This window comes from Perca flavescens, chromosome 17 (assembly GCF_004354835.1).
Source record: "Perca flavescens isolate YP-PL-M2 chromosome 17, PFLA_1.0, whole genome shotgun sequence".
Lineage (NCBI taxonomy): Eukaryota > Metazoa > Chordata > Actinopteri > Perciformes > Percidae > Perca > Perca flavescens.
Genome location: NC_041347.1, coordinates 31,163,217 through 31,307,395, shown reverse-complemented (window position 1 = coordinate 31,307,395; position 144,179 = coordinate 31,163,217). Strand labels below are relative to the sequence as shown.

At 40.8% G+C, this 144,179-nt stretch overlaps 3 protein-coding genes and 1 long non-coding RNA gene across 6 annotated transcripts; 1 reads left to right on the top strand and 3 right to left on the bottom strand.

The window, feature by feature from the left end:
• Positions 1-9,757: 9,757 nt before the first annotated feature.
• Positions 9,758-16,652, bottom strand: LOC114571782 (high affinity choline transporter 1-like). Its single transcript, XM_028602975.1, has 6 exons — positions 16,469-16,652; positions 15,244-15,360; positions 13,515-13,594; positions 11,644-11,797; positions 10,638-10,855; positions 9,758-10,440 (listed from the first exon to the last, which is right to left on the bottom strand). The coding sequence occupies exons 1-6, from the start codon at positions 16,650-16,652 to the stop codon at positions 9,949-9,951; spliced, it is 1,245 nt and encodes a 414-aa protein (XP_028458776.1). The 3' UTR covers positions 9,758-9,948.
• Positions 12,040-13,476, bottom strand: LOC114572430 (uncharacterized). Its single transcript, XR_003694767.1, has 3 exons — positions 13,439-13,476; positions 12,281-12,429; positions 12,040-12,160 (listed from the first exon to the last, which is right to left on the bottom strand). It is a non-coding gene; the product is annotated as an uncharacterized LOC114572430 (long non-coding RNA).
• Positions 16,653-28,031: 11,379 nt separating the features above from the next.
• Positions 28,032-36,679, bottom strand: LOC114571781 (high-affinity choline transporter 1-like). Its single transcript, XM_028602974.1, has 5 exons — positions 36,539-36,679; positions 36,275-36,418; positions 35,273-35,426; positions 28,680-28,897; positions 28,032-28,523 (listed from the first exon to the last, which is right to left on the bottom strand). Exons 1-5 carry the CDS (start codon positions 36,677-36,679, stop codon positions 28,032-28,034), a joined length of 1,149 nt encoding a protein of 382 aa, XP_028458775.1.
• A 9,611-nt stretch (positions 36,680-46,290) lies between these two features.
• Positions 46,291-111,444, top strand: kif20ba (kinesin family member 20Ba). 3 transcript variants are annotated; one of them, XM_028603830.1, is made up of 35 exons: positions 46,291-46,413; positions 47,253-47,361; positions 48,479-48,568; positions 48,887-49,009; positions 49,265-49,403; positions 50,511-50,695; positions 51,987-52,038; positions 52,232-52,438; positions 52,841-52,952; positions 53,406-53,477; positions 53,689-53,835; positions 55,110-55,272; positions 55,776-55,928; positions 56,073-56,192; positions 57,426-57,565; positions 57,650-57,770; positions 58,901-59,072; positions 60,126-60,310; positions 62,922-63,398; positions 63,673-64,805; positions 67,877-68,015; positions 71,749-71,871; positions 72,529-72,583; positions 72,995-73,120; positions 73,321-73,454; positions 74,982-75,137; positions 76,148-76,324; positions 79,222-79,329; positions 81,119-81,226; positions 83,674-83,883; positions 95,356-95,397; positions 106,079-106,153; positions 107,431-107,548; positions 108,614-108,768; positions 110,190-111,444. In XM_028603830.1, the coding sequence occupies exons 2-35, from the start codon at positions 47,254-47,256 to the stop codon at positions 110,268-110,270; spliced, it is 5,706 nt and encodes a 1,901-aa protein (XP_028459631.1). In that variant the 5' UTR covers positions 46,291-46,413; position 47,253; the 3' UTR covers positions 110,271-111,444. The 3 variants fall into 3 exon arrangements, with proteins under 3 accessions (XP_028459631.1, XP_028459632.1, XP_028459633.1); XM_028603831.1 differs by lacking the exon at positions 95,356-95,397; XM_028603832.1 differs by lacking the exons at positions 79,222-79,329; positions 81,119-81,226; positions 83,674-83,883; ... (3 more) ...; positions 108,614-108,768; positions 110,190-111,444 and adding an exon at positions 76,418-76,486.
• The last annotated feature ends 32,735 nt before the right edge of the window (positions 111,445-144,179 follow it).

The following is a 144,179-nucleotide window of genomic DNA, read 5'->3' as shown; positions in this document are numbered from 1 at the left end:
TGGGATGTAAAGATGTTTGGCTATTGCTAACAAATTCAATGATTTGTTGAATAACCCATTTTTCAATTATTTTAGAAATTATAGGTAAAATACTAATTGGTCTATAGTTATTTATGTCAGATATATCCCCAGCTTTAAATACTGGGTTAACTAAGGCCAATTTCCACGCCTTAGGGACAATTGAGTTTTTTTATAGATAAATTAACCAGGTGCATGATTGGGGGCGCTAAAGCCTCCTTATTTGATTTTATAAAGCTAGTATCGAGCCCATAAATATCCTTGGCTTTGGAATTGTTCAAAGCCGTAATGATATTAATAACTTCTGGTTCTGTTATTTCTTGGATGTGAAATTTTGACTGAGCATTTTCAGATAGAATAGTAACCTGCTGATCAGAACCCTCAAAAAATGTGGAATGTTTCACCAAATCTTGTATTGATTTGATGAAGAAGAAATTAAGCTCTTGTGCCAGGACAACAGGGTCTCTGACCAGCTGATTGTTAATTTATGTCAAATTTGGCACAGAGCCTCAATGGCCAATGGTTTAAATAAAATGACTTCAGGCCAGTGTAAAAAGTTAGAAAATGTAGGCACTGAGGCTCTTCTTACTGGTAGATGATGTGTGTTGTTATACTTAAAACATTCAGACGAGTTTAACCAATTTCTTTGGTCTTGTGCATTTTGAAGATTGAGACATGAGACAGGGTAAAGAATGTTTTTGGGTCAGGATGTGAAGAATCTCTCCACTTACACTTGCTTTAATGATGTCGGGGATCAGCACCAATATCAACCTTTTTGAATCCGGACTGCTTTAATGCAGGGACACTTACAGCTGAGCGTGAAGTGTACTAAATATTCACGCCAGTTACTTTGACTCATCTTACTCTCGGCTGCAATAACACTTTTTCCTTTAAATTTGCAGCACCATTTATCATTTTGAAAAACAATCTCAGGTTTTTTTTCGCCATCGCCAACCCTGATTTTCCTCAGACCTCAAAGATTAAACAGGCATTTGTCCCAGTTTCTTTTACTGAAGTTCAGATTGTGCATCTCAGGGTCAAACAACTTATCACAGGTATAGCACAGAATATTCAGATTGATTTTAGAAAGCATGGACAGCAAAAAAACACAGGAAATGTGATTTATGCAAATCGGATCCAAACCTCCTTTGGAGGTGTGGATTCCAATCAGATTTCTACAAATGAGTCTCAGTCGCTCAAGCTGCCTAAATCAGATTTCAAAGTGTCTTTTGCGTCACTCGTGTAGTCGGCAGCACAGCTTAACTCTTCAGTTTTACCTTTCACAATAAAACCCAAACTTAAAATCACTTCACGCATTTCACTAAAGAGGCAACACCGTTGCCACAGCAACCTACAGAGATAGGTCTGGACCAACCCGTTCTCACTCCCAACTTGTAAAATACTGACGCTTGGTCAGTGGCTCTAACCGCCAGATACCCATGCAAAGATCAACCTTTGGCATCTGTATAGAACACACCGGGCAGAGCAGCAGGAAGATGACGTGGTATTAAGAGCGGAAACGGTAGCGAGTAGTATGAAAGACAGAAAATCTGCGTAAGGAGGTTGGTTGGGGTGGTCCCACCAGTGTGAGAGGGAAAAAGCTGAAAAGTCAGTGTTGGTTCAGAGGATGTTTGACAAGTGTATATGAGGATGAAACAGTTCTCTATTTTTTATCGTTGAATATGTATGTACATTTGCCTTGTATTTATGGATTGATTGAATAAAACAGATTTTGAATTGAAGCTTTTTTTTTATTGAAACTGACATGCAGAGTGAGACACAGTTGAACAGAAGCTGTGTTCTCACTGAGATCTGAAAGCTGTTGAGACAGAGCTCCACTCCCTCACTGCATGTGCGCCAAGTATTTTTTGTCACCTTAGTGGCGAAAACGCATGCATGCTAGAAATAGAACCGACGCCCATTTTTAACACGACACGCAAGCGTATTGGAAGAGTTTCCAGGCAAAAAGATGTTTAAATGTCATTTTGACATGAATACATTTAATAAATTACATCTTGATGTTTGAAATTCTCTAGGTTTTGAAATAAATGCAGATATAAAATGTGTTGAACTCCTTTTTAAATTGTATTTCAATTGGATTCTGATAAAACAATAACATGGACTTTATTATCTCAGGAAAGAGAATTTAAATATATATTTATATCGAAATATGTGCAAACAAAAAGAAAAAGTAAAAGAACTTACATTTTTGGGAGTAATAATCAATGAAAAATTATGTTGGAAGCCACATATACACTATATTAAGGCTAAAATATCCAACATCCAACATCATTCATTACCTATTAAATCAACGCTCAATGTATACATTGTCTTGTTCCTTCATACTTCCATATATTACTTATTGTTTGGAAGTGTGGGGAAACACTTAAAAAACGAACATTGAACCTATTTTTATTCTTCAAAAAAGAGCCTTAAGACTTGTAATATAAAATAAAAAAAATATATATATATTATTAAATGTTGCAGTGTTGCAAAGGGGTATTATAATATTGGTGAGTGTCTCGATAACATATTTTTCAAGTGAAAAGTGTTTCTTTGTTGCTAGTGGCCTTGGTTGATACATCAGTCACCAACCTGAAGAACAGCAATCTGATGTTGTGGTTTCTTGACACCGAAGTGGCCCACATTCCCCCAATTTTGTCTGTGACCTCTTCTTCTTCATAAAATAGACAAAAACCATAAGTACTAGTAGTAAGTAAAAGTAAAAAATGCATACAAGTGTAACCTTCCAAAAATGTAGGCTCTCTTGAATATTTGTGTGAATCAAATTTGACTTATTCCATGAACGACTAAAGCCGAAATGAAATTGTTTCTCAGAGTACAGGGGTTTACAACCTGGCAAACACCAGAAAACATAAACTATCTCAAGTGTTGTACGTAAACAGCAACTAGCAGTTTGCTAACTTCACTTCTAGTAAAGCAGCACGTTTTCAATTCATTTTAAGATGTTCAAGATGCACACAAGACATTCGTCTATTTCACTGCAGGAGTCAATGTATTTTTAAAGCTTTCTGTTGTTACCTGTTTTTCCGCTGGAATGTCAGCCCTCTTTTCTATAACACTCAGTCAGTCAGTCAGTCGGACATCAGCTAGTGAAGAAGCCAGTCAGCCTCCATCATGGCTGTTAACATCCCAGGAGTGATAGCGATGGTGTTTTTCTACCTGCTGGTCCGGAAACTGTGAATTACAAAGTGGTGATTATTAAGGACATATATTTATAAGAATATAAAAATATCTTTGAAGTCCTTTACAGGATAGGCATTATATCTGCTGCAAACTGACACAACCAGTTTCCATTAGGCAACGTGGCTGATGTTTTGAATAAATAAATACATATTTAAACAAATTCTGCACAAAGCTGTAACATTATAATGAAAACACTCCATAGAGTTCCTGCACAAACAGCCCACAACAGCCTGATGAAATATATGTGTGAAACCTGTAATAATAAATTGTTTTAGTCCAAATATTTAATACATCTACATAAAAGACAACAAAATCACAATAAGTCACATCTTTATTTTTTACTTTAACCCCCCCAATGTAACAGCACAGTTATTGTTTGCATCTTCATTTCATGGAGAAAAAGAAAGAAAAGGGACATGCACTGGGGTGAAGGTTAAGATGCTATGGGATCGAAACGCCAATCTTCCAATTGGTGGATGACTACTCCACCTCCTGAGCCACAAAATAAAGGGAATAGAGTAAAGGACAGTATCAACTGAATAAATTATATCTCTAATTATAGAGAAACAAACTAGGAAGAGGAATGAAAAGATAAGGAAGCAGTTAAGTTATTTAAAGCAGGACAGTCTAAATTATCTGCTGTTTACCTGTTTTTCTTCCTCTCTACTTTTTATCCACAGGCATTAGACAGAGAGACTCTGTGGGTGATCCGTGCTTCTGTCTTGGTAGTGGGCTTAGTTTCTACATCACTGACCAACCTGGAAAACAGCATCTTATTGTTCTGGTTCATTGGTGCTGAAGTGGCCTACGTCATAGTCTTCCCTCAACTCGTCTGCGTCCTCTTCTTCAACGTCTCCAACGGTTACGGGGCTGTGATGGGTTTCCTGGTGGGAACTGTGTTAAGACTTCTCAGTGGACACCCATCACTAGGGTAAACACCATCATTCACTTCCCAGGATGCACTCTTGAGGACGGTGTTTATGTCCAGTACTCTCCGGTTAAGACCATCTCCATGCTGTCTGCCGTTGCTGCCATCTTGTTTTTCTCCTACCTTGCTTCTGTGCTCTTCAACAAAGACCTGCTTCCTGAGAAGTGGGATGTGTTCAAAGTGAAAGTCCAGCACTCACCACAGCCACTGACTCCAACAGATGGCGACACAGAACACAATGAGAATGAGAATTTAAATAGAAACAACTGCCAGACTGAGACACTGGAGCCAATGATTAGCACAAGCTGTTAGCGTTCTTGTGTGTAGTAGTGTCAGGTTTTTTTAAGCATAATATAGACTAGTAAATAACATAGACTGTAAAAAAATAAATGGAAAAAAAGACGTATGATGTGTCTCCACTTCCTCCTACTGTACAAAAGTGAAACATTTTGGATACAGGGTGGCCATCTTGTAATTTTGGAACATGCGTAGTATGGAATCCAAGTCCTGCCTATACACCCTTCAAACCAATCGTGAGTCAATCCCAACTGTCAACTGTGACCGTTCTCCCTGTTGTTATAGCATCAAATAACTAATAAAAACGAAATATTTGCTAAAGAGGCAACTCAACAAAATGCTTAATGTGACTCGCAATGCAACACACAACGACGGCATCAAATCCAGAGTGACGGAAGTATTAAGCAGATGCTGCTACTAGCTGAGCACTACGGAGAACTACAGCCTGTTCTGCACCATAACTTGATAGTGCAAGTGGAAGGCGAAATGATAGAACTCCATTTATCAAGCTTCCGCTTTGGAAAGCCGCATCACCAGCTACACTGACGCCTACTTTGTTACCACAGCAACCTATACAGATTGGTGATGTCTGGACATCAGTGTTTAAGAGTCGGTCTTAAAGATCTGATTTGAGAAACAAATCCAATTTGCCTGCCAAAACTCCTGTGGATTCATGAGGACTATGGTTAACTATTGTTTTTAATATACAAGCATAAGCCGACCCATCCTCCTGTACTGTTTCCCGCTTCTACAAAATGCTCACCATTTCTAACAAAAACAAACTCACCAAGATCACACACGTCACCTCCAAAATGATCAGCTCCCCCACACCCAACATATGATACCTGAATGATAGAGCCATCATACGCCTTGCCCTCACCATTGTCAATGACACCAATCACCTTCTATATCCACACTTTACACTGCTGCTATCTAATACTATTAATCATCCATTGATGCCAGATATGTTGCTATTAAACTCCTGTTTAACTATTTGTATGATTGCTACTTTATTATCTTGCAATTAATGTTATTTAATTGGATAAAATAATATTGATGAACACCTACAGATATTGTGATTTAGTGTATAGTGGGACACTTTAAATTGTGTTTTTAATATATTTCTCTGTATGTAAGGAAGATTAATGTCATGGGAAACTGGACTTGGTAAGGTTTTTGAAGATTTTACATCCCTTATCCGTCTTCCAAAACGTCTTCAAGAACCATAACCAAGTCCAGTTGCCCTTGACTTTAAAGGTGCCCTGCCACACGTATTTCATTACTTTGTGGTAATGTCTGAAATTCTACCACACTGTAATAAATTTCATGTTAGTTTAACTTGGAAATGCAAGTTCCCCTGCTGCCTTGAAAATCGAAGTTCACTCAACTTGAAGACTACCTTTGTTTCAACTTAGAAATTAAAGTTAATGAGGTTGATGTAACTACCGTGTTCTAGTTTTGTTAAAGTTGTTCTTTTAGTTGATTTAACTTTGTATTACTTGGTTTAACTTCATTCTTTAAGTTAAAACAAATAATTTATTTTCTTTAATAATGCAAGAAACCTTCCTTGCCTAGTATAACAGACATACCTTTCTTCTTTATTTCAACTCACAGTTTCAAGTTAAAACAACATAACCACATTTATAGCAGAGACAGCATGGGTGCTTGGGTGGGGCCACCCCAGGGGCACGTGTATAATAGGGAACCCTCTGCTGATCTTGCATCACTTGGAACAATATGGCCAGTAGTGAAGTGACACGCTGCAGATTAATGGCTGAATGAAGCCCATTACTGCTCAACGTCTAACACTGTAATACTCCACCTCTTCTTATCAAACGTAACAGTCACTTAACTCATGGTTTCAAACGTAAACCAGCACAACAATGAGAATTCCCAGGCAACAAAACACTACATTCTAAGCACACGTTTAATAAACGGAATTCATAAAGTTACATTTGTATTTCGAACAAACTGCAAACTTTTCAGCAAATTTTAACACAACTCTATTTACCGCCTTGCATCATGGGAATTGGCCAGCCAATGAACCAATTGCAGTCCTGACTGCAGTACGCAGATCGGGGTTGGGATAAATGTGGGCGGAGCTAAACGTTTGACTTTTGAAAAGAACTTTCCATCAATTTCAATTTGAGAAGAGTGAAATTCACAAGTTGTTGACAGGTACTCCCTACGCCTGGCACCAGTGCTTTCTTGTTTGCCATATTTTAGTAGAAATGTGAATAGGCTACATCACTTATCTGTGGTGTATAATTAATTTATTGTGTCCATGCTTTAACTTTACCGTGGAAACTTTAACTTTCAAAAACTCATAAAGTTGAGTTCAAAATCCACAATTTGTATAAGCTTGTTCAGTTAAAAATAAGAAATAAGTGGACATAACTAAATGGGTCTGTAATATTTTACAGTGCATGGACTCTGTAACATTTGTTGTGGAAGAAATGCCATGGTTACCTTGTTTCAAGCCATTCTAGTGTGGTATAGAAAGCCTGCAGGAAGACTCAGCTTGATTGCTGCCAGTTCTCATTAATATTCAACAAACTAAGCTGTCTGAATCTGATTGGCTAACAGCTAGCAAATGAGAGCCTGGCTGTCAGAATCCTTTACCCAGCCCAACTGGGCGAGCTAATGAATAGTAATGAGCTCAGGCAATATGATGTCAGACTGACCAGCTTTTGTAATTGGCCTGATTTCTCTGCTTATTTCTTTTCAGTGACTAGAGCTGACAGAGGAGGTAGCAGTTCTTTTTCACTTTCATAACATAACACAAACACATATGGACCTAACATATTTCAAAAAATGCAAGTAAAAACTGTTTTGTATGGCAGGGCACCTTTACCGTTCCTTGGATATTATAACCTGGATTGGACTGAGAACCTTCACAGACATCTCTTTTTAGTTTCTTAAGCGTTAATAACAACGCCAAAGGCACCTGACCAAGCATCCATATTTTACACCATGGGAGTGAGAATGTGATGTCACTTCCCACCTCCTTCTTGTGAGGCGACTGAGATTAGACTTTGAACTAGGGTTCATGCGTTATATAACATTTCACTTATCTAAATGCGCTGGCTCAGGACTATTGTCACTTTTGACACAGTTAGGCTTAGGAAAAGATCATGGGTGGGGTTATAAAAGGTAAGTTTACGTGACACGTGACAACAACAGTTGGGTTTATGAAAAGAAGAACGCGACAGTTGGGTTTAGGACAAGAAGAATGCGACAGTTGGGTTTAGGAAAAGAAGAACGGGAGGGTTCGGTTTAGGAAAAGCTCGTGGGTGGGGTTACAAAATGAATGTTCCATACTTGTGCTGCGGGGCTGCTTATTGCATTGTATCTGATGCTGACAGCCAAATGACCAAGCGTCCGCATTTTACCCAAGGCCCACCCTACAAAGCAGCTCGATTGGAGGGTTTAGGTATTTGACCTCGAGTGGTTAAGGTTAGGATAGCCGATTGGTCAGGGGATAGGACCTGTACAAATGGGGGTACGTTACCTTGCGTAAGCATGGACGCCTGGCCAATAAATGCTATTGAAGGGCTGGTCTTGGCATGGCCATGGTGGGATTTGTAATATCGGTGAACGTCAGACTAGTGGGTTGTTTGGGTTATTGAGAGGTCATAACAATGGAGCGTCGGAGAAATGACATGGCACCGTCCTAAACATGAGCTCAGACTGGTAAAACATGTCCAGTCTTATCTCCGTGTAAGGTACAGTGATTTGTAATCAACCCATTATTATTACTTCTGTAATTCTCCATCTGCCAGGCTCCAGAGATAACCAAGGGCATATTGAATAGTGAAGAGACCTATCCTGAACATTATGTCAGGAATTTATATGCACGCCTAATTTATTTTTCACGCCACCCAACAGCAACAACAACAACAGACTTATGGATGCAAGTGGAAGAAGAAAACATAATATAAAAGAAAAGAAACAATTGGAGTCTACTGCTCCAAAAGTTACTCCATTAGAAGATCAGATGCTGTGTGGGATCACATGACATCACATTGTTTTGCCTGGATATGAAACGACTATCATCCAAGAATCATTTTTGTAAACAGAGTCGACCTTCCACTACTCTTAACTTTTTTCTGTTCACCCTTGGACAGCCCAGTTAGAGACGGGAGATTAAGAAGAGGAAGCAAGTAAAGGGAAGACGGAAGCAGCATGAAAGGAGAAACATTCATTGTGTTTATATTCTGATACTATAATGCTAAATGTTGCCTGAAGGTCTACAAAAGTACTATTTACATTTGAAATCCTGCTTTATTTTGGATAACTGTCCTCTAAGTGGGGACAGAAAACATGTCATACCATGACATAGAATGTGTATTTTAAAATGGTTCATATAAAATTAGCATTAGTTCACAGTTTAGGTAAAGAAATATTTTAGCTGTGTATTGTACAGTACCAGACAGTTATACTGTTTAATGTAATATATTTTATGAACATTATAACAATAAATCTATACACATCACACTGCATTGGGATCACATTCTTTGTAGTTATATTTTAATATGCATTACACCTTGCTGCCAATTTGTCCCAGTGGCCAGTGTACAACAAAAAACATCTGAATGCAAACAAAAGTCAATTATTACGCCTTGTGATTTCCTTTTTAAGCAGATTAAATCATTTCAAAACTCTCAGAACTCAGAAAACTTAATGTGCATGAACAATGAGCCACACAAAGCAAGAGCCAATCAGAAAGATTAAAACTTTAACTGGAAATCAATGGGCACTTTCTTGGAACACAGTATTTATTTTTGATGATACATTGTGGATGCAAAAATCTCCAGAGTGATGTACTTTGAGCTCCTTACTAGGTTGATGCACAGACTGTAAAAGTGTTTTAAACCCCAATATCTTTTTCCAGGCAGCACTGCCTGGACGGCACTAGGATTAGGCAATAGTTAGGGTTTGTTAATTGCTTTGAAGTCGAAGATCGCAGTGCTGCCTTGAAGTCAATGTTGGGGGCTTAAAACACCACTGAGTGTATAAGTGAAGCCAAAACATCTCGGTCGCCACCTGGTGGCTCGCTGCAGTAAAGGTCATGGGACATCGGCCAAACTAAAAACTACAAAAAGTACACTTCAAATACATTTTTCCCAAAGATTGTTTCTGTCATTTTAGGTAGCTCTTACGATGCTGATGTTTGTTCAAGTGTACAAGATTTTTATTAGTTATTTGATGCTATAAAAACAGTGTGAAACGTCATGATTGACAGTGGAGATTGACTTGTGATTGGGCTCCACTGCCCTATAACTTCTGCACAGACTCCAAAATTTCAAGATGGCAGCACCTGTATCCTGGATATTGTGGCTTTACTTTTGTACAATGGGAGGAAGTGGAGATGCGTCGTCCATCTTTTTTTACAGTCTATGGTATTTACTAGTCTATATTATGCTTAAAGAAAACTGATACTGCTACACACAGGAACACTTTCAAAATCTGACTGTGTTCTGCTCAAATTCTCATAATCATGTGTATTCTGTTGCAACATATGTTGCTGTCAGTGGTTGTGGTGAGTGCTGGACTTTCACTTTGAACACATCCCACTTCTCAGGAAGCAGGCCTTTGTTGAAGAGCACAGAACCAAGGTAGGAGAAAAACAAGATGGCAGCAATGGCAGACAGCATGGAGATGGTCTTAACCGGAGAGTACTGGACATAAACACCGTCCTCAAGAGTGCATCCTGGGAAGTGAATGACTGGTGTTAACGCTAGTAATGGGTCTCCACTGAGCAGTCTTAACACAGTTCCCACCAAGAAGCCCATAACAGCCCCGTAACCGTTGGAGATGTTGAAGAAGAGGACGCAGACGAGTTGAGGGAAGATTATGACATAGCCCACTTCAGCACTAATGAACCAGAACAGTAAGACGCTGTTTTCCAGGTTGGTCAGTGATGTAGAAATTAAGCCCACTACCAAGACAGAAGCACGGATCACCCACAGAGTCTCTCTGTCTGAAGCCTGCAGAAAAAAAGGAGAGAGGAAGAAAAACAGGTAAAAAGCAGATAATTGAGACTGTCCTGCTTTAAATAACTCTCTCACTGCTTCTTTATCTCTGCTATCTTTCTCCTTCATACCACTTTATTCAATTTATACTCTCCTGTACTCATTCACTTTATTTTGTGACTCGGAAGGTGGAGAACAAATTAACTTTTCACCTGAGGCCTCAGGATGTTCTTGTATATGTTGGAGGTGAAGAGAGAAGCTGCAGAAAGCAAAGCAGAGTCAGCCGATGACATCGCGGCAGCAGCCACACATCCAATACCGATGATGGAGATGAAGGACGGGGTGAGGTGCTGCAGGGTCAGGGGCAGAACTAGAGCTGATTCCCCTCGTTCATATGGAGATGGAGAACCATAGGAAGTCAGGTTCCAGTCTGAGGCATGGACACACAAGAAGGAAACACTGAAAAATAGTCACATTATCTGTTTGAGAGATTCTGATATGAGCCTTCTCTATATACTAAGGAGTGAACTAAGTACTGTGAGAAAGGATATAAGGAGCACAGTGGGCCCAGTTGATTTTTTTAACCAAGATACCATTCAGATCACCTTCACGCAGTTGGTTCATTTTAATGGCACAGGCACTCATATAGGCCCTTGAGCATTTGGCCTCCAGTCTGGAACATGGATTCTAAGGATATTCTGCTCCTGAAGATTTTGTTATATTGAGCCAACATGAAAAAATCATAGCCAGTTAATTACATTTTCTTATGAAAATGCAAAACTTTTGCTGCTCTTTACGTCTGGCGTCCACACTACCACCCCTTAAAATGAGACATTTGAAAACGCTGCTGACCCCATTTTAGTTTCATAACTGTGGGATTGTGTTTAAGTCTGGACAGCCACGTTCGCTCCCTGATTGGGTCTTATCAGTCACTGTTACTACCACCTATATGCGCAGGATGCAAGCTATTATTCAAGCAATCTACGACAGTTCCAATGTCCTGTGGGTTTATTGGGTGAACACATAATGGTTCACAAAGCTTCATTTGGACATCACTACTAAAAGGTTTGTCAGGACGGAAATTGGTTTTATTTTAAAATGCTGTTAACATTTTTTATTGGTGTGGATGTAGTCTTAATTTTTGACACAAACATTATTTCTCTTTCTTGAAGATATTAGTTTTCACAGCTTACCCCAGTACGTAGAATATGTTAATACCTGTGGATGCAGCGACTGCCCCAAGCAGTATAGAAGGTATCCCAAATACAGGGAAGATGACAGCAGCGATAAAGCAAGTGATCCTGGCTGTGGATGTTGAAGACGCCGACAAAGTCCTCTGGTGGAAGTCCTGATATCCCACACCCCCAAGTGCCTGAAAAGGAACATATTTAGTTGGTAAAATTAAACACTTGTGTTGCAACCTCAACATTCACAGACATACTGTTTTAGATAATAGCCTTGGCCTGATTCTTAAGTTAAAATGAAAAAAAACCTGATTTAAATATGGATGTTATCCTCTTTCTACAGATATCTATCAAGACTGGAGCAAATTGCATTCCATTTCCTATCAGCCATGTTATTGCTTCCTTACAAAGAAAAAGAAATCATCAATCATTATCCAGGTCTTTTTCAGTCCTGTTGTACCAATCCAGGGAGTGTGTAAGGTGTTGTTCATCAGTGTCTGGCTAATGTCCAAAGAGTAAGGGTTCATCAAAGCAAAGGGAACACAGATCCACTGCAGAGACAAATAGAAATGGAAAGATTTATATACACACAACTTTTATGTACGTCCTTGGAGTGTTTTATTCCCTGTGTAAAAGTGTTTTAGAACTCTTTTAAAGTAAAGCAAACTCACCAAGCTGAAGAATATGAGCACAAGCTGTATAATATCTGTGTAGGCCACAGAGTAGAGACCTCCCAGCAGTGTGTAGGTAATGGCAACGGCAGCAGAGATCCAAACGCACACAGGGAAGGACAAATCCAAGACCACACTCATGGTTCCTCCTATCAGACATATTGTATCAGTGACATTTTATAACCAGTCTTTGTGCGAATAATACGCGTTTACATTAGGGTGACCAGACGTCCCGGAATGTGCACAAAGTTTTGGACATGAGCAGAAATCTTGCTCAAACACATCTGAAATATTACAGTCCAGGGGTCTATTAATAAATTAAAATGAATTAATGTATCATTGAGTTGAATAATTGTCATATGCACATTTAAGGAGGTTACTTCCTCAACAAAAGATGCCAAACAGGAGGGAGGAGTAAATGATGCCTAGGCTACATGTGTGCTGACTCAGATATAATTAGAAAAGTCGATCTACAGGAGAATAAATAGATGAAAGCAAAACAGAATGCCAGAGAGCCTTACTTCAATATATTCCATTATGTTTTTATATTTGGATTGTCATCTATGTTTCTCTTTACATAAAGATATTTGCAGCATACATTGATTCAGAAAAAGGTAGACATATGTGCATAAAAATTCACCAGAATGCAGGAAATGAACTGGTTAATGCTCAAAATTTTCAATAAATCATTTTAATTCTTTTGGTGTTATTGGAATAAATAACACTTCAAAGAATCGTTTTTAGAAAAAATCTCAACATAAATCTCACACTAAACTGAAAAAGGCTGTTGCTGCAATTTTGTTAATTTTACAGGAAAAAAACACTGTTATTATTAGATGAGGAGCCATGATCAAAATAATGAAGGTACTGTCTGTGTCTATGTCTGACCTGGGCTGGCACATGTTCACGTTAAAAAGCGTGTGTGTGCACTAGCACTACGGTCACGTGCAAAGTGTCCTGGTTTTAGCTGCGGGAAATCTGGTCAGCCTAGTTTACGTTCATTGAAGTAAGTCATATCTACACAGCGTAGGTCGTAATTTACATCCAAGTATACATTTATTTCATTTAAGACATTAAGTTATTAATTAACAGATAAGTGAATGCTAAATAAAGTTACATATATAGCTACAATAAAGGAAGAGTACTTATGTAACATACCTAAAGCAATGAGTATTAAGGGTACCCAGAGCACATCAAGAGAAAGTGAAAACAAGCAGAGTCCAGCTGTTAGTACTTTTCCATACTTGGCGTGGAAAGGGTCCAGCATCGTCACATACCTTCTTTCTCTCATTGGCTTTGCAAACACCAAGCCACCTTTATTTATAAGAGGACAGAAGAAATCACAATTAGAAAAAATAGTAATCAAGTAAGAGGGAAATAACAAAACAAGAAAAAGTTGTAGGGTGTAAAGTTAACATGATTGATTTATTTCCACCATATTCAAATTTAAAAAGCAGAAATGACTTTAGGTAATACAAACACACACACACACACACACACACACACACACACACACACACACACACACACACACACACACACACATTAGAGTTTCTCTGCCAACTCATAAGTAACATTAAGCTATTTGACTTAGCTAGCTAGCAAACAATGTTTAGTTTTGTTAAGGAATAGCTACAGGCTAACTAAGTGTTTTTTAGCTAGCTAGCAAACAATGAAATGTTTGTTTAAGGAATATAGCCACAGGCTAACTAAGTGGTGTTTAGCTAGTTAGCAAACAATGAAATGTAAAACAAAAAATGAATACAGGTTCCCTATAATCTTAAAAGCATTAAAGCGGTAATTTCAAACACTTTAATTTAATTAAAATGTCTGTTAAGTGACTATGCATGCATATTTACAACTATGGAATCAAACGTTTGGCACTGTGAGACTCCAAGCGACGGGAGTGCCAAACAACTGGCCAATAGACTACCATAAAAACTAAGACAAGACATTTCTGAAAGAAGGCAGACAGCGGAATTTTTCTAACCTGCTCTGTGTCGCATATATTTAAAACCACAAATCACTTCAACGCGTTCGGCAGAGATCTTTCTCTCTGGTGATAATAATATTTTGGCGATTGGACTCACAGTTTTTTTAATTAAAGAAGGAACTTGAAAGGTATAATCTCCATTAAATGAACTTTTTGACCTGTCAAAAAAATTGTGTCTGCCCACCCTCCTCCACTCCCTCACTGTACCCCAACCACCATCGCAACACACACACACACACACACACACACACACACACACACACACACACACACACACACACAGATGCGTGTGGCCTATGATCCTTAATGATAGGCTACAGCTTACTTAGGACTGGCAAGCTGTGTTCGAAACTGTTCCCTATCCTCCTGGGTGCTCGGTTTTTTTCACGGACGTATTAGAAGTATTTTTGTTTTGGTTTGTTTACCTGATAATAATAATAATAATAATACATTTTATTTAAAGGTGCCTCCGTCACACAATCAACGGGCGCATCTCCTGACGCAAGTTTCGCAGCAATGTGTTTTCAGTGAGTGTCCGAAATCTCGTTTGGTCATTCCCTATACAGTTCACTATTTAATAAACATTATATAAGGAATGTGTCAACATCAATTTCACATTACTGGTGTCTCCTGCTTTGCATTGTAAATACAGTTTCTATTTCATTTAAAGACACATCTGTTGAATTCAAGATAAACCTAAACTTTGTATTCTTATTATTTTTAATAATTATTAATTAAACTGATGGCACTCTTCAACCTCAATAGCACAGCATGACTCTCAAGTTTATTATGGTAACATCAGGGATACATGGAATCATGTTTGTGGGTCAGATTGTGCAGCAATAACAATTGGCTTGTGTTTGTGTCAAGACACAGATGATTTCCCTTAAACTGTTAAAACACTCCCTCACTTCGCCTTGTTTAAGTCCATACATACAGTATAATTTCAAATGTAATTTCAAACTCTTACCAATAATAAAAGATGAGCTGTATGCCATTAACATCACCAATACCCAGGTGAGTCCCATAGAAGGCGTGTACACCATCTCAGCTGTGCCAACAATGAAGCCTCCTCCAACAAATGTAGCTACGGGATGGATTAACACACAAGCAAGTCATTTGGTGAACAAAGAGCAGCTATTTGGACCAATTAGATTCATTACAGGTTTTATTTCACACATTCAAAGAGCTCTATCTGATGTAATACAGAGGAAGATAGTTCATTGCATATTTTTTTTAATATTTTCTTTTGCAAATATCTACCTAAGCCTAATATTTATTGAGCCCTGGAGATCTGCAATAATTCCTACCCCGTTTTAATGTTCAGTTTGTCAAACCTGTTTTTAGAGAGATTTCTGTTGAACTTTATGATAATTTTGGAGGCTGCTGTTTGCGGTGCTGTTGAATTATTGTGCGCTATACTGAGAGGTGTTTCCAATATTTGATCCACCCCAATTATATCAGGGAGGTCTGACTATTGACCACCTCGTTCCCTCTTCTCTGTGTGTGTTGTGTGTAAATGCGTTAAAGTATCCATCAAGTGAGCTGGAACCTTGTTTGTGGTGTTAATTTGTAGTGTTAATTTAAGAATAAGAATAATAATAATGTAAGAATATGCAAAAGGCACATATCAACTGAACATTATTAATGTACTGGAACTGCATTTTGTGGGGGACTCATCTGTGAGTCCCCCACAGTCTGCACACACCACATACACCAACACCACTCATGTCCCTTAATATCCCTCAAAGGCCCTCACCCAACACTCCTCCCACACTGAGAATCAAGATGAGGGACATACCACCCACTCAGACTCTCACCCAACCACCAGACCCAGAGACCAGAGCCACCAGTAAAACATACAATAAACTTATACAGGCAGTACACCACAACCACATCATTGACCACGCAATAGCCACGAACAATGTTCCACCAGGTATGACAAGACAAGTGCAAAGTGTGGTGTGGCTGGTTATTAAACCAGCCACACCCTCAACCAGCACAGAAAGTACAGAATAACACCACAATCTTGTTGCTTAATGGAAACTGTTTATATGAGTTTGCAGGCAACAGTTACAACACCATTGTGAAGAACTTTCAAGATATTTCATAATATGATAAATATATGTCCTTAATAATCACAACCTTGTAATTCACAGTTTCTGTCCTAGTTGTGTCAGCTGTGTTCTCCTCACCTGTCATTGTGAAGATCCCCACCACCAAGCCAATGTTCCGGTTTCCCAGCAGGGCCATCTCCGTTCCAGTGGCTGTACTTTTCTTCTGTTCCCTTTTGGACTTGAAAGAAGCCCAGATGCCGGTCCCAAGGACCAGCAGGTAGAAAAACACCATCGCTATCACTCCTGGGATGTTAACAGCCATGATGGAGGATGACTGGCTATTTCACTAGCTGATGTCTGACCAGCTGATGTCCGACCAACTGAGTGACTCACTGGCTGACAGTTAAAGAAAAGGGGGACAACATAAAAGAGAAAAAAAAAGAAAGCTCCTCCACTTTAAGTATTTGTCAATGCCCTCTGGTGAAATAGATTGTTACAGGTTTGGCTAGTTGGTCACTTGTCAGGGGTGGACAAGGCACAACAACATCATGATTAAATATTTGTGTTAGCGAGCAGTTGAACAAGTGAGTGTACACAACACACTCTGCAGTACACCATTGTACCCTATATTGACTGTTCTGCGCTGAAGCAGTGCAAAGGCTCATGGGACTGTGTTCTGAACTGTTCCTGTCCTAGGTGAGGTGTGTTTTATTGATGTTGCAGTCAGAAGTGGGTTGATTCACTCAGGAAACAGTTACAGATTTCTAAGATATTTAATTGACATTGAACACAGAGGCCATCAATCCCCATTCGGGTAACACCAATAAATGTAAACAAACATGAACACTAAATCAACAGAAATGCACACCCAAATCATTAAAACACAATCAAGACCCAATCAGGAGGCGAACGCGGTGTCGGGATCGTCGTTTCGAAAAACGGGGGCAGCAGTGTTTCCAACGGTCTCTGGTTAGGTGCTCTGTAATGCCGTAGTAGTGTGGACAGGAGTCGTAAACATGTAGTAGTTAATGTAGCCCCCTCATTTAGTCATTTAAAAAGATAACATTCTCATCTTGATTTGCACCATCTGTTGGAGTCAGTGGTTGTGGTGAGTGCTGGACTTTCACTTTGAACACATCCCACTTCTCAGGAAGCAGGCCTTTGTTGAAGAGCACAGAAGCAAGGTAGGAGAAATACAAGTTGGCAGCAATGGCAGACAGCATGGAGATGGTCTTAACCGGAGAGTACTGGACATAAACACCGTCCTCAAGAGTGCATCCTGGGAAGTGAATGACTGGTGCTAACCCTAGTGATGGGTCTCCACTGAGCAGTCTTAACACAGTTCCCACCGGAAAACCCATCACAGCCCCGTAACTGTTGGAGATGTTGAAGAAGAGGACGCAGATGAGTTGAGGGAAGATTATGACATAGCCCACTTCAGAACCAATGAACCAGAACAGTAACATGCTGTTTTCCAGGTTGGTCAGTGATGTAGAAACTAAGCCCACTACCAAGACAGAAGCACGGATCACTCACAGAGTCTCTCTGTGTGATGCCTGTAGAAAAAAGTAGAGGTGAAGAAAAACAGGTAAACGGCAGATAATTGAGACTGTCCTGCTTTAAATAACTGTCTCACTGCTTCTTTATCTCTCCTATCTTACTCAAGTACTGTGTGATAAGATATAAGGAGCACAGTGGGACCAGTTGATTTTTTAACCAAGTGTGGTAGATTGCAGGTAGAGGTGAGGGGAGTGGTAATTGAAGGAAGGTATCTTGCGGCCCGTTGGCTCAACCCCCGAGCCTTATATAGACTTCCTTCCCCAACAAGGACAGGCTGGGATTAATTGTTGTTTTCTGTGGGTTGTGGTGCGCGCAAACTTGATTGTGATTTGAAACTAGTTGAAAAACGTTGGGTTTTACTCAACTTTGTATTTACGGTGTTTTGTGCTTGGACAGTGGTATATGATTGAGTATTGTGGGGAACAGTTAGTGGGAAGATCGGCCGGTATCAGTATTTCTGCTTTGTTCTCTGCAAACTCTGACAGGATGGCAGGGAAGGAGACTGATGGTGGCGATAGTAGTTTGATGTTAAGTGAGGAGGAAGAGAGAGTGATTTGGAAGAGGTAGTGAGTAGAGCGAAGAAGGAGAGTGGTAGTAAGAAAAGAAAAAAAGAGGTAACTAGTGCTGGTGGGTCGGATAGTGAAGGAAGAGAAGTTGGGAGGAGAGATCCGAAAACTGGATTGATTAATATGGTGGTGAGATTCGAGGAAGAAGGTTGAGTAAAGAAACTTGATCTTCTAAAGTTGACACAAATTATTAGAAGGCAAGTTGTTGAAGTGAGACATGCAAGGGTTTTAGGAGATGGAAAATTGCTAATACGCTGTAATACAGAAGTGGAGGTGGGAAAGGCAAAAAAAAAAAAAAAAAATGACTAGTATTCGGAAAGTCAAAATATCCCGGGTTGTAAAGGTTGGGGAAAAGAGGTTCAATGGTTGTAAGGGGGAGATTTTTGGGATTCCCCTCAATGGCAGTACGAAGGTATTGATGGAGAACTTGAAGGTGAGGAATAATTCCATAAAGAATGTGAGGAGAATGACCAGTGGAGTGGAAAAAAGGAGATTGAAGGCATTTTGATAGTTTGATAGTAGAGAGTTTTAAGGGAGAGCTGCTGCCAAAGGAGGTATATTTTGGATTTATGAGGTATAATATATATAATGAGTATGTGCCGAAGCCTATGAGGTGGTTCAACTGTCAGGAGTTTGGGCATGTGGCCAAAATGTGCAAAAGAAAGAGGATATGTGCTAGGTGTGGTGGGGATCATGAGTTTGGAAAGTGTGGAGAGTTTGTGAAACCAAGGTGCTGTAATTGTGGAGGCATTCACAGCGTTGCTTACTGGAGTTGTGAGGTGTTGAAAAAGGGAGGTGGAGGTGCTACAGATAAGGGTAAGGGGAAAATATCCTTTACCAACATGTTGCTTGCTTGCTGAGCTAACAAGCTATGCTTTGCCTGTAGCAGCAGGGGCTTGTGGTTATATTTTCATACGCTTCATTGATCTGATTGGTTGATTTGGCCCGTCTATCACCAACATAGGTGATAGACAGATGGTTTATCCAATCATCTAACTAGTATTTTCACCCCTTCCCAAAAGTTCTCCAACAGAAAGTTCCCAGATGGATATGCCGAGCAAATGCGAAGCAATCCATCTGGCGGAGTCGGGTTAAGTCAAGATGGCAGGACAGAAAAGACTCGCAGAATCGCAGAGCAATGCTCTGCAGAGAAGAAACCTAAGGACTCCGGGGAGTAAACTCCCCAGAGCTAGGTTAGTAACAAGCATTTCTGGGACAAGATGCATACAAAAGGAAACAAGTGGAAGATGAGAGAGCAGCTCAGTGTGTCGTAGGAAGGAAGGAACTTCCCCGGTAGTCTAGAATTATAATAGCATAGCTAAGAGAGGCAGGCTAGCTTAGAGAGAGGGATGCCAGATCGGGCTTGAACTCTCCCCTGCCGGATCGGGCTTTACTGGCCTGCCTCCCTCTACTCTCACTATTTTATTGATTATATGATAAATAAAACTGATGACGAAGAGAAGCAGATGGGCCGGTTAGGCGGACGCTGCAACTCCTCACTCCTTAACTATAAGCTTTATCAAAGGAGGGTTTTCAGTTTACTCTTAAATGTGGTGACTGTGTCTGCCCCTCAAACCCAAATTGGGAGCTGGTTCCACAGGAGCAGAGCCTGATAGCTGAAGGCTCTGGCCCCCAGTCTACTTTTAGAGATTCTAGGAACCACAAGTAGCTCTGCATTCTGGGAGCGTAGTGCTCTACTAGGACAATAAGGTACTAAGAGCTCTTCTAGGTATGATGGTGCTTGATCATTTAGAGCTTTGTAGGTCAGGAGTAGGAATTAAAATTTGATCCTAGATTTCACAGGAAGCCAGTGCAGAGAAGCCAATACAGGAGAAATATGATTTCTTTTCTTAGTTCTCGTCAGAACACGCGCTGCACCATTCTGGATCAGCTGGAGAGTCTTAAGGGACTTATTTGAGCAACCTGATAGTAAGGAATTGCAGTAGTCTAGCCTAGAAGTAATGAATGCATGGACTAGTTTTTCAGCATCGTTTTGAGACAGGATATTCCTAATTTTGGCAATGTTACGAAGATGGAAAAAGGCTGTTCTTGAGGTTTGTTGTAAGTGGGCATTGAAGGATATATCCTGATAAAAAATAACCCCTAAATTTCTGACAGTAGTGCTGGAGGCCAGGGCAACACCATCCAGAGTAGCTATATCTTTAGATAATGAAGTTTGGAGGTGCTTTGGTCCCATCACAATAACTTCAGTTTTGTTTGAGTTTAACATCAGGATATTGTGAGTCATCCAGGATTTTATATCTTGAATTCACGCTTAAAGTTTAGCTAACTGACCACTTTCCTCTGGCTTAATTGACAGATATAATTGGGTGTCGTCTGCATAACATTGAAAGTTAATTGAGTGGAAAATAGATTTGGACCAAGCACTGAGCCTTGAGGAACGCCATGGCTAACTTTAGCGTACTTGGAGGGTTTATTGTTAATGTTAACAAATTGGGATCGCTCAGAGAAATAGGACTTAAACCAGCGATTCCTTTAATGCTAACTAAATGTTCCAGTCTCTGTAACAGGATTGTATGGTCAATAGTGTCGAATGCAGCACTGAGATCTAATAAAACAAGTATGGAGACAAGTCCTTTGTCAGCAGCAGTTAGAAGGTAGTTAGTAATTTTCACCAGTGCCGTCTCTGTGCTATGATGCATTCTAAATCCTGACTGAAAGTCTTCAAAAAGATTGTTCCTATGTAGAAAGTCACATAGTTGGTTAGCTCCTACCTTCTCGAGGATTTTGGAGAGAAAGGGAAGGTTAGATATAGGTCTATAGTTAGCTAAGACTTCAGGATTGAGGGTAGGTTTTTTCAGAATAGCTTTTATCACAGCTATTTTAAATAACTGTGGTACATGACCTATTAAGACAAATTGATCGTGTTTAGTATTGTGGTGTTCACCACAGGTAGTGCTTCTTTAAATAGCCTCGTTGGAATAGGGTTTAAGAGACAGGTAGTTGGCTTGGCTGAAGAGCCCTTTAACCATAGATATAGAACAATAGATATGACATGTAATTCTGACTTGCCATTCCAGGATGGAACCACTTGGCAGCCATCATACCAGGGTTACGTTTTAGAATTGCTTCCATTGGAACCAAGGGGGGGAAGAGGCTCATGTTGTCTTTATAATTCTTATATTTTTCTACCAATACATTAATAGTGGTTTTAATTCAAAGTAATGACCGTAAGACAACTGTGCCTTTCTAGAAAGAAACAAAAAATAGAGATTTGGGTGGAATTTTGATTGATATAGCTCCAAGAGAACAAGTAATTTGTTCAATTATAAAGATAATCTCATAATTTTGCATTTATATTGCAGATAATAATTTTATTTTTTCAATTTTTTATGTATAAACTAGGGGGGCCCCAACCTTTTCGAAACTGAGAGCTACTTCATAGGTATTGAGTCATACGAAGGGCTACCAGTTTGATACGCTCTTCTGAAATAACAAATGTGCGCAGTTTGCCTTTAGTTATATATGATTATTAATGATTAATGATGCTCATCTATGTGAAGACACTGATCATGTTAATGATTTCTCACAATAATTATCAACAATGACTTAATAAGGTGGGAAACAAGATAATATCAATATTCAATTTGCATTTTTAGAACAGGCCTGAGGGCTACTCATGTGGTCCTTGGGGGCTACCTGGTGCCCGCGGGCACCGTGTTGGTAAACTGTCTTTGGTATTCTGAATGGCTAATATACATTAAACAATATTTTAATGTAGAAATCCTAAATAGATTCAGTATTATGGTCTATAGAGTGGTAATTATGATAAGACACATGAGAGAAACATCCAACTGTAATTTATTAATACATTTATTTATGTCTGTAGATTTATCTCAACTATAAGACCACATTTCCCATAAACCCCGCTACTTCCTGTTTAGAGTTTGTTTTCTTACTGTCAACCGGCCGGCATGGAGTTTGTTTTGACGATGAGCGGAGTTGGAGAGCCTCGCTAGCTTCAATGAGTTTTTGTTGATAAAGGCTATGATGACTTCACCAGAACTGCTGATGGACTTGTCTTTAATTTTCATTGCGCTAACACAATGAAACTCTGTGTGCGTTGTGTGTAAATGCGTTAAAGTATCCATTAAGTCAGCTGGAACCTTGTTTGTAGTGTTAATTTGTAGCGTTAATTTAACACTAATAATTTAAAAATATGCAAAAGGCAAATATCAACTGAACATTATAAAGGTATTGGAACTGCATTTTGACACAGGGCCACGCAAGACAGGATACTATGTGTAATAATGCAGGAGCCACTTTACCTTATCATTTTGATTAAATATCGTGCTAAAAGGTATAAAATGTAGCCTAACTTTTCTCGGTTGGTGTTTGTAAACACAGCGTACAAAGTTCGATTTTGTCAAACCTGTTTTTAGAGAGATTTTGATTCAACTTGATGATCATTTTGGATCCTTTTGGAGGCTGTTGATTGTGGTGCTGTTGAACAGCCTAACCCTAATCCTCTGAAACGTCAGGGAAACTTCTGCTCGCAGGTATTCCACTTTTTTTGGGGGGGCGGGGGGATAGGTTTTAATCTGCTCTTTTCTTTTTAAATTTAAAACATTTAATAAAGTAATTGTTTTTAAATTGCTTGTGGAGGGGCTTTGCCCACAGAGGCCTACCCTTCAACCCTTTCTCTTGAAAGCTATTCTTTATTGACTCTGAACAGTTAACTACGTAGCAGGTTTAGCTGCTACCCCAGTAGCCCCCGGCTAACCTACATTCCAACACCATTAGGAAGCAATACCAAGGAACATTCACACGCCCTCCATTTTACACCACTGGACTTCTTGAGACAGCTGCTTATTTCCAATAGGTAAGAGCCCTTCATCACACAACCATTTGTTAACTTGTCTTTTTTTAAGGGGAAGGCCTCTCCTGCCAGCAGAAGGGTGAGTCCCCCACAGCCTGCACACTCCACATACACCAACACCATTCATGTCCTTTAACAATCCCCACAGACCCTGGCCCAACACTCCTCCCACACTGAGACTCAAGATGAGGGACATACCACCCACTCAGACTCTCACCCAACCACCAGACACAGAGACCAGAGCCACCAGTAAAACATACTTTAAACTTATACAGGCAGTACACCACAAACACATCATTGATCGCAATAGATACAAACAATGTTCCACCAGGTACAACAAGACAAGTGTAAAGACTCACTGACTTTATTAAACCAGCCACACCCTCAACCTATCCTCGTGAGACCGTCCTGATCTGGCGAGCTCCAGTTTTCCACTCGCAGATCAGTCTGGCATCTTGAGATAGAGAAAATTTGGAGCCGTTCACCAAATGACCGACCAATCAGCGTTGGTTTTGAGGCGGGTTTAGGTGGTGATAGACAGATGGTTTATCCAATCAGCTAACCAGTATTTTCAGCCACCGGTAGCCCTAATTCTGTTAGCTGCTCGCTAATGCTTTTTTCTCTTGGATCCTTCTTTTGGAATATGGACCGGGAACCTGAAAGGGTGCCTTTTATTCGTAAATTCTCGTTACACAAACGGCAAATATCCTTTACTGACATGTTGCTTGCTTGCTTGCTGAGCTAATGAGCTATGCTTTGCCTGCAGCAGCAGGGGCGGGCTTGTGGTTGTATTTTCATACGCTTCGTTGATCTGATTGGTTGATTAGGCCCGTCTATCACCAACATAGGTGATAGACAGATGGTTTATCCAGTCAGCTAACCAGTATTTTCACCCCTTCCCAAAAGTTCTCCAAACGAAAATTACCAGATGGATATGCCGAGCAAATGCGAAGCAATCCACATGGCGGAGTCAGGTTACCCTCAACCAGCACCCGACAGAAAGTACAGAATAACACCACAACCTGGATAGGTTTCTAAACTGGTTCAGAAGACTAAACAACCTCAATAGTAACCTTTGTTTGTATACATTCCTTATTCCTGCTCATATTTCAGCTGTTGGTTTAAGAACTCTGTGGAATGCTTATATTCTATTGTTACAGCTTCATGCAGAATTATTTTATTATTTATTGATATGGACAAACATGTCATTTATTTAAAACATCTTGTTGCTTAATGGAATTCTTTGATTTTGCAGCCAACAGTTATAACAGCACTGTAAAGACCTTTCAAGATATTTTATGATCTTATAAATATATTTCCTTAATAATCACAACCTTGCAATTCACAGTTTCTATCCTAGTTGTGTCAGCTATGTTCCCTTTTGGACTTGAAAGAAGAAGAAGAAAAACACCATCGCTACCACTCCTGGGATGTTAACAGCCATGATGGATGCTGACTGGCTTCTTCACTAGCTGATGTCTGACTGACTGACTGATTGAGTTTTAAGGAAAACAGGAGCAACACAGCAGAGAACCTTTATATATTCATCAAAGCCCTCTGGTGAAATAGATGGTTTAGCTGGTTAATTGCTTGGCAGTGGTTGGCATGGCACAAGAACACCATTATTAAATATATGTGTTAGCGCGCAGTTAAACAAGTGTATACAGTTATATAAAACAACCAGCGTGTTGTGAAACGATTCAATCAATCACTTTATTTGTTACTGGAGGGCTTTCATCCCAATGCTACTAATGCCTAATGCTAAGCTACTTTTCCTTCAATTGCTTCCCTTCCTCACGTCTTAGTCCATTCCACCATAGTCTCGCATTGCCAGACCTTCCTCCACAGCGCTGCTGAGGAAGGCCTGTCTAGTCCACACAGCATTCTGGGGTGAGCGAAAAATGTGCTCTGGCTTATTGGCATTTCTTTAAACCAATCACAATCATCATGGGCGGTGCTAAGCGCCAGACAGAGCAACCGCGCCTCTGCAACATAGCTGCGAGAAGGAACTTGTTTTGGTGGAACATGTGACTGTGCGTTCAAAGGTTGTTTTAGACGTGCAACAGAAAACTCAGATTGGAGACAGTTAGTTTAGCTAGCTGTCTGGATTTACCCTGCAGAGATCTGAGGAGCAGTCAACCATAGTCCTCACAAATCCACCGGAGTTTAGAACGGCAACACAAAGAAAGAGGAAGGTAACGGACATCTGGCCGAAATGAGAGACATCCGGCCGAAATGAGAGACATCCGACCGAAACGAGAGACATCCGGCGTAATTTCTGGTGGCACCTGAACAATCCCGGAAATGACACGTTGTCGATATAGACTACTCCCACCAAGGAAGCATGGGAGAGACGTGAGGAAATCGTGTGAGGAGAGAGGAAACAAGGACGTGTTTTTACTCCCTCCCTGCCCACATACTCACCTACTACCTATTTCCCTAATCAGCCTTGCAGCATATATACCGGCCCATCTCTACTCATTCCTTGCCAGATTGTCTACATATTTAACACCTCAAGCTTTCTAGCCTTAGTTTCTGCCTGCTCGATTCTGCCTGCCAGACACACAGATTTATGATCTTTGCCTGACAGTCAGAAAATGTATGACTTATTACCTCATTAAATGTCTCAGGCTGTTCATACATCTCGCTACATAAGTAATGCACTGTAATTTGTATGTCTACCACGTATATGGTATTTACACACAGGGCTTTCAAGCTGGGAAGCAAAGATGAAGAAGAAGATACAGAGAAAACACAAGACTTTCACCCAGGAAACAGATGTTTGTGTCGTGGAAGTACTACTTAAGGGTACCTTCTTTTTTTTTAACCCAAACCACAATCCTTTTTCTAATATTAACTAGTCGTTTTGGGTGTCTAATCTCAACTGTTGTCGCTGCATGATTATTAACTTTTGACGGCTAAATTGAACTGCAAAGGCCGCTGAAATGGCCGTCCTCACGGTGGCCATCCTCACCTCCACATCATTATCTGGTACGCTGCCACTCCCAAGAACAAGGGCGTATTGCAGCGTAGCATCCACTCTGCTGAGAAGGTGATTTGCTGCATGTGCCGTCCCTCAAGGACCCTGAAGCATGCAGGAAAGATTGTGGCTGATCCCTCCCACCCCGGTCACAAACTTTTTAGGAGACAAGAGGCTGTGGTCTATCAGAACACAAAACTCACGTCACAACAACAGTTTCTTCCTGTCTGCAGTCTGCCTCGTCAACAAGGTCCGGGACCCTCATTGACATTGTCGTTGACACCAATCACCCTCTATATCCACACTTTGGAAGGACTCGTTTGGCAGAAGTTTTGTCGCTTCAGCCATAAAACTGCTGAACACTCGCTGACATTGTATAGATCCGGTGTCTATATACCTGCCTGTATGTTATCTGTTGATGTATTTGTCCGTATATATTGCCATACAAGCATGACAGAAATTTAATTTCAAATATCTATCTATATATGTTTGGCCACAAGATGTACACCTAATACTACTAATCATGTTGCTATTAAACGCCTGTTTAACTATTTGTATGATTGCTACTTTATTACTTTGCAATTAATGTTATTTAATTGGATAAAATAATATTGATGAAAACCTCCTACAGATATTGTGATTTAGTGGATAGTGGGACACTTTAAATTGCTTTTTTTGTATCTAAGAAGGTTAAAGTCAGGGGAAACTGAACTTGGTAAGGTTTTTCAAGATGTTTCTCCTCATCCCTCTTCTACCATTGTCGCTCTTAACACTACATAATCTTTACACACCACGGAGTGGCTGCTCTGCCGTATTACTTTACATTACATTTAGCTAACGCTTTTTTTATACAAAGCGATTTACAATTGCTATACATCAGAGGTTGCACACCTCTGGAGCAAGATTCCACATCGTCTCATCTGAGCTTTCATTTTCTCAAAGGCAGAGCAGGATACCCAGGGCTCGGTTTACACATATCGCCATTTCTAGCCACTGGGGGACCATAGGCAAGCTGGGGGAACTGTCATTAATGTTAAAAAACCTCATAAAGTGAAATTTTCATGCCATGGGTGATCAACATTAAATGGAATGAATGGGCACTTTCTTGGAAGACAGTATTTATTTTTGATGATACATTGTGGATGCAAAAATCTCCAGAGTGATGTACTTTGAGCTCTTTACTAGGTTGATGCATAACTTATATAAGACTGTATAAGTGAAGCCAAAACATCTTGGTCGCCCCCTGGTGGCTCGCTGCAGTAAAGGTCATAAACCTGCCCCCTCAATGTTAGCCAATGGGACATGGGCCAAACTAAAATCATCAAAGTACACTTCAAATACATTTTTCGCAAAGATTGTTTCTGTCATTTTAGGTAGCTCTTACGACGTTGATCTTTGTTCAAGTGTACAAGGTTTTTATTAGTTATTTGATGCTATAAAAACAGTGTGAAACGTCATGATTGACAGCTGGGATTGACTCTTGATTGGTTTAGCGGGTGTATGGGTGGGACTTTAATACTGCAGCTCCACTGCCCTATCACTTCTGCAAAGACTCAAAAATTTCAAAATGGCAGCACCTGTATCCTGGATATAGTGGCTTCATTTTTGTACAATGGGAGGAAGTGGAGACGCGTCGTCCATCTTTTTTTACAGTCTATGGTATTTACTAGTCTATATTATGCTTCAAAAAAACTGCTACTGCTACACACAGGAACACTTACAAAATCTGACTGTGTTCTGCTCAAATTCTCATAATCATGTGTATTCTGTTGCAACATATGTTGCTGTCAGTGGTTGTGGTGAGTGCTGGACTTTCACTCTGAACACATCCCACTTCTCAGGAATCAGGCCTTTGTTGAAGAGCACAGAAGCCAGGTAGGAGAAAAACAAGATGGCAGCAACAGCAGACAGCATGGAGATGGTCTTAACCGCAGAGTACTGGACATAAACACCGTCCTCAAGAGTGCATCCTGGGAAATGAATGACTGGTGTTAACGCTAGTAATGGGTCTCCACTGAGCAGCCTTAACACAGTTCCCACCAGGAAACCCATCACAGCCCCGTAACCGTTGGAGATGTTGAAGAAGAGGACGCAGACGAGTTGAGGGAAGATTATGACATAGCCCACTTCAGCACTAATGAACCAGAACAGTAAGACGCTGTTTTCCAGGTTGGTCAGTGATGTAGAAACTAAGCCCACTACCAAGACAGAAGCACGGATCACCCACAGAGTCTCTCTGTCTGAAGCCTGCAGAAAAGAAGTAGAGAGGAAGAAGAGGTAAACAGCAGATAATTGAGACTGTCCTGCTTTCTCATTCGTGCCACTTTATTCCATTTATACTCTCCTGTACTCAATTCACTTCATTCTGTGGCTCAGGAGGTGAAGAACAAATTAATTTTTCACCTGAGGCCTCAGGATGTTCTTGTATATGTTGGAGGTGAAGAGAGAAGCTGCAGAAAGCAAAGCAGAGTCAGCCGATGACATCACGGCGGCAGCCACACATCCAGTACCGATGATGGAGATGAAGGACGGGGTGAGGTGCTGCAGGGTCAGAGGCAGAACTAGAGCTGATTCCCCTCGTTCATATGGAGATGGAGAACCATAGGAAGTCAGGTTCCAGTCTGAAGCATGGACACACAAGAAGGAAACACTGAAAAATAGTCACATTATCTGTTTGAGAGATTCTGAGATGAGCCTACTGTATATACTAAGGAGTGAATTAAGTACTGTGTGATAAGACATAAGGAGCACAGTGGAACCAGTTGATTTTGCATGCATTAGATCATCAATAGATTATGGTTGTGTAGTTTATGGAGCAGCGGCAAAAACAATATTGGAAAAAATTAATAGATTACAGTAGAGAGCATTACATGTGTGCATTGGAGCTATTAAGTCAACCGCCATTAACGCAATACTCATAGAAGTGGAGTTAAGAAGAGAGAAACTTGCGCTGGTATATTGGATCAGATTAAAAGGCAGCCAATAACTGACAAGAAGGAGCTGGTTGAGTCATCACTGCAGCAGAGTTAGCACATAGGCTACTTCCACAATGTATATTCATGACTCAACCAACTCCTTCTTGTCAGTTATTGGCTGGAACACTGTTTGTTATGGTTCGTGGGGCAGGTTGGCGCGGTTTGTTTTTGTTGGTGTTTGTGGAGCCTGAGCTGTCTACAGTGTTTTACAGTGTGTTCAGGGGACTGGCAGCTAGCGGATAGTGAGGAGATGTTTGCTGTATGTGATGAAAAATGTTGTAGCCTAAAAAACGCATCACATCACTTAGAGCACCTTTAAATGAAAGCCTTAGATTTCACCACGACCAACCCAGTTAGTAACATTCCACCATGGCTTTTTCCAGAAGTAAAGGCCAATATTAATATCCTGGAAAAGAAAAGAGAATGGAGAATGGAGGAAGTGGGAGTTCAAACAAGCATTTACCTGAGACACAGTTCCTATAATTTTTTTAAGATTTACACAGATGGATCCAAGAACAAACAGGACTGTATGGGAGTTGGAATACATATCCCAGAATTTAAAGTAAATCCCTCCAAAAGATTATTTGACCAGTTATCGGTATATACAGCAGAAATGGTGGCAGCCATCATTGCATAACAGTGGGTTGAAGAGGTCAGACCTGATAGGGTGGTACTATGCACAGACTCTTTGCTGTCATAAAAAGCATACAGTCCATGACATATGTCAGGGAAGACCTACTAATAGAACTTCATCACAGTTTGCTAAGATTACACCGGGGTGACATAGACGTTCAGTTCTGCTGGGTGCCAGCACATGAGGGGGTAAAAGGGAATGAGGGTGCAGACAAACTAGCTAAAGAGGCATTACTAAAGGGAATAACAGTTCCAATTCCACTAGGAAAAGGTGAAGGTAGAGCAGTGGTTAAGAAGAAAGGACTTGAAATATGGCAGAAATGGTGGAAGGAAGACAGAAAAGGAAGGAGATATTATAAAATACAAAAATCTGTCAGGAAAAGGAATTATACGGAAAGGACCAGGAGGGAGGAAATTATAATGACAAGACTCAGGGTGGATCACACAGGACTGAATGGCACCTTGTTTTTGATGGGGTAGAGGAATAGTGAGAACTGTGAAAACTGTGGGAAATGCTAATGTTAAATGTTAAAGAAAATGCTAAACATATAATATTGAATTGCACATTGCATGAGGTGGAAAGACAGGTGTTGAAAGATAGGGTTCAGGAGGCAGGGCGGGAGTGGACTCTGATAGGGATACTGGGATCAGAAGGGGAGGGAGAGGAGATGAGCATTATTTAAATTTTTAAAAGCTACAGGGTTGTTGAGTAGAATTTTAAATAATTGTAAAATGACATGATGATACCAGTACAGTAGGTGGCGCTATGCACCTAAACGTTGTTTGCAATCCACCATTAAATCCGAGAAGAAGAAGAAGAAGAAGAAGAAGAAGAAGAAGAAGAAGAAGAAGAAGAAGAAGAAGAAGAAGAAAAGGCAGGCAGGTGGTTTAACTGGGAACAAAGAGAACCAGAGGAGGAGAGGGAAGAGAGGTGAAAAGTAGTGAAAGTAATACTGAACAAAACTGTGTGACTAACTGGTGTGATCTGGACTGGCTGACTACCCCCCTGTGTACCAAACATTGATTGTAAATATTAATGGACAATGCATCCGGTTCTGCGCTGTGCTGCAAATGTGGAAGTGCCTTAAACCTGCATCCTATCTGAATTCCTGCAGGGGGATAGCCTGACAAGCCAGACCCACATCCAGATGTAGGGTCTGGGAACTCACCATTGACGGAGCTCGATCCGATGGGCGGGATAAACGGTTGTCTTTCAAATTGCCTCTGCACGTAATAGGATAGCGCTACACCAGGCAGAGCAACGAAGAAGGTAGCGGAGCTAGTTGATGGATTAAACTTTTGCCGTATCCGGTCAGCAAAACTCCGAATACATCTTCCTTTTTTAAGAATGATTTCTGTGCCTTCTTTGTTCTTTTATCAAAGAACAGCTTACCTCCAAATCTTCCAGAAGTCCGCTGTTCCCAGCAGCAGCAGCCATAAGCCCCGCCCACCGACTCTATACACAATGTGATTGGCCTGACCAGCAGCTTGAAAGTCAACGGAGAGTGCCTAGACCTAGCCTGGGTAAACCCTGATGAACTTCCAGCAAATTTGAGATTTGCTCTGCCCATTCAAACCCATTTCCAATGTTCACAAAATTGAGGCACCAATCACAACTGCTGAGGCGGACTTTACACCAATCACAACCGCTGAAGCGGGCTTTGGGCGGGCTTTAGCGATGGCTAGACTTTTTGTTTACATTCACGCGCTCAGCGAACTGCAGGTCAGTGTGACATATGCGATTTTTGTTTACATTCTGACACCATAAGTTACGGTTACAATTCTCAAAGACACAGGCACACAGCACAGTTTCTTTTTCCTTTCTCTAAACTTTTCAGCGAACTGCAGGTCAGTGTGACATATCCCCGATTTTCATGCCGGTCAATTAACCTGCAAATTAACTGTTTGGGACACCAGCACGTGTGCAGAAGTTAACAAGTTTGCAATATGCAAATTCTCAAAGACAGGATGCACAAAAACAAAAGCAAATTTTTTTTTTCCTTTCTGATTCTAAACTATTTTCCAGGCATTTGAGTGGCGTCGTTGGTGATGCCCCTCACAATTATTCTTTCCCAGATTCTCCCAGTTACATGAGGGAACGTCAACCAGGCTGAATTAATTTGCAACATGTCAGTCTGTTTGGGAATTAAACCTTCTTAAACCTGCATTCTATCTGAATTCCAGCAGAAGATAACAAGTTTGCAATAAATGCAACACCTGCAAGGAGACTTAAAGCATTATAGGGTTTGGGAGACTCCTTAAAGGATGACACCAAAAACAAAATCACATTTTTTTTAGTGGATAAACCTGAAAAGCAGGGGGAGTCACCGGATCGTTGCTCTGATTGGTTGAAGGACTATCCAATGCATTATATGCCTGAATTCCAGCAGGGGAGACTCCTTAAACCTGCATTATATCTGAATTCCAGCAGGGGAGACTTTGAGGGGGACTCCTTAAACCTGCATTATATCTGAATTTGGGGAGACTCCTTAAACCTGCTTATATCTGAAAAGAGGGAATTAAACCAATGAACCTTTCCTGGACCCTCCTTAAACCTCATTATCAGTTACAGGGGAGACTCCTTAAAGGGTCTGGCAGGGGTCTTAACCCTGCATTATATTTGAATTCCAGCAGGGGGACTCCTTAAACCTGCATTTATCTGAATTCCCCCTGGCATTATATCTGAATTCAGCAGGGGAACTCCTTAAAATTATATCTGAATTCCAGCAGAGGGAGACTCCTTAAACCTGCATTATATCTGAATTCCAGCAGGAGGAGACTCCTTAAACCTGCATTATATTTGAATTCCAGCAGGGGGAGACTCCTTAAACCTGCATTATATCTGAATTCCAGCAGGGGAGACTCCTTAAACCTGCATTATATCTGAATTCCTGAATTCCAGGAGGAGACTCCTTAAACCTGCATTATATCTGAATTCCAGCAGGCAGGAGACTCCTTAAACCTGCATTATATCTGAATTCCAGCAGGAGGAGACTCCTTAAACCTGCATTATATCTCCTTCATTCCAGCAGGAGGACTCCTTAAATTTGAATTCCAGCAGGAGACTTAAACCTGCATTATATCTGAATTCCAGCAGGGGGAGACTCCTTAAACCTGCATTATATCTGAATTCCAGCAGGGGAGACTCCTTAAACCTGCATTATATCTGAATTCCAGCAGGGGGAGACTCCTTAAACCTGCATTATATCTGAATTCCAGCAGGAGGAGACTCCTTAAACCTGCATTATATCGGAATTCCAGCAGGGGAGACTCCTTAAACCTGCATTATATCTGAATTCCAGCAGGGGAGACTACTTAAACCTGCATCATATCTGAATTCAGCAGGGGAACTTAAACCTGCATTATATCTGAATTCCAGCAGGAGGACTCCTTAAACCTGCATTATATCTGAATTCCAGCAGGGGAGACTCCTTAAACCTGCATTATATCTGAATTCCAGCAGGGGAGACTCCTTAAACCTGCATTATATCTGAATTCCAGCAGGGGGAGACTCCTTAAACCTGCATTATATCTGAATTCCAGCAGGGGGAGACATGTGCAGTTGCAAAAGGACTTTGGTTTCTGTAGAAGTCTATGAGAAAGTGACCCACTTGTCACTTGATTTATTACCTCAGGAAACATTTTCATAATGAGTTTATGGTCTCAATCGCTAGTTTTAAGTCTTCTGCAACACAGAAAGATGTTAATTTTGATGAATTATGGTCGTTGATTTTAAAATCGGCGATAAAGCAGGGGGTCTTTTAGGGCGTGGCTATGATGTCCAGTGAAAGTGTGTAACTTAACGTGGCTCCTCCCTCACTCTTCCCTCTCGTCTAAAATCGTCACAGCCGCAACCAGGATGGCTGCGCCCACTATGGCAAACTCGACGATGGATAGCAGATCTCCACAAACCAATGGGTGACGTCACACATCCTCTGTCCATTAATATTCACAGTCTATGGTACTGAACTGTTTTGGATGAGGACCCACTTGTGGATTACCTGTGGATAGAAGACGTCGAGAACGGATTGTGGACGGTGAAGCTGTGGACGGTGAAGTAGTGTTGAAAATCCCCCTGCTAGGCTGTTAATTATCCTGAATAAAACTTCCCAACTGTGTTCAACTGGAATCCTGATGTAATCATTGAACTGGTGACGTGGAAAGCCCCCCCCGGGGCAGGGCTCGAGAGTGCGACCAATTTGGTCGCAAATGCGACCAAAATTTGTAAAGGTGCGACTAAGATTTTTCCCAGGTCGCACTGGTGCACCTAACGTCCTCGCATCCGCTGCCTCTCCACTAACGAAGCGATGTCGTTTATATGGATATGGTTTAATGTTGCATTACATGACCCATTCCTTCTGTAAAGCCGTGCCTGTGTTTGGATCTCTCCTCCGCGCAGCCCCCCATTCACTCACACCGGCCGGCTCACCTGCAACATGGAGAGACACAGCGCCGCCGGTCCAAACTCCCGACATTTGTCTACAGTTTTAATTGTTATTAACACAGCTGTATATTGTTAAGTATGAGAGGAGTTTTTGATTTTTATTTCAATCACAATCTGTTTTAATAAAGAGCTTGTGAAAAGTGGCTTTGACTTAAAACTGAACATTTAGCCCACTTTGTAAAAAAATACAGAGCTATATATCGTGTATCGCCGTTCATCGTTACGGCGATGCGAGGAAACATTTGGGTGCACCTAAATTTTGTGCTGGTGCACCTAAATAAAAAACAGTTAGGCGCACCAATGCAACCAAGGCAAAAATTAGTGTGGAGCCCTGCCGGGGCTTGACACACAAGATACCATTCAAATCACCTTCATGCAGTTAGTTCATTTTAATGGCACATGCACTCATATAGACCCTTGATCATTTGGCCTCCAGTCTGGTACCTGGGATCTAAGGATATTCTGCTCCTGAATAGACAGTTTATTACATTTTTGTTTTAAAACGCAAAACTTTTGCTACGTTTACATCCAGCGTTCACACGCCTTAAAAGGAGACATTTGAAAATGCTGCCAATCCCATTTTAGTTTCACAACTCCTCTTATCAGTCACGGGCACTGTTACTACCACCTACATGCGCAGGATGCAAGCTATTATTCAAGTAATCTGCGACAGTTTCAATGTCCTGTGGGTTTATTTAATTTATGGTTCATGAAGCTTCATTTGGACATCACTACTAAAAGGTTTGTCAGGACGGAAATTGGTTTTATTTTATATTTATATTTTATATTATTATATTTTTATATTATTATATTTTTATATTTTTATATTTTTATTTTATCATATTGGTGTGGATGTAGTCTTAATTTCTGACACAAACTTTATTTCTTTTTCTTGAAGATATTAGTTTTCACAGCTTACCCCAGTACGTAGAATATGTTAATACCTGTGGATGCAGCGACTGCCCCAAGCAGTATAGAAGGTATCCCAAATACAGGGAAGATGACAGCAGCGATAAAGCAAGTGATCTTGGCTGTAGATGTTGAAGACGCCGACAAAGTCCTCTGGTGGAAGCCCTGATATCCCACATTCCCTAGTGCCTGAAAAGTAAAACAAGTTAGTTGGTAAAATTAAACACATGTGTTGCAACCTCGACATTCACAGACATACTGTTTTAGATAATAGCCTTGGCCTACACTCTGTCTGATGCTTAAAGTGCTGATATTATGCTTTTATTTGTGTATTTGCTTTCATTTTTGTGCACATTATAGGTTTACAAAGTGAAAAAGCCCAAATTCCACCCCAAAGGGACTAACCATGTCCAACAGAAAACACTGTTCATCAACTGCTCCAAACAGCTCTATTGTAGTCCAGCCTTTACTTCAGAGACAAACGTGGTCACTTTGGAACACACGTTATAATGCTCGCCTAGCTGCTAGCATGGCTCGCCCTCATACTCTGCTTCTGACTGGCTAGTAGTCCTTACCTAGGTACTTGCAGGCCACGCCATCATACTCCGCTTCTGACTGGTTAGTAGTCCTTACCTAGGTACTGTTAGGGCACGCCCTCATACTCTGCTTCTGACTGGCTAGTAGTCCTTACCTAGGTACTGAGCATGTGCAACTCCCAACAAAGATGGAACAGAAGTGAGATGTCTCACTCGGTAGCTAAAACAGAGATTTCAATACACAGGGTGAAAAGAGGAGCTGCAGCAATGTGTAGTACAACAAAAATATGGTGTTTTTTGAAAATTAAACCATGTAAACCTATTCTGATATAAACTCTAAATACAATTATGAACCTGAAAACGAGCATAACATGAGCACTTGAAATTAAAATGAAAAACAAACTATTTAAATATCGATGTTATCCTCTTTCTAAACGATATCTATCAACACTGGAGCAAATTGCATTCCATTTCATATCAGCCGTATTATTGCTTCCTTACAAAGAATAAGAAATCATCAATCATTATCCAGGTCTTTTTCAGTCCTGGTCTACCAATCCAGGGAGTGTGTAAGGTGTTGTTCATCAGTGTCTGGCTAATATCCAAGGAGTAAGGGTTCATCAAAGCAAAGGGAACACAGATCCACTGCAGAGACAAATAGAAATGGAAAGATTTAAACACACACAACTTTTATGTACGTCCTTTGGAGTGTTTTATTATTTGTGTAAGAGTGTTTTCTTAAAACTAAAAGTATATCAAACTCACCAAGCTGAAGAATATGAGCACAAGCTGTATAATATCTGTGTAGGCCACAGAGTAGAGACCTCCCAGCAGTGTGTAGGTAATGGCGATGGCAGCAGAGATCCAAACGCACAAAGGGAAGGACAAATCCAAAACCACACTCATGGTTCCTCCTGTCAGATATATTGTATCAGTGACATTTTATTTTTATTTATGTCTTTGTGTGAATAACACAACACACGTTTACATTCATTGAAGTCAAGTCCAAGTATACATTTATTTCAATTAACACATGAAGTTATTTGTTAACAGATAAAGGAATTGTAAACAAAGTTACATATATAGCTACAATATAATAAGAGTACTTATGTGTATAACATACCTAAAGCAATGAGTATTAAGGGTACCCAGAGCACATCAAGAGAAAGTGAAAACAAGCAGAGTCCAGCTGTTAGTACTTTTCCATACTTGGCATGGAAAGGGTCCAGCATCGTCACATACCTTCTTTCTCTCATTGGCTTTGCAAACACCAAGCCAACTTTATTTATAATAGGACAGAAGAAATCACAATTAGAAAAAATAATAATCAAGTAAGAGGGAAATAATAAAACAAAAAAAACATGTAAGGTGTAAAGTTAACATGATTGATTTCTTTCCACCATATTCAAATTAAAAAAGCAGAAATTACTTTAGGTAACATCCAGACACACACACACACACACACACACACACACACACACACACACAGTGGCCTATGAACCTCAATGATATAGCTTACTTAGGCCTGGTAAGCTGTGTTCGAAACCGTTCCCTATCATGGAGATAATGCACTATATACTGTGTTTGCTTTTTTGTAGGGTTGTTTGAGTTCTCCGTACATGATGTGCCCACCTCTGTCACACAAACAACAGGCGCAAGTCACGAAACGATTTGTTTTCAGTGATTGTCTGAAATCTCATTGGTTGTTCCCTATACAGTTCACTATTTAATAAACACTACTGTATATAGGGAATAGTGATTGAGTGAATGAGGGATTTCTAACACAGCTGTAATATAAGCATTGGGATGTCCACCATGTAGCAGGCACACTGTCAAAAAAAAATTTGAAATGTTCTAGTTCCATTTACTTACTGTATGTGTCAACATCAATTTCACATTACTGGTGTCTCCTGCTTTGCATTGTAAATACGGTTTCTATTTCATTTAAAGACACATCTTTTGAATTCAAGATAAACCTAAACTTGGTATTCTTATTATTATTTTTAATAATTATTAATTAAACTGATGGCACTCTTCAACCTCCGTAGGATAGCATGACTCTCAAGTTTATTATGGTAACATCGGGGATACATGGAATCATGTTTGTGGGTCAGGTTGTGCAGCAATAACAATTGGCTTGTGTTTACAAGACACAGATGACTTCCCTTAAACTGTTAAAACACTCCCTCACTTCGCCTTGTTTAAGTCCATACATACAGTATCATTTCAAATGTAATTTCAAACTCTTACCAATAATAAAAGATGAGCTGTATGCCATGAACATCACCATTGCCCAGGTTAGTCCCATAGAAGGCGTGTACACCATCTCAGCTGTTCCAACAATGAAGCCTCCTCCGACAAACGTAGCTACGGGATGGATTAACACACGAGCAAGTCATTTGGTGAACAAACAGCAGCTATTTGGACCATTTGGATAAATGGTCCATAAATATTTTTTTGTTGTTGCAGCTGTTGCAAATATCTTCCTTATCCTAATATGTATTGAGCCGTGGAGCTCTGCAATAATTCCAACCCTGTTGAAAGTTTTAATTTTCAGTTTATGAAACCTGTTTTTAGAGAGATTTCTGTTAAACTTTATGATCATTTTGGAGGCTGCTGTTTGCGGTGCTGTTGAATTATTGTGCGCTATACTGAGAGGTGTTTCCAATATTTGATCCACCCCAATTATATCAGGGAGGTCTGACTATTGACCACCTCGTTCCCTCGACTCTGTGTGCGTTGTGTATAAATAAATAAAAAGAAGTCAGCTGGAACCTTGTTTGTAGTGTTAATTTGTAGTGTTAATTTAACACTAATAATTTAAGAATATGCAAAAGGCAAATATCAACTGAACATTATAAAGGTATGCATTCTGACCATAGACTGTATATTAATATTAACAGTCTATGATTCTGACACAGGGCCACGCAAGACAGGACACTATGTGTAATAATGCAGGAGCCACTTTATATACCTTATCATTTTGATTAAATATTGCACTAAAAGGTATAAAATGAAGCCTAACTTTTGTCGGTAGGTGTTTGTAAACACACAGTGTACAAAGTTAGTTTTTAGAGAGATTTTGCTTCAACTTGATGATCATTTTGGATCATTTTGGAGGCTGCTGTTTGTGGTGCTGTTGATCAGCCTAACCCTGACCCTCTGAAGAAGCAACACGGTTTGTGAAACGTCACCGCAACCTGGATGGGTTTCTAAACTGGTTCAGAAGACTAAACAACCTCAATAGTATCCTTTGTTTTTATACATTTCTTATTCCTGCTCATATTTTGCAGCTTATATTTCATTAGGCTGTTTGTGTAAGAACTCAAATGCTTATATTATATTGTACAGCTTTATGCAGAATTATTTTATTATTTATTTATATGGACAGACGTGTCAATTTATTTAAACATCTTGTTGCTTAATGGAAACTCTTTCTTTGAGTTGAGCCATCTCCGTTCCAGTGGCTGCACTTTTCTTCTGTTCCCTTTTGGACTTGAAAGAAGCCCAGATGCCGGTCCCAAGGACCAGCAGGTAGAAAAACACCATCGCTACCACTCCTGGGATGTTAACAGCCATGATGGAGGATGACTGGCTTCTTCACTAGCTGATGTCTGACTGACTGACTGACTGACTGACTGACTGACTGACTGACTGACTGAGTTTTGAGGAAAACAGGAGCAACATAGCAGAGGAACTTTATATATTCATCAATGCCCTCTGGTGAAATAGATGGTTACAGGTTTAGCTGGTTAATTGTTGCAGTGGTTGGTGTAGAAATATATTGGGTTTAGAATAAGAATGTCCTTTAGCCTGGGATGGCCTCGCTGTCTCCTCCTGTCTGGCATGTGTAAGATAAGACGGGTTCAAATTTAGTGGAGCAAAAGTGCGCCTGATTTGTTTAATAAACAAATGGAACAGAAGGCACCTAACAAAATCTCTTAAAGGAACAGACAATCTGTAGGCCATGAGAGAAGAAGAGAATGAGAGCGATCCCAAGGCTAGCGCGCAACTTCTCTATCTTCTCGGAGACAAAAAGTCGGAGTGATATCCAACCAATTGGCGGCCCAGACGCAGTGACTGGAGGAGGAAACCTGAAGATGAATAAAAGAATAGGGAAAAGGAAGGTCCGGTGTCAGACCTGGAGAGACTTTGTTGGTGGTTAGGGAGAGAAAGTCTCGAAGGAGCGGCTGATCCATATGCATATGAAAAATCATTTTACTAAAGATTGTTATAGTTTAACTGAACAAATCCTGAGTATTCATTTCTTGGTCTGCCTTTCAGCGAACACAATACTTAAAGGGGAAACTTTGAGAAGTTACCGGTGGTTCTTAAAAGACTCTAGAATAGAAGAGTAGAATTGGTCGCTTTTTTTCCTACATTGGGAAGGGACAAGAACGCCATTATTAAATATTTGTGTTAGCGAGCAGTTGAACAAGTTTATACAGTTATATAAAACAACCAGCATGTTGTGAAATGATTCAATCAATCACTTTATTTGTGATTCTCTGGAGTGCTTTCATCCTAATGTAGGGTGACCGTATTTTGATTTCCAAAAAAGAGGACACTCGGCCCGGCCTCGAGACACAAATTCTGACAGGCTTCTCAGAGGTTAATGAGCATGCTTCATTATGCCTCAATTGTGCAAAAATAACTTCTGTAATAAAATAAAATAGAACAACCTACAATAATAGCTCTCTTTTAAAATAAATAAATAATATGAAATAATGTTCTAAATATGACCTCTTCTGTGTTAGAAAATCCAGCTTCAACAAAATATATATCTTAATACCTTTTCAATGTAATAAGATAAATAATGAAGACACTGAAACATATGTGCCAGCTTTGCACACGGTGCACTCCGCCTCCCACTTGTCCGGTCCCAACCGGTACGGTACGGTACGTGGGACATTGTTTTTGCAGTTCAACTGTGAAGCTGCTCTAGCTGCACTAGCCTTGTTTTATGGTTCTGCGGAGGCTCCGCGCAGAGCTTTCACCATAGCCTACGCAAGTGGCCTGATGTTTATACTTGTGCGCTGGTGTGTGCGTCGAGCCGGCATGTGTGTGTGGGTGGGGAGTGGGTGATAAAATAGAGCGAGGGAGAAGTGAGAGAGTGAAGGTGATTATCTTCAGAGTGAGTAGTGACGGCGAGCAAGTACGACTCTAGAGTCATAGTGTTTTCTGACCACGGTGGGAAATCTGTAGCAGGAAACGCTTCGGCCTTTAGTGTGCAATGCTGCTTCGCTGTCTGCTCTGGTCCCTGTCTGCTCTGGTCCCTGACTGCTCTGGTCCCTGTCTGCTCTGGTCCCTGACTGCTCTGGTCCCTGACTGCTCTGGTCCCTGTCTGCTCTGGTCCCTGTCTGCTCTGGTCCCTGTCTGCTCTGGTCCCTGACTGCTCTGGTTCCTGTCTGCTCTGGTTCCTGTCTGCTCTGGTCCCTGTCTGCTCTGGTCCCTGACTGCTCTGGTTCCTGTCTGCTCTGGTCCCTGTCTGCTCTGGTTCCTGTCTGCTCTGGTCCCTGTCTGCTCTGGTCCCAGTCTGCTCTGGTCCCTGACTGCTCTGGTTCCTGTCTGCTCTGGTTCCTGTCTGCTCTGGTCCCTGACTGCTCTGGTTCCTGTCTGCTCTGGTCCCTGTCTGCTCTGGTTCCTGTCTGCTCTGGTCCCTGTCTGCTCTGGTCCCTGTCTGCTCTGGTCCCTGTCTGCTCTGGTTCCTGTCTGCTCTGGTCCCTGTCTGCTCTGGTCCCTGTCTGCTCTGGTCCCTGACTGCTCTGGTTCCTGTCTGCTCTGGTTCCTGTCTGCTCTGGTCCCTGACTGCTCTGGTCCCTGACTGCTCTGGTTCCTGTCTGCTCTGGTCCCTGTCTGCTCTGGTCCCTGTCTGCTCTGGTTCCTGTCTGCTCTGGTCCCTGTCTGCTCTGGCCCCAGTCTGCTCTGGTCCCTGACTGCTCTGGTTCCTGTCTGCTCTGGTTCCTGTCTGCTCTGGTCCCTGACTGCTCTGGTTCCTGTCTGCTCTGGTCCCTGACTGCTCTGGTTCCTGACTGCTCTGGTTCCTGTCTGCTCTGGTCCCTGACTGCTCTGGTCCCTGACTGTTCTGGTTCCTGTCTGCTCTGGTCCCTGTCTGCTCTGGTCCCTGTCTGCTCTGGTTCCTGTCTGCTCTGGTTCCTGTCTGCTCTGGTTCCTGTCTGCTTTGGTCCCTGTGTATGTATGTGCACGTCGCAGAGCCACCCACAAGGCAGCCTCTCGGGAATTACGTCACACAACAAAGTCCCGTAGTATTGTGTGCAAAGCGCCAGTCAATTTAAGTACACGCTTAATGGTCCCATGAAAAACACTGAAAACCAGACATTTTCATGAATTTATAAAACCCCCCCGGACGCCCCGGACAGTAGGTATAAAGTGGACATGTCCGGGCAAAAGAGGACACTAATGCTACTAATGCCTAATGCTACGCTACTTTTTCTTCAATTGCTTCCCTTCCTCATGTCTTAGTCCATTCCACCATAGTCTTGCATTGCCAGACCTTCCTCCACAACGTGCTCTGGCTTATTGGCATTTCTTTAAACCAATCACAATCGTCATGGGCGGTGCTAAGCGCCGGACAGAGCAACAGCGCCTCTGCAACATGTTTTGGTGGAACATGTGTGCGTTCAAAAGTAGTTTTAGTAGTGCAACAGAAAACTCAGATTGGACAGATAGTCTAGCTAGCTGTCTGGATTTACCCTGCAGAGATCTGAGGAGCAGTTAACCATAGTCCTCACAAATCCACCAGAGTTTAGAATGCCAGCACAAAGAAAGAGGAAGGAGACGGACATCGGAAATGAGAGACATCACACCTGAACAATCCCAGAAATGACACGTCGTCGATATAGACTACTCCCACCAAGGAAGCATGGGAGAGACTTGAGGAAATCATGTGAGGAGAGAGGAAATGAGAATGTGTTTTTACTCCCTCCCTGCCCACATACTCACCTACTTCCTATTTCCCTAATCAGCCTTGCAGTATATATACCGGCCCATCTCTACTCATTCCTTGCCAGATTATCTACGTATTTAACACCTTAAGCTTTCCAGAATTTGTTTCTGCCTGCTGGATTCTGCCTGCCAGACACACAGATCTTTGCTTGACAGTCAGAAAATGTATGACTTATAACCTTTTTAAATGTCTCAGGCTTTTCATACATCTTGCTACATAAGTAATGGACTGTAATTCGTATGTCTACCACGTATTTGGTATTTACACACAGGGCCTACAAGCTGGGAAGCAAAGTTCTTGTCCCAGAAGAAGATACAGGGAAAACACAAGACTTTCACCCAGGAAACAGATGTTTGTGTCGTGGAAGTACTACTAAGGCCGGTTACACACTGCCGGCGTGGCATTTCTGTTGCGTGTCAGCAGCGTGGCGTTTTCTATGTCTTTACACACCAGAAACGTGTCTGACGCGCCGCTGCTGCTGCTAGCCTTGTCTGACACATGTATGTTTCCCATTGATAAAATTAAATACCACGTTAAACATAAATATATACTGATTTGATTACAGCAAAGACAACGTCGGCAGTATTGACGGCAAAATAGGCTACAGAATATTTCGTTCTGTATTGACAAGTGCAATATTAGAAAATCAATTTTTTTTAAATTACATTCATACATCTGCATTTATATCAAAACCTAGAGGCTTTCAAACATCAACATGTCATTTATTAAAATGCATTTGTGTCTAAATCACATATAAACATATTTTCATATTCTATTTTGCCTGGAAACGCTTCCAACACGCTCGCGTCTCGCGTGAAAAATAGGCGTCGGTTCTATTTCTATCACGCACGCGTCTCACGCAGGCAGTGTGTAAACTCTAACCTGTTAACATGTGAGCCAAAATATAAACGGACACGCCATGCAGCTGACACGCTCGCGCGACGCGTCCAGTGTGTAACCGGCCTTAAAAGGGTGATAGAATGCAAAACCGATTTTACCCTGTCATAGTTGAATTACGACAGTTTGGTGGGTTAATAGGACATACATAGAACCTAAAAATCTCAATTTTAAACTGCCTCTGAAAACGGGCGAATCTGAACAAAGCTAAAAGTTGACGTCAACTTCTCAATTCCTCCTTATTTGGCTCTACCTTCTATCTTTGTAACGCCCCAAAATTTACATACTAGGCCACTAACTTATCTGAAGTCATGTGTATTGAGTTATTTAAACAAACAATCGGGGAAATAAACCCCTCTTGTGAGCTGGATGGAGCTCTATCAATGAGAGCTAGCTAGTTAGCTTGCCCCCTCTTAACATACCTCTAAAATTCACAAAATACATTAAATTGAAAGTGTTAGCTTTGTTAACACCTTAGGGAGCTGTGATATACATGTCGTGACGAAATTCAAACTGTAAATATATGATAGTTATGCCGAAAGTGTAGCAACAATCTTTTCTCATAGGATTAAATGGGACACATAGCCTAGCTAGCAGCTCCTCCTAAGGAGATCCCTAAAATTCACAAAAATGCATTAAATTGAAATCGGACACAATTGTTAGCTTTGTTAAGACCTTAGGGAGCTATTATATAAGTGAAAAATTCAAACTGTAAATATACTCTAGTTATGCCGAAAGTGTAGCTAACTAGCCGCGATATGTACACATAGGATTGAAGGGACACTAGCAGCTAACGAAACCCCTAATGTTCACAAAAATGCATTAAATTGAAATCGGAGACCATTGTTAGCTTTATATGACCTTGGGGTAGCTGTAATATAAGTGGCATGACGAAATTCTAACTGTAAATATACTCTAGTTATGCCGGCAACTGGCATCTGGCTAGACCAAGAAACGGTGACTTTCACTGGGTATGGAGGTTGCCGCTTTCTCGTCAGACTGTGTGGAGCTCCTAAAGTCCGACACGTCTTACCAAATTTGCAATTAGTCATAAATTTTCGTAAAACGGCCCATATTTGAGGTTTATATTGTTGTTTTCTCGCATAAAAAACTCTCAGAAGTGAATTTAATAACAAAATAGTAGACAAACAATGTATAACTTTGCTGTGTCTGAAATATGAGACCTGCTTTCTTGTCTCCAATGTGTTTCTATGTGGTTCGCTCAAACCAATCGCATATTCATGAGCATACCATATTTGGAAGAAAAGGGTAGTTAAGGGCCCATAAAATAGTATTTGGGCAATTTTCAGCCCAACCAATGTTACATACCCTATTAGGAGACATTAAGGAACAGTGTGAAATACGCTATATAATCATTCTATCACCCCTTTAAGGGGACTTGTTTTTTTTTTTTTTAACCCAACCCACAATCCTTTTTCTAATCTTAACTAGTCGTTTTGGGTGTCTAACCTCAACTGTTGCCACATGATTATTAACTTTTGTCGGCTAAGTTGAACTGCAACGGCTCATTGAAACGACTGTCCTCACGGCAGCCATCCTCACCTCTGCATCATTATCTGGTATGCTGCTGCCACTGCCAAGAACAAGGGCGGACTGCAGCGTAGCATCCACTCTGCTGAGAAGGTGATTTGCTGCATGTGCGGTCCCTCAAGGACCCTGAAGTGCACAGGAAAGATTGTGGCTGATCCCTCCCACCCCGGTCACAAACTTTTCAGGAGACAGAAGGCTAACAAGGTCTGACAGAGTCTCTTTGCTAGGAAAGAAGAAACATCTTCATTCACCAAGGTTATTAGACATGCTCTGAAGTATAAAATACAATACTTTAAGTACCTTGATGATGGTAGGGCATGAGACTGTGGATTATGGTTGAAGTTACATATTTTGGCAAAGTGCATCGCAAAGCCTAGTTATTTGCTTTGTTTAAACAACAAGCGCTAGGTCTAAATATCATCATGATGATGATAATTATTATTTATGCTTTTAGGAGGGGGGATTCTGAATAATTTACAACAATATCCATAGGTAGGCTATAATTTACAATAAAAACGTGAATTACAGGAAGAAACTATTGTTTACAATTCTGCATTAAGTTCAATATATTTTGAGTCAAGTAATGTGTTTAACTGATTACAGTGATCTTGATTTTAGCCTACAGTATCAACCGCATATTTGAATGAACACATTCCTTACAAAAGAGTGTCTGGATCTAAACAGTCACCAAAAAACACGACATTGCATTTGGAACTTTACATTAGATAGCCTGATTTCTGACCATAAAAGGAATATTGACTGCAGAAAAGGATGAAAAGGACAGCGTCAGATAGGAAGCTGTTGAATGTGCTGATAGGTTCTAGGAAGTATAAGGACTGTTAGTGACAGGGGAAAACAAGTACAGGTTAAAAGGGTTTTATTTAAATATTTAAATGAATATAAAATATTCATAATATAACTTCTATATAAAGTTATTTTTTTTATGCATTAGTGTTGGTTGTTTACATTTGACTGCATGGTTGTTTAAAGTATGTGTTACATACTCCGGTACAGTAGGTGGCGGCATGCACCCTTAACATTGGTTTGTAGCCTGAAAAAGAAAAAAAACACAGAAAGGACGCATGCGCAGTTTCTGCTTGAATCCGATAGGTCCGTTTCAAACTGAGACCGCGGCTGTGTTGTTGTGTTAACGTTAGTTAGCTAGCTATCACACAAAAGAATATTGTTCTGTCTTAGTTTCTAATGTCCCAAACATAACTGCCAGGTAAGTGTTTCGTTGACAAATATACCAGTTCGACTGTCATCCTTTTGTTCTTTTTGTACAAGTAAACCGACATTTTAAACCATGTTAATGTTAACGTTACTAGTATCGGTTGACAGGTGCGTCTGCGCATCAGCTGAACACTTCGAGCTAACCAGTTAGCTTGTTTGCTGGCTAAACGTTTAGCTAGTGAACATGATTTGAAACGAGTTAACTTTTGTAAATAAACTTATAACTTTAAACTGACTTATATATTGGCTGACACAGATAACGTCAATTAAGCACCACTAAAAGCAATGTTTGGCTCAATAGTCGACCCTTTCTTATCAACGTTAACTGTTGTTAACGTTACGTAAAGTTAAATCAAATTAGCTAACGTTAAGTTTCACCATGTTCAGTTATATCGCGTTGTCTTTGGTGTAACGTTAGGAAAACGTTTGGTCACTGTTTGGCTTTTTGGTGGTGTCTTGGTTTACTTTTCAGGGTTTTCCCTGCCATTGTAAGGTTTAGGTGCAGCACCTAAACTGAATAAATGTAACTAAAAGACTATTCTCAGACTTCTTAAGAAATTTTTGTCTTTAGCTTTTTAAAATTATCTGCTCTAGCTTTTCCAACGTTTTAGACACAGATATGGTGATAATAATGGTCAAAAATGAAAAAGAGACGCATAACTACCAGAAAGTGACACAAACCGACTACAAAGAGACGCCAAATGACCAATGAAAACAAAAACGACCAAGAGACAAAACATGACTATAAAGAGACCCAAAATGTATAGGGAAATTGCATTTTTGTTGTTGTTGCAAAAACACTGCTTTTTTATCGTTGTTTATTTGTTGAAGGATGATGGAATCATGCCTGAACAACAAGGCTGACGTGCAGGAACAGGTAGTGGTCGACGATTTGAAGAGGGATCTCTCATCAGAGTTTAGCACCCTACCAGACCCACAGGTAACCTGGCTGGCAAATCCACAACTATACCAACAATCAATTTGCGATTAATGATATGGTATGGTATCTCTATACAGGTGACTATGGGCAGAATGCACCTATGTCACATATATTAATACAGCATGACTGCAGTATTTTGTGCATTATAAACTGCAGAATATAGTTTTAAACAAAATGCACCTCTTTCATCATTTAAGAATGATGCAGTTAAAAATATTTTCTTCAAGAATCTGAAATCACTGGAAGAAGACACTGGACTTGCATACTGGACTATAGACTATTGTGATATTGGTTTCATATGAGCTCTTATTCGCTTTTATTCAATTTTAATAAGTTCATTCATTTAGTTAGTACTTTTGTGACTCTACATTTCGTTGTTCTTTTGTCGTGATACAGCTCTTTAAGGTCTTAAGAAGTCTTAAATTTGACTTGTTGAAACCTGCAGAAACCTTGTTTCCTGAGCTGCAGCGGAAGAACAGAAAGGAAAAAGTATTTTTGTATTGACAACAGTGTTTCCTCTATGTTAATTTTGTAGTGGTGGCCCACCATGGCAAAATTTCTGCCACCACGGTATCAGAAATAGGGCTGTACAAAAACTGTGGTCACAGTCCCTTTTTTAAATTATCCTGCCGTTGGCTGCTGCTCACATTGCAATTTAACAACAAATAGAACTATTCAGAGGTTATTGTTGTGCGGACAGACCTGCCCCCACTGCTAAAAAAAAATCCTAAAGGAAACACTGATTGAAAAGACTATGAAAATCTATGAAAAAGATAAGCATTTGATTTGTTTAACCCAGTGCTGACAGCTTGCGTTAACGTCAGAAAAACTCTGAAAAATATATTCGCACAGAACATAGACAGATTATTGATTTTGTCCCCCCGGCCCCATACATTACATTAAAAGTGCATTAGGAAGGGATTTGTTAACGTCCTGTATAAACAGGAGGAAGTACACCAAGAAAAAACTGTTTCAATGTTCATTTGGCCACTTGACTGTTTGTAGATAGACGTCTGGAATAAATGTAAACTATGATTTAAGTTTAGGGCGTGTAGCCCAATGTAGTCTTTAACTTTACCTCTTGCTGTCTTTAATTAAACCCTTGTGTGTTGTACAGCATTGCAGCATCGAGGAGAAAGAACACCTTCAGGTCTACCTCCGCATCCGACCCTTCAGCTCAGCAGAGAGCGATAATGGAGAGTCGCAGGTAAAAAATAAAGACAAATAAAATAGTGATAGATGTTTTTTTTTTTTTTTTTTTTTTTTTTTTTTTAAAAGTCTGTTTATGGTATTTATTCAGAAAATGCTGACTTAATGACACTTCAAAACACTCCTCAAAACAGTCTTTGCTTTACAGTTCAAATGTTCTTCTGTCAAAAGTCAATAACTGATAACTGAGTTGATGATGCTGCCACTTAAATAAATGTGAACAGAAACGGAATAATTCTGTAAGAGAGATGACAAATTTTTGTCTTCTGTCTCCCTCTTTTTTTAACCCTCTTCCCCTTTTTTTTGTTTATAACAGGACTGTGTTACCATTGAGTCCCCCGACACAGTTTTGCTGAAGCCTCCCCGTTTGTCCCTCTCAGCAAGGCTTAGCACTGACAAATCCCTTCCACAGACTGGACAGCGCTTCCAGTTCTCTCAGGTCGGTGTTTCCTGGCACATAAGAAAACCAAAAAAAGTTTATTGTATTGCTCTTTGGCCTACACATTTTAATAGGGAATTCCTTTTGAATATATCGTCACTTGTATGTATGTATTTATGCAATGCTTTTTGGTCTACCTCCCTTCATTTCTGGACCTGAAAAAGGTTGAGAAATCCTGACATAAAAGATGGGAGTGTTGTCATTATTATTTTTTAAATAAGACTGTATGTCCTACTCATTCCCTCACTTCAATAGGTGTATGGTCCTGTGACAACACAGAGAGAGCTCTTTCAGGGCACCGTAAAGGATCTGGTGAAAGATGTTCTCGAAGGGGGAAACTCTCTGGTTTTCACTTATGGAGTGACCAACGCTGGGAAGACCTTCACGTTCTTAGGTGTGTTCCACTCTCTCAGACATTTAGTTAGTGCTGCTATTGAAATTAAGCAAAACAATTATTGCTGCAGTTTTGGAATGTAATCCGTCTCGGGAGGAAGTGCGTTTTAGATTAGATGCAGGAAAGCTTTTTCGTAGAAACGCACAGAAAAAAAATTCTACGTTATGCACAGAGACAGGGCTCACGTAGAAGGAGCAGAAAAATAAATAATAAGATTTGTGCCGTAATGTTGTAATTTATTTTTGTTTTATGAAATTGGTATCAAAAAGTATTGTTTAGGAACCAGTATCAACGTCACGGTAGAAGCACCTTAACTCGTAACGATCCAACAGTGACTACGTTTACAAGCTGTCAATTTTCGGGTAATGTCGGGTTAAGATCACTATTTGGGTTTCTGAAACATTCGGAATAACCCGTTTACATGTGTGAGCAGAGAGAGTTACTCCTGTATACATGGAATTTGTAATCAATTGGCAATATCCCGATGTAAACGGCGACGCACGGTTAGCGTCTGGATGTACGGACAACCTTAAGACGCAATAACTTTTCGGTCACCTTCTTATAAATCTCACTATGTCGGTACTTTCTGCCGTCAACAAAAGACTTTATATTCCTGGTTTTCACCACACTAATAAAGAAATTGGTTTCCTCCTCGCTCCAAAAGTGTGGTGCTGTGCTGCGTCTCGCCATGTTTACCTCTACTTCTTGTTTACTTCTGGTATACTGCGCGCAGGTTTTCTGCATTGACATATACAAAACTATATTATTATAGTATATAATTATTATTATAACTATGTTTTCTGGCGCATACAAGAAGTTCCTCTACTCAAAAGACAAAGATTCCTTGCGAATTGAACATGCGCAGAACACAAATTGATGTTCCTTTTGATGGGGATATGCCGATACGCGTTTACATGACCAAAATTTCGGGTTAGAAAAGGGGTAACCCAGGGATCATTTCCAGTTTTTAAAAACTGGAATATGAGCATATTTGTGTTTTTGCCGGTGTTTACATGGCCATGCGCGACCGGGTTATTGCTAATATTTTGGTTTTGAACGGGTTATTGGCTGCATGTAAACGTAGTCAATTTGTTTTTGTCACTCCAGGTCCAGATGCCGATGCCGGTATCCTGCCCAGGTCTCTCGATGTTATTTTCAGCAGTATTGATGAACAGGTTTTCACTGGGATGAGCATCAAACCTCACCGCTGCCAAGAGTTCACAAGGCTCACCGTCGAACAGCAGGCTGAGGAAGTGGCGTTCAAGAGAAACTTCTTCAGACAACTTAAAGAGGTAAGCCATCCGTCCAAAGCTGCGGCAGACGACAGGAACATAACTGGCAGCATGTTAGCAGAGCAACAGCTCCAGTCCTTCATAAGTGTCTACACAGGATTCATGCAGGCACAGCACTGCATTGCAGCATTCAGAACCCAATACATAGACACTGTAGTTTTGCATGTAAAATGGAAGAAAATAGACTTGAAGCTTAAACATACGCTTTGGATTGCGGCCACGTATGTAAAACGTGAGTAAAATGGAACCATTATGCAGTCTTTGTAGACCGTTGCGTTGATGTAAAATAGTGTAATAAGATAATCTGTCGGATGTGTTTGAGACTGGCGACTGAAACATGTAGCTAAAACAACTCATGTGTGGGCAAGTCTTAAAGACCTATTTAGGGAATTAAAATCAAACTCTGTCATGGCAGTGTTGGCAGTGTGTTTAGGTGAACGGTGTTTGGCCTCCCTTCGTGTCGTCACTGCATGGAGCTCTGAGCAGCAGAGTTCTGCCTGACACAAATGACACACTCTGAATAAAATTGGCAAAATATCCCTTTTGGGCGTGAGATGCTTGTGGCTGCTCAATGTTTTGAGAGACTTTTAGAGCTCTAAAAGGTCCGATAGATAGCAACCTACGCTAATGATTTCTCTATCTATCGGAAAAAACATCTGAACCGTTCGGTCTGGAGCGTGTGTGCGTCGCATGGTCCGTTAGTACACTGTTAATGTGCACTAACCACTTACTGCCGTAGTGCCCACTTTCGACACTTATGTTAAAACACTTACCGGAAATGACGAGGGAGATGAGCGTGACGAACGCAACACATGGCAGCTGATTGGACGAACACGTCATGTGGGTCTTGCTGCTCCCGAATTTCAAAACGGACTCTAATGGCGTCTCGTTCTGAATACGATCTTGTATTTTACGAAAATAGTTCACCGAAACGTGTTTCTGAAAACATTTTAAGCGAGAAATATACAGTTGCTGAATCTGTCTGTTTTTTTTGGATCGACCGACCAAGGTCAGATGCCATTATGTGCTGCTAATAAGCCTGAAAGTTTTTGGTCATCCTTTTCTTAAGCTTGTAAAGTCAAAGTAAACTTCACTCTACCCCAGATATAAACTGTTATTGCTTTAAAAATGCAGCTCAGGAGCTTTTTTTGTTGTTTTGTCCTATGTTTTTAATAATTACTCTTGTCATTGCTCTAAGAAGTGCTAAATAAATACACTTGAATACATGATATAAAAGAATATGTCTTTCATGCATTTTTAACCTTTTCATCTTTACTCTTTTGTCTTTTAGAGTGATAGGAGCAATGCCAGCCTGACATCGACCAATAGGACCCTTCTTGAAGGCAAGATTTAGATTAGTCTTTTAATTTATTGATTATTTTCTGCTTTTTGTTTTTCTTGCTGCAATCGCTACAAATCTGACACTGAAACCACCGGTGCACTGTGATAATATTGTACTAATTCTGATAGACTGCACTGTCAACTTTAGCGTGTTACCATAGGCAATGATTTTTTTAACGTTTGTGTCCATCGTAGGCTTCTCCATGCTGGACACGACTGTCTCAGCGGGGGACAAAATCAGCCTGGTGGTGGCAGCGCACACAAAGTTCTCTGTTTGGGTTTCTTTTTGTGAAATCTACAATGAGAACATTCACGACCTGCTGGAGGTGGTACCCAGCGGGGCCCTGAGGAGGGCCGCACTGCGCCTCTCACAGGACGTCAAGGGCAACGCCTTTGTCAAAGGTTTGAAGGGTTGGGCGGGGGGCAGACACATGCCACAAAACTTGACAGAAGTCTAAACTTGTTTTTGTATTAACAGGGTTTCCGCGGGGTCTTAAAAATTCAATTAAATAAATATTTATTTCCCTACGTCTATGTAACGCTACCTCTAATGTTCATTGAAAAACGTATGTGTTGTTGTAGTTCTTTCTTTGGATAGTCCAAATATAATTCGCTGTATATGTACAGATGACAAAATGCACATCACTTTAAAATAACTGTAATGTTTGGTTTTGGTTCTGCCTGTTTCCAAGTGTTGTGTGACCCTCCTTGCAGCTCTTGTTTTTTAAAATGAGTGAAATTTCTCCAGTTGGGGACCATTTCAGTTTTTTATGACTATCCTGTTTTTTGTGCATTTGTACGTAGACCTGCGTTGGGTTCAGGTGAATAGTGCCGAAGAGGCTTACAAAGTGATGAAGCTTGGAAAGAAGAACCAGAGCTTCTCTTCCACCCGACTCAACCAGCTCTCCAGCAGGAGGTGAGGGTGAAAGTCACCAGCTTTGAGTTTGCCTCACACTTCAACGTAACACAAGCGCAAAAGTCAAATAAGCATTGCTTGCTAGATCACCAGCTTTACCTGGAACAATGAGGAACCATTGGTATGTTTTGTTGTATAAACTGTCAAAGATATTCTACCTCGATAATGTTCTTCTTTCATTGCACCTAAGCAAGAGAATGTTCATATTATGCATTCTATCATGTCTTGGTTATTGATGTTAATAACATGTTTACTACAAATTCACGAGTGATTTTGTTATGTATACGAGAGGCCCAATGTTCCTGTGAACACGGCAGTTTCTACCCACCAGATGTGTCTCTACTTTGTCTATTTTAAACCCCCTTAGAAAAGGGTTTGGTCGATAGCTGATGGCTGACAGTCATCGACCACTGATCATTATTTAAAGCTGACATTTTTGTTTTTGTTTTGCAGTCACAGTGTATTCTCCATTCGCATATTGAGAATTGAAGATATTGGGACTCCGAGGGTCCACGCAGTAAGCGAGTGAGTGACACTTTAGATCTAGATGGCATATATAGACATGGTTATCTGTGTGTAACTGTATGCTTGTGAAACAAGGCAGCATTAAAGCATGCATGTGTGCAAAATAAAGTCTTGTCAGAGGTTTAGTAAAGCATGAAATTTTGAACATAAGAATACAGATTTTGTTTAAGAGTGATGTCTTTTAATGTGGATAAATGTGTTTTGTCATCAGGTTGTGTCTGTGTGACCTGGCTGGCTCGGAGAGATGCGCCAAGACCCAGAATATAGGAGAGCGCCTGAAAGAGGCCGGAAACATAAACACCTCGCTGCTCATCCTGGGGAAATGCATCAACGCTCTGCGACACAATCAGCAGGCCAAGTGAGATTATTATCTGTCCGTTGTTCTTTCTGTGTCTTCAATTCCTTTTCAATCAAAAGACTTTATGGAATATGAAAGGGTTGCTCGATAGTACGGAAATCGCAGAGTTGACACCTAACTTTAAACTAACCCTTTTAGAGCTTTTTATCCTAGGGCTGGGCAATATATAGATATTATATTGATATCGTGATATGGCACTAGATATAGTCTTAGATTTTGGATATTGTAATATCGTAAATTGCTTAAGTGGTGTCTTTTCCTGGTGTTAAATGCTGCATTACAGTAAAGTGATGTCAGTTTCAGTTACCATACTGTTCTAGCTCTTCTATTATTTTTTTACCATTACCCACTTTAGTCATTATATCTACATTACTCAAAATTATTTATCTAAAATCGCATTGTGAAGATATTTTGTTAAAGCACCAATTGTCAACCCTATAATATCGCCACAATATCGACATTGAGGTATTAGGACAAGAATATCGCGATATCTGATTTTCTCCGTATCGCCCAGCCCTATTTTATCCTCCTTTTTAGCACACTTGTTTTGGTTAACTGTATCTAGCAGATGAAGAGACGGCTATTTTTCTTGCGGAGAATGTACAGTATATTGGACCTGAGTTAATCAAGTGGATATAAACCAAACTTCAATAGGATGACAAAGTTGCCTGTCTATGTGTGTAGAGTATTTTATCAACTCCTACATTAGGCCAATACGGTGGGATCAGGGGAGAACTTGCTTGGACGTGTGTTCTGCGAGCCAATAATGAATGTCCACAATTTGTCTGCATGTCGATGCTGTGACACATTTATTTTACCTAACGACCTGCTCACCGTCCCACAAGTATTACAGTCCATTTCATTTCAGGTTTGGTTCCATTAATTTTCCTTATCAAACAAATCAAACAATGACACGCACTGACACGGTGAAAAGCTGTATGCTTTCCCCCGTTTTCACACACCTGTGTGCCTGTGGCTGATTACCTTTTATGCCTTCCCAAAGGCAATGCTCCACCCAGTGCTCAAACATAAAACTGCATATTAATTGGCATAACCAACATGGTAGCCTATATAAACAAAACAAAGTGATGTAATGGCTCCAACATTGGGATAGACATGCAACAACAAGCCATGGCCTGTTGTTGTTGTTGTTGTTGTTCTACCTCCTAAAAAATGATTAAAAAAATTCTGTACAAATTCACCTTCAAGAGTGTAGCAGCAAAAATGCACAATATACAGTATATCAATGCTAACTAAGCTGTTCTCTCCCTCAGGCTGCTTCATCATGTTCCCTTCAGGGAAAGCAAGCTGACCCACTACCTGCAGGGCTTCTTCTGCGGTCGAGGTAAAGCCTGTATGATCGTCAACATCAACCAATGTGCCTCCATGTACGATGAGACTCTCAACGTCCTCAGATTTTCTGCTGTGGCACAGAAGGTACATAAACACTTTTATTTTCTCTCTTATTGTGCTTTGCTCTCTAATAGTGTTCTCATTTTTTATTCAGCTGCAGACCTCACACACACCTGGAAAATTGCATCACAGTTTGGACAGTTAAAGTACTCTATTAAGCTGCAATATGACCAAATGCAGTACATTTGTAAATACATCATTATTATGCATATACATTATTGAATAGCCACCGACCAAAATTCAGTGTCTCACCCAAAAAATCTAGGAAAAAAGTTCCATAAAGGGTGAAACAGACGAAACACTTTGGAAAAGGTGGAAAAAAAAGGTCCAAAGTACTTCGAAAAAAAGCGACACAGGCCAAAATAATTTCAAAAAATCACCAAAAAGACAAGGAAAACTTTGAAAAGGCACCAAAATACCTAGCATAAAGCAACAAAAACGTTGAAAAAGACAAAACCTTGAAATGCAATGTAGTAAGGATTTTGTTATATACTTTTTTTTTTTTTTTTGCTCTTGTCTGTTTCCAGGTTGTGGTTCTGTCCACGAGGCCCCCTCCCATCCTGCCCCAGAGGTCCGCCAGTGAGGTGTCCTTCATCATTAACAATGCTGACAGGAAGGCTCTGCGGAGCAGCAGGAGGAGCTCCCTGATTGGCTGGGATAGTAGCCTGGAAGATGTACAGGTGGGGTGGAGGCCTGAGTCACATCATGAGGCTCTTTGGCTTTTCTTTATTACAGTTGATACAATATTCTACTGCTGCGGTTTGATTCTTGGCCTTAAGTATCGCTAGAGCCATTTAGTCAACATGATAAAATTGTTTGTGCAGGAGGATGAGGACGATGAGTATGAGGAAGAAAACAGCCTGATGGAGGACACGATGGATCGGACGGGCAATGAAGAGGACGTGTGTGATGATACAATTCTCGTCGGTAAAAAGACGCACCAGGTCAGTCTCTTACCATTTTTACATGAAGTGCTTTTAACAAAGGAGTTGCCTCTAATTGCTTGACTTATCATTAAAAGAGATAAGTAGATCTTAAAAACTAGCAGCAGGACCATTGTTGAAACGTAAATATATGTAAAGTAGTAACTGGCCTGAAGTGTGGCAAGGTAGATCGTAACCCCGAGTAAGTAAATTATAGCCTCGTGAGACCTTCCTGATCTGGCGAGCTCCAGTTTTCCACTCGCAGATCAGTCTGGCATCTTGAGGCAGAGAAAATTTGGAGCCGTTAGCCAAACGACCGGGCCAATCAGCGTTGGTTTTGAGGCGGGTTAGGTGGTGATAGACAGATTGTTTATCCAATCAGCTAACCAGTATTTTCAGACAGCGGTAGCCCTAATTCTGTTAGCCGCTCGCTAATGCTTTTTTTCTCTTGGATCCTTCTTTTGGAATATGGTCCGGGAACCTGAAACGGTGCCTTTTATTCCTAAATTCTCGTTACACAAACGGCAAATCTCCTTTACCGACATGTTGCTTGCATGCTGAGCTAACGAGCTATGCTTTGCCGGCAGCAGCAGGGGCGGGCTTGTGGTTGTATTTTCATACGCTTCGTGGATCTGATTGGTTGATTTGGCCCGTCTATCACCAACATAGGTGATAAACAGATGGTTCATCCAATCGGCTAACCAGTATTTCCGCCCCTTCCCAAAAGTTCTCCAACGGAAAGTTCCCAGATGGATATGCCGAGCAAATGCGACGCAATCCATCTGGCGGAGTCAGGTTAAGTAAATTACTCTTCATTCAGAACAACTTCATTGAATACTATTTCTCATTTTATATTTTTATTTAAATTGACTTTATTTTGTAATTTTTGTTTATAGCATAAGAGCTCTAAATGCGACACATATTTTATGTGATTAGGGTACAAACACACTGCACAAAATGATTTTATGAAATTCAGGTAATGTTACCTGGTAAATAACTCTTTTTCTCTGGTTTAAAATCCACACATTTTACATCATACCGCTGTAAAGTTGGCATTAAATATCATCCTAAGTGGTATTAAAAAGTTGAATTTAACTCGGAGAGTCCTGGGGGTACTCTGTATATAGACAGGTAGAGTTAACATCTTGTTTTTAATAAACAGGTACTTAACATATTCACTAGTGTATACACCAATCCTTTCAGTGTTTAAACAGTTTATTGTTGTGTGTTGCTATTTTGCGTCCCGTTCCTCAGAGGCAGGTGGCGCTGTTGAAACAGCTGCAGGTGCAGCTGAAGAAGGAGCGAGCGGAGAGCCTGCTCATGGAGGCGCGGGTCAGAGAGGAAATCAGCAGAGAGTTCTCAGAGCTCTTCTCTGAGATGCAGAATGACTACAAGTAAGACTTTTTTGTTTGTTTATATTTATTTATGTGTAACCAGGAACTATTTGGGTATGATAATTTGTGTGTGTGTGTTTTCAGTGACCGCTTGGCGAGGGAGAGAGAACTCTTGGAGGAGCGAGCAGAAAGGAGGCTGGAGATCTTCAAGAACCTCATTGACAAAATGGCCAGCGCTGGACCAAGTCAAGATGCACAAGCCATGGTAACCCAATCTCTCATTTCCTCGGATCACACTCCATATGTTGTTTGTTTTGTTAACTTGTTGGCTGGGTACATGTCAGAATCAATGCTAAAACCGATTTTTGATAACAAACATATAATGATTAAAACATGAATGCATGAATCTGTATTTGATACAGATTACTAGGGCCGCCCAATAATTCAGTTTGATAATTTATCGTCGGTTGATGGAATCATATCGTGACGAAATCCTATATTGAGATATCGTGATATACAATTGATGATAATAACAAGCACATACTAACTCAATTTTCTCAGAAAATCTGTTGTGAAACATTTTGAGGTTATATCATTTGAAGATTAGCAGATTTGTCTTAACATCACACTCTTTTTGTGCATACATGTCAACATAGTCAGTATAGAATTTCACTTGAAACTGTTTACCACATTATTAATGTTTATCTAAAATCTCATTGTAAAAACTATTTTGTGGAAGCACCAATTGTCAGCACTACAATATCGTCGCGGTATCGATGTATTTGGTCAAGATTATCGTGATATCTGATATTCTCCATATCGCCCAGCGCTACCCATCACATTGCATCTTAGTGACAGGATTCTTGTGCTACACTCACACTTTATGAACCCAGTTTTCAGTAACAGAGTTGCCCTAATTACTGAGTATAGCCTGCTTTTGACCAGCTTCTGCCTACCGCTGAAGCCACCAATCTAATGATGATTCCTGTTGGACCGACTTTATTTACTGTGAGAGCATAGGGAATTGCAAGGTTCTTTAACATTGCCTACAAAGTCAGACAAGTTATTTGATCTCTTTTTGACAACTTATATTAATTACCCAAGCAGACATGTGTATGTAGCCATTTAAGCAGGTAAGGGTTAAGTGTATTTGTTCCAGGATACTCTGACAGGTGTGGTCTAGTCTATATCCACAGCGTTCCACTTCCGTGATTGCTCCGATGCCGCTGGAAATTCCGACGATTGTGATTGGTTTAAAGAAATGCCAATAAACCAGATCACATTTTTCTCCCATCCCGGAATGCTGTGTGAGACTAGGTGCGGTTGAACCACCTCACGGCGATGTGCTCACCAATGTCCCGGACTAACTTCTCTGATGTTTCCTTCCTCCTGCAGGACACATCTCTGGACTCCTCTGAATTGGCGGACATAAAGAAGGCCGCTGAGGCTGCTCATAAATGTCTGGATTCAGGCCGAGCAGGGGCTCAGGCAGACAGAGGAGACTTTGTGGAGGAGCTGGAGAGAAAGGTGTTGGAACTCCAAGAGCAGATGGCTCTCAAACACAATGGTAAGAACACGCATATGTGTATGAAAGGCAGATCTGAGGAGGAAAAGACAAACTGAGCTGTGCTCCTTTCACATGTAGTGGGTGGGGTCTGGAGCACTGATCCACAGATGAATGTAATCCAACAGCATGACTTCATGGCCTCCATGGGTATTTTGTTAGACCCAGCACACATTTAAGGGTCAGTTCACTCATATCCCAATTATGTTTCTCTCCTCCAACTGTTCACAATTAATCCAGAGTGACAGAGAATGTCTCTGGAAATTAGAGCACTTCATTTTGAGCACCATCAATGACATTCTTTTCACCACATAGATCTGAAAACCTTATCAAATAAAACCAGAACTACTGTATGCATGGATTGGTACCAGTAATGGTAGAGCGAAAATAGGTTATTTTGTTGGGATTGGAATCATCAGAGACCCAACGATACGATATTATCACAATACTTGTGTCACAATACGCAAATAATGCGATTTTAAACATATTGTGGTATATTGCAATTTATTATTTATTGTCAAAAACATTTTTCCATCTAAAAAGGTACATTTCTCTAAATAAAGAAACCATGAAGAATTGAACAGTTGATTTTATAGTTCTAGTACCAAAAAGGTAAATTCTCATGTGCAATTTATATAATAGAAGATCAATACTTGGCGTCCGTGTGTAGATACTGTATTGCCACAGAAAATATCACAATACTAATTTTCTCTATCTCAAGATGCCAGACTGATCTGCGAGTGGAAAACTGGAGCTCGCAAGATCAGGACGGTCTCACGAGGCTACCTTAAATCATGAAGGCCGTGGAAAATATTTCCAAAAAAATGAAGTCCCTTCACTGACAATAATAATATTTTATATTGAAATGTCAAAAATGTATCAACCTTCATCTGAGTACTATAATATATTCGTTTGACAGTGTGAAATGTATTTTTAAAGTGGTAAATGGCAGCATGTCTGTCTTTCAAAATAGATGGTTTGATTCCAGCGTGACACCTCTAACCTACTTTTCACATCCTGTTTTCATATCTAGATTTTTTTGGTGTTATTTCCTAGGTGAAGCCAGTGGAGTCGATGCAGAAGAGAAAGGGAGGCTTCTCATTCAGCTCCAGGAGAAGTTGTCAGAGATTGCCCGACTGGAGAAACAAGTGGGAGGCCAGCAGAGGGCGGCGGAGCCGGGCTCACAGGGCTGCTCCTCGCTGGTCAAGGAGGGGAGTCCACATGAGAGAGAGCAGCTGCAGGTAAAAACCCCGGGGAAGTATCCTGAACCAGTTAATTAACATTATCTCCTCTCTTACAATTCGGGGTGTCCCCGACTTAGAATTTTCATAGTCAAATCAGAATCGTCAAGTCTTGCCTATTGTCGGCTGATCGTCGAATCATGTGGGTGGGGGCCAGTGTGGGTTAGGGCTGCAGCTATTGATTATTTTAGTAATCAAGTATTCTACCGATTAGTCCATCGATTAATCAAGTAATCGGATAAGAAATACTTTTTTATTGAAGAGCAATAACCATAGTTTGGTTTAATTTTTGGAAAAAGCTACATTTTTTATTGCTTACAATATCATCTCTCAAAAACCTAAACATTAAGTGCATTTATGTGCCATATTACATTGTTTTAAAAGAAAACCTTTTCTGAAATGCAATAACAACCTCAAACTAAGGCATACATAAACATGACCTTAAGTTGTGCAACTTAACTTTCAGAACTACACGTTTCAACCTGAGACTGATCTGTATATAGGCCTATATGTAAATATTAGTTATACTCAACCTGTTTTCATTTATATATTTGATTACAATGCTACACAGCTCTGTTACACTTATGCTAGTAGATCGTTGGTCAGCTGTTTCTCCGTGAAGAAGGAGTGGTGTGCAACAATCAGCTGTTTTTCCGAAGGGACAGTCAACAAGTCGGCTCTTTAGATCAGGTTGTGGTCACCACTACGTATTTTCTTCTCTTTGTTTGTGGTAGTTGTTGTGTTTGGTGTAGTTTCATCGTCCATACGACTCTTTTTTGTTTTTCTCCAGCCTGCCTCTTCTCTTGATTTTGTCGTCAGTCTTCATGGCTTGTGTCGCAAGCAGCGTCAGCCCGGTGTGCGGCAGTAATAATCCTCCGTGCGGAAACACCGTGAGCGATACAACGTTGGTAAAATTAATTAAACGAAGCTTCGAGGCAAATCATTTTGCATCGAGGATTTTTAGTAATTGAATTATTCGAGTTACTCAAGGAATCGTTTCAGTCCTGGTGGGGGAGGGACGACTGTCGGTCTTGGATCATGGAAAGTAAAAACTTAAATGTGTCATGGAGCGGTTGGATTTATTTACCCACTTTAAAAAGATTTACTAAAAGCTTCAAATGATTCGCTGACGAGACAAAACCGATTTTTGAACGTTGCAGGGAAAAGTTGCAGCGGTCTGAACCGGCCCGGAGGGACTGAATAGAGCGAGTGTCGTTAAAACAAAGCCGTGAATCTGAGAAATAAAGCTTTGTTTTTGCCGATTCATCACTAGAAATGCAACTGTAGCGAGCATCTCACTAACACTGACGTTAACCACATGCATATTTAGTAGGGATGGAAATCACCAGAGGCCCCACGATACAATATCATCATGATACTCATGTCACGATACAATATTACTGCGATTTTAAACATATTGCAATATTCAGCGATGTATTACAATTTATGAACTTTTTTTCCAACTTCAATTTTTTCCCAATTTCAGATTATGTCCCAAAAGGAAACTTTGTCAACATCTGTTTTATCTAAAAAGATACGTTTCTCTGTTTGTCTCACTTAAATTTTATTGTTGCAAAATGGTATTGTCAAGCAGACAAACACATATATAATAAAAGATCGATACTTGGCATCTGTGTATTTATACAGTATTACAACAGCAAATATCTATGCTGCATCGATTTTTTTATTTTGTTTTTTTTTTATTTATTTTTTATATTTAAACACAACAAATGATATCCAGCTACAAAAAAAACGTTGTGCTATGAAGATCATACACCGTCTTATCTCGTCTCATCGGTGTGAACTGGCAGGTTTCAGAACGTTGCAGACTGGCGCATTGCAAGTAGCTGCAAGTTTACACGCTTCTCGTCCAGAATCTTTGGTCTAACCTGGACTCTACGGCGCCGCCAAGATTCAACTATGAATCAGGCTTGTTACATCGAAGCATTGAATACTTGACCATTTGGGGTCACCCTTACTTGCAATATAAGGTTTGTGGTGTATTTTATCGGGACAAGGATGTATGCATTCCCAAAAATGTCCCTCCTCATGACTAAGCAGCCCTTCTAATTAATGCTGCGCAGTGACCATCTCCAAAATCAGTTGGAAGTAAATGGCGATTTCAGTGGTATCTTGACAGCCGGAGGGTCAAATGTTTCCCTTTGAGTTTGTGCACCGACATTTCCATGGGTTCATGTAGGTAAACCAATGACCTGTTCCCAAGCTCGTCTTTCTAACCCCCAGGCTGTCACTGGCCTATATAGTATTAGCCTGGTGTTTGTTATGCCATGCATGTATCTAGGGCTTACCTAGGTTAGCAGATAGAATATTTAACATTTATTGAATGGAAAAAAAGAGTCCAAATGGACAGAATTTTGCAGTCACCAAGAATAAATTAACTTATTACTGGTTTTACCAGGAAAAGAAGAAATTACAAGAAACAAGAAATGACCAAATGAATGAAGTGTTTCTCACCAGCAAGACTTGTTAGTCTCTGTTTTTAGTGACCCTCTCCCCCCACCCGTTTTTTTTTTTTTTTTTTTTTTTTTTTTTTTTTTTTTAAACTGTTTGAACATTAAAATATAAATTAACAGTGACTCCTATCAACTAGGAGGCGTTGGCTGCCCTTGAGAAAGAGAAGAGAGGCAGAGAAGACGCCCTGGCTGCTTTGGAGTACCAGACTATGGGAAGAGAAGAGGCACTCGCATCCTTAGATGAGGAGAGGACAGCCAGGGAGGAGGCCCTTGCCACACTCGCAGAGCTAAAGCGAAGCAAAGAGGAGTTGCTAGCATCCCTTAAAGAAGAGAGAGAAGGCAAAGAGTGGGCAATGGCAGCCCTCGAAGCTGAGAGGAGAGCCAAGGAGGATGCCATTGCTGCCCATCTGGAAGAGAAGCAAAGCAGAGAGGACGTGGTTGCTGCACTTGGTGAAGAGAGGAGTGGCAAAGAGGACGCCCAGTCTGTTCTGGAGGTGGAGAGGAAGGAGATGGGCCGGCTGAATGAGGATAGAGTGAAGAGGCAACGGGAGGGTGATGCACTTCGACAAGAAGTCCAAGAGCTGACTTCCAGACTGGAAGCCACACAGCGTCAGGTAGGCCACAGTATGATATTAATCTGTAAAGACGCACTTTCTCATTCACTTAAATGAGAAAGTGTGTCCAACCTTTTGACTGGTACAGTATACTGTTTTTGTTAAATGGGGATTTTTCCTTTTATCAAGAAGTCTGATATTTGAGTTCCTGACAAAAACTTTCAGTTTTGTCTGCCAGAAAGTTGTTTGGTGTGTGTCTTAGATTAAGTTATTTATGTTTTATTAAATGTTCTGAGTGCTTCATGACTAAAGAAAGTGATATCTATGATCACAGGTGTCCAGCAAGACGGAGAGAGCGGAAGAAGTGCTGGTCCAACTACAAACTGCTCAGGCACAACTGGGCGATCGCTCCAAGGAGCTCCAGGAGAAGACTTCGCAGATCCACACCCTGACACAGGAAGTCCAAAGCCTGAAATGGGAACTGCAGACTTCAGCAGCATCGTCCGACGGCGTCCGTGATCAGCTGGGAGAGGAATTGTCGCCGCTTAGGAAGAACCTGGCTGTGGAAGAGGAGAAAAGTGAGAGCCAGCGCAGACAAATGCTGGAGCGTGAGCTAGGACAGGCAAAAGAACAGTTGGCTCTCAAGCAGCAGATCTCCGACCAGCAGCTGGAACGGTTAACCGAGAAGTGGAATCAACAAGAAGCAGCTTTAAAGCGGCAAGTTGAAGAGCTCGGAAAGAAGCTTCAGGAGTCCAAGCTCGAATGCCAAGAACGTGCTTCCAATGAAGAAGCAAAACAGCTGAGAGCAAAACTTGAACAATCGCAGGCCTCGGAAAAGCGGGAACAGGAGCTCACCGAGAAGCTGCGAGAACAAGAAGTGGTGTCACAACAGCAGCTGGAGGAGTTAAAACACAAACTGAGCGAACAAAAAGATGCTTTAGATGATCTAAAGCAAAAGCTCAGTGAGCGCGCGCAAACTGCACAGCTGCTCCAAGCCAAACTAGAAGATGCTAAGTTTCAAGGTTCAGACATTTCCTGTAGCTCTGCTGCTGAAGAGGATCTCAAGAGGTTGAACTCTGATCTCCAGACTGAGGTTGCATCCCTTAAGTCAAAGCTTTCCAACATGGCAGAAACGTTCAGCAAAACAGAAGCTCAGCGACCTCCTTCAGAAATGGAGATGATTCTGAAAGAAGAGGACAGACAGGTGGAGCTAGCAGAGGCGGCGAAAGTGTCCGCAGACAGAGCGGTGGAGCTGCAGAGGAAGCTGCTGGAGAAGGAGGCACAGGTGACGTCCCTGCAGAAGAGCCTGCAGAAGGCGCGGGAGCAGCGGGAGGAGGAGGAGAGCCAGGCGGTCCAGGAGGCCCGGCGCAGGGAGGTGGAAAGGCGCCGGGAGCTGCTGGCTGTGGCGCATGAGGCCATCGCTCAGAAGGACGCGGAGCTGGAGAAGAAAGCCGAGGAGATCGCCAGGTAACCGGTCAATTCCTTTGCACGTTTGGGTGGGAACTTTCATCTCCAGCATGGGGTAACGCCACTGGCTCCAAAAAGCTTCTGTAGAAGTCTATGAGAAAATGAGCCTACTTCTCGCTTGATTTGTTACCTTAGTAAACATTTTCATAATGAGTCTCAATCGCTAGTTTCAAGTCTTTTTCAATACAGCATGATGTTCATTTTGTAAACGTTGCTCCCATTTATTTTAAAGTCAGTTTATTCCGGTTTGGAACGATTGGCACTAAGAAATCAACATTTAATCACCTCACTTAAAGGTCCAGTGTGTAGGAATTTCTCCCATCTAGCGTTGAGATCATATATCGCAATCAACTCTCTTGCACCACGCAGTTCAAAGTACGTATTACAGCTATGGTAGCCTTCACACTTGCTCTTTTCAATCTCCTTTTTCTGGGCGAAGAAGACGACTCCTGTTCCTGAAATTTGGATTTTGAATATGTGCGGTCCTCCATGTTTCCTTCTTCAAACTTGCCGGGAAGCTACAATACCCATTAGCAACATTAGCAGCACCTGTGAGTTTATCATGTGACAGAGAAAACGTGAAAGCACGAATAAGTAGCGTCTACCCCAGTTCATGCAAATGAAAATTTCAAGCCAAAAGGAATACTTGAAATTGATGGTGGTGGTAAATATTCATGAAGAAGGACAAATTTGTGAACGGGCAACACAGATTTAGATAATTAACAACTAAACACGTTACACACTGGACCTTTTAAAGTACTCAATTTTCCTGTTCAGCTTTTGGACCGATTTGGGTACCAATACATGGAATCCGGTGGCGGTACCCATCGCTGCTTTTTCCCCGTTTTTTTCTTTTGATTTTCTTTGTGTATATTCAACATCACCAAAAGTGTATCAATCAATTGAAAGATTATTTCAAAATAGAAAACGTTACACTTGATAGCGTATTGTATTCATTACACAGGGTATAAGCTGGGTCCGGATTGACTTGCGGTTTGGTCCCGACTTTTAGTCCTTCGGCCAAGACCCAAAATTTCACGTATTGGTACCATCTGGGTGGGCAAATTCTAGTTGCGATTTTTTACATCCTATGCACCCCTAGATAATGTTTTGACATGATAACCCTTGCCAACTGGCAGCTTAGTAGTGGTTATGACTGTTTGAAGTGACTGACCATTGTCAGTGAAAGAAATAGTAGTAGTAGAAATAATAAGTACCTTCCATGGAAATAATCTGGTTCATCCAGTTGATAATTTATCAAGTGGTTCATTCATCATGAATAAAGTAGGTTCTAAATTAGTGAAATAATGAGATAAAGGCAATAATTCCAAAAAACATGGCTAAATTTGGGAGTATTAGCATGTCAAACCGCAATACCACCATGAAAAAGCATTGAGACGATGATTGATGAGCCAGTCAAAGATTAGAAAATCCACAATGTTTAATGTATGGTGAGAACAACTGTCATTACAAAATCATCACAAAATTTCAATAAAATACTAGTCATAATCTTCGGTATCAGACTCTGACAGCTGTGGAGCGGGCTCCTCCTCACAAGTTTGATTAGTACAGGTTTGCAGCTTGCACAGGTTGGTGCACCTCAGGCTGTTGGTGAGGTACGTGCAATCAAGTAGCTTGCATGACCTGGATTATCAAGAAGCTTGGTGAATGCCTCCTGCCTGATATCGTCGCTGAAGCTGGCAATGCTCTCCAGGGCTTCCTCCAGCTGAGGGAGCTGGGTCGGGTGTTTGACCTCTAGCCATGGTAGGAAGCCTCTCCAGGCAAGGCGCAAGTGCTTCGTAGACTATCTTGTGCAGCTGGACGGCTCTGTTATACTTTCTGCCCTCCATTACACCTGAGACCGAATAGCAATGAAGGTTGTGACCAATATAAACACAGATTTTGGAATATAATGGGGTTTCTGGGCATGTGTTAATATTTTCCTGAAATTCAACGTTTCTTCTTTTCTTGTGTTACAAAGCTGAAACCTAATACATTCCACATGAACCTGATAACAAAACTAATTCAAATATATTCTACAAAAATTAAGAACAAATCGTCCGTACATTTTATGACTTTCCAATAGTAGACAGTGTAGAGTCGACAATACATGTTGTTTTTCTTTTTATATTTTTTACATCTCAAAACAATGTTCAATTCAAAGATATCGACTTTATTATGCCTATTAATATGTACAATATATTTTAGTTTGCTTGGGATTAATATTAGATCACTGTTATTACGGTACTGGACGTTTTGTGTATTTTTTAAAAATAATTCTAATACATAAAAGTAGGAAAATTACTAATTCTAAAGAAAAGTATAAAAAGCTGGGCCTGTGGAAAGGTTATCATATTATAATTAACTTATATTAACCCCATAAACAATTTAGTATAGGTATGGTTTTGCCCACCCAGATGGTACCAATATCTGGTCTGGCCCATGGACTATTTGAGAAGCCCTGCTTTTAAGGCCTGTCAATCAGGACAGAGGCTTAGCAATGCTAACTATGGCAATGTGGACATTAAAATAGACCTGAACTTGTTTTTGGGGTGTTGTCCGTGTTTTCGTCTTAAACTTTGACCCTCTCGCTGTGCGTTGGACTTCATCAAAGTTGATTGGAACATTTTTGTCAGCTAAATGTCAAATATCTAAATACCATTATGATGGATTCTATCTATTCACAAAGCAGTCTCTCTGAAACAAAACTAAACAAAAAGTATGTTGTCCTGTTAGCCTGGAGTTGTTCATTATCCTTCTCTGACTCAGACTATTCCCCCTGAGCTGCAGAGAAAACTAATACATGGTGAGATGCGCTCTCTCTGTAATATATCTTGTTTTATGGTTCTATTCTAGACTATTACTCTGTCATTGTGAAAAACATTTCTCTGTATTACCTTGTCTTCCATCTCCGAGTACTTTGGTGTCCTGGGAGAGTTGCATTAATCCCTCCATTCCACCCACCATATTAAAGAGTCTGAGGAGCAACGTTGTTGTTCTGGAACCCAATGTACTCACTTGTCTTTTTAAAGTAATTGGTTGCAGTTTATTGTTACGTCTCACTTTCTCAGACTAAAAGAAAATGCCAAGCAGGACTCGGACAAAGTCAAGAGCATCAGCCTTGACCTTCAGAGAAAAGAAGACGACACGTCAGACCTCAGAGAGAAACTAGCAGACTATAAGAAGCAGATCCAGCAGGTCCAGAAAGAGGTACACATTATGTTATTAAAACCTACACATAGTAGGGGTGGGAATCACCAGAGGACTCACGATACCATATCATCCCGATACTTATGTCACGATACGATATTATTGCGATTTTAAACATATTGGGATATATTGCTATGTATTACCTTTTTTCCAACTTCAGATTTTTCCCAATTTCAAATGATGTCCCGAAAGGACAATTTTGTCAACATCTGTTGTATCTAAAAAGATAAATTTCTCTGTTTGTTCATCTCACTTCAGTTTTATTGGTGCAAAATGTGATTGTCAAGCAGACAAACTGACCAACACATATAATAAAAGACCGATACTTGGCGTCTGTGTATCGATACAGTATTGCCAAGAAAAATATTGCGATACTATGCTGTATCGATTTTTTTCCCGCACCCCTAACACATAGGGCCCTATCTTGCACCCGGCGCGGCGCAAATCCCGACGCAAGTGTCTTTGCTAGTTTAAGACCACAGTTGTTAACTTCCCATCCAGCGCCCGCGTCATTTAAAGGTAAATTTCATCGCTGGAAACCGAATATATCTTTAAATTGGGTCACTTATGTAGTAGAAAAGTGAAAAGAAAATTGAAATTGGTGCCTTCTAGGCCGAGATAAGCCAGAAAATGTGTTTTTGGCTCATATGGACGAAAGACACCAAATCCCAGAATGCACTTGCTTTGCTGCTGTATGAGGCCACTCCCAAGCCACGCCTACACTTTACAGACAGACAGTGAGACGATCAACTCAACAAGTGTGTTTTATTGTCATTTCAACCATATACACGAAAAAACGTTTCACCGTGGCTCAAGTGGTGTTACACATTTAAAACATGCTTTTTTCTGGCCACAGCTGATACATTATCCTGACTTCTTTCAGCGGATTGATTGATAGCTCCAGAGTGAACAGAACTGTGTCCATGGCAACGCTCTGCTATGCATGGCAACGGTGTGTTATCCTTAGCAGCGGTCTGTTATCAAGAAATAACAGATCCCATTCTACATTAGAATCCAACCAAGCCATGTAATAAAAGAAGGCTAACACATAGCTACTAGCATTAGCTCTTGGTGGGCTGTGGTATAAACATAGAGTATAAACACAGCCGTACATTTGCGTGGGATGTAGCTAGAATTGTCGTCATTTTACAGTCACAAACTCCACCAGCAGTTAGCAGTTAGTTGGATACAAATCACCCCATTTCTGCAACAGGCAGTCCGGGGTAACACAGCCCACCTCCACTAGTAGTCTTACTCAGTGACAGCAGGCTGGATTGTCCACAGCAATATTTCCACAACAACAAAAACACAGCACAGCAGTCTCTGAACTCGCGTTGGGAGTTTCGTTGAAGTTTGATGTAGTCCAGTTTGTTTAATGAGCGGACACTTGCAAGCAGGATCGGTGAACAGATGGCTGGCTAGCGTTAGCTTTCCACCGGCACACTCGTTCAACGCTCCCCGCTGATGAGGTCACTTTACCGGCCACAGGAATCGAGCACCACCGCTGGTCTCCGTGCAGGCAAAGCTTGCGTAGTGTGTCGAGTATTGCGTCTGTAATAGTGTCCTGCATATTCTCTGATGTGTACCAATGTATCCCGGTGGTACACGTGCGGTAGTTTGAATGCACATAATTGTTGTTCTAAAATTTCCGTCGGGATGAACAGTTTCTGCTCCTGCTGAGAAGCTAAGCGAGGATTCAAGATGGCTGACACTCGTTTTTCCTTGGCAATCTCCGGAAAAAGCCAACGGAAGTGGCTCCTAATACAGGCTGTAGTCTTTTGCCTCTAGGCAAAAAACCTCAGATGACGCAAAAATTGTCATTTTGGGTCATCTGATGCTTTTTTCCAGACCCACAATACAGAGATCTCCCCTCTCAGGGGGACATGAGGGAGGGAAGCATGGTCATTCAAAAATACTACCAGGTTTCTACTGATACAAAGCTTAATGCTAATCGGTGAAGTTTCCCTTTAAATAGCAAATGCACTTGTGTCCATGGGCGTGCTGGTCTTAGGCTGGCTACACACTGCCTGTGTGACGTAAGCGGGTCAGTTTTATTTCGGCTTCCATGTTAACAGGTTAAAGCTTGCAAACTGCTTGCGTGGCACGCACTTCTCAGGCGCGGATCGAGCCACGGCAAAAACGCGTGCATGCTAGAAATAGGACAAACGCTTATTTTTCACGCAACACGCAAGCACTTTGGAAGCATTTCCAGGCAAAATAGAATAGGAAAAGATGTTTATATGTCATTTAGACACCAATACATTTAATAAATGCTATTTTGATGTTTGAAAGTCTCTAGGTTTTGACATAAATGCAGATATAAATGTAATTTAAAAAAAAAACATGCAGAAGATTAAAAACAAATATTGCAATGTGAAATAGTATTATATGATCTGCTCGTGTGCTATCACTTCACGCATGAGCAGATCAGTTTCTTCTCTCCTTCCTGCTCAGCAAATCCTCCATCATAATAGCAATGCTCCAAGGTCCAAACGCGCCTGGCTTTTAAAGGGAATGGGAGAAGATCTCTGATTGGTTTATTGCATGTTACACCCAAAACACACTTCCGATTAATGAAGACACTAAGTACAACCTTTAGGACCATGCGCCCGGTGCACGGACCCTTTTTTTCCGCCGTTAAACTAGCAAAAGTGGATTTGCACACGCCCTTAATGCACCTGCACCGGGTGTTTCTTCTTAATTTTTTTTTGTCCATTTTAGGCCTTTATTTGATAGGACAGATTAGACATGAAAGGGGAGAGCGAGGGGGAATGACATGCAACAAAGGGCCGCATGTCGGAGTTGAACCTGCAGCCGTTGTAGCGAGGACGGAGCCTCTGTACATGAGGGCGCACGCTCTACCACGGTGAACCACCCAGGTGCCCCATATAAAGTTTTTATTTATTTTTGTCATATCTGGCGCAATAAACCCATCGCGAAAGGCTGCGCCATATTGCGAAATACACTTGGGGATTTCTTGTATTGTGCTGTATATAATTCAGTGTTCAAGTTGTTAAAGAATGTTGGAAATCCTTTCCTTTCATTTATTTTAAATTCAATCAGCCATGTATTTTAGCAGAATACTGAAAGTCGCAGAACTGAGTATACTTTAATATCTGTTTATTTATCACAAGAAATATCTTTATCAAGATATTCAACAACGTTAACACATATTTTCCTTCATATCGTGCAGCCCTAGCTGATTTTGAAGTATGCAGCATGGATATTGCTTTTTGCTATTTTGGCTTTCTTTTGTTTGTTTTTTCAACTGTTTTTCTCTTTTTTTTTTTTTTTTTTTTTTTTTTTTTTAAATGAGTCGGAAGTAAAAAGCAAAACCTAACTTTACTTTTGAATGATATTGAACAAAGAGAAATGTTCTCCCCTCGTCTAAAAATGGTCATAAATCAATACAAGAGCAGCCTACTTCCTTGTTTACTGCTGCAATGAAACGCTTGGTTACGTTGTAAACTCGGTTCTCGGAGTAAAGACTTTTTTTCCCAGTCATATTTCTTAATTTAAGTTTTCTTTAAAGTAGTGTTAAAGTCTCATCTCGTGAGCAGTCTCTCATCACACCTCTATTGTTCAGTTAAAGGAAGTTAAATTCAGGGAAACTTCAACACAAACATTGGATCACTGTGTAGCGATACTAATTGGATATAAACAGCAGATGGCTTAAATCACTTTTATCTATAATGTTGTGAACTTTTGTTTCCAACTGTTTTGATTCCTGAAGATCTCAGCCATGAGGGAAGAAGAAAAGCTTTCGAGGCAGAAGCTGGCCGACGCCGAGAGAGCCAAGAAGCAGCTTCAGTCGGACGTTGCCAACAGAGACAGAGCTATTCAGCAACTCAAAGTGGTAAGATAGTCCGTCTGTCTTTCACGTTTCCACTACTACTTACTAAACTACTTACTAAACCCAGGGTTTTTCCTGGCTCAGAATGGGCATGATCGGTCCGTGTTCAGTGAAGGCAATTAGTCCGTGTTACTTTATTTGATAGAAATATATGCATTTACCTGTGATTTCTGTCAATTTGGTAAACAAAAATCTATATTATGCTTGAGTAAATAAAACCCCAATTAACAAAACTGCTTAAAAATATATTAATATTGGAATGAATCACAGGGAGAGTCCGGTACAGACTCACTCTGGATATTATACTTAGATCAGCGCTCATATTCAAGTTCATGTTCTGCTCGTTCAACGGTTGTTTGGTAAATTGCTCTTAAACACATTTAGAGAGGATTGAATTGCTATTTTTATTTTGTTCTTTTTTTTATTTTGGTGCTGGTGATCTTCCTTTAGAGCTGGCTAAAACCTTTTGGGGGGTGAGGGGTGCCAAAAATGTGTTTTAATGCAGGAAAAACCCTGCAAATCTCTGGAGGTTTTAAGCATGTTTTCACTAAAAGATCATTGATCTCTTCCTGTTTGTGTGCCAGAATACAATCCAACAGATTTTGCTTTGGCCGGCTCAATACTCGAATCATTTCCTCATCTCCTCCTTCCCTCCTCTAGGAACAGTCATCTGACACCAAGTCTGACCAGACTCGCTACCAGAAGGCCAGTACAGGTAAATGATGTGTGTCTTTTTGTGTGCTTCACTCGAGGAAAAGCTTTTTTGTCCTTTTTTTAGCGCTGCAACTGATGGTTATTGTCAAACTGATCTGTTAGTCCCATCACAAGTTTGCAGAGCTGAATGATGACCTATTCAGATTGCTTGCAAACAATATTCAATTTATAATCTGATAAAGCAGAAGAAGTCTTCAGGTACAGTATGCCCTGTGCCCAAAGTGAATCTCCAGAGTGGCTTTTCTGTCGAGGGTCTTTGGATAAAATGCTAAACGCGCTCTGTGGCTGACCTTTGACCTGTTTTATGAAAGGCACCTCCCTCAGGGGATCAACATATGTATTTTTTTTAGGTTGAATCTGACTACCTGTGTGTACACCTGTACTGTGTGTGCCTGTGTCCGTTGATATGTAGACCTTGAAGCCAAAGAGCGTGTGATAGAGGCCATGCGTTTGGCTATGACGGAGCAGGAGGAGACGCAGGACCAGATGGAGCAGGTCTTGGAGGAGAAACTTAACCTCATCCAGGAGCTCTCCAGCGGTAAGGATCTAAAAACATCTAAGTAAGAAGATGTAGTCTGTCACTTCAATCTATAGTGCGCAAGAAACAACAACCTGGCCACTTGATTAGCGAATATTAAAGTTATACTGAAAGTAATTAGTTTTGTCTTTGAATGTACGTATTCATTTTGTTGAAACACTTTTCTTCAGTGTCTTGTTCCCTGGTTTCAACCATTTCAGAGGTGGAGAAATTGAAAGTGATGTTTTTGAAGCAGGACCGCCGGGGAAACTGCACACACCCCTTCGTCGACAGCCCATCGGATGACCTCAAACTGGCCAAACAGGAAACTGCCCAGGCTCAGGAAAGCTTGAAGGTAATGAGGGGAAGTGACTTTCAAATATTGTTTCAGATGCAAGGACCAGAATTGTTCTCAAATGCAACTTGAGTGACGGAAATATTAAAAAGACAACATTCCAATAGGAACACTGACTATTAATAGATATGTGGTCGGAAATATTAACTAATGTTGTCTGTGAGGGTCCTCAGTCATCCACAAAGTTGGCCCAACAGTAATTGTCCATCTCTTCTTTGCATTCCTACCTTTTGAAATACTTCCAACAGATCCTCCAACAAAAGAAAAACATTCAGTGCGGAGACCACTTTTTTCATTAATGTAAACTAGGGCTGGGCGATATGGTTGAAAACTGTATCACAATATAAGTTTTTCATATCGGTCGATATCGATAATTATTGATATTTTTTATGACCTATTTAAAATAAGGACCAGGAGAAAAATATATTAAATTTAAACATTTTTATTTTAAACTTAACCCTGCTCTGATTATAATCCCCTCAGTTATAAAAGCAGAAATGTCAACACAACCATGGAAAACACTCAAATAATTAAAATGTAAACAGGTCTAAAATCACAATGAACACTTAACAATTATCTCTTAACATTAAGGTGCAAAATTAAAGAATAAGTAAGAAATGCTTAATAAAGTGTCATAAAATAGTGCAAAGTGTTAGCTAAATATAAGAAACCTGAGAAGGAACTATTTTCTGCAGGTTTAGTGCTAGGCTGGTAACCTGGCTTCTGGACAGTGCTCAGCATGTCGGCCTTCGTTATTTCTTTGTAGCGTTTAGTACATTACTGATGCAGAGTACCTCTCCATGGTGGTCTGCTGCTTGTGCCGTGTTGCAGCTGCAGATGTTGTTGGACGTTGAAGGCGAATACGGCTGTGCTCGAAAGTGTGAGCGCGGCTAAAGTGGTAAAACAAGTTTATGGCATTACCAGTGTTGGTCTGACGACATTGGTCTGACTACGGTCAGACTTATAAAATCCCCAAAACTGCCATACTGACTTTTCCTGTTTTATCAACGATTTCCTCGCTGGCTGCGGCACTCACTTTCCACTCCACGCCGGTTCTGTTATTGAAGAACACGAGACAGCGATGTGGCGCAACCAAACATGATACTGTTACATGATTGGCTGTTAGAGTGTCACTCCCACGTTGCTAGGTTGCCAGAGAGTGAGGGCCTTTGTTCATGCAACCAAACTTGATTCACAACCTCTGGTATCTTCTGATGAAGAAAAACAAGTTATCGAACGTTTTATCGACCGCATTTTCTATTGATATTGATTATGTGTCTATCGCGATACATATTGTTATCGTTTTATCGCCCAGCCCTAATGTAAACTAACAAATCACCCTGGTCACATATGTGCTGAGGTTCTTAAATAACTAGTAAGACGGATGTCTATTGTCGGATCAGAGTAGCTTGTCTTATATTTCTTTGCAATTGTAGGCACCACCCTTTTTGCTGCATTTCAGCTAAAACATGTTTCAGGTACTTAATACAGACATCCTCATTACAAAAACAACCCTTTTGTGTACAGCTGTGTGCAGAGAAACACCAGGCCGAACGCAAGAAGTGGCTGGAGGAGAAGCTGTCCCTGATCGGCCAAGCCAAAGAGGCGGAGGACAAGAGGAACCAGGAAATGAGGAAGTTTGCTGAAGACAGAGAGCGCTACACTCGACAGCAGAGCCAGTTGGTAGGAAGAGTATGATATGCAAACACACTAAAGGCCAATTTATGATTCTGCGTTAAATGGACAATAAAATGAAGGAATGAATGATTGGTCCGCGTGGCCGTAGCGTGGTAGCTTCGCATTTCCCACTACTCCCTTGCTGGGGTCTCTTTCTCCATAGTCTATATCCACGACATTCCACATCCGGGATTGCTCCGGTGCCGCTGGATGTCTCTCATTTCGGCCAGATGTCCGTCACCTTCCTCTTTCTTTGTGTTGGCGTTCTAACCTCCGGTGAATTTCTGAGGACTATGGTTAACTGCTCCTCAGATCTCTGCACGGTAAATCCAGACAGCTAGCTAAACTAGTCCAATCTGAGTTTTCTCTCGCACAACTAAAACAACTTTTGAACGTACACATGTTCCACCAAAACAAGTTCCTTCCCGAGGCTATTTTGCTGAGGCACCGTGGCTCCGTCCGGTGCTTGGTACCACCCAAGACAGTTGGGATTGGTTTGAAGAAATGCCAATAAGCACGTTTTTCTCCCATCCTGTAATGCTGTGTGGACTAGCCAGACCTTCCTCCGCAGCACTGTGAAGGAAGGTCTGGCAGTGCAAGACTACCTTCTCCATAAACAACATGAAATCAAGGAGAGGGTTAACTTTTCCTGCTGCAGATTTCCCACCGTGGTCAGAAAGAACAGGGGAGACACTTTGTTTCTCACTATGAATCTAGAGTCGGTCAACATTCACTCTCACCTCACACACACACTCGCCAGCCCTCTCTTAACCAAAAATCACGCTAAAACACCAGATCAAATTTGTAAATTGTTAGAATTCATCTCAAAGGTCCTGTAAAGACTGATAACAGTTGAACCAAGTCTGACACTATAGAGCTGAGTCTGAGAAGCTGATTCTGAAATGTCCACCAAACAGAGAAATTCTTTTTTTTATTTGTGTTCTTTAGGTTTCTAATACTTATAATAGTTTCTCTTTCTGTATCTCTTTTTCCGTGTACATTTCCCTCTTTGTCAGGAGTCCTTGTCGTCCCAGCTGGCTGAGAAGGAGCAGATCATGGAGAGGTGGAGGAAGGAGAGAGACACTCTGGTAGCAGCTTTGGAGGTCCAGCTACAGAAGCTTCTCTCGAGCCAAGCAGAGAAAGACCAACTCATCCTTCAGCTTCGCCAAAGTAACTTAGAGCCACCACAAGAGGTCAGTATAACATAAAGATGATAACAGAAACAGGGACCACAACACTGAAGATGTAAACTGTAAGAACTGGCTGTTTTTTTTTTTTTACACTAGACTGTGACAAGGTGAATTTGCATCTTAAAATGTTCGATCTGCTTCAGTTAAAGTGGAGATGGTGATGAGGCAGAAGAGGAAGGAGGATTAGAGTCACACTCTTGTGTATAAGGTCTTGAGGCTTTTATTGGATTATTTAACATTAAATAAAAAAAAAAGACAAACAAAAAGTAGCTGCTCTCTTCTGTGTAAGACATCCTAGTAGTATGTTTCACCTCTGTACACACTCCAATCAATGATGTCTGAGAAATTCATTCCCATTGTCCGTCAAGACAAAACACCTGCTGTGAAATTGTTGATCTGGATTTAGCCAGAGGTGAAACTTAACTGGAATACACCGAATCCAGATTTTTGGGGTTCGGCCAAATACCGAATCCACTGCAGTGTTTCCTCTGTTGATTTTGTAGTGGTGGTCCACCATGGCAAAATTTCTTCCACCATGGTATCAGAAATAGGGCTGTACAAAAACTGTTGTTGCAGTTGCCTTTTAAATTATCCTACCAACGTAATGCGTAAGTAGCCAATGGGGGGTTGGCTGCTTTCAGAGGTTATTGTTGTGCGGACAGACCTTCCCCCACTGCTAAAAAAAAAATCCTAAAGGAAACACTGCACTGGTTAAGATGTTGCTGAAACCCAATTACCGAATCCCATTCCCATCCTCAGTCACACAACACATGAATGAAGTAAACAGTGACTGTTACAACCAAATGTTGTAACAGCGGCCATGTTGTGTATTGTTTAGGGTCCTCGCCACCACCAGATTGAATGGCCTTCTTTTGACTGAAAGTACTGCCAAACAACTGCTCACGAGTTCCATTTCCACTTTGTCACAGCCTACTGCATTGAACGCTCTTCCTACGTAAACACCTTCCCGTAATCAATGGCGCCGTCATTACGTCGACCAGCGTAGCGCAAGCGTAGGGTTCGGTGGAAAACAATTCTAAGGTTCGGCAGAAACCGAACCCCGTCAAAAAGCCCGATATTCAGCCAAATCCTGGATTCGGTGCATCCCTAGTTGATTTTCCCTTTAGATAGGAGTTATTAGGAGAGCAGATGAGCCACCAACTTTACTGAAACCCTACAGTATGGAGGGAGCGATTTTTCAGCATTTTAACCTAGAATAACTGATTATTAACCCACTAAGATAAATATAAATTACTCGTGGTTTCTCTCTCTACTTATTGGTTTCTGTAATCTGCAGAGGAGTGTACTTGGTGGCAGAGATTCTTCCAGTTTTGTCACACTTCTGCGGGCTTTGGGCCACTAGTTTGGCTCGTTTTTTTCTTTCCTTCTCTGGTAAATCACAAGAGGTTTGGTAAGTGAATCAGCATTTGTTAACATGGTGCCGTATCTCTGTTCAACATGTTACATTTCACTAAGTTTGCACTTTGCTCTCTCACATTTTGTCCTCACTGAGCTTTTGTTTGGTTTTTCAAAATAACATAATTTCTTTCAATGTGACCAGGCAGCTTCCCCAGGATAACTACAGAACACAGTGTGAAGAGCAGGCTGTAATGATTCTCCAAATCAAATTGACGCTCGGCTGAATGTCTGGCAGAGCTGCATTGATTAAAAAATTTGAGAGAGAATTACAGCTAATTTAATGCAGGCGTCTTTGTATCTGAAAAAACCCAAATAATATGAAGGAAACTCGAATCCGTGTGACAGAGCAGTGAAATATCCAAGCTGCTAGTCCTACAAGGATTATTTAAAAGCAAGCATTTAAAAAGGCTATTTTCTGTCTGATGCAGTCACTCGACATTCACATTCAGCTACATTTACTTCAAGCTCACTTCACAGAGAGCAATGAGGATAAAACGGCATCCCCAATCTAGTTCAACCAAATATTGTCTGTCTAGCTCAGCTAAATACACAGGATCTGTAGATTTGTAACTCAATATTATCCCAGCATCACGTTTTAAATGCTAGAAGGAATAGTGCAATGAAAAGCATTCATTGTTGCCCATGTCCACATCGGAGGAGGCTTAACGTTTGATGGCAACTACAGCGGAGTTGTCGGTTTGTTCATACATTTAAAAGATATTTCTTGTTTCATTCATTTTATCCATAGGTTGATCCATGCCAACACTATATTCTGCTCCAGGATAACACTGCTGAAATCAATATTTGATTTCAATGTGTTTGTATATCCAATATGCATTGGAAAGTGTAAAGGACTAACTAGTGCCTCTCCTTTAAGGCCATGTTTGCTGAAAAGGTTCAGATGAAAATGATATTTAAGCAAAGTGTGAGGTCTTCTTTTTTATTTTTTTATGCTGACTACAGAATTTTGAAATGAAAATTTCTTTTACTTTTGTTGATGCTTACTGATAAACCGTTAAGTGGCCTGCTTCCTAGTCCAAAAACAATCTTTTGAGATTTCTGTGGGCGGCTGTGGCTCAGGTGTTCCATGTCGAAGTGTCCATGGGCAAGACCGTGAACCCAGAATTGCTCCCAATGCAGCTGTGTGTGTGTGTGTGTGTGTGTGTGTGTGTGTGTGTGTGAGAGAGAGTGTGTTTATCTGATGAGCAAGTGGCACCTTGTATGTCAACCTCGGCCACCAGTGTACAAATGTGTGTGAATGGTTCCTATGCTATGTAAAAGCACTTTGAGTAGTCCTTAAGACTTGAAAAGCGCTACATAAATACAGTGTATTTACATTCCTAATTATTGGTTGTTAAGTTGCGATTATACATTTTCCTATTGCATTAATGGTTCCAAGCTCTGGATAAAAATTTTTTAGTGGAAAGCATAACTCTGCAGGGACAGAAATATCCTCAGTGTCCATGAACTTCCTGTTACAGAGTGGTAATGGCGGTGATGGCGGTGTCGGCGTGGCAGAGCTGCAGGCCGCGCTGTCTGAAAGAGAGGCGGAGATCCTACGACTGAAGGAAGAGCTCAAGGTCACACAGGTGAAGCTTGACCCAAAATATTTTTTGATTATCCTTCAACCACCACTGTTATAAAGGTGGCTTTTTAAAGATGTTCTGACTTCATCCTTCAACAGCAACAGTGGTCATTTTGAATTTATGTCTCTTAAAAGTGTTCTCCTGGTGGCTCAATAATCTTGCAATGTGAAAGGAGTTTGCAAGCCCAAATATACTGGAATGCCCTTAGATTTCCTTTTTTCAAACACTGCTGAGCTTAAAATCCTCTGTCCTTACAGGGCTCCAGACTAACTTTTTTCACTAGGAGTACAGTGGCCCCCAACTGAAAATTTTAGGGGCGCAACTACAAAATTTAGGGGTACACACCGTAAAACAACATGCTAACCAAATATTCACATTAATACTAATTTCCACTGTATTACTAATAACTACTTTGATAATAGATGCAGAAATTACAAGGTGATGTTTCAAATTTAGTTTCACATTTTATTTTGCACTTTTGAAGATGCAACTTTTTTGAATTTTGAATTCAACTTAAAATTAAACATGCATTGTTTAGGCTACTAAACTAAAAATAAACCCCTCCCTCTCTCCTCCCAAACCTGCCCTACAACCTTAAATTGAATAATTATTAATTTGTTTAACTTTTATTCTTGTATTTATATTATTCTTTTTTAGCCTGTTTTATTTTCATCATCACCGTTTTTAATTGCACTTTAATGTTCATGTAAATCCCTTTGAGTTGCCTTGTTGCTGAAAGGAGCTATAGAAATCAAGTCAGTCAGTCCCCAGGGCAGATAAACCAAGTGTAACGCCAACAGCCCCGCGACCGCTTTCGCCTAGAGATGTTCCGATACCGATACCAGTATCGGTATCAGCTCCGATACTGCCTAAAACGCTGGTATCGGGAAGTACTGGAGTTTATGCACCGATCCGTTATCACGTAATAAAGCCCTAAAGAAAATCTACGTTAAAGTAGTTTATGTTCTTTTTCCGTTATAACTGACTGTCAAACTAGATAGTAAAAGAAAGTTCTGTGGCGTTCATTGTTTGTGTTTCTTTAACCTAAGCCAGACCGACAACAAAGATAGAAATCATATCACATCCATACAGGGATAGTAGTATACAGTTGTTAAAACATAATCAAATATATGACACACTGGATCGGTACTCGGTATCGGCCGATACGCAATTTCAGGTATCGGGAATCGGTATCGGGAAGCAAAAAATGGTATCGGGCCATCTCTACTTTCGCCTCGATATTAATATCATATCGAGGCAAACGCTGTCTGCGTGAAGTTTTGAAAAAATGTGTGGAGGCCCTTTTGTTATCTGTATGGCGGTGTCAATCTGAAATGACCCATAGAGGCTGTGGTTGCACTTAGCAGTTATTGTAGGAGCCATTTCATTGGCAACCAGCGTGTGACGCTGGGGGTGGAAAAAGTGTATTAAAATGTGCCGTAATCGGTTCAGCTGTGTTGTGCACAGCAAGTTCGCAGTTTTTCAACCGTGGTTAGGTGAATGGTGAAAACGTGGTTAAGTGTATGATAACGTGGTAAGACTAAAAGAACTATTATCTTGTTTGATTAGTTTTGTTTTTTTATTTAAAATAAACTGATTGTCATATGCAACTTTAAGTTTGAACTCTTGGACAACAAGTTATTGATTGGCAGTTGTTTGTTCCAAAACACACATTTACACCGATGCCACGCCAACCGTTATTGTAAGACGAAAGTAATAATGTATTGGATGTGCATTGTGACATATTTTGGATGTTATAATTGCTTTGAATTTCTTTTTCTGCCTATGACAGACTAAAGGCAACGCGAGCCCCGCTACACTGGTTGGGAATCCCCAGAGTGAAACCATTAACAGGAAGTCAGGAGGAAGGAGGGATAACAGAGCGTCGGTCAGCAGTCAGGTAACCTCCATGAGATGACATGAATTAGAAAAGATGGTGCTGTAATATACTTCATGAATCAAGTCCAAAATTTTGCAGACGTATGTTGAACACGTGACGTTAGATTAGAAGTTTACATTTCTTTTCCACAATGTTTCACAAATATATTTTGAAATTAACTAATAATTAATTCAACTTGATGCAAGTCTAAAATTACCTGCAACACAACATTGCGATTGGATTGGTGTAGGGCTGGACCCGAATATTCGTTCGGTGGGTTGGTATTAGATTTTGAAATTTGACATTCGAATATTCGGTTTTTTTTATTTTTTATTTTGGTTTATTTATTTTCTGCATTTATCTCTCGTTCACACTCCAGTCCAGTTGGTGGCAGTAATGCACATTTACGTTGGTTTGCCAAACGCCAATAAACTAGAAAGAAGAAGAAGATACTGTCGGTACACGATGACGCCGCGCCCACTTCGAGCATTTAGCAAGCTGGGCAGAGAAGCTAGCGGTGATAACAAGTGCGGAAATGGAAAACTGTTTCGCGTTTTTCCGTTGTGATTTGGCCAGAAACTTCAACATTGTGAGGCGAAGAGATCGTTTTGGAATATAAAGCTTGGATATTACATTTCCTTGGACTCTTGGGGATTTATGAAAATCAAGTTTTGGTCCACTTTGTACCACTTTGTTGCTGAAAGGACAACGACAACAGGTATGCATGCACTCTCGGCTGCGCAGATTACGGCTAAATTGTTTTATTTTCTTTTACTTTGTAACAGTTGTGTACATGGCTTTATATTTTAAAGATTTAACGATTTAAAGTTATAAAAACGTTCACAAGTGGAAGTTTTATCGAGGTTACAGCGACGCCCCCAGTTACAAAGTGTCCCGTTGACGAGACGGTGATCCTTGAGAGGTTAAAAGTTTATTAATTCTGAACTCGTCTGGCTTGTCAACGCCAAATACGACACCGCTGCACTCCCTTGTGAAGTCGTTTGGATGAAAGGTTCTCAAAATAATCAAAATGCAAACAAACAGACACATAGAGATTCCTGCATTTATTAGAGATAATATGTTCCTAAGCTTCGAATATTCGATGCTCATTACTACCGAAGCTTCGAAGCTCAAAAAATGGTATTCGGACCAGCCCTAGATTGGTGTCATTCCATGAATGCTTAAAATTACTTTATAGAACTGGCTGCACATTATCTCAGTCTAAAACTCATATGGTTGGAGATATTCCAAGAACATATGACAAAAATGAATAATGGAGCCAGTTAACATCAAATCATAATACTCCATGAAAGTTGAATCCTTCAAGAAAATATGATTTCCAATTCCCTAATTATTTTTTTAAAGGCGTCAGTGTGGCCTAGCTGCTGGCGTGCCCTCATACTCTGCTTCTGACTGGCTAATAGTCCTTACCTAGGTACTGTCAGAGCATGCCCTTATACTCTGCAACTGACTAGCTAGCAGTACTTGCCTAGCGCATGTGCGACTCTCAACAAAGATGGAACAGAAGTGAGATGTCTCACTCTGTAGCTAAAACAGAGAGCTCAACACACAGGGTGAAAAGAGGAGCTGCAGCAATGTGCAGTACAACAAAAACATGGTGTTTGTTTGTTTTTTTAAACCATGTAAACCTTTTCTGATATAACCTCTAAATACAATTATGAACACTTTAACATACACTTCTAAAATGCTTAGGAAAGGTGAGTGTTTCAGAGTGATTAGTAGACAGTAGGGCTGCACGATATGAGGAAAATATGCCATAACGTTGTTGGATATCGTGTTAACGATATTACTTGCAATAGATAAACAGCTGTAATAATGTAATTCTGCCTTTCTGCTGCTTTCAGTATTCTGCTCAAATACTGAATTGAATATGGTGGGGGTGATGGCGCAATAGACATGGCACATGCCTTTGGTGTGGGAGATCTGGGTTCGATTCCCACTGCGATACATACAACCAATGTGTCCCGGAGTAAGACACAATTAAATCCTAGTTGCTGCAGAGTTGTGCGGCCTCTGATATATAGCAATTGTAAGTTGCTTTGGACAAAAGCATCTGCTAAATGATATGTAATGTAATATAAAAGGTACCAGAATGACTGAATGACTAGTTTTCTACTAATATTTTCTTTCAACTAACACAAAAAAATCAGAGGGTCCATCGCGATATATTGCAGACTTTCGCGATGTGTATATTGCGCCAGTTGATAATGCGATGACGATTTTAAAAAAAGGATGCATTTTGCAGCCCCAGAAGTCGGTCCACATTTTGCCAGCCTGAAACTTTTTGAATGCAATCTCGCTCAGCAACCTGTGTGGATACTTTGTGGCAGCTGACCTCGACACCTTTGTAGTAACAGACAGACCAGCCTGTATCCTCAGATCTAGACACACGTCTCGCTTAAGTGACCAGGGAATGACCTTTGTGTCAATCATGTGTGTTCCTGCAGAGCTCAGCTGGCTATCCTTCAGTGCTAGAATCCTCTGAGATCTCCACAGAGAACGGCAGGACGAGCCGCTTCCCCCGTCCGGAGCTGGAGATCTCCTTCAGCCCTCTGCAGCCGAACCGCGTGGCTCTGCGGCGCCAGGGAGAGGAGAGCGCCGTCACCGTCAAAATCACCCGCTCGGCACGCAAAAGGAAGAGCGGAGAGATGGAGAAGGTAAGATCCAGTCAAACAAAAGCAGGTCGTTGACACATTTTTCATTTCCAAAGTAAGAGATACCTGAAAATCATAAATTAGCAAAATCATCAGTACGGTGGTTTAAGTTTTGCATTGATTGAACAGTTTTGAGTCTTTTGCCCCTTTGTGGATACATGTACTACTATCTGTGTCCAGCTACAAAAAATGGTGCACGTGACATCCCACTGTGCTGTATAAACCTGCATTTCTACACCCTAAAAATAAATCATCACTAGATAATTAAAAAATAACTGCAACATGAGCCTCATAGATTGACTTTTTTTTATTTTCAGAGATGAGTTCATTTTTCACGTTATGTGGAAAAAATGACACCCTTCTTCTGAGAATGGGGCAGCAACCGTGGTATGCAATAACATGAGTGCTATGCAATTGTCAGAATCTCAACAAATGCAATTTATATACTATTTAGGCAATATGTGACTAGTACAAAAAAACAGACCAAAGAGACTCCATGGAAACAAGACCAGACTGTGAGACAGACGTGAACGTGAACTGGGTAAAGGTGGTTTTCAGGACACCGCCTCACTGGAATTTGATTAAATGCAGCGGAGGAGCTGCACTTATGTTAATTTGTTTTGTTCTGACTAATGCAAGGGAAGTAGGCTAACTCCTCTGTTACAGTTGGCTCCCTGCATTTGTTTACAAGACACCATAAAACCGTATCATTCAGATCTAGAAAACCAATGCATGTAATTTTCACAACTGCAACACAATTTGTAAATGGTTATTTTCTCTACTAAGTTACAATTTTGCAGTAATCGTCCATCTAGCATTAGGTAGCTAAATTAAACCCACATTTAGCAGCCTTTTCAGTATTTACCAGAATATTTCCGTTTTGTTGAATCATTTCATTAAAAATTGACACTTAACAGCAAATAATCATAGATAGAAAAGAGTGCAACTATTGCTAAATCATAACGTGATGCGCCAGGTGGTTTAACACAGAACCATCTGAGAAGCCTTCATTGGAAACTGTTTGAAAATGGTACCTAACAGACAATTGGTTGAACCCTTTATCTGTCACATCTGCCATTGTTGTTTTGAACCAACAGTCACCGCTGTCTCTCTCACACACACACACACACCCCTAATCCACACCCGTAACTGGCAGGTGCTCCTCACTGGGCGCTGACCAGTCGGGTAAACTACGACACAAACGCATCATTTCAAGCCTGGCGAGGTGCATTTGCATCCGATATGTTGCCGCATAATCTCGTGATATCGTGAGATTTCAGCTGCCATGCAAGGGAAGCCAATCAATCTGAAGACAACTTCATTCTGATTGTGCAACTAAAGATTTTTGACATGAAAAAAAAAAAATGATATACGATAGTCCTTCATTTGCCCTTTGTCCTTAATCCCTGTAGGTATAAAGCATACAGTATAGATTGTAAAAACACTCACATGCATGTACTGTACCATCCACATATGCGTGAGAAAAGCCATCTCATTAATCATAAATACCACTTACAAGGAGAAACGCAGTAACTTTAGTGGTAGCGCGCACACAGTCTCCCCAGAGAACATATTAAAGCAGCATCCCACTCGAAGAAACATAGGGTTGAGTACAGTTCACTTGTCACATTACTTTGTCACTGTGTCTAGAGGATAACACTGGGTGCAGCTGGTACGACTTCTCTGTTGAGAGGAGAAATCGGAATCACTCATGTTTTTTTCTTTTCTCCCTTTGGCAAACCTCTTGAAAACCTACATTTGGGAAAATTCCAAAATAACAATTGCGTTGACAGATGTAAAGTACACGATTGTACAAAGGCAACGGAGGTTTTACATCATCATTTCTGCTTATTTCTTCTCATTGACTTTATTATTTTGAGAGTTAAATTTCCAAATATGAAAAACAAGGTTTCTCTGAACAAATCAAGTCAGTCATGTTCATGTTTTCCTACTGCCCTATTGTGGATATTTACTCCACTCCATGGTTCCATATATAGCTACATAGTAAGGCCCAATCATATTATGTATCCTCATTATTGTAATTTCACAGTGTTTGATGCTTTTAAAACATCAGAATTGTCCTCGTTTTACCATAATCCCAAGAGGCAGTGTGCTTGGGAGGTGCTGAGTTCTAATCCATGAACACACCTTATGCAGCATGGGGCAATTATTATTATTGTTGTTATTGTGGGGGAGTGGTGGCCTAAAGGTTAAAGAACCTAGCTTGGGACCGGGAGGTTGCCGGTTCAACACAATACACAATCTCCATGAAATGATGAAAATCTTGGTGGGCGAAGTGAAAGAGCAGTGCTTGTCCCTCCCTCATAACCACCACTGATGTGCCCTTGAGCAGCAAGGCCCTTAACGTCAACCGTTCCAGTGGAGCTGCTCAGTGGCCAGCAGATCAGACTGTGGTTGTACTGGACATCTTCCATGTATAAATGTGTAACTTTGTGAATGTGATCAGGTCGTCATTGCAAATGAGAAATTGTTCTCAATCGTGAAAAAAATGTGGGTAATTCATACTTGCACGTGCTCCGTGTTATAAGTTGATTTACTTTAATAGCAAAACAAGCCATCAAAGCCAATTTTGTGCATGGCAAACCAGAATGACGAAATGATAACCTCAAGATATTATCAAAAGGACAAAGGATTTGTTTGATCGTCATGGTTGAGATGAACTTTGAGTGGAGCAGCTTTTAAGTGGTGACATGATAAAAGTTTCAATGTTCAGGCAGCTGCTATTCATTTCATGTACTCTGTCACTGAAACACAATACGGTAGAGACTACTTTATTACTGACCAACAAAACATACTGTTGTATTCATTTTTGTCAGTTGAATAGTTTTATCAACTTCCCACTGATTGACATTGTGATGATATGTATTGTGTTAATCCTCTTACAACATAACCTAAAACTCACCAAAGCTGTCTTGGTTGGTCTTTCTACGGTTTTGTCAACTCTGGTTTGGGCAACACAAACTCACTTAGTTAGATGTGAAACAACAACACTGTTATTTGCTCTTCTCAAAGCCACCAGACTCCATTGACAGAAACCGTAATTTAACCTCGCTGATCATCGTAAAACAGACTTCATTCAAATTTGACAAACAAAATAAATGTCCCAAACACCACTCTTCAAACAATCGCCAACTCTGGTTTGGTCAAAATAAACCTTTTAATTTACGGAGTTATGTGTAAGTAAGTCAGCTCTACACACTGTTTTTCCCCACTGTGTCTCTCTGCTGTTGAAAAAAATTCCAAAAATCTACTACCGATGTACTGCCAATTACCAATTTATTCCTCCAGTCGCCTAAAGGCCTGTTCACACCGGGACGAATTTCGCGCGCGATATTCGCCGACGTTTAACGCCTCGTGCCTAAACAAAGGGCGCCAATGTGAGTGTGCACACTGATGCAAAAAACTCCACGCGTAAAAGCATAATATTTTAAAAAACGCCTTGGGTTCGTTTTTTTTGGTTTGACGCACCGCGTCAAAAACTCTCCGACCAATGAGATTGGTGCTTTTGCTCACGTGTCTGGAGCTTCTGAAGTTACAGTAAAACACAACTTGGGGGCGCTCAAACACAAAACTGTCTTGCCGAGCACACATACGTAACGGCGAAGAAGATATATGCCAAGTAGCGTCTACACTGCCGTGAAGAAATAAGACAAGGAAGATGCAAGGCAATATGAATGTAGAGCTGCTGGTCTCGTTGGTGTCGGAACATAAAGCATTTTATGACAAACGCGACAGCGACTACAAAAATCTTGACAAAAGAGAACTGCTATGGAGTGGTATTGCAGAGCAAATGGACCTTGATGGTGAGTTTCATTTCACTTAATTGTCTTTCATGTACATAGGCTTGTAACTTTTTCCCACAAACGTTTGACAATCGCCACCTTGTGTACCGGGGTATTTCTGTGTTACATTAAGCGCCATCTAATGTCAGGGAATGAATTTGCATGTTCACTCGGCTCATCGTCAGCGAAAATCGCTTGGGTGTGAACACAAAAAACGCGTTGAAAAACGCTGGCGAATAACGCGCGCCGATATTCGTCCCGGTGTGTACGGCCTTTAAGCCTATCCAACCCTTTTGCAGAATTGGGCATTTCTTATTTAACTATTTTCACTTAAAGGGGTGATAGAATGCAAAACCGTCATAGTTGAAACACGACAGTTTGGAGGGTCAATAGGACATACATAGAACCTCAAAAGGGGGAATGTGTGTGTGTGAGACCAATCAGCGGGCAGCTCATTGAAATATTCATGAGCAGACAATATAAGGCTGAAAAGCTCTCATTTCAGTCCAGTCCCATTTAACAGGGTAGCATTAGGGCAAAAAAACAACAGCAAAAGAGTCATTTTCAGCCCAACCAATGTTACATACCCTATTAGGAGACCTTAAGGAAAAGCGTGAAATAACCATTCTATCACCCCTTTAAAGGTGCTTTAAACAATGTTGGGTGACGTCCCTTCTTGTTGACATTCGAAGTATTGGAGTTAAGTGTTGTCACCAAGGGTAAGGGTATGAATGCTATGGAAATCAGAATACATGTAGGCTTTTTCCATGTTGAAAAACTGACAAAGCAGAGTCCATTCAAATTTGGTTTTCAGAGATTTAGCGGACAAACATATGCTTATACTTGTCATTACACTGTATGGCAAAATCTGGCAAACATTTAACATAGCACACCCTGATTCTATTTTTTCAAAGGTAAAAATGTAGGTAATCTTCCTAAACAAGATTTTTTACTTAGCAGAGGATTATTTCATCTACCTTCACAAATTGCTTTCAGTGCTGCCCTGTGGAGCAGCTGATTATCTGATGGCTTCAACACTTGAAAGGTGTCTATTCTACGTTTCGTTAAAATAAACTAACGGTGGTGTGCACAATGAAGTGATTTGAATAATGAAAGATGGGCATTTTAATTGCAGCGGTCTGCTGAGGTTTTTTTTTTTTTCTTACCTTAAAGTATCTGAAATTGTAATTACTGACTAAATATTCTTGAGGCTGTTTTCCCAGATGCATCTTGACACTGCATCTTCACTCCACGGAAAGTGAACCTTGCTGAATAAAAGATGAAAATCGCTTTGAGATGGCATCAAGAGGAAAGCTATTTAGAAACTGAGTCAACTTTGTGATGCAGCCACTTAAAATATTTTGCACACTTAAGTGTTTTTGATTAACATTTTGAAAAGTAGAGGTCAAAAGAAGTTTTCACATAACTAAACAATACTCGAGCCGACATGACACCAGAGTTTCAAATACATTTATTTGATACCTTACTTTAAGGAATATAAAATGTTTTTTTTGTATTAAACCTCTTTTTCTTTTACCAAAAGAAGCCAAACTTCAAGTCTTAAATATTTAAGAGTAATAAAACTTGGCTAGGGAAACACTGGGCGGTTTTGAGGTAACTATTCAGTAACCTTTTGCTCGCCGAACCTCACAGTTGAGAGAATATTCACGTGTAGTTTTGATTACCTTTTTTCTCGTGTTTTAGAATACTTATTTTGTTTTAAGGTGATAATGAAAATAAATGAAAAACATAAGAACAGAACAAGTACATTGTAACGCAATGAGGAATACGGTCACTTTTACTGGATTATTGGAAAATGACAGTAATTAAAATGATTTTGTGAGTGGGCCAAACCTGTAGTTGTAATGTATTAGAGAATTTCAACAGCTCCCCAAGAGACTTAGACCAACAAGATGGAGGAGACCCGATACTCTACATCTTCCCTCCTCAATATTTTAAATCCGTCAGAACTAAGAACTGTGTGAAGGCGTGTTAGCAATGTGCCTACATACTCCGGCAAAAGCTCATTAGCTGGAACATATTAGGCCACGTTAATGTAAGAAGTACTCCTCCCAATCTAACTCTGCTCTTTTTACTCAGTCTCCTTGTACTCTGCTGATATGACGACATTTTCTCTTTTGATACCAGCAGCGGGAGAATTTACACGGGGGGAAAGCTCTGCGATGTAATTCCACTAATGACTGCGGTTCTGCTGACTGACCTGGGTTCAAGAGGGAGAATGGGAAGAGGAGATGGGGGGGGTTCAATTAAAAAGATGTAGGTGTTTGTGATGGGGAGGGTTTCTACAGCACATCAAAACGATGCAACATTGCGTCTGATTTTATTCTGGTGATCTGGGGCACTCCAGTCAACATTTATGAATGAGAACACATCTCTTTTATAAAGGCAGTAGAGAAAGACTCCGAAGAGAAGATGGGAGACCCAGACAAATTCTCTGTGGGTATAAAGATATTTTCTGTTTTCATGCACACATTTAAAAAATAATTTCAGCTTCATAGACATGGTCTGTCTTTTTCCTCTTTGTACACTTTGTTCTCCCAAACAGTACCTCCATTCATGCTCCTGCAATGACCCAGTTTCCACTTGGAAAGCCTTTCTCATCAGAACATATGAAAAAAATTATGCAGAGGGTATCGAAGTGTCGAGGGTCATCATGGCGTTGACACTTAAATGACCCTGTCGGCCTTCATACAGTAGCGGGCCAATAAAGGAGGCTGAAGTAAACCGTACTACCCAACAACCGAAAAAGGGAGAGAATAAAGTGTAGAAAAAAAGAGTAGGTGAGCTTTACGACCAAGAGAGGAATTGGCCGAAATAAATTGAGGAAATAGTGCATAGGGATGTGGAGGCAGCAGCATCGAATGAATAAATTGAGAGAGATTGGTTAAGGGCAAGAGGGGGAGGAAATGCCAGCCAGGAAGGGAGAAAGTGAAATGAAACAAAGCTGGGAGGAAGGACAGATGGAGGATGACAGCAGAGGGAAAACAGCAGAGAGGAGGATGGAAAGAAGAGACTGGGAAGATGAAAGTGGCTGGCAAGCAGAGATGGGTGGGGGAGAGATTAGGAGGGAGGTTAGATGTCAAGATGAAAGCGGAGGGGTTGTGGGTAGGGTGTTTGGATAGGAGCAGAAACAATAAGCAGCAATGGATGAGGGTGAAAAGTCGGAAGAAGCTGCCACAGCGGTGACAGCTGGCTGCCGAGAGATTTTATATCTGCGCAGAGTAACTGCACAGCCTGTACTTAATGTACACATCTATTAGCACAGCATGCCTTTTATGTTGTCGCTTTATCACACCTTTGTCATATTTTGTAATGATGTGTATACGTATCACCGGAAACTGCAGCAAGTTGTCTTATTGTCTGACAATATAGCCTATAATTAACTCTCAGACACATGATGCAATATGTTTAAGTTACCTTAGGAAAAATACAAAGAATACACTAATTAACTTGTAAAATGCTCAGGTGCAAAACCAACAAACATGATAGTGCCTTAACTCACATATTAAATGTCTTTAAAGACATTGTATTTATTGCACTATAGAAAACCTTACCAAATCTAAAGTCTGCAGATATGTTGTATGCATGCGTCATTGCATGGGTACTAAAAAAACCACACATAAAGTCGCATGTAATTGATCACAGCTAGCTGTCCCTGTCCCCCTCCCACTTCAGTTGCACAGCCTGTAATAGAAACTTTCTAGTTCCATCACAGAACTCCTACCAACTGCGTCAGTCGTCGTCCCAGAGTCTCACTGGAGTAATAACTTAATGGAAATAACTGCTAAATGTATACTGTAACAGCCAGGCAAGACGAAACAATTATTTTTAAGATCTACCCGAGGAGGTCTTGTATTTGGAAATTTGGCTTGCGTCACCAGTTGTGGTGGAGTGTTTTGACGGAATAAGAATCCTTGGAATAAGAGCTTGCCAAAATAACTTTGGGTAGTTAAATGTTCACTGTTAAATGACTTGACTTTGATTTATAACTAAATGACTAACCGTTACAAAGCCAACATTTAACTGTGTCATATTTTGGAAAAGAACATGCATGACATTTGCATGTAGTACCAGGACATTTTGAAATCTCCATTTAAGTGATATTTTTAATATTAGGATAGAATCAAGTGACTCACTGTGATGTGAGAGGGCTATTCATACTCCAGAAAATCTGATGAATAACTCAACATCAGGCAAATAAAGTTTGAGATTAAATGGTAAAGAAGGTAACATCCAGCAGCTAAATAGTCAGATATTTGGTTTGTGGAGACCAAACCAGAGCTAAAAGGAGAGTGAATGTTAGACTAATATTGTGTTTTTTGAAGACCCTGAGTTTACTATAATACAGATTTCCCCCCACCATTTTAAAAAAAACAACCAAAATGGCTTGGATTAAGAACCACAGGAATTAGTCCCCCTCCTCTAAAAAAATAAATAAAAAAGAAATGACATTTTTATTTAGTTATTTTGAAAATGAGAATTTGTACAGTATGTTTATTATATAAGCTATTCAAAGCCAATGCCACTTTAGGGTAAGAGACATGCAGTATGTTCGCCAGTGGGGCCTTTTAGATCATCTGAAAGTGATTGCTACAGAATATCTCATCCTTTACTCAATCTCTCTCTCTCTCTTTCTCTCTCTCTCTCTCTCTCTCTCTCTCTCTCTCTGTCTCTCTGTCTGCCAGCAGGATCTTGGCCTATCCTTGATCCTGCCGAGAGTCGGCAGGAGCGCAGGCAGAGAGCAGGTTCACGGCTGATTAATGGGGCAGCGCCTAATAGGGCCTCACAGATGTCAAGGAGAGAGTGAGAGTCAGAGAACACACAGACAGACACGGACAAACAGTGAAGTCCTCAAACCCTTTAGCCAGTTTTGCAGATTTGACTTTCTTTTTTTTTTAAGGGAAGTCAACTTAAAACAACAACCCATCCATCTCGCTCAGCTTCACTCTTTAGCTCTTCATTAACTGCATAAAGTATTTATAGTGCGTGAGTTTCTGTTTGGCTTTGCTTGAGATGCATCAACGCAAATGTGGAAGAAAGGGGAAAGTCATGAGGGTATACCACATTTAAAAAAATTTGTTTTATGGAGCTAAATTAGATTTTCTTCAGTAACTTTGACTAAGCAAGTTACATCTGGAAATTGTTGGTTTTGTTTACTGCTGCATGATTCTTGATAGATTTATCTGAGTATGAGTTCTTTGAATATGAGACTATATGTTCTAGACAGCTGGTCATCACACAACATGAATTAAGTAGAAATCCAAAAAAATAGAAATAATCCATGTGAGATATGTAAAGTAAACATAAAACTGCTGCAGATAAATGCGCTTTCACATGCAAACAATTTATTCTTGACATTGTCATATATGAATGTAAATTTGTAGGATGGCGCTCTTCAATTTTAGGCAGGTTACTGTGGAGAGGTTTAATAGGGAAAACATTGTTCAACTGAAGTACCTGGATTCAGACATGCCCCTTCTGCCCTGTCCAGTTACGCTAACTCAGTAGGGGTTTAACATGTGACATGAGATGATTGATCCCGTGGTTTTGAGGTCACAAGTGTCTTTTCAGTAAAGTTGGGAATGCAAAGAAACTAAAAAGTTTCTGACACTGACTGTCATTTCTTTCCTGAAACACGTAGTAGGTTAAATTTCTACACCTGCTGGCAAGTTATACTGTACAGTATACTTTGTGCAGGCCTACACGTAGGCATTGACAGAAAATTTGTTCTACATCACAACTGGCGATTGGTTGATGTCTGAGGGGGCAGTTCCAGGGAGTCCAAACATTGCTGGTACAGTTATGCGTGAATGAGAAGTGGAAAAGTAGACAAACGTAGGGTTTTGTGGTTGTCCAACAGTGGAGTTCCATAAGGTATAAATGGTGACCTTTTTGGACAAATTTATTTATGGTTTTAGGTTTACTTTTTAATCTCTTGATAGCTTTTCAGCCTAGGGTTAGGGTGGTGCTGTTGTATTGGATAGCATCATATTGTTAGGTGTTGTTTTCATTGTGTCCACTCCATGGGGGGACAATATTATCATGGCCTCAACACTAGAATGCAGAATATGACCTCATAGTCAGTTAAGGTTCTTAAATGCAGGGCCTTTTCTGTACGAATACTCTCTTCAGCCCTTATGTAGAATATTTGCAACAGTCTTGTGACCTCAGAGGACATAACCCTTAATGCTTCTGGAAAAGACACCAGCACTTTTAAACACAATTTAGGCAATTTAAATAATGCTCCCACAGCTTCCATTTGGGTTATATATGGGTTTCATTCTTTCGGTATGTTCCTCTTGAAACTTTTAGTGGCTTTCCCGCAGAAGGAAAGTCTGTGGCTCCAAAATACACCCTCTGTGAACAACACGAAATGTATACAGTAATATGGATCTTCAAACACACACAGCCCATTGGTTTTAAACATTGAACACAAATGTAGCAGGGAGTCATGGGGCTCTTGGGGTCTAACAGCTTGATAAATAGACTCTGCTGTACACCACGGTGGCACCAGTGGCACTTTGTATCCAATCTAGGGCTTTGACTTTTGCCCAAAAATCATATTCGAAGTTCGATTGTTTATTAATATTCGAATATTTATTAATACTATTTTGACCATTAAATGCCTTCAGTAAGACCTATATTGGTATCAAACTTAAGTTTTTATTAAAAGTCAGACCCTGGTTTAAACACAAACACTATGCTTTCGACAGGAAGTTTGGAGCTTTCACCGTAGCCTACGTAAGTGGTCTGATGTTTATACTTGTGTGCTGGTGTGTGCGTCGAGGCGGCGTTTGTGTGTGGGCAGTGTTGCCAACTTAGCGACTATTCAGACCCACTTAGCGACTTTTTTTCACAAAAGTGACTAGCGGCAAATCTGGTGACTTTCTGTAGAAAAGACAGCGACTTTTTGTATAAAAAATAACCAGTATTGTCCAGTGAGCACGCAAGGTATTTTTGTCCTGTGGCCCCAAAACAGTCTCCTCACTCTTCTGTTCTGTGACTGAGGAGCAGCCCCTCCCCTCTGTGCTCTCTCCTCATGTGCAGCAGCACTGAGCAGGCAGGTAGAAAGGAGAGAAGGGAGCGGTGCGGGCCGGTGTAGGTAGGAGAGACAGCGGAACGCGACTGGAGAAAGACACTGCAGAGCTGGCCTGGCCCTGGGCAAGCCAGCCTTCTTTGAGAATTAGGGGGGGGATGCAACGCTACCGAGCCACGGCCGAGGGACGTGCGTCGCTGTCACGCGTATTTGCATTTTGAAATGCGTAAAAAAGCCTTGGAATCTGAACTGAAAACGTTTACAAGCAAACACATTTACAAAAAATAATGCTAAATAAAACCCATAACAGGTTCGAATATTAAGGGCTGTCTAATATTCGTTCGAATATCATTATTTTTTTAAATATTCGAATGATATTCGAATAACAAAGTTCGAAGTCAAAGCCCTAACCCAATCCAATCCCATCAGGACCTGAACTCTATCAACTGTTAATGCTTTCTTTCAAAATGATAACCTTAAACCCTGTTCCATTCCATCTCATTAGTGTCTCAATATGTCACGACAAACTCAAAATCTAACTGAAAAGATAGTTATTTCATTAAAATGTGTAACATGTATAGGTTTGTTTTTAACCAAGTTCTTTCTTTTCTAAAGTCTCACATTTTCAGAAGGAGTAAACGACGACCAACACACAAGGTACATATTTTTCTTTTACAGAACCGCATCACGTTTTCACCCTTTCATACTCATAAGCATACAACCAAACATTCTTCATTATTCATCATCATTATCCACATTAGTATAGTTTAAACCAGATGGCTTACCCATCATGAATAAGTCCCATTATTTGGTAAAGGAATTTATACGGGAAGTTCAAGTATAGCAGCAGCGTAGGATAAACATTAAAAGAGTGCCTTTGACCAAAAGGCTGCAGGCCTGAATCCCTAACTTTCCTCACAAATCCAGCAGAGAATACTGGGAAAACCTTTCACGCAGGAGACACGGAGTTGTTGTCCTTAACAGTGTTTTCACCTCCAGTTCCTTCATTGGCTGTTAGCCAACCGTAGATGCAAGAATGAATGAGTAACGGTGAGGATATGGTGCATAAAACTGCATGTGTTCATCCAACCTTCACTGCATCAGTAGAGATTTGAAAACAGATGGTGTAACTGTCTCTCTCTCTCACTCTCTCTCTCTCGTTCTTTCTGGAGTTGTGAGAGAGAGACTACATTTACGTGCACATAATTTGATTATGGCCAATAACCAGAGCAAGGCATTACAGCAATGAGGATGTTTATATGGGTTGCTTGTTAGAGCGTTCCATTAATTTACCCGTTTCCATGTTACAGAGCAAAGTGACTAATTCCTGAGGACACCCCCTTCACATTATTCCTCAATGTCACAGATTCCCTCCAGCATTCACCCTCAAAAACAAATCTCTTCCATGATGCTTCTGTGGTATAGTGTAGAGCTGGTCTCTGGTCTTATTTTTTTTCTAAAAGATGGAGGAAAATCATGTTTAAAGAGTGTTGCAGAACTTGGTATCCATTTTTTCAGCTTATAGCTTGCTTTGGGTTGCAAAACAGTTGCTTCATAGTTGGATAAGGGTTTATATTGTATAATGACATTCAGTCATGCAACTAAATTAGGAGTATCTTACTCATTAACATTTAAATCATAGTGTGGCATTCTGCATTATTTTATTTATTAATTTATTCACCACGGACAGTGCACATTTATTACCATTTCAGTTTCCACCTCAATGGAAATGTGCCCGAGTTAGCTAATAAGCATATTTTCAACAGGTTATATAATATCCTCAATACTACAGGACACACAATATAATAAAATACATGCATACACTACAAAATTAGCAGAGATGATGTAGCACAGGGGTGTCAAACTCAACTTCCCTAAGGGCCACACTAGAAAATCAGAATCACATCAAGGGCCAGACATACAAGTTTATTGCTTTTATGTCATGGGAAAAGTCAAATATATTTTACAATATTATTGCAAAAAAATTTTGTGAAAAGTGACAAAGTATTTGGGCCAAAATTTATTGTGAACCTAAATGTATATAGAGGCCGGATCAAAATTAGCAAGGGGCTGGATTTGGCCCGCGGGCCTTGAGTTTGACACTTGTGATGTAGCATGATTACTCATAATTGCAAGTTTGTTTTGCTTAAAGCCATCTCTAAATTATATGTTTTAATGGTTATGTAATGGATAGTCTCGCTTTGCCAGACCCTCCTCCAAAGCGCGCTGACGGAGGGTCTGGCTACTCCACACAGCATTCGGGGATGGGAGGAAAACGTGCTCTGGTTTATTGAAATGTCTTTAAACCAATCAGAATCGTCACGGGCAGTGCTAAACTCAGCACAGAGCCGCTGCAAAATAGTCGCGCGAGAGAAAACTCAGATTGGACAGATAGTGTAGCTAGCTGTCTCAATTTACCCTGCAGAGATCTGAGGAGCAGTCAACAATAGTTCTCAGAATCCAGCGGATTTAAAATTAAAACACGAAGAAAGCGGAAAGAAACGGGAAATACATGCATCCGGCGGAATTTCCTGCAGCACTGTAGCTATCCCGGAAGTGGAACGCGAAGGATATAGACTAGGTAACGGGTGGCTTTGAGAAGACTGTTTGCCCAAACCTGCTACGTCTTTATTGTACAACACAGTCCCCTTAAACATGGCAAAATCATCAAAGGATGATCAAAATTATATAAATTGTTAATTTGTACTATGTGGCAATTGTAATAGGTGTTGGTCATGTTTGTAAAGGGACTCAATTGGTTTCAGAGTTGTCATTCTTGCTTAGCTTGTAAGACTGTATGTTATGTGGGACAAGATGATCGCGTGCATAAAGAGGCTTGCTGCCTCCGTAGTTAGATATGGTCTTATATGCCTACAGTTAGCCAGGTTGAATTTGATGGTACTGGCCACCTATTAAAACATGCTTTCTAAAAGATAGATTTAAATCTAGGAATTTATTGAATTTACTACTATAGTTCTTCCACCCCCATCCCACCCCTGTCTGTTGTACTTTGTATTGTAATGTCAGATGAGTTTGTGGTCCTGTGTTATGTGTATGTGTCTCGTGATTGTTTTGTCAGAAAAAAAAAATGATTTGAATCTGGAATGATTCCAAGGTATTTAAAATCAGACACCACCTCAAGCCTTTTTTTTCTTCAACAAAAACATCAGGTTGGTGAGTCTCTGAGGATTTATGTGTGGAAAAACTGACAGTTTTGTTGTGTGTGAAAATGTAGCCACTGGGAGCAGATTTGGTGTCTTAAGTCTTCCATCAATTTCCTCTGTACACAGCTTTTTTTTTTCTTCTCTATTTTCACCAAGTGGACTAGAGAGTACTTGGGTGGGTGAAGTGGAGCTTTGGTCTGCGTGCTGATGTTGCCACAGTACAATCTAGTTGTAGCATGATCCTCCCTTCTACAGGAAGGTCAGAGTTGAGGGTGAGCCACAGGCCTGTGCTCCTAGAAATTGGTGGGATTCAGTTCCTTGTTCAAGGACACTTGAGCGGATAACTCAGTGGCGAAGTTTATTTATGATTATTACAGGGTCGCTTGTATGACCACAGGCCCACACTGCTCCCAGCTGAGTACAGAGTCGCTACTTGAATCACTTCATCCTGTACTACTGCATTTACAGAAAGTGTCCTTGCCAATTACAACTTAATCAAATGTAATAATTGTGGGGCTTCACAGTCCAAGCTAAACACAGCACTGTGTATTAAAGCAAAGATTCTCTATAACTAAAGATTATAAGAAAGCATTTCACGTTGCCCCAATGGTATAGAGTGGTACACACTTCCTGTCTCCTAAATGGGCGTGACCTTGTTTGGAAGTGTAGTGAATGTCGTGGACCTCTAAAAAGTTATATTTGTATAATTTATTTTCTTTTTTGTTAACATTAGATATTTAAACAGCTAAACGCCATATTTAGCATTACAAAAATGTTTATTTTTAGGACGATGGTTGATGTTTGCTAATCTGTGTTGCCAGATCTTGCGAGAGTTTGATGCTGAGACAGAAAGAGGTCTCAAACTAAGTTATTTTTCGCCTAATTTGGGATGGCTTGAAAAAAAAAAAAAACCGTTGAAACATCATACGTGGGACACAATCCCTGCTCTCCTGGGTGAAAGTCCTGTGTTTTACCCATCCACCACCAAAACCCTCCGCAGACTTACGTCCTTTCATACTACTCGCTACGGCGGAAATTCACATGTAATGTAGGTCAATGGCAGCCGAACGGTGTTTATAAACACGCTAAAAAGCGATTATGCGTCTTGATAACACGCCAAAACGGCATAGGAATTGGCGCGTCATACATATGCCACTTGATGAGATCAGTCTCTGTGTTCACGTTACCACTCACGTTGGAATCAAAACACTCAGGACCTGCCTCTAGTCTCCCAAAGTGCCGAAATTAACGTGACACAGCTACAGGAAATGACTCTGAGTTGGGTTGTCTCAGTTCTAAGCTTTCTGGATGATGACTGTGTTGTGCAAAACACCTAAACATAATTTTAAACCACAAAAAACATGAACTCTTCCTATTTCGCGCCATACCACACCGGGAGCGTCTCAGAAGCGGAGCGTCTTGCTGCCCGACTCGCAGATGTTATTGTCTCTACAAGTACTTTACGGAAAAATCACGTGTTTATTAAGCTAGTGTCAACCTTTCACTCCAAGCACTCCTACGGTTAAACTCCATGTCTTCAATTTTCTGGTGTTGTCTATATAAAAATTATCTGTGATGTTGTGTCAAGCACGCTTCCGGTCTTGCCGTGGTGCGGCTGGTGGATTATCAAGCATAGACTTGAATGGCTATGATTGCTCGCAGGGGTCGCGCCGCAGACGTGCCCAGTGGAAAATAGGGGTTCGAATGGTAGCTTTCTCGGAGAGAAAGCCGGGACCTTCTCGGCTTCTGCCTTATGACATTGTTGACATCATAATTGCGTTTATCCAAGTGTCTTGTGTTAATTAGGGCTGCAGCTATTGATTCTTTTAGTAATCAAGTATTCTACTGATTATTCCGTCGATTAATCGAGTAATTGGATAAGAAATACGTAGTAAAGAAATACTTGGTAAACAGCAATAGTAAATATTTATTATTGGTGTTTACTAAAAATAGGAAACTTGTCTTGTATATACAAAAGACAGGTTTCCTTTTTTAGAAAAAGCAACATTTTTTGTTGCCAAATTCCAATACCCTTAAAAAAAAAAAAAAAACATTACAATAGTACATTTTTGGTGGCACAAATGTTAATATTTTTAACCCCCTTCCCCTTCTTGCCTCTGGCTCTTTGCACTGCAAAAGAGCTGTTCACTAACCAGAGGGTAAATGTGACAGTACAAAGCTTACAGCAGGTCCATTCAACTACACTATTCTGGGGGACACATTTTCAGAACCCTAATACACAGTGAGGAGAAAGAATGCAGACATCACCGGCATGATGATGTCATTCACGCGCATATTAAGTAGCCATGCTGGGGCGAGGAGCCGGTTTGTCTCCGGCAGCAGCTAAGTTTCCAAAGATTAGAAGCAAACTAATAAACAGACTACAAACCGACAGCTTTCATTTTAGCTTGTTGGTAAAACATGGCTATTAGCAGAGTAGCATGCTGTAGGCTAGTTGTTTAAAACAGCGCGGTGGACGAGAGCAAAAGACGTATATAACCTGTCGGGTTCACTTCGTGGAATGGATGAGTAGACTGGATGTTTGTTACAGAGATGATGTAGCAGCATGTTTGCAACTTAAAGTGATCCTAAAATTTGTCGTTTTTCTCGCCTGTCTCTACTCTTAGACCCTCGCTATTTTCGTCTTCCTTCCCTTGTAATCTGGGCCGTCAGTCTTGTGTTCACAGAAGCGCCAACCTCTTGTGCACTAGTAATAATCCTCCGTGCGGAAACACAGTGAGCCGCACAACCTTAATTACATTGATTTTAACAAAGCTTTGAGTCAAAGAATTATGCTTCGAGGCTTTTTTGTAATCAAATTATTCGAGGAATCGTTTCAGCCCTAATGTCAATGTTAGTGTTACAGTAAGTACCAACATTTAGCAAATGGATATACGTCATTTTTATCTTTTTATCTATTATACTTTTTTATCTTCTGCATTATTAATCATAATTTATAAGGGTTATTTTTCAAATGCTTGCAAGTGTTTCTCTTTCTGCTTCCTGCTTGTAAAACATTGTTACAGTAAATGCAAAGTAGATGCATTCAATCTTCTTGCCAGTTGTCTTGTTTTTGGAGGTAATTATATTGTCAGAATGAATGGAATAATGTAAATGTAATTGCTCCCTCTTAAATAGAGTGCTTGTACTTCATCCATGTGACACCCATGCAGGGAGTTGAATGCTAAAGTGGATTCTTATCAGCAGGGTTTGACATCTGTAGGAATCGACCCGGCAGCGATACGGCTTGTTATCAGTCATCCACACTCCTGCACCATTCAATTTTTCTTCAAGATAATAGCGTTGGTGGGCTGGGACATGTAAACTGGCACAATGTGAACACACACAAGCAAATAAACGGCTTCAGATTTTACTCTTGGCACACGATCATTTTCTCTTCAGTCCTGACCATTTTTCTCTCTCTCGCTCTTCTTTTCTTTCTGTCCTTGAACCTCTTTCAGTCATTCGTCCTCTCTTGGTCTCTCATGATGCCTCATCTCTCCCAGCCAGCCACGTCTGTCCGTTCAGAAGATGAGTTCTTAATGATTTATTGACGATGTTATGCCTCTTCTTTAGAGGAGACATCGCCGCTGTGCCAGAAAATCTTTCTGAATTGTTAGATTTTATGATATTGGTGTTAGTGTGGCCCTGTCAACAGAGGGGCACCGTGGAGTCCATCAGTTATACACACTGATATACTGTTTACTATATAACTGTTTCTTAGAGTACAGCTTGTAGCCCCCCCCTTTTCTGTTCTCACCGCCTGTGAAGTCCTCTAAATCAGCGTTTAGATGTTTCAGTCATCAAAGTCTGCTCCTAGTCATTTCAATGTATTCTTAAAGATGCATGTATATATGGAGGATTCTCTTTTGCGCCGTTGTCTGCATGAATGCAACAGCTCATATTTGGGCTGGGTTTCATTTGACATTTTTGGAACTTATTCTCGCCAAATATATCCGCTTATTGAAGATTGTGTGTATGTCGGCAAATAAGTAACAAAAAAATGTCAAAGATATTAAGTCTGTCCTGATCCAGATCCTTTAATATATCTGCTGAGTCTGATCCAATACTTATTTGTACTTAAATGATCATTAAATATGTATCTGAAACAATGACATAACAGTTGTAGACTACTCAATCTGACACACCTTACCTGAGACAAGCTACCTGAGCCTGAAACTGGATGTCCTGGTTAATAAATGCTGGATTTATAGGCTTAAATATTGATATGATAGGAATGAAAAATTAACATGAGAATGTCAGTCCTAAATCTCTGCTCATCTCTTACACTGTTGGATTTGTTGGATCTACAGAGACACTCAGTCCTCCCGCGATTCTACTGTGATGTTACCCAGTGGAATTTCTTGCCTCACAAACGATCTTTGGCGGAGTGCAGACACAAGCTTGCTGATACCACTTTAACCAACACCGCAACACAAGTTGAACTTGGACGGTTTTCAAATTGAGCACGGAATTAACATTAATTAGCGACGGCTTATGTGATCTGCTGCCGGCAACGATTGTCATTTTAACTGGTTAGCGCTGCTACCAAACATTTTTGTTAACGTCTCTTTGGTAATGATAATTGGCTAGTTGCAAGATCCTCACACTGTGCTGAAGGGGAGCCACGGTGCAACACTAGCAGGCTGAGGTGGTCTGAACAGTAGATTTTGATCACCTTTATTTTAATTGACATGATGATTAAAATATGCCCAGATTGACCCGTTACCGATCCTTGGGATCACCAGGGGATAAGTCTAAAAGACAGCCATTACAATGTAATAGTAATATTGCAAATATTAACACAATGCCTTTTTTGATACCTTGCTTTAAAAAAAAAAAAAGTTTTTATTTAAAGCTTTAGTACCTTACTTTTATTATTGATATTAATGAACGTCCGTTACATTCAAGCCGTTGCCAAACGAGTTGCTACAAAGCTAATTAAGACTATCAGCTCCACACAACTCTCTGTGGTTCTCTGTATGACTATGTTCAGAAGATTGTGGCTCCCGTGAAGATAATGACCTCTTCTGAAGAGTCCATGTTTTTTTTAATCCTTGTCGTTATGGCTACTAGCAACTGCATGGAGGAGGAGGAGGAGGGGTGTGTGCGATCACGGAAGGCTTGTATCATGTGGACGCGCCGACAGTTTTGTTATTACTTAGAATTCCTCATGGGGGGCGACAGAAACTACGCACTATAGCTTTAACCAGACTGATTTCATAAAGTGGCGTAAAAATTTGTATGCCGTTTTTGCGTGTTATCAAGATGCATGATAGCTTTTTAGCGTGTTTATAAATGCCGTTCGGCCGCCATTGACCTACATTACGTGTGAATTTTCGCCGTAGCGAGTAGTATGAAAGAACGTAAGTCCACGGATGGGTAAAACACAGGACTTTCACCCTGGATGGCCAGGAAGCCTTCCCCAATGTTTCCTAAACTTAACCGTTTGTTTTCCTAAGTGTGTGACGTTGGTCACCGTCGTTTTTTTGTGTTACTAAAGCATTCTCGCGATAAGACGACTGTATGTTTACATCCGCTGTATACAGCGTAGACATACACGTGGATAGCTCAAAATGCGTACAGATAGCACGCCATTTGGCTTTAGGAAAGTGGCGTGTATGTTTACGCAAAGTCATGATGCCATGTTGGCTTTAACATAAAATCCAAAGTTCTCAAATGTTAAATACAGACAACGTTTCACTTTACATTACTGTTTGCAATTGATAAGATTTGAGGAGGGGAAGTACATGTATGTATATTTAAATTGAATGACTACACAATTTATATATACATGTATTTCCTTTATATATTAAACAAACACCCCTTTTCTAATTTTTGGGAAACACTGGGGAATATAGAATCTGTTCTTCCAAATCCGGCAAGAAAAAGATCTACTTGCAGCACATCTCTGCCTCCCACTATCTTCTCTGCATCTTTCTTTGTCCCCAGTCTTGATTCACATTATCTCACGTCTCTTTCTACTTTCTCCACACGCTCCCTCTATCATCTCATCTCTCTCTCTCTCTCTCTCTCTCTCTGTCACACTTCATCTTGTTTATTTTCTCCCCTACGGTTTATTGCTATCACTTATCACTGCACTACTCATCTGTATCTTTCCACTTGTTTCTTCCTCACTCGCTCACATGTGTACACACACGCTCTCTCTCCAGCTCCATTATGTGCATTCTTCATATTTTTTTTATCTCAACTTTCATACTTCTCTCTCTCCCTTCCGTTCTTCCTTCCTCAGATTATTTTTAAAAACGTACTCTGAGTCACTGATGACTTCACGTGTTTCAACCTCTTTTTTTGTGCTTTTCAAAGTGGAGCATGTTTACGGCGTCCACCACGCCCACTACATTGCGCGGTCGGTGATCCACCCTCTCAGGTCAGCTTGTCCCCAATGGCTAGATGTGAGTCAGAATCGCATCATTTCCTAGAGTACCAAAATATATCCAGGGATTTGATGTACTGATGCAGGAATATACAGACAGATCACATCTTTTTTATTTTATTATATTTATATATATATTTTTGACACTTACTCTTCCCTCCCAATTTGGGGTGGCCAGTTCCCCCTGTGGTCTTAGCCACTGCTGACTCCCTCTGTAAGTATGCATATATTCTGGCTCAACGATTGTACATTGATGGGATAAAGGAAATCAGCCAGAAAGTTTTTTTCCCCCTATCCCAGTAACGATAACCGATGTGAGACTAGCCTGCGTGGGACAGAAAGATGGGAGCATTGCGTCAGAAAAATGAACCCAGGACCCTCTGTTGGTAGGAGGCTGTTTTAAGACTTGGTCAAATGGTCGATGAACCACAAGAAGAGATATTTCTGGATTCTGAATTTTGGCAAGCTATTTACTAAAGCGATAAGACCGAGGAATCGGACAAACTAACTGGAAACCTAAGATAGTCAAGAAAATACGAAAAAGTTAAGCACATTCATTTGAGTCTTGTGTCAAGAAATATATATTTTGACTCTTGGACGTGATGGTAGCAAAATAAGTAGGAGTGTAAAGGTTTTCTGCTACATTTTTACATGGTCAGTTAGGACTATTTTGTGTAACTTAACTACATTTATCCAGTTTAATTTGAGGCTTCAACCTTATCACAACGTTATCCAGCAAATGTGAAGGTTAAATCATTTTTTAGTGTTTATACTGGGTACTGAATGTTTGTTTCAATGACAGCACAGTAGACAGAAAAAACAGTGGTTGCGATAAAAAGGTTCACTTCATCAGCGAAAGAATGTCCTTCGCCGAGCCAGCGCAGTGAAGGCTCACATTGCAACACAAAACTCAAAACTTTCTGGGCAAATCCATTCTTTGTACTTTACAATGGCTGTAAACAAAATAAAGGCCGCAGTTGTGTAATAGTCCCATTTTATTGGTGGAATAACACTTCAGCAGAGCACTAACTTTAAACTGACACATAAGACACAATCTGCAAAGGTCCAAACTTAGACTTTTATAAAATCATTCTCCATGAACTCATACGCCACTCATGTCATTCAACTCATCACCTCTCAGACAGCAGACCAGGGAGAAACATGTCCCACGCTTCACTTGATGAAGAAAAGTACATGTTTGCGAGATTGTTATCCTTGGCATATCTGGGATATAAAAAGAGAAGAAATGTGCAAGATTGTCCTTTACTTTCTTCCTGAAAGCCGAGGTCTTCCCTCCGAAATTGTATTCAACTGCAGAATACATACTTGTTTTCTTCTAGTCTTAATGAAAGGTTTTCTACATAAGGTGGACAATAGTGCCTGTCACCGACATCAAAATCTTGTTTGTAAGTGAAAACTGAAGATCAATTGGGTGTTTCTGAGACTCTTCAAGCCCCTGTGGCAGATGAATGAAACTAAATTGGAGCTTGTTTTCTCTCCTTGAAAATAATGCCGGCCGGTAAAATGGTGTAAGTGCATTTGAACTTCGACCTCAGAGGCCGGTGCACAAAGTGTCTGAATGTTTTTCTACGGACGTCTACCTCGTATTACTGTCGGGACCCATCTCAACCAGTCATGTCATTATGAAACATTTTGTGGTTGTTATTTTTATAAACCTCTCTGTTCGTCAGCCTCTTATTCTGCTGTTACAGATGACTCAGTACACACTCTTGTTTGTTTGTGTGTCTTCATTTTATATTGCCTTGTGTGTTGATAGGAGGAAATGGAGGCTGAGAACAGAAGGAACACACGGACCAAACTGATGCCAAAGCTGACCCCGCACAAAGAGGAGGTGACAACCAGACAGAAACAAACGCGTGCAGACACACACATAACCATGTTAAAATATGAATGTATTAACAAATAATACAGTTAACGCCTCAATGTAGAAAACCTACTTTGGTAGAATACTAATTCATCATACCGCGCAGGTCAGCCTATTCTTACATAAGGATGTCACATTTGTTTTGCATGAGGTCTTCTGTTTTCGTAGGCTGGCTGTCATCGTGATTCATACTTTAATATTTAATTTTCTACCCTAATTGCTAAGGGGCTTGCTAAGGTCAAAGTTATTATGGTGAACAAACAACAAATGGCCTCTGCTTTGTAGGGTACGGTACCAAAACCTGGTGCCAATATGGCATCTGTTCCCAAACGGCCGGTATCTACCGGCCCGGATGACAGCGCAGATTTCGGTGCCACTTAAAAGCCTGCGCTGCTCTCTGTTGCTCCAAAACAGACAATACAGGCAACAGATGCATCACTGCACGTATTGCTTCTTAAAGCAACAATAGAGAACTGTTCCCGCTTCGGTCCTCCTACAGGTTGGAAGCGGAATTGTCCATTACATTGTCCAGTTCATTCAAACTACAGATCCACTACCCGATCTGGCAAGCTTGCATAATGTAATGGACAGTTCCGCTTCCAACCTGTAGGGGGACCGAAGCAGGAACAGTTCTCTAGTGTTGCTTTAAGGTTGCACTTGGCAGCAAGTAACTTGAGCCTACCATTAGCTAACAGCTTGCTTAAACGCGGTTAAAATGTTAAAAGCTAAACGGTCTAACGTGTGGCTTTATTTCAATGTAATTAAGTTGTTGTAATTACATTTTAAATGAATTATTTAAATTGGACCATATGTCCTTAGCAATAAACAAGCTGTTCTTTAATGTCGCCGACTGTCATTTTGTGCTATTCTTTTTTCTTTTTTTTTTATTCTTCTTAAGTATCTGTTCAGGCAACATTTTTTTTAAGTATAGTTTTAGCACCGGTATCGAAAAAAAAAAAAAATTATACCCAACCCTACTGCTTTGTTAGAATGCATGCATACATTGCACAACTCTACTAAGTGCAGTAGTTCAAAGGTGAACCGTGAGGTAGTTTACCAAAAAACTAATAGATATTTACAAGGGACAGTGTGTGATTTCGTGATCTGTGGTTTAGATCATTTGGTCACACTGGACTCCCTCTCCAGGTGTGTGTTTCCGTATGCTTGTACTGTAATCCACATGGAGCATTTCCTCGCTGTACACGCTGACAGACTAACCACAGTTCGCTTTCATCTGTGATCAGATCTCTTCTCCATCGAGCCGCAGTGACTCCCAGAGCAGCATCCGCAGCAGAAAGGAAGGAACTCTGCAGAAGATCGGAGACTTCCTGCAGAGCTCCCCCACGCTGTTCGGCACTAAAGGTAAGTGTGTCAATGTGTGGCTCTTCAAAGCTTGCTATATATATATCTCTATCCTCCCCAGTGCATTGTGATGCATTATATTCATTCACCTTCAGTCACTTACTGATAGAAGACAATTACCCGGCCCAAGTGGGTTATTAGAATTTTTGAATTTTACAGATGAAAACTTGAATGCAGCAACACAATGTAGGACACACAATGACAAACCTCATTGTTCCTGCCGGAGTCATTTGGAAGGGTAACGCAGGTTTGACACAGTAGCCGGGCAAGGGCGGCCGAGTTCCAGATACTAATGATGGCTTAGAGGAGGAAGTGAAGACAGGGAACATGTTGGAATCAACCGGAGTCATCTGCGAGTTTTATCCCCGGGGACTGGCAGTTTCACTCGGTCATTGAATTATCTCAATTATCTCGTCTGCCGCCATTCTCTCTCTCTCTCTCTCTCTCTCTCTCTCTCTCTCTCTCTCTCTCTCTCTCTCTCTCTCTGTTTTTCTGCTGCTTGCTGCTCCATCATCTTTTGTTGTTTATTTAATTTCCTCCAACACCTCACTCTTTTCTTTCTCATTCATCCATCCCTTTCTCTCCGTTGCTCATTCCTTCTCGCCCTCCACTGTTCTTTTTCCGTCCTTTCCCTTCTCCATTCCTTTGATCGCTGATCTTCCCCACCTGCCTGTCCCATCTCTTTCTCTTCCTCCCATCCTTTCTTTCCAGTCTCTTCCATTGATTTTTTTTTCTTTTCTTTTTTTTTAACCTGAACAATAAATAACAGCCATGCCAGTGTTGGCTTTACAGATGCTGGAATTTTTTCAAGATCAGTAGGTCATTGATAAAAGGATAAAACTGACATTATTTAATATTTTTCGTATTATCAATTTCCCTGACGAGACAAAAGAATGACAACGACTGCGTCCTGCCAACAACTTTTGCCTGTGAATCAGAGTGAAATTAATATGCAGAGCACATTTAACACGATCAAATGGTTCACCGACATAAATTTAAGCAGTCAATTAAAATAGATCTTAATCTCTCGAAAGTATCTAATTCAGCATGCCTCCATCTCTGCAGCCAAGAAGATGATGAGTCTGGTGAGCGGCCGGGGCGATGCAGACTCACCAGCCTCCTCTGCCTCCTCTTCATCCCTCAGTCTAAGAGCCAAAAAGAACAAAAAGAAACTCTACCGGCCTGAGATCTCCTCCCCCATGGACATGCCCTCCCACCCAGTAAGTGTCATTATACATAAGTCCACTGTCGTCATAGTACACCAAGGTTTCGGGGGGGGGGGGGTCTTAAAAAGTCTAAGATTTCAAAATAAAAATGTTAGGCCTTAAAAAGTCTTAAATCCGTACATAAAGCTATAGTGCGTAGTTTCTGTCGCCCCTATGAGGAATTCTAAGTAATGACAACAAAACTGCCTTATATGATCGCAGAGCTCAGAACTCTGACAACCACAGAGTACCCCGAGCTAAAAATCCAACATGGCTGCTCCCTGCACCAACAGCAGTGAAAGCTGTAGTAACATACAGTTATAAGCACTCATGTCTTATTTGTGTCTCACTAAATACACGCAGCGCTGTCCATATTCTATATCTGTGGACATGTTACACTGTTTGAATGCACAAAAAAACAGCGTAATGCGTTGTTATCAACTGGCATTGCTAACAACGGCTAACCTGGTTAGAGCTAACGACGACAACGAAAATCCGACTTGTAAATGGAACGCATTCGCCTCAGTTGTGACATCATTCCCAACCATTGGGCCAACCATTAACATGCTAGCACGTTCTCAATGGCAAAACACTGCTACAACACACACAAATTCATCCTAATCTACAAAATAAATTGTATAGAACTACTTCCATGTCCCTGTGCTGCAGGTATTCCACACAAAGTTAGAAGAAGTCTCCCGGCTAATCCTGCCTTGTACTGACTGAAGTTGGGGAAACCGCTAGCTAGCTCATGTAGTCCTTACCTAGCTACTGAGCATGTGCAACTGACAACAAAGATGTTACAGCAGTTGAGATGTCTCACTCTGTAGCTAAAAATGAGACCTGACACAGGGTGAATAGAGGAGCTGCAGAAATGTGCAGTACAACAAAAATATGGTGTTTTTTTGAAAATTAAACCATGTAAACCTATTCTAATTAGAGATGGACCGATACCGGTATCGGCTCCGATACTGCCTAAAACGCTGGTATCGGGAAGTACTGGAGTTTATGCACCGATCCGATACCACGTAATAAAGCCCTAAAGAAAATCTACGTTAAAGTAGTTTATTTAGGTTCTTTTTCCGTTATAACCGAACTGGAGAATAAAAGAAAGTTCTACGACATTCATTGTTTGTGTTTGTTCATGTTTTACAAAGAGTTTAACCTGAGCCAGACAGCAAAGATAGAAATCATATGACATCCATACAGGGATAGTAGTATACAGTTGTTTAAACATAATAAAATATATGACACACTGGTATCAGATCGGTACTCGGTATTGGCCGATACGCAAATTCAGGTATCGGAATCGGTATCTGGAAGCAAAAAATGGTATCGGGCCATCTCTAATTCTAATACAACCTCAAATTACAATTATGAACCTGAAAATGAGCATAATATGAGCACCTTAACAATTTGTTTTTTTCTTGTTGTAGATAATCAGCAGAGAGCCAGAGGAGAGAGAGAGTGACCATTCGATCATTAAGAGGCGCCTTCGCTCCAGGATGGCTAAATAATGAACCTACTTACATTAACTCTACATCATCTCAACACTATCTTCACAAAATGAAGGGAGCATTTAGCTGCCCAACACCTTTTTTTTCTATTTCATGGGGGCTGGAAAGTCTTAAAACATGCCTTCTTAAGTTATCTTATTTAATCTAAAAATCTATAGTTTAATACTGTTTTCAGAATAGAGCAAAGTCACTAATATACAGCTGTTCGTTCGGTGCACAGTTTTAGTGTATTTTTTTTGTTGGTTGATGTTGTCATCTAAATCTCGAACAGGTTTCCCAAAATGTTGAACTATTCCTTCACAATACTAATCAACGTTTGGCTATTTGGTCCACATTTATCATCAAATGACTCACGTCTCTGCAGATACTCTTATTAAATAGTAAGCACTCTGAATTTGTACATCTTTTACACCTCTTAGACAAAAGATGCTGACTTTTTTTATTTACTTTAAAGTGCAATTTTCTCCCGCCATGTTTGAGCTGTGCTGGAGAATGGTTATTGTATTTTATTTTTATGTTTTACTTAATGTGAGGAAGCTATAGCAGTTATAATGTCATTTTTCAGACGTCTCAATGTTGTCCTGTTTGTGAAAGGCGGTGCAGCACCAGCTCACTAGTTTTATTTTCTGCAAGTGATATCAAAAAAGCTGCTATTAGAGCGTTTTGGAAATGTCTTGTGTTCTAAGCAACTATTCATTTTCATAACGGTTCAGATAGGAAGTCAGGTATTTTAAATGCCTCTGTCGTTCACTTTGTATTCACTTCTCACTCTCTACCGCACTTTATCTCTTCCCTCGGAACAAACCTGATAGTACACTAAAGCTAGAGAATGCAGGATAAAAGTATCATCGGTTCTACTGTGTACTTGTTACTGAAACACCTCCATGCAGACTTGTAATAGTCCACGTGCTCTGAGTGCTAAAAGCGATGACTGTAGGACCGCTGGCTGTTGATCTCTGTACATCATTATATTCTGTTCAAGATGAAGGCCTGCTGAGTGTTCTTTCTTTTGTTCAGGAAAGAGTTTTTTTCAAAGCTGAGTTTAAAAAAAAAAGGAAAAGAAGCTTGTTTCATTCCTATGTTTTATTTTCTGAAATTGTGCACTTTTCTGTATTTTTGAAATACCTATTGCATACTTTTCTGTCATACCATCATGTATTTTCTCTACTTTAATTCTATAGCCTTGGTCTTATTTTCCAATTAAAAATATAAATACTTCTCAAATGTGGAGATCTGCTGTTTTTCTTTGATTCTTCTTTTTTTTTTTAAAAACACTGGCCAAAGAAAAGTAGCATTTTAGAGCCATCCCTTTGGGTCTCTCGAACTAAAGAACAGGGTTACTGTGGGGTCTTAAAGGACAATTCCAGTGCAAAACGAATAATTGCAAATTTAATAACAGATGTGTACCCACTCTGTCGTTCTCTGGGACATGTTTTCATGCTAATCGAATGTGTTCGTAGCTTGAAACAAGCTAGCGCTGATTAGCTTACAACACTATTATTCGGGGCACAGGGAAAGTAAAAATATATCGCTATTTATACCACTAAAAAGGCTCAAAATATGACCATCATCATATGCTACCGTTGAAGTTTGGTGATATTTGGAGCCTTTTTAGTGGTATAAATAGAGATTTGTTTTTACTTTTCCCTGTGCCCCGAATACTAGCGTTGTAAGCTAATCAGCGTGTTTCAAGCTACGAACACATTCGATTAGCATGAAAACATGTCCCAGAGAAGAGTGGGTACATGTGTCGTTTTGCACCGGAATTGTCCTTTTTAAAAAGTCGAAATTTTCAAAATTCTAGGCCTTAAAAAGTAATGTGTTCTAGGTGTTGAATAATTTTAAACAGGTTTTAATTTTCCTATATCAATATAACGCTACCTCTAATTTCTTGAAATGTTTCTGCAGCGCTTTAGAATTCATTTTTTTTATTATTGCATGGTGTTGTAGTTCTTTCTGTCGCTAGTCCCAAATATATTTTGCTCTATTAGGACTACAGATGAGACCAACATGCAGCTTATATTGCAGCCAATCTACACAACAGTCCTATAATTAATTCAGACGATGTTTCTGGACGTGATATAGGTCTTAAATTTCATTCATTAACGTCTTTAAAAAGTCTCAAATTTGACCTGGTGAAACCCTGAAGAAATTCTTAGTTGATTTAACACTCATACGATTTTGTCGACTGATTAGTTCAGAATCAGAATACTTTTTGATCCCCTCAGGGAAATTATTTTAGAAATTATAGTTGATTTAATCGACAGATCCGTAAACTGTAAAGACTTTAGTTTCTCCACAAACAATCATGCAAAGCACCGCTTTAAATCTTGTGTTTAGCGGAGATGTGCTCAGAAGTTTTTTGGAAAGAAGTCATTCGGTGTGAAAAAAAGCATAAAAATGATTAATCTTGGTAGATTCAGACCAAAATGACGGATTAGTCAACTAATCTAAAAACTGAAAGGGGGCGCAGCCCTACTCTGGGCTTTGTCAATGTTGTATACCCTAACCTTTTATACCCTAAATATTAGTATTGGTGATGAAAATAAGTAGCAGCAGTTCTGCATGGTATGTATGTGCATTCATTCATACACACACATTTGTCTTTGGTTGATAAACTGGTTCAAGACCTGCGATAGTATGGTGAAAATGTTTTGCTACTCTAAAGTAGGCCAGCCTCGTTGGGACGCCGTCACTCTGAAAGCCTGTCGACGCTGATCGCTCACGTAGCGTACTAAAATTAGGCAATATATCAATCAACTGCACAACCAGACGAGTAGGTCGTACGTTGCCAACAAATTCCTGCACGCTATCTTGCAAAATATTATTTATTTGCAACGTCTTGGTGCTATAACTTCAACAATGTACGTTTAGCTGCTGCCTCCATGTTGGGACTTGTGCCTGCTTCTCCAAACTGGGGGCGTGCCGACCTCCATCTACTGTAGTCGGGGCCCCTGGAAGTGCGCTGGGCTTTGAAGCCAATTTGGCATAGCGGCCAAACAGTGGAATTACAACTTTCGTGTCCGTCACGTTATGCCCTCTGGCCCAAAAAGACTTTTCCCCCATAGACTTACATGGGTAGAGAGACTTCTGTAAATGACTCGTTTCACTATTGGAATTTTGATCCATTCGGTCCGATAACATTTGGAAATTCCAGAAGAGCTGCACGATTAAATCATTTCATTCCTAGTCAAGTTAGCGGAGTCCTAGTCTCATATTGCCAGACCTTCCTCCACAGAGCTCCGCAGGAGGGTCTGGCCAGTCCACACAGCACTTTGTAATGGGAGAAGAACATGCTCTGGTTTATCGGCATCTCTTTAAACCAATCACAGTTGTCCTTGGGGAAGGAACTTGTTTCTATATGTGTACGTTCAAAGGTTGTTTTAGTCGTGCAACAGAAAACTCAGATTGGACAGACAGTCTAGCTAGCTGTCTGGATTTACCCTGCAGAGATCTGAGGAGCAGTTAACATTAGTCCTCACAAATCCACCGGAGGCTAGAACGCCGACACAAAGGAAGAGGAAGGTAACTGACATCCGGCCGAAAAGAAGGAAAAAGAATTTCTGGCGGCACCAGCAATCCCAGAAGTGGAACGTCGTGGATATAGACTAGTGTGCTAAACTGGAAGTAGACGGCGGAAGTCTCTAGTGCACCTGCTCTATGGGCATCATCAGTGCTGTGCCTGAACGCGTTCATTGAACGATAGTTCATAAACTCGTATTTTGGGCGTAACTGAACGTACTGTATTACTGCCTGATGACCGTTACTGTGAACTCCTTCATTCTGGTGTCTGTGAACGCCACGCTCTCTGAGGTTAACTTCGTCCAGTAGGGAGACTTCCAGGCCAAAACCCGGCTAAAACACACCGTAAACAGGCCTCAATATGTGGCGGCAAAAACACCCAATCTGGCAACACCAGCCACCAGTGTCTCACCGCCACATGCGTCATCAAAACAAAAAGCAGCGTGGAGGCTTTTTTGATCATTTAAACGACTTTTATGAGGTCGGTGAGAATGGAAAAATCTGACATTTCTGTGCCAACTTTGCCCGCCGGAAAATCCACAGTCCCATCCACAGCAAACCTGAAACGGCACGTTGAACTGATTGGATATGAAGATGAAATCTGACGCATAGTTTTAGCGTTAAAACTGATAAAATAATTGCTGTCTGTGGTTCTATTTGTGCTCTGGCAATAATTTAGAAAAATAATAGCTTTGCGGCAACATATGGAAAAAAAGAACTATGAAATAGTTGTTGAAGTATGAACTATGAACTGAACTAGTTCATTTTTGGAACTGTGAACTTAGTTCAAAATTTTAAAGTATGAACTGAACTAGTTCATTTTAAAATGTGTGAATTGAACTTTGAACTAGTTCCTGTAGAAAGTGAACTTTCCCAACACGGGTCATCATAGTGTGGAAGCAGCGCTGATCATCTAGGTCAGGGATGTCAAACTCAACTTCACTAAGGGCCACACTTGGAAATGAGAATCACATCTGGGGCCAGACATGTAGATTTTATGGACATGCTTTTATTTAATCAAAGTCAACCATATTTTACTGTATTATTGCATGTCTCATATAGCTTTCTCACTTACAGTTATGTCGACATAAAGCCCCCCAAAAAAGTTCCTTATTAGCCATCATAGAGTTTTGCAAATCAAGCAAAACAATGATTACATTTTTTACAGCAACCGGTTTCACAGCCTAAATATGATAATTATCTGCTTCTGAGGGAATTCTTGAGTCTCAAAGTCGGCAAATCTGCCAAATTCAGCTTTGAGTCTAACATAATTACAGTTCAAAAAGAGGTTTCCGTCTTTTTGGTTTCTGTGCACAACAAAGCGGGCCAAAATCTATTGTGAACCTAAAATGATATGCATGCCGGATCAACACTTGTTTGACATGTGATCTAGGTCATTTTGTATGTTGAACTCTTTTGGCTTCATGCACCACTGAGCAACTCTCATAGGAATGAATGGGGCGCCGCTTTGGATGCTGTATCCAGGTTGTTGTTTTTTTTTTTATATACATCCGTGACTGTAGGTAATACACTGACTATGGATATGGATGTAAGGACAGATTAAAATAAAACTAAATATCCTATTAAGCCTTCAGTTTGTTCCAGCTTTTGTAAGCAAGGCTTTAATCCATTTCTTTCAGAGCGGTAGTGTTTTGCGTCACGCTTGTCTCCTGCAAGTCTCCCTCGCTTGCGCGTCTGCTTTTAGTGTGGGCTGTAATTTTCAGACAATTTAGATCAAAGAGTCAGCGCTGCTTCACAGTGAGCAAATTATCATCATTACCACTGGACCTTTTACCCTCTTTCATTACCTTAAGACTATTTTAGTTATTACGCGTGCAGTCTTTAACCTCACACCCCTCGCTGATGGTTGATGAATGAAAGATCTTGCTTTGGATGACTGTCAGGTGTGTGTGTGTGTGTGTGTGTGTGTGTGTGTGTGTGTGTGTGTGTGTGTGTGTGTGTGTGTGTGTGTGTGTGTGTGTGTGTGTGGGTGTGTCTCTGTCTGTCTGTCTGTCTGTCTGTCTGTTTGTCTGACTGACATCTGCTGTTGCTGATGTCAGAGATGTTCAGGCCATTTGTCCAAACACTGACGGTGTTACTAACTATCTGATGGTGTGATTTTGTGTGTTTCGAAAGTCTTCGCGCCCACAGGCTTTTATCTGGTAGAGCAGACGTTTTCCAAAATGTTTGCGAGTCCAAAATTGAGCCCAATTACGTTGTCCTTCTCGGCCATGCAATCTTCATTACTTACCTTTTTTTATTTTTAAATTGTCCTTGGAGTGCCCCGCATCGTCACTTTCAGTTCAGCTCATCAGATTTGAGTTACGTCCAGCGCCTTTTCACGTCGCTTGTCAATCACAGTAATCAAGATGCTTGGATTTGCGTTTCATCTTTGCAAACGTGGAGGAATAAACTATGATCTTTTTTACCCTTTTATGGAAACAATGTGCAATGTGTGCTGTTTCTTGTGACAAGAAATGTCAGCACTTTTTCAAACACAATTAAATATTCTGTTTGAACATAACTTAATGAAGCTATATATATATTTTTAAATCCTTTAATCTCTCTGAATATGCTGAGAGAGTGCAGACACAACAAGCTGAAGGAAATGAAGGGACCAATTTTACAGTTTAAGTTCTGTAAACTGAGGTTCTTGTGTAACACCCGATTTGTTACCAGATTTTACCAATTACCCTGTTTTATACCATGGTCTGGGTGAATACTCGATTCTGCGGAGGAGGGTCTGGCTAGTCCACACAGCATTCTGGGATGGGAGAAAAACACGCTCTGGTTTATTGGCATTTATTTAAACCAATCACAATCGTCTTGGGCGCCGCTAAGCACTGGACGGAGCCACGGTGCCTCTGCAACATAGCATCGGGAAGGAACTTGTTTTGGTGGAATGTGTCTACGTTCAAAAGTTGTTTTAGGCTATGTTCACACTTGGCGTATTTTTTATGAGAAAAAGTTGAGTTGTAGTGAAAGCTTTAGGTTCCAAAAAACAGCCGAGAGCGTCTTTTGTTGTTACAACAACCGCTAGTGCCACAGTATCCTAGCTAGAGCGCTATGTGGAGCGCTGCTAACGTTTGATAAAATAAAGAGATGGCGCAGGCTAGAGAAAGAACAGAGAGAGACAGAGAGGTGCTAACATTAGATAAAACAGTGGTGGAGTCATACCGTATAACACTCTGACTCCATTTTTTCTTGTTGTCATGGAAACGACAGGTCTGGCTACTCTGCTTGTTATTGGTCGGCTGTCAAAAAGCGCTTGACGTCGGGCGTTTTTCTTTTTAGAAATGTTTAACTTTTTTCAACTTCAAAACGCTCCGAGCTGCAGAAAAAAAGTCGGCGGTGGCGTTTAAAAAAAAAAATCCTCACACTTTTTTTGTAAACACGGTTTAGAAAAAAGAGAGACAATGAGAGAAGACGTTTGTGTGAGGTGGACCTGGTCACCACAGACCCAAATCTTGTCAGCTGTTGCTACTGTCATATGCTGCACTGTCTCTTCATGTGGCACATTATGTTTGGCACATTGTATGGGTCACTTCAATAACAAGGTAATACAATGTGTATTAACACGTGATGACTGACTAACAGTATTGTAAATGCTCAATGCCCTAATACCTGATGATACTACAACAATGCAAAGTATAGGCTCTTAACCTTGCAGTTTTGCACATATCATGTAAGACTCAATTTCTCCATTACTTATATCACTTTATTTTTCAAAGACGCTCTCGGCTGTTTCAAATAACATATCCCAATTTAACCCCTGGTCATGTATATAGACTATGACCAACACAAGCAACGGCCAACGCGATAAAAACAAGGCCGCTAAATGGGCTCGTCAGATCGGGTACCCATACTCCGTCAACCGTTTCAATATTCTGTGATCGCACAGAGTTCATCAGACAGCTCATCAAGAGGAGTGACAAGTGTCTGAGTGGGAAATTAGCCCAACGAGCAGGAGGAAGATTACACTTCCCAAACACACAGCAGCTTTAATGCTAAACAGCCAAGTCATGAAACCGAGACATCAAGCACAGAGCTGATTACGGAGACTGTCGGCGGTGGGCGTTGGGGTGGGTGGGGTGTGTTGGGGTGGGACTCATTTGCATGTGGTTCTGCCGAACAGTTGAATTGTGATTATTAAGGTATGAGTTGTGGTTTAGGAAATGGCTGCAGTCTGCATTTTTCCCACCTCTGTGTCACATTAGCGCTGCCAGAAACCCAAAGTGCAGATTCTATACGCGCATCAGGAAGACTTTAATCCAGGGACATCATTAGGAGAAAGCGTCATAATCACCGTACAATGGAGGGGAAGAGAGAATGACACCCACAGAGGGCAAATTGGGAGGAAAGCCAAGGCAGACAGGGTGCAAAATAAATCAGGGAAGCAGGACGACAAAGGGCTGACAGAACAAAGGACATGTGAGACGAGAGGGCGAGAGTGAGCAAGGATGGCAGTGAAGGTGAGAATTCAAATAAGGACACGTCCATCCCCCCCCCCCTGCAGCTCAGGAACTCTTGCCGAGGCCGGAGAGAAAGGAGAAGCAGTCATGTATTCTGTGAATGATTGAGAGGCTGCCATGATACAATTTTAGCAATCACTTCCCACACAGCTGGGGCCTTTGTGCTGTCTGAACAGCACTGTTCGCAACACACACACACACGCACACAAGGTTGTAAATGAAATGTATACTGAAACACACACACATTCACACACACACACACACACATGTTCCTGTGTGAGTGTGTGTGTAATTCAGTATACATTTCATTCATAACTTTTTAACAAGTTGGTTCATTACTCAGAGCGTTTACAGGTTTGTATCCTGTATGAAAATAAAAGTAAACTTTTTAATCTATACATAACAAGCGGAACTATGTTAGTTCTACGTCATGTGCGTAATTACGTCATGTAGATACAAACCAAAGTACCCAATCTTCAAAACTAACCAAGTGGTTTTGTGCCTAAATCAAACCAAACTGTGACCATTTCACAATGTTAAAGCTTGTGTGTTGGAGTTTTTAACATTCCAAAATCTTAAAGCTTTGGTGCGTAACTTTTTGATATCAATGAAAGTCCATTACATTTAAGCCATGGTCAAATGAGTTGCTACAAAGCTAATTAAGACCATCAGCTCCACACAACTCTCTCTGGATTTCTCAGTATGACTATGTTCAGAAGATTGTGGTGTCCGGTGTCTTTCCCTCGCAGAATACTATTAAATTGGAAGTCACCACTCCCACCCACAGCTGCTCTATGGATCAAAGATCTCATGCTATTCCTCAGTCTTGAGAAGGTTAAATTGGACATTCCTTAGCATGGTATAACTAAGGTTTTAAACATGTTGTAGTTCTATAATAATATGGACACTGGTCAAAAAATAATGTGAAACGGTTGATATATTGTAAACATTGTGTGCGGACCTCTTAACTCTGCTTGATGGATTAGTAATTTTAATGTTTATTCATTTCTTACTTGTTTTAGAACCTACATTAGGGGCAGGGTGGGGAAGTGGGAATAATTTGGCTAAAATGTAAAATATTTTCAGTTTGTGTCATAAATAAAGAGATGGGGAAAAAAGAAGATAATGACCTCTTCTGAAGGGTCCATCATGTTTTTTTAATCCTCTGTGTCCTCCTTGGCAACTAGCAACTGCGTGGAGGAGGCGTGGGGGGGGTAAAGCGCGTTCACAGGAGGCTTGTATCATGTGGATGCACCGACAGAATTGTTGTCAATACTTAGAATTCCTATCAGGGGCGGCAGAAACTATGCACTATAGCTTTATAAACGTTTTTATATTTATATACCAATATCCGTTTATTGGTCCTTCGGGTCACCGGACCCGAAGGACCACACAAGGATTATGTACTTTGGTTTATTTTGTTGAGAATTGCTCTCTAAACCCTGTCTCTTGTAAAGTAAGTAAGTACAGTTTGTTTCTAGAGCACATTTAAACACAGCAAGCACTAAGGTCCTTCGGCTCACCAGGACCCGAAGGACCACACAAGGGTTTTAAAACTGTGACCGTTACAAGATGGGAAGATGGAAAAAGTTCCTGTGGACCGTTTTTTTTTTCCTGCTCGGGTTGCTAAATTATGAAACGCTCCCGTGGGTCGTATTAAAGGGTAGGAATAAACAGCCTATTTGGTTTGGAGGACTTGTTGCTATGTTGACATGTGAATCATTTCCAGTGAGAAACATGCTGTCTTCTAAGCTCTAAAAAGAGCAAAGTGAAAAAAAAGAAGTGGGTGGTTACCAAGAGCAGTGATAACCACTGTGGATGGAAAGAGACAGAAAACCAAAGAAAAAGACCGCACAACTCGCCCACACTAAAGCACCTGGCACAAATTGTGACTGCAGGAGAATTATTTCCACTGTAAGGTTTTGTTGTTATGAAACCCTTTAGAGACACTCAGCAAAGCGACTCATTCAGGGCTTAACATTAGCAGCCAAATGTGGGTAGAATTCTGCAGTGGCGTGTATCACAGTCACTCTAGTCCACATCCACGACCTTCCACTTCCGGGATTGCTTCGGTGCCGCCGAAAATTCGCTGTATGTCATTATTTTTCGGCCGGATGTCCGTTACCTTCCGCTTTTTTTGTGTTGGAATTATAGGTCTACTGTGTATATATTTTTTCTAAGACTGGTTCCTGGAGTACTGTGCCACCGCTTGACACAGGAACACAGCTGTGATCCACTGCATAGCCCTCAGACGGAGCATGGTGCCCGGCAGGCACCGAATCCCAAACACAAGCCTCGTGCCAGCCTGACTCCACCTGTGTGACACACATTAATCTTCAACAACCCTCTGTGGAACGATGTGACAGTTATCGAGGCATAGTATCGCTTTTTCTTTTAAAGCCAACCCCCCTTCTTCCCCCCGATAACCCTCGCCCTCTAAGCCCTTTTTTGCCGTACAGCCGTTACAGATACTGTCAGCGGGGCGGATGGTTAAGTCTATATTAGAGGAGTTGTTTCGGATACTTCCCTATATTTAATACTGTAGGTATTAAAATTTTATAGGTTCAAATATTATAAATATTGTATTATAAATATTAATAGGTTCAGATGAATTAATTGAAATACTTCCCTATGGTTTAGATTAATTTTAGAGAGACACACATACCCCCGCACTGGCGGGTTCTCGCTACAGTGGAAACCCGATGACGAGACAAGAGGCTTTTGATTGACAACTAGATGTCCCCCGTATGTGAAATACACAGCACACAGAAGATCTTTATAACCAAACAATTATAATTGATTACTCACACTCGGACAGCTGCTTCTGCCGTGGTCACAGAGGTTTCCGCTCAGCTGGAGAATCAAAGGTCTGCTTGTCAGGTCGGTCCCCGGGGTTGCTGCAAACCGCACGGTTAAAGAGGAGGCCCCCACTCCCCTTTCGGGGGGTCCCCGCTCACGCGGGCAAGTGGCAAAAAAGAAGAAAAAAGGAAAAAAAAGGAAAGAAAGTCTTCTAAAAGAGCAAAAAAAGACTCACAAGGTTTTTTGGGTCACCTTGCTCAAGACGAACACAGGTGGTTTTATTATTTTCTTTTTAAAAAAGCAAAAAGTTAACAAGCAAACAAAATAAATGGAAAAATGAACAGAGTTCAATCACTCAAAAAATGCTCTAAGACACAGGAGGTCCCTACTCTTAGAGTCTTGGTCAAAAGAGCAGAAAACGAACCCAAGGGAGAGAGAGCGCTTTTTGGCAAAGCACCCATTTTTATATGTACATTTCTTGGGGTTCAACCCCACATCACAGCGAGGTGTGTTTTATCGCATTTGTTTCACCTTACATGGTTATATAGTCTTAAAGCAAGCATCAGGTTGGATATACGTAAAAACTATGGGTACAAGCGGCCGAAATGGGTTTCCTCAGGAGGGTGGCTGGCGTCTCCCTTAGAGAGAGGGTGAGAAGCTCAGTCATCCGTGAGGAGCTCGGAGTAGAGCTGCTGCTCCTTTGCGTCGAAAGGAGCCAGTTGAGGTGGTTCGGGCATCTGGTAAGGATGCCCCCTGGGCGCCTCCCTAGGGAGGTGTTCCAGGCACGTCCAGCTGGCAGGAGGCCTCGGGGAAGACCCAGGACTAGGTGGAGGGATTATATCTCCAACCTGGCCTGGGAACGCCTCGGGATCCCCCAGTCGGAGCTGGTTAATGTTGCTCGGGAAAGGGAAGTTTGGGGTCCCCTGCTGGAGCTGCTCCCCCCGCGACCCGACACCGGATAAGCGGACGAAGATGGATGATGGATGGCATCTCCTATGACGATATTTCCTTTATACATATGCATGTTGCTATCTAACATAGAATGTAACGGTTCAGTTCGACTGCATTGATCAATAGGTCAGAGCAGTAACCTTTTACACTCCTGTATGCACCCAGAGCCTACCCCTGTACACAGGGCCCCAACAGCACTTCTTCTTTCCAGCTGTGCAGGTTCAGACAGACAGTTACACAAAGCAACTTATGCATCTGAAGCCTCTTGCAGACACTTCCTCTTTCCGACTGCGGGGTCAAATAGGCATCTTCACACCGTAACTCACCCTAAAATGTGTCTAAGCATGTTTATAGTAATATCAGTAACACAAAAACTTAGCATTAGCACTTATAAACCAAAATCAAAGGCAGTATTATTGTCTCAAGAGCAGAAATATATTTTAGCTGTTTTTGGGTTAACTCATGTCAAAAGCAGAAGCACAATCTCCACTGTTCTTGAGCTGATACATTTCAAAAGCAGAAGTATAGTTTTAGCTGTCTTTTGGATTAATACAAATACATTTCAAAAAGGAAAAATATTTCAAAAAGCAGGAATATCATTTTTAATTGTTTTTTGGATTTTCACATACTCTCGTTCAACACCTCCACCACTTACAGTATGCAATACAAAGCTAGTCTTTTTATGTCTTAAAGGTCCCATGACATGCTGCTTTTTGGATGCTTTTATATAACCCTTAGTGGTCCCCTAATACTGTATCTGAAGTCTCTTTTATATAGGCCTTAGTGGTCCCCTAATACTGTATCTGAAGTCTCTTTTATATAGGCCTTAGTGGTCCCCTAATACTGTATCTGAAGTCTCTTTTATATAGACCTTAGTGGTCCCCTAATACTGTATCTGAAGTCTCTTTTATATAGACCTTAGTGGTCCCCTAATACTGTATTTGAAGTCTCTTTTATATAGACCTTAGTGGTCCCTAATACTGTATCTGAAGTCTCTTTTATATAGACCTTAGTGGTCCCCTAATACTGTATCTGAAGTCTCTTTTATATAGACCTTAGTGGTCCCCTAATACTGTATCTGAAGTCTCTTTTATATAGACTTTAGCGGTCCCCTAATACTGTATCTGAAGTGTCTTTTATATAGACCTTAGTGGTCCCCTAATACTGTATCTGAAGGCTCTTTTATATAGACCTTAGTGGTCCCCTAATGCTGTATCTGAAGTCTCTTTTATATAGACCTTAGTGGTCCCCTAATACTGTATCTGAAGTCTCTTTTATATAGACCTTAGTGGTCCCCTAATACAGTATCTGAAGTCTCTTTTATATAGACCTTAGTGGTCCCCTAATACTGTATCTGAAGTATTCTTATATAGACCTTAGTGGTCCCCTAATACTGTATCTGAAGTCTCTTTATATAGACCTTAGTGGTCCCCTAATACTGTATCTGAAGTCTCTCTTATATAGACCTTAGTGGTCCCCTAATACTGTATCTGAAGTCTCTCTTATATAGACCTTAGTGGTCCCCTAATACTGTATCTGAAGTCTCTTTATATAGACCTTAGTGGTCCCCTAATACTGTATCTGAAGTCTCTCTTATATAGACCTTAGTGGTCCGCTAATACTGTATCTGAAGTCTCTCTTATATAGACCTTAGTGGTCCCCTAATACTGTATCTGAAGTCTCTTTTATATAGGCCTTAGTGGTCCCCTAATACTGTATCTGAAGTCTCTCTTATATAGACCTTAGTGGTCCCTAATACTGTATCTGAAGTCTCCTTTATATAGACCTTAGTGGTCCCCTAATACTGTATCTGAAGTCTCTTTATATAGACCTTAGTGGTCCCCTAATACTGTATCTGAAGTCTCTTTTATATAGACCTTAGTGGTCCCCTAATACTGTATCTGAAGTCTCTTTTATATAGGCCTTAGTGGTCCCCTAATACTGTATCTGAAGGCTCTTTTATATAGACCTTAGTGGTCCCCTAATACTGTATCTGAAGTCTCTTTATATAGACCTTAGTGGTCCCCTAATACTGTATCTGAAGTCTCTTTTATATAGACCTTAGTGGTCCCCTAATACTGTATCTGAAGTCTCTTTCCCGAAATTCAGCCTTGGTGCAGAATTACAGCCACTAGAGCCAGTCCCACAATGAGCTTTCCTTAGGATGTGCCATTTCTGTGTCTGTAGCTATTGAGGAGGAGAGAGGGGGAGGCAAGGCAGGGTGAACGCATATTAATGTTAAAAAACCTCATAAAGTGACATTTTCATGCCATGGGACCTTTAATCCAACACATTCTCACTCCCATCGCGTCAAAAAGCAACGCTTGGTCTGGTGCCTTTGGCATTTGTTATTGACGCAAAAAGTGTCCTTTAGTGTTATATTTAGTCGCGCTTGGTCGGGACTCTTGCCGTCACTTTTCGACGCTCTGGGTCGGGACCCTTTGGGCGTCACTATTTGACTCTCTTGGGACTCACGTCTAGCGCTTTAGCGACATATTTAGACGCGCTTGGTTACTACTCTTGGCAGCACTTTGTGACGCTCTGGGTCAGGATGTATGTTCATGCGACACAAGAACGAGACAGGAAAAGATGGTGGGTGGGGTTATTAAATGTAAGTTTCAGTGACATGCGGGACAAGAACGGGACATGAACCCCATGTCTCATGGGTGAAAGTCCTGTGTCGTTTGACCCATCCACCACTCCAATCAACCTCCCTGCTTTCCCTTCATACTACTCACTACCGTTGTCGCTCTTAATACCACGTCATCTTACAGCGATGCGGTCGAGCTGCTGCTCTGCCCGGTGGGTTCCATACAGACGCTAAAGGGGGATTTTTGCGTCGGTATCTGGCGCTGAGAGACACCGACCAAGCGTCAGTATTTTACGAGTTGGGAGCAAGAACGGGTTGCTTAATCGGTTGTATGTTTGCATACTAAAGGAGCTTTACACAAACTTATCATTCATGTTTTCTTGATTTGGGTGTTTACAATGGTCATTTACTTCTAAAAAAGGGTTGTAAATCTAGTAATTTTTCCCACAAAAGTTGTGGCTTGTGAAAGTGGCTTGGAACTTTTTGGAAAACCAGTAACCTCAGTGGCTGGTGAGCAGAAAAGTTTACGTCAAACCCTGGACTTATGCTTGTCGTCCTGAACATTCAAACTTTTATTCTACACCTGTCTTTGAAACATGAGGTGGGATTCTCAACAGGCATGTTTCCCTGGTGATTTGATAACTGCGCCATTCAAATTTAGAAGAAAAACTCAAATCATGTTCTGATTGAATGTGCTTTCAAGTTTTTGACCATTCCACTTTTCAAGAGGTGCCCTGTGTGCATTATTACTACATGGAGAGAGGAAGAAAGGAGGCAGTTCTTGTGGAGTGGATTGACGCCACGGAGGCATTTTAAAGGCACATTTAGTACAATGAACGCCGGCAACATCACGGAAAGAAGGACCTGAGGCTCTGATGTGGAACTGTTCAAACACAATCCAAATGATTGAAATGCGGAACCAGAGATTTTATAAATGAAATTGTATTTAATTTGAATCTATTCTAATCACATCTAATCTTTACTGAAACCAACTGTGATGTCAGCACGTACTGACCACACCTTGAGTACGTAGTGTAACTCAACACATTCTCATGAACGGGTTTGTATGATATTGTACAAAAAGTTATTCACACTAAAAATTTAAATTTAAATAAAACTTAATGCTGTCTTTTTTTTAACTTTATCCTTGCACTGCTATAGATTTTATATTACTGTGTCTAAATTATTCTCTTATATTGTCCATATTTATTGCTGGTCTCTATGACCACATACTCTCTTAGAGCACCTTACCATGCAGACTGAATCACAGGGTCAGTCCCTGCCCTGTCACTGCAAGCGTCTCATGCTTATACATCCCTTATAGTACATTCATGTGGATTTTTTATTTAGTATCTTTTCTTTTCTTGTCCATGCTATTCATGTGGATTTGTTATTTTATCATCCTGTTTGTGATGTATGTGTATGTTGTGTGTGATGTCTTTAAGCTACTGGGACCTTGAATTTCCCCTTGGGGATCAATAAAGTATCTATCTATCTATCTATCTATCTATCTATCTATCTATCTATCTATCTATTAAAACGTATGATATCATACGAAAACTAGGAGACCACCGACTGGTCACATGACATCAGCTACAGAGCTCCGTTTAGTCCGTACTAGCTGTTTAAGTTGGATTGAACCAGCGCTGTGTACAGAGCACCGTGAGCTGCCGGTCAATTCGGTGGAGATTACGGTTAAGTTTAGGCAAGAAAAAGTTCTGGGTGCCTGGGAAGTTCACCTGGTAAAGTGTGTGCCCATATATAGAAGGCTTAGTCCTCTATGCAGTAGTTGCGGGTCGTTCCCCCTCTCTCTCCCTTTTCATGTCTAAAGCTGTCCTATCTAATAAAGGCCTAAAATGCCAATTGCATTCTGTATTTTCAAAAACGGCACATATTGTTGTTTTGCCGTCAACCACTTTGTTGAACTATGTGTACAGCAGTGTGTGTGCTTTTTCATGTTTTATCTCTTTAACCGCAGACTGTTTTCTCTTTATCATTTTCTGTCTTCCAGACAACCATTGGTTTCAGTTCATCTGTATGAAAATGAATTTGCAGTGATCTGAACATTTTCTGCCAACGGGTCATCCGTTGCCAAATGAAACTATTGTCATGTAGTATATTTTCTATTTCGACCACGGGCATTAAGACTGTTTACAACAGAGGATTCCTCAATCAATTCAGTTGATGAGCTGCTTCTTGGAGAAGTATTTGTGCAATATTAAAGGCTTTGTCCATCTCGCACCAGATTATTCAAATTAAATGAAAGATTTGAGACAGAAGAAAAGATTTGATTAAAACACAGCCTGAGGTTTGCTGAAACACACACACACACACACACACACACACACACACACACACACACACACACACACACACACACACACACACACACAGAATGCGTTTCACTGTCTTTGTGGGGACCTGTCATTGACATAATGCCTAACCTTAACCCTTACCCTCACCCTAACCATAACCTAATTCTAACCTTAATCCTAGAACCAAGTCTTAACCCTCAAACAGCCCTTTAAAGTTGTGGGGTCCAGCATTTTGGCCCCACAAAGCTGTCGGGACCCCACAAGTATACTGGACTCCCGGTTTTCGGACCCCATGAATGTAGTTAAACGAGAAACACACACACACACACACACACACACACACACACACACACACACACACACACACAGGTTGTTAAACACACTCACCAGTTTGGGTGCATTAAAAGAAGCAGGCAAACTCAAACGTCCTGCAAATACCTATTATCTTCAGACAGAGACGGTGAACCTGTGAGGCAAAACTGGATTCATACAGCCACACAGGTACACAGAAAACACAGAATATGAATATAAGATAAAACGTGGTTTCTGTTCACACAGAAAATGTTCTTGCATCGTCTGCTCCAACAGTCAACAGGTAGCATTAAAAAAACAAAACATAAAAAACAAGCGTCTGTATGTTCACCCAACAACGTCTGACACACCTTCAGTTGCACGCACGCACGCACACGCACACACACACACACACACACACACACACACACACACACACACACACAAAGCAAAAGCAGTAAAGGAATGGAAGATTGTCTCCGTGCATTTGTATTCAGCTTACATCTGTGAGCTTTGACTCTAATCTAAACATATCATTCTTATGATTGTCACGCTTGCAGTCCCACAATGACACACTGATTATCTTATCTACATATTCTGTGTTTTCTGCGTTCCTGTGTGGCTGTATGAATCTAGTTTTGCCTCACAGGTTCACCGTCTCTGTCAGAAGATGTTTGCTTTATGGGTTGATTGTGAACCGTGACCGGAACAATACTCGGAAATTACTTTTGTGTTAGCACAACGTCACGGTGATTCGGTCTATATAATATAAGTCTATATTGACGACGTTTCATTTAGGGGACTGCTCCGGTGTTGCCGGAGGTCCCGCCGGATGTCCCCTAATTTTCATCCGGATGTCCGTCACCTTCCCGCTTTCTTTGTGTTGCTGTTCTAAGCTGTTTATCGGTGCTTTTTGCCCCCAACGGTGCCTTCCAGGCAGCGCTGCCTGTAAGGCACTGTAGGGAGGCACTGGTTATGGTTAGGGTTAGGTTTGGGTTAAAAGAGATTTAGGGTTAAGGTTAAGGTTAGGGTTAGGTGCCCTGAAGGCAGCGGTCGCAGCGCTGCCTGGAAGGAGCAGTTAGGGGCAAAAAACTCCATCGAGCTTCTAAACTCTGGTTGATTCGGGAAACATCCTCTGAGCTAGAGCCGACAATCAAATTATATTTATCTATTTTTTTTTTAGCAAAATTCTCATCACACCCTCGACAGCCATTTTGATTCAAAAGCTCGCCTCCCTACGTGCTCATGTTCCACCTAAACAAGTTCCTTCCCGAGGCTATTTAGCGCCGCCCAAGAATGATTGCGATTGGTTTAAAGAAATGCCAATGAACCAGAGCACGTTTTTCTCCAGTCCTGGAATGCTGGGTGGACTAGCCAGACCCTCCTCCGCAGCGCTGTGGAGGAACGTCGGGCAAAGCAAAACTAAGACGATACATACTACGTTCTGACCGCACTTGTTAGCATGGTCTGACAAAAAAAAAAAAATATACAGATTTGCATTTTGTCTTCTCTTTGATCTATGATGTCATCATGCCAATTTCCCATTGGCATTGATCTCTAATTCCATGTGACATCATAGTCACCTAAAGGTAGCATCCCCCTGTTTTTAGCTTCACAATCTCAACGAAGACTCCAGAGTTCAGAGGAGCAAAAATCGCGACCCCTCAGTCACTCTGTGTTCAGAAGAAATAACCGACTGATTTTTTTTAAAGGCACCAACAACAACGAAGATGGATCCCGAGCAGATGGAAGCTTATTCTGAAACTCTGCGCAAAGCCAGACTGTCTCTGCAACGAGAGGAACTTTTCCAAGACAGCGAGCCGCTCCGCAGACAATTTGAGGAACTCTGCAACAGATTCCAAAATATTACTGACCACAACGTTTGCCTGTGCCTTGGAAATATGGTCTTACTTAAAGAAGTCAGGGACATGCAAACGACCATCCACAACCTTGGCCGAGACCAACTGAACGTAGAAAACGAGAAGCTGCACAGACTGGTGGAGGAGCAGCGAAAGCACATCCACGATCTGGAAGAGGCGTATCTGGTAGAGGAGTGCAAAAAGAAGTTTGAAAGCCTTGACATCAACAAGAAGAAAGGGCAGTCGGCGACGCCCGTCGAAGGCGACGCCCAGCCGGGTAGTTCTCACATGAATTTGGATGGCTGTGCAGGTTAGCCTGCACGGCACCAAGCAGCCGCTCTGTGAAAGGACTGGAGGGGCTGCACAACATCAACAGAACAAGCAAAGAAACAAAAAAATGAACAGCAGCATTAAAAAAATAACACACACAAATAACAGCAGTAATGGTTTGGATGTTTTTTTGGTGGGATTTAGGCCTTTATTTTGATAGGAGAGCTTAGAGATGAAAGGCGGAAGAGAGGGGGAATGACGCAGGAAGCGTTATTATGGATCCCACGTAACTTCTAGGCAAGACCCGCCCTACAAAGCAGCTTTATTGGTTGGGATTAGGCATTGACCTCGATGACCTTAGGATAGCCGATTGGTCAGGGGGATAGGACCTGAACAAATAGGGTTACGTTACCTTGCGTAAGCATGGACGCCTGGCCAATAGTAGTGTGTGAATGCTATTGAAGGGCGGGTCTTGCCTAGAAGTTGCGTGGATTCCATAACAATGCGGGAATGACATGCAGAAAGGGCCGCAGGTTGGAACCCGACCTCGCGGCCGCCGCGGCGAGGACTGAACCTCTTATTATTATTAAACTTAAACAGCTAATGTGAGTTGAAACTGCCTGCGAGCTTCTCCTGTACTGTACGGTAATTCCACTACTGTGCGACAGTAAGTTGCATGGTTATGACACAATCGTTAGCCTATTTTTATAAAAGCGTCTGCTACGGAGCCATAACATGAGCTACAAGGTAATGGAGCCTTTTATACATTGTCGTGTTTCTTTAGAAATAAACAATGGACAAATAGAGTCTTTAAACGCTTCAGATGTAAAGTTATTCGCTGTCAAAGTGACGCCAAAATGAATGGGAGTTAATGGAATGCTAATGGGAAGTGATGGCTTGTTAGCATCAAAAAGGTACCGTTTCCGTGGAGAAGCTTACCCCCTTGGTTGGATTGTGTGCGGTAACCATAGCAATGCACAGAGAGCTGACCATAAGCCGTAAACGAGCAAGAGGCCGCACACTATCATAAACTGCCGTAAAACCCCCCGATTGAGAAACCGATTCTGAATATGCTGTATACATGTCTAAATAACGCTTCTAAAACCTGAATACCGGCATATCACACATGTCTTAATTGGGGAAAACATTTATTTGGAATTGTTTTTTTTCATATTTGGAATATTGGTGTGCATGTAATGATGTATGATGCATGTATGATCATATTTGGGATACTGTGTTTACATGAGCACCGAGAAGGTTAGTCATATTCCCCGTAAACATCAAAAATACTAGTGACCCGGTTTCTGATTACTGCATTTGCGTTACAGCTTATTTGTTGGGACCTTTTTTTTAGCTCGAATTGCAGCGCACAATGGTTCTGGGATACACAGGACTGATTAGGGAAAAGATGACTGCTGACCCGTTACCACATACTCCCCCCCCCCCAAAGATACGGCTAGAGACTCTCATTTTCAAGTGTTGTTCTCCGGTGCCACAGTTTCAATTACATTGTTTTCACAAGGACGAGCAAAAAAACAGCACTGGAGCAAACATGGCGGGGGATTGAACGCACGGTCTGTGTGGGCGGCCTGAGTGGGACTGAACAGCCTCTTCTAGCAGAGCTGTGTGTGTGTGTGTGTGTGTGTGTGTGTGTGTGTGTGTGTGTGTGTGTGTGTGTGTGTGTGTGTGTGTGTGTGTGTGTGTGTGTGTGTGTGTGTGTGTGCCACTCTCTAACGGGCTGCATGACTGCAGAGATGGAGGGAGAGGTGCTTGACAATCCCCACTAATATCCAATTATTTCTGACATTTTTCAAAAAACATTGTAAGTGGTTTGACTCAAACGTTTCCGACACAGGAGAGTTACAAGTAGTCCTGTCATTCAAGTAGTCCACCCCCGAAACCGTGAATCTTTTTTTTTTTTTTTTTTTATCTGCGCTGAAAAACAAATTGTGCAATCCATCACGCACAAGTACGTGTCACTTCACTTTTTTTCCATATTGGAAAACAAGATCATACCAAAGGGGGAAGGATAGCTATTTAAATTAATAAACCCTGCGCTGAAGTCTTTTTGTCGTTTTCCGTCAGTTTCACTTCTTTTCAAACAGGGAGAACGCCTCCATTCAAGTAACAAACCTGTACAGTTCGCCATTATTTAGGCTCTCAAATGCTTAAATTTTCGGCGAGAGGTGAATGTTGGACGGCAGTGAATCCGGGGCCAGATGCTTGTGTCTCTTTCACCGCCCAGACCTGGATATTGGCTGCACTGAATGGGCTGGCAGTGTGTGTGTGTGTGTGTGTGTGTGTGTGTGTGTGTGTGTGTGTGTGTGTGTGTGCGCCAAATCTTTGACTGCAGAAAAACCAGCCACATTAAAATGCTTTATTGATGAAATGTCTGGGTTTATCCACGTCTTTAAATGTGTGTGTGTGTGTGTGTGTGTGTGTCTGTGATGTGTGTGTGTGTGTGTGTGTGTGTGTGTGTGTGTGTGTGTGAGAACAAATATTAACAATAAAAATCCTTGAGAACTGACATACAATTAGGCCTGATAAATTGGCTTATTGATATAAAGTGTGTGTATGCGTGCGTGCGTGTGTGCGTGTGTGCACGAAAACAATCCGATCATTGTTTTGTGGTTCGAATCCAATCATCTAGTTAGTTGACGTTTGATTTGCTCCTCTATGATGGCTAAGGAACTCTTTAGCTGACTTTTTAAGGGCAATAATGTGGGCCAAATTGTAAGTGAGAAGACTATAGGAGACATGCAATAATACAGTCAAAAATATTTTACTCTTTTAAATAAAAGCATGTCAACAAACCATATACATCTGGCCTTTAATGCAACTCTCATTTTCCATTGTGGCCCTTAGTGAAGTTGACACCCCTGCTCTAAAGGTTGAATGAGACATGCAAACAAACAATGGCGCCGTTCACTTCGATGGCGTGAGAGAGAGGATAGAAAGGAAAGAGGCTCCAGAGGAAAGGAGGATTCAAGGTGCGTTCATGCAGATTAATCTTCAGGGAAGAAAACAGTGTATCAATTTTATGATATGTAACAAATTTATGATACCCTTTAATACACATGAGAAAAACTTTGTTTCTTTACAGAATGAAATGTAACAGATTCACAACAGTCCATATCAATCTCGGTCACGTTTTCCAGATATTGGTCATATATATGTGGAATGGGAAGGAGCTCAAACATGATAATTAGGATTATAGGTCATATAAGGTCAGGATGTTCCTACACTGAAGAAGACCAAATCCACCCTTAAGCCCAAATAATGAAACCCAAACATGAAACCTAAATTAATTAAATTAAATCTAAACTCTATAAGACTGTGGCCCCCCTTTGGCCATGGCACAGTTGCCCTGTTGGTAATATAAGGAAAATATAATTTATTTCTCTCCATATACCCAAATCAGTCAACATGTCAACATGGAGAATCACAACAAAACACGTCCCAGTGTTCATGCTGCTGCAAACATAAAATACTACATAAAGTTACAATTACAGTAATAAAAACAACAAAAAAAAAAAAAGATCTGAAAAAAACAACTAAAAATACAGTAGAGAAAATACTAGACTTACCTGCTGCATCTTTATAGTGCTTAAAGGTCCCATGGCAAGAAAATGTCACTTTATGAGGTTTTTTAACATTAATATAAGTTCCCCCAGCCTGCCTATGGTACCCCAGTGGCTAGAAATGGTGATAGGTGTAAACCGAGCCCTGGGTATCCTGCTCTGCCTTTGAGAAAATGAAAGCTCAGATGGACCAATCAGGAATCTTCTCCTTATGAGGTCATAAGGGGAAAGGTTACCTCCCCCTTCTCTGATTTGCCTGCCCGGAGAATTTGGCCCACCCATGAGAGAGAGAGAGAGACATCATGGCTTTCAAACGCGCAAAGTAGCAGTTGGTCAAGTGGTCTCCTAATACTGTATCTGAAGTCTCTTTTATATAGACCTTAGTGGTCCCCTAATACTGTATCTGAAGTCTCTTTTATATAGACCTTAGTGGTCCCCTAATACTGTATCTGAAGTCTCTTTTATATAGACCTTAGTGGTCCCCTAATACTGTATCTGAAGTCTCTTTTATATAGACCTTAGTGGTCCCCTAATACTGTATCTGAAGTCTCTTTTATATAGACCTTAGTGGTCCCCTAATACTGTATCTGAAGTCTCTTTTATATAGACCTTAGTGGTCTCCCAATACTGTATCTGAAGTATCTTTTATATAGGCCTTAGTGGTCCCTAATACTGTATCTGAAGTCTCTTTTATATAGGCCTTAGTGGTCTCCTAATACTGTATCTGAAGTCTCTTTTATATAGACCTTAGTGGTCCCCTAATACTGTATCTGAAGTATCTTTTATATAGACCTTAGTGGTCCCCTAATACTGTATCTGAAGTCTTTTTTATATAGAACTTAGTGGTCCCCTAATACTGTATCTGAAGTCTCTTTTATATAGGCCTTAGTGGTCCCCTAATACTGTATCTGAAGTCTCTTTTATATAGACCTTAGTGGTCCCCTAATACTGTATCTGAAGTCTCTTTTATATAGACCTTAGTGGTCTCCCAATACTGTATCTGAAGTATCTTTTATATAGGCCTTAGTGGTCCCTAATACTGTATCTGAAGTCTCTTTTATATAGGCCTTAGTGGTCCCCTAATACTGTATCTGAAGTCTCTTTTATATAGACCTTAGTGGTCCCCTAATACTGTATCTGAAGTCTTTTTTATATAGACCTTAGTGGTCCCCTAATACTGTATCTGAAGTCTCTTTTATATAGGCCTTAGTGGTCCCCTAATACTGTATCTGAAGTCTCTTTTATATAGACCTTAGTGGTCCCCTAATACTGTATCTGAAGTCTCTTTCATATAGACCTTAGTGGTCCCCTAATACTGTATCTGAAGTCTCTTTTATATAGACCTTAGTGGTCCCCTAATACTGTATCTGAAGTCTCTTTTATATAGACCTTAGTGGTCCCCTAATACTGTATCTGAAGTCTCTTTTATATAGACCTTAGTGGTCCCCTAATACTGTATCTGAAGTATCTTTTATATAGGCCTTAGTGGTCCCCTAATACTGTATCTGAAGTCTCTTTTATATAGACCTTAGTGGTCCCCTTATACTGTATCTGAAGTCTCTTTCCTGAAATTCAGCCTTGGTGCAGAATTACAGCCACTAGAGCCAGTCCTTTCCTTAGGATGTGTCTGTAGCTTTAAATGCTATTGTGGAGGAGAGAGGGGGGAGGGAAGGTGGAGGGTGGGGGTGTGGCCTTGACCAACTGCCACTTTGCTCGTTTGAAAGGCATGATGTCTCTCTCTCTCTCATGGGTGGTCCAAATTCTCTGGGCGGGCAAAGCAGAGAAAGGGGAGGTAACCTTGCTCCTTATGACCTCATAAGGAGAAGATTCCTGATTGGTCCATAAGAGCTTTCATTTTCTCAAAGGCAGAGCAGGATACCCAGGGCTCGGTTTACACCTATTGCCATTTCTAGCCACTGGGGGACTATATGCAGGCTGGGGGAACTCATATTAATGTTAAAAAACCTCACCAATTTTCATGCCATGGGACCTTTAAACTTCTCATCTCCAATCGTATCTGTATCTGGTGCTGTCCTGAGTTAAAAGATAATTATCAAGTTAATAGGCGTGTGTGTTCATCGGCCGCTGTCCATTTCCTAAGGTTCTGAAATGCAAACATTTTTTGACTACTTTTTTTTTTTAAAGGGCATGCGCCCGTGAGCACCCACAGAGGAAAACATAAATCGGCGCCTATCTATAAAAGTTTGTTTAGTGTTTTGCAAATCGCTGTGTGTATTGTATTAAGTGTGAGGCTGACATTGTGCTTATTTGTGGTGGTGCACATCTGGGCCAATGGCTTGCTCCTTGAGTGTAAGATTTTGATGTGTAATACTTTTGATTTCAGTGTGTAAGCAATCGGCAAAAACAGTAGGTCACAATTAATAGATTCATGTGTGTTCATGTCTAAAAATGCCTTCCAATAAAGACAGCTTTTCATTTCCTAACTTGATTATCCATTTTCCAGCAATAACCTTTCAGGTTATGCCACTGAGGAAATTAATGTGACACCTTCAATTTCTTTGATTCCGGACTACTGTGAAGCTCCGTCTGTGTTAATCAGCCAGCACTGGAGTCCATGTGATGAATGTGTCAGACAGAACCTGCCTGTAGTTGAATTCAGCTGAACCGAATGGACTTTAGCACTTAAGGAAAGGAGACAAAGAGAAAGCCTCTGTCACATTGCATTTTCCCCCTGGCTTCATCCATGTGCTCTCTCTCTCTCTCTCTCTCTCTCTCTCTCTCTCTCAGAGATCTTCCCCAAAAAGCATCCCCATCACTCCATCCAATATTCACCAGAAGTGCTCCAGTGTCGGGAGGAAGGTGAGTGTGTGTGTGTTCTTGTTTAACTACATTCGTGGGGTCCAAAAACCGGGAGTCCAGTATTACTTGTGGGGTCCGGACAGCTTTGTGGGGCCAAAAAGCTGGACCCCACAACTTTAAAGGGCTGTTTGAGGGTTAAGACTTGATTTTAGGATTAGGGTTAGAATTAGGTTATGGTGAGGGTGAGGGTTAAGGTTAGGCATTTAACTGTGATGGTTAAGGTTAGGGTAAGGGGCTAGGGAATGCATTATGTCAATGACGGGTCCCCACAAAGATAGTGAGACGCACTATGTGTGCGTGCGTGGGTGGGTGGGTGTGTGCATGTGTGCATGCGTGTGTGTGTTCCTGCAGCTTTCTTGCCGGCCTCTCTGAACTCAAACGTGTTCACTTGAGCTCAGAAAAAGCTGTGAAAAGTCACCAGATTGTCATCACATTGTACTGTAAAGTCCCTGAAGATGTATTGATCAAAAGGGAACGCAGGCATTCTGAAACCCTTGTCAGACTGATGTCATCGTCCGGGTGGTATTATAAAAAGGTCACCTGTGTCTGGAGACTTCCTCTTTATCTGTCAGTGGAACTGTACACGCAGAGGACACTGAGCTCAGTATACACTCAGAGACTTCCTTGGCATTAATGGCTAAGTACATTGGCGATTTTAGACCCTTTTCTATTTCATCTCAGCCCCCCTAAAAATTACAAAAGAAAATGTTGTGCTTCAAGTTAGAGTTTGTTAAGGAGCCCCCCTGGGGTCAGCTGAGAAAAAATTTCGGGATTCAATTACTCTACAGCGAAATGTTATTAAATCACAAAGGAGGCATCTTTCCTAATGTAGTAAGGTTAACAACGAGCTTCACACTCATTTTCATCAAAACGAGCCGTCCTCCGACCTGGAGAAATAACATTATTGGGCTCTACGAGCAGCCGGCAGTAAGAAGAGTGCTTAGGGACCGTCTACAAACTACACCACCGAAAAGAGATACAACAAAAATATGTATTAATTAAATGATTAAAGAAGGTAGTGTCTCCAAACTTACCTCAATTAGAACATGTCTCCTGCTAGTTGTACTACAGCACTTACTTTTAAAAAATAAGCATATTTATAATTTTGGTAAATATGTTTTACAAAAATTGCTGAATGTTAGAATATTGTGTCAAATTGGTCGTTATTACTGTGACTTATAAAGTGTCAGGTTTAGTTCCATCATCAAACGTTAGCTGATTTGATGTTGTTCAGTAGCTAGCTCAGAGATTATCGGCTATTGAAATTACTGATTTAGGGGGGGGGGGGGTGCATGCACTATATCCATGTCACATTCGCATTAGGGGCTAAAGGTCTGATCCTTGAATCGCCCCTGGCTAAGTAGCAATATTGCAAAAACCTTTCAGTTTATCTCAAGGTGATTAGTTAACTAGACAGACAATAGAAAAAAGTTATTAATTCATGTAAAAAAGAAAAGTTCAAACAGAAGATCTGATCAGACAGCAGATGTTTGGATGACGACTCTCAGCATCTTCCTTTTATCTCCGGAGTCCATTAAAGAATCCAAATCAAAAGCTTAATCAAACAAGTGACATTTCATTTGTGAGTTTGTCACATGCTGAGGGAAAAAAAACTTTTGATTATGTTCCCCTTCATCATCTCTAGAATTATAAGAAAAGAAAAACTGAATATTTTAAATTAAAGCTGCTATTCGTTTTTTTTTTTTATCTCTCTCCAACTTACGCTTTCAAATGTTTGATCACAAGATCTTATTATAGATATGGATGAATCTAGTCATGTGTTCATGTGTTACATCGACAATCAGAGTGCTACATCTTCCATCATACAGAATATTTGGCTGCTTATACTGTGTTTTTTCACTCTGGTCTGGAGATGGAGTAGTTGAAATTGACTGTAAATGTCCATATGAAATAAAGTTAACATAGAATGTGGGTGACCTATATTCAACTCTCTGGAGTCCGTCTATTTATCGGTGAATAGGCTGAACGTAATGTTTTATTGACAGTAACGTTATTTATATATGATAAAAACCAGTTGGCTTTTACACAGCTTGTAATTTATTTCTGTAGAACATCTTTTTTTTTTTTATAAATTTTTGATGGTGTGAAGTGCTTACTTATAGCGATATGAGTCACAGCCAGTGCTATGGTTCTTGATTTGTTTTTGTCTCACTTTTTTTTTCTGTGTGTGTGTGTGTGTGTGTGTGTGTGTGTGTGTGTTTGTGTAGGGGGGTGTGTGTGTGTGTGTGTGTGTGTGTGTGTGTGGGGGGGTGTGTGTGTGTGTGTGTGTGTGTGTGTGGGTGGGTGTGCCTTGTGTCTTGTGATAGCTGAACACCTGGATCCTATCTCCTTATTACCTGTGGTATAAGGTGTGTGTGTGTGTGTGTGTGTGTGTCTGTGTGGGGGGGTCTAGTGATTGGACTCAGCTGCGCACCTGGATCCTATCTCCTCATAACCTGTGGTATAGTGTGTGGGTGTGTGTGTGTGTGTGTGTGTATATGTGTGTGTGTGTGTGTGTGTGTGTGTGTGTGTGTATGTCTGGTGATTGGACTGCACACCTGGATCCTATCTCCTCATTACCTCTGGTATAACGTGTGTGTGTGTGTGTGTGTGTGTGTGTGTGTGTGTGTGTGTGTGTGTGTGTGTGTGTGTGTGTGTGTGTGTGTGTGTGTGGGGGGTCTAGTGATTGGACTCAGCTGCGTGTGTAGCTGTGTGGGTGTGTCTGGTTGTTGGACTGCACACCTGGATCCTATCTCCTCATTACCTGTGGTATAAAGACTCCAGAGACCTGTACTAGGAATCCAGATCAACATGTCCTGGATTTCTTTCAGTTACCCGGCCTTACCTGACCCTAACCCTAACCCTAACAACTGCAGTACAGCATAATCTGTGTCACGACGGTGGTTATCAACTAGTTCAATCAACCCAGGTTTCCCAATCCAGCCAAGCACATGTTCACATAAAACAGGCACAACCAATCGCAAACGTCTACCAGAGCTGCATATTTTACATGAGAAGAGCAAACTATAATTCTACATAAATATGAAGAACACAGACACAGTTTTCAATATCATTTCCCCATCAGTCAGGTACAAGATCTGACTATAATTACACTTGTGCTTTCCATAAACTGCCATTGCTTTAGCCTTTTATTTCAGTTGCAACCCTGGCAGTGGAAGCGATCATGAGAGCAAATAAAAAAAATATAAAAACATTATTCAAACCGATGGCAAGACAAGGCTCAAGAAGTCGATAAATGGGGTGGCAGTAGCTGTGTCCGTAGGGACTTGGGTAGGGAACTGGAGGGTCGCTGGTTCAAGTCCCAGAATGGACCAGTACAGAGTTTGGATTGATAGCTGGAGAGCTCAGGGCGCTGGTCCAGCACTGGCGATCCCACTCACTCTGACATCTCTCCATTTGTGCATGAATAGGTCCTGAGCATGTCTGTGTGTATTTCAGGCCTGTGTGTAGTGGTTTCTAACAAACAGAGTGTAAATTGTAATTTCCCCACTGGGGATCAATAAACAGTATGAGTTATTATAATAGCCTATAGGCTCTGCTGAAAATCTATATCTTTCATAAAAATACCCATCAGGGAATCTTAACGGGGTTGTCGGTCTCTAAATGTTTGAACTTTTCTGACCGGTAGGCGGTGTTTTAACACCGGTTGATCTCTAATCTCCAACTTAACCTGCTTGGGGTCATTTGTTTTCTAGTTCAGCTGTTCTTTAATGGTATTTTGAGCGATTATTTTGGCCACACAGAATCTGCAGATGCAGAATTTCGTCAAATTTACCTGCATATTCTCCACAGATTTTAAACAAATTTAAAAAATGTCAGTAAAACACCGAATATTAACGCATCTCCACCCCAAGCAGAAATATGGTCTGCTAAATCCCGCAGTTTTTCTTTCTGGATCACCACTGAAAACTGTAAAAAAAAAAAAAAATTTAATGTAAAATGTAAAAAATATCTGCAGATTCGGTTTTGGTGATTAGTATAGGATTTGTAATCTTGACTAGGCACCTGAATCGTAGTTCATAATCTTTGGTTTAAATGACAAAATGAGTCAGACTCACAGCTGAGTTTGTTCTGGAAAAAAAAAAAAAGCATACCATGCATCTTGGGGTGAGGACTGTGCTAAACAAAGAAAAAGATGAATGAAAATCAGCCTGGACTGCAGAGGGTTAAGAACAAGCTACATATTTAAATCCATTATCTAATCTGCACACATATTTTAGATTTTCAAAGTGTTTGTCTTCCTCTGAAGCAACCTTTTTGTTTTAGTTATTGTTGTTACGGAGAGAAAAAAAATCACTCTTGAAACTTGCCCAAGTAAAGTAATCCATCACAGTGAACCTCATGCCCAAATTCATTTTTGTCAAGGCAACTTCACTATTGTGTGCACCGAAATAAAAACTCTGCAGAGCTTCAGGTGCATGTGAAGGACTGCTGGGATGCTCAGGCATCTGGGACTAAAAATCTATCAGATTAAAAACAAACAGATTCACAAGAGACAAATGAGAAGCTGCGAGCAACACGTGTAGTGACAAATATGACATAGGTCTGTCTGCTTCTCTTTTGGTTTTGGCTACCATGTACCACATTTATTTATTTTTTTTCAATTTGGAAGGAACTTGTTTTGGTGGAACATCGTGCAACTGAGAACTCCGATTGGACAGATAGTCTAGCTAGCTGTCTGGATTTACCCTGCAGAGATCTGAGGAGCTGTTAACCATAGTCCTGACAAATCCACCGGAGTTTAGAATTACAACACAAAGGAAGCCCAAGGCAATGGATATCCGGCTTAAATGAGTGAAATCCGGTGGATTTTCCAGCGGCAACAGAGCCATCCCAGAAGTGGAACGTAAAGGATATAGACTAGTTTTAAATGGACCAAATGAGGTAGGTGTGAAAGCAACCTCAGAAATCTTTCATGCTCTAACTGTAAAATAAACCTTAAATGCCACTGACCCCATTTCAGGAGGTGTCAGCCTATGTTCCCACAGCCCTATGTTCCCACATTTCTAAGAATTGTTTTTTCACTGAAAATTAGGCCCTATGTTCCCACAGCCCTAGGTTCCCACATTTCTAAGAGTTTTTTTTTCACTGAAAATTAGGCCCTATGTTCCCATGTTTCTAAGATTTTTCTTAAAATTAGGCCCTATGTTCCCACGTTTCTAGGACATTTTCAAAATTAGGTCTGGTGTTCCTACATTTCCCTTCAATTTAAGCCCTATCCTCCCACAAAATGTTTAGGGTTAGGGGATAGGGTTAGGGGGATAAAATCAGATACAAATTTATGAAAAAGGAAATGTGGGAACATAGTGCCTCATTTTGGAAAGAAATCTTAGAAATGTGGGAACTGTGGGAATAGCGCCTAATTTTGAAAACATTCTTAGAAATGTGGGAACATAGGGCTGTGGGAACATAGGCATGCTCCCTTTCAGGATATAACTGATTTGTAACTAGAGATTTTATGAAAACATGAACATTATCTCTATAAACACAATCTTATGTTGATGACTTGTATCTGGTAGGTATCTGACAGCAATCTTTTTCACCTTGGCTTACATTTTTTAACATCTTATTTTTTTATATATCATTTATCTGATGAATTGAATGACTGATTCTACCAGATAAAATTTATATTACTGAAAAAAGTCATTACCAGCGAACAACCTCATAGATGGCGCTTCTTTTCCTTGTCTGCTGTTGAACTCTGACCAGTTCGGTCGGAGTAATTTGGGGTTCTGAACATCCTCCGCAATCCTCTTCCTTTTGTAAAATAAATGTTAATGTGATTCAGCGTACTTAATCACTGCAATTCCATTCGCTCTTTGACCCTGACCTTCTTTCTCTCTCTGACCTCGAATAGTGCCAGCGCCTAGTGTGAATAAAGAAAGTGCTGTTCGCTGCTTCAAGTGCATTAGCGGTTCTCCCACTTGTGAGAACATCACACTGCAAAGGTGTCAGATCCTGCTGGAATAAATCTATATTATTTTAGCGTCTGGCGGAGCGCGGCCATCTGTTCAGCGGTAAAACGCTCGTACATGGTGCTGCTTCGCACTGCATCATCGTGACGTGGAGGCAGTGGGTAAATAGAGAAAAAGGTGAACTACACAGTGTAGTTTGCAACTATACATACAAGTCACTTTTGAATTATGTCCATTGGTTAAAAAGATGATAAAATCCTTTCTGGGAGGAAGTGAAAACGCAGTGTAAATGTGAAACTAAGATACCGACATGTGTGCTCAGCGATGATTTATCTTTTTCTATGCAGGTATGGTACAGACTGTACAAGGTTCATCTTTCCAGATGGTCACTGCAGGGGCTGAGCCAGACATTGTAAACATTCAGGGCTCAGCCCAAACCTTTTGGGGGTCCGTGCTCCATTTTCAGCAGCTACGTGCACTATTTTTCAAGCCATTTGATAATAGAAGGCCTAAAAATGTGTACATCATTTGGGAAAAACATGATAGTCAGCAACTAAAAGAATCCTGTAGATCCGACATCCTGTTTTGTATCTAACTGTTCTCCAACTCTCTTCATCATTCTGAAACGAGAACACAACACATTTTCACTCCTGCCCCCTAAAAAGGGGCAAAAAATGTCTGATGTTTCTATTTTTAAGTTACAGACGTAGGTAGGGTAGGAATTTGGAGTAAACAGCATTACTTATCTTAAAACCCTACAATTACTAGGGGTGAGAATCACCAGAGGCCCCACGATACGATATCATCACAATACTTATGTCATGATACGATATTATTGCGATTTTAAACATATCTAGTGGCCTGAAAAAGCAATTGATCTCATTATTCTAGTACTGAAATGTGCAATTTATATAATAAAAGATCGATACTTGGCGTCTGTGTATCTATACAGTATTGCCACGGAAAATATTGCGATACTATGCTGCATCGATTTTTTTTTTTTCTCCCCACCCCTTATTTTTAGTAAAGTTCACAGAATAATTATTTCCCCAGTAATAAAACTTTTGCTCCATTGATTTGCCATTAGTCAGAGAGACTGAAGGGAAATTACAGAGTTGGAGTTTGTCAGAAACGAATGCAGGGCTGTGGCCCCAGAAGCCCCCCCCCATTCAGCCCCTGGGTCACAGTATCAGATCGGGTGAAATTCCTGCTGTGAAGTGTCCTGCCAGGAGACTACAGAGTGGTGTACTTGTTGGATGACAAATGATTGATCCGTTTGTCGATTGGCTAATACTTAAAGAGCTAACTCAGTTATCAAGTGTACGTTTTACAGACCCCTGTGCAATATTTTGTACTTAGTCAATGGCAATGACTTAGGACATTTATAGTTCTGGAAAAGAAAATATATTCATGCATGTATTATTCATTTGAGCTTCATTTATCCAGGTTAGTTCCATTGAGATAGCAAATTTATTTTCCAATAGAGTGAGCCACAACAGCATTTTTAATTAGAGATGAGCAATGACAAACACTTTTCGCCTAAAGTCACAGAGAAAGAAGTGAGAGGAAGAGAGTCCTGAAACAACTGAGTCACCATCTAATGAGTCTAATGAAGAGCATTAATGTCCTCCATCCAATTATGCAAAATACAGATTTAAAGCAGCGTGGGCACAGTACTGCGTTTTTACACCACTCCTCGACAACTTTGCCCTGTTCATTAGTATACCAGCATATTGTTTGCACACCGTGCATAAATGCTGTAATATTACAGCCTTACTGCCTTATGATATTGCTTCAGTCAGGGAAAAATCTAAAACCTCTTCGCCGTCGACTTTCCATGAAAAGAATGACAGTAAAGAGACATTATTTGTCAGGTAGTTTAAGCCTGAATGATCATTGGATAATAATTTAGAAGTACAAATTGCGATGCTTTTACAAAGTGATCACAGGTGTATCTGTCCAAAAGAGTGATAATAGTTTTGGACCAATTTGAGTTTCATACTTTGATAGTCAAGACATGTTTAGAAAATGAGAACATTTTGTCCATTTGTCATGTTTTAAGAGGTCTATTTGAGGGTTTAGACTTGTTATAAGGGTACTTTTTCAGGTAAGGTTTGGGCTTAGGCATGTTGATGTGATGGTTAAAGTAAGGATTAGGGGCTAGGATATATACATTCCCTAGTTTCTCTCTCTCCAGTGTGCTTTTAGGAGCTGCACTCCCCTGCTGCAGTGAATGGTGGCATGCATGTGAGGCTCGTTGCTAATCAGGGTCTGGAGTATAAGAAGCTGGAGAATGTGGACCATTTTGGCAGCTTCCACACTCTGTGTTCTCTGGGGAGCTTTTCCCCAGTCCTTAGGTATCTCACACCCTTATTTGATAGCTTCCCGGTCATCCGTCCTTGGCTGAACCGGAAGCTGTTCTGGCCCTCCTTCTTGAAGGCCATCTCAAAGCTCTTATTTCTGCCCTGAGGAGTGAGGATTGAGGAGGGATCACAGAGGAGCT

What these genes read in the sequence shown, in the direction of transcription:
- LOC114571781 (XM_028602974.1), bottom strand. Translation starts at nt 36,679, where the DNA reads ATGAGTGTGGTTTTGGATTTGTCCTTCCCTTTGTGCGTTTGGATCTCT. An exon ending in TTGATGATTTCTTATTCTTT is followed by an intron (nt 35,427 to 36,274) that starts GTAAGGAAGCAA and finishes TTTACTTTTCAG; the next exon opens with GCACTAGGGAATGTGGGATA. An exon ending in GGCAGTCGCTGCATCCACAG is followed by an intron (nt 28,898 to 35,272) that starts GTATTAACATAT and finishes TCCATGCTTCAG; the next exon opens with ACTGGAACCTGACTTCCTAT.
- LOC114571782 (XM_028602975.1), bottom strand. Translation starts at nt 16,652, where the DNA reads ATGGCTGTTAACATCCCAGGAGTGATAGCGATGGTGTTTTTCTACCTG. An exon ending in TCCACGCCAAGTATGGAAAA is followed by an intron (nt 11,798 to 13,514) that starts GTACTAACAGCT and finishes GTTCCTTTTCAG; the next exon opens with GCACTTGGGGGTGTGGGATA. An exon ending in GGCAGTCGCTGCATCCACAG is followed by an intron (nt 10,856 to 11,643) that starts GTATTAACATAT and finishes TCCATGCCTCAG; the next exon opens with ACTGGAACCTGACTTCCTAT.
- kif20ba (XM_028603830.1), top strand. Translation starts at nt 47,254, where the DNA reads ATGATGGAATCATGCCTGAACAACAAGGCTGACGTGCAGGAACAGGTA. An exon ending in GGGCAACGCCTTTGTCAAAG is followed by an intron (nt 52,439 to 52,840) that starts GTTTGAAGGGTT and finishes ATTTGTACGTAG; the next exon opens with ACCTGCGTTGGGTTCAGGTG. An exon ending in TTTCTGCTGTGGCACAGAAG is followed by an intron (nt 55,273 to 55,775) that starts GTACATAAACAC and finishes GTCTGTTTCCAG; the next exon opens with GTTGTGGTTCTGTCCACGAG.